General features: G+C 43.6%; 1 long non-coding RNA gene and 1 pseudogene across 1 annotated transcript; one reads left to right on the top strand and one right to left on the bottom strand.

Moving 5' to 3' along the window:
- The first annotated feature begins 33,574 nt into the window (after positions 1–33,574).
- On the top strand, positions 33,575–106,255 carry LOC144297491 (uncharacterized). Its single transcript, XR_013364538.1, has 2 exons — positions 33,575–33,751; positions 104,172–106,255. It is a non-coding gene; the product is annotated as an uncharacterized LOC144297491 (long non-coding RNA).
- Positions 36,632–37,422, bottom strand: LOC144290709 (small ubiquitin-related modifier 2 pseudogene; annotated as a pseudogene).
- Positions 106,256–107,908: the final 1,653 nt, after the last annotated feature.

Genomic DNA, 107,908 nt, shown 5'->3' with positions numbered 1-107,908 from the left:
GAACAAGCCTCCATGTGAACCTTGGCTTTCTCATCTGCAACATAAAGAGGCTGGATTTACAATGCTGGTAGGGGCTGTGGTGAGCTGGTGATTAGGTGTTGGTGATCGGGGTGGGTCCCGGACAGTACATGTGTTGTCCACAGGGAGGCTCTACACACAAATGCATACACAGCCCCAGATTCTCCAGGCCAAAAGCTGTGCTGCCCCGTGGCTTTACAAGGCACATGGGGCCCCTCCGCAGAGTCTCCCTGCACGCGTATGCCTCTGAGTGGCCACCTACTTGTTGCAAACGGAGTTAAGGCATTGAAGGCCAATGCAAACATGCAATGATATGGTGAGGCCGAAGTCATCAACTAAGGCATTAACGCATTAAATGAGCTCATAAGAGTTAGGCAGAATTATGGAGAGGTTGTGGGAACTCAGGGGAGGTAAAATTTGAGAGGGAAGACACAGCCAGGGGAAATAAGTAATAATGCCAGCATCCAAATATTTTCACAGGTATTTGATTCATTTTTGCATCTTTTTACTTCAAGCAGACCGTGTGCCATGTCCTCTGTTGTCCAGTGTCCCACACTTAAGTGGACTTTGCAACAGGCCTGAGGAAGGCAGGGCTGTATCAGCATTCCTGGCAGACAAGGGAAGCCAAGAGCTGGGGATGTGAAGTGGCATCGCCCTTGTCCTACACCTAGTGAGTGGCAGAGCAGGGACTTCAAGTCCTTGTGAGGCAGGAGGACACCCCTGTGTATTGGACATAGTCAAGAGGGTGGTCACCTGCCTCAGGGTGGCCTTGAGTGATTCCATCTGGCGAGCAACAGCTCCTGACATGTGACAATAAGTGATGCTGGCTGGATTCTCTAGGTCAGTGGATGGAGCAGGTGAGATCCTTTACATTTTAGTGTGATGAGGCGTCTCTAGTCTTGGATCTCATGCAGAGCCAGAGGCAAAGGCGAGAGACCCCAGGGAGGCCTGACTCCCAGCCTGGGGCTTCTGTTAGACACCATGTGGAGTCTGCCTGGCCTCAGTATGAGATCCAATCCCTTCTGGAAGGCTCTGAGAACCTAGGATTCTCCCTTCTTGTCTCCAAATTCCAGGCTCTGAGGAACCCGCATGGCCATGGTGACAGGCTCCTTGGCCCTTATGACCCCCTCCCGGGAGACCAGGGAGTGTACTGCACATGGGGGCCTGTACAGGTAGAGAGGGCTAGGCTCTTTGCTCTGCACAGCTTTCCCTTGGATTACAAGATAATGCATATGAAGGAACATTAGCTCATCCAAGTTTATGGATTTTGTGGAAATCAAATTGTAGTAATCTCTCTGACCATCTGGTCTTGGTGCCGGTAGCCAGAATCTCCCAGAAACCTTCTCAGGTCCACATGTAGGGCTGGGGCTGGGGCTGGATGAGATCATTGTGCCCAGGGCCAGGCCAGGATTTTCCAAGGGGTCCGGATGGGTTTCTGCACCCAGTACCTGAGTGAGGAAGGCAGGACAGGGGTCCACTATAGCTTCAGGAGGGATGTGAATACCCATTCATTACCACTAATAGCACATATGGATGGTCCACCTGTTAGTGTAATGAAAACTCAACCTTGCATTTTAGAAGGCATCATTAGGCACATTTCTAGGGATTGGGGGAGGTGAGGGTGGCTTTTCTTAGATGCAAACATCTTCCATCCTCCTTAAAGAGTGCAACCTGAACAATGGAGTACACTTCTGGAGGCCTGGGTCTTCCCTGCCTGTGAGAAATTGAAGTCAGATTTTCTATAGCTAGTCATTCGGGCTCTGCTTTCATGGGTGACAGAGAGCCCATAGCCCACTGAAGCTTTTGAGTGAGAAAGAAGTGCAGCAGGACAGTGTGATATAGAGGTGAGGCGTATGGACTCTGGCTCTAAACGATCACGTTTGTTTTTTTTTGTTTTTGGAGAGGGAGGGCGGGGGAGAGAAAATGGCTCACCCTGCACCCATGGCACCTAGGTTGCTACATGGAGCCCGACACAGGGCTCAATCTCATGACCCTGAGATCACGACCTGAGCCAAAATGAAGAGGCAGACGTTTAACGTACTGAGTCCCCCAGGTGCTCCTAAACAATCAAGTTTGAACTCAGCTCTGCCACTTAAAGGCTGAATAGCCAATAGCTAAGTGGCCTTGGGCAAGTCATTTGACTTCTCTGCACCTCAGTTCCTCATCTGCAAAATGGAATATAAATAAGATGGACTAGTGGGGATAGTCTGACCCAGGAGTGTGTGGAAGAACGGGTGTCTAGAGGTGGTCGGCAGTGGGGAGGGAGTGCTGTTTTGTAGTACCTGCCAATCTCCATGGTGTAAACACTCCCACTCTGGCTAGTTTTGAGCCACCATGGTGGTGTCACTAACTGAGGAATTAGGAAGAGGTGCCCATATTTGGCTCTCAAGAGCTGGCAGGAGCTCTGGCCTGGTACCACTGATATGATAAGGCTGCTTAAGAAATACTACAAATTAAAAAAAAAAAAATACTACAAATTTTCATGCTGGCTGGTAAATAGGTACTGCCTCATGAGTCCTACTCCTAATCCGTTAGCCCTGGCCCCTTCCATCATGCTCCTCCCAGACGTCCCACAGGCCTGTTAACCCTGTCCCCTGATTTGGCCAATATCTGTTCTAACACGTTAAGGCTGGGCCAGACCAGTAGGCAAATTACTGGAATATCATGAGTCTGCAACCAAAAGGTGCCAGGACAGTAGGCTGATGACCCCAGCTTGTGGATATGATTCCCAGGTCCACCACTGTCAGCTTCCTGCCCATTGTGTTCGCCAGAACAGCTAAGAGACAGAGCTCTGTATCTGGTGGAACTGGGCAACAGGGAGTACACATTACTGTTAAAACAGAGTTTGCACATGATTTGCTTAAATGATTAAAAATTGTAATCAATATGAACTGCTTCACCAGGTTGGAATGCAAATACTGTCACATTTCTTTAATTTCTTCAATTAATTGCTTGAGCAGTCTTTATTATTCAGAAGTCCAGGATCTCTCTTTTGAGGCTTCCTGCCCTCATTGAATTGTTGGCTCAGTATGAAGGAAGGAGACCTACTTCCAAATGCCAGGAAAAAAACAAGAGTCTGATGAGCCTGCTAACTGGCTATCTGGGTGGGTGGTTGCTCTGGTGCCCTCATTCAGTGCTCCCATCCTGACCTGTGTGCTAAGGTGGTTGGATCTGGGCAGGCAGGAAGCAGAAATGAGTGTGATGGGTTGGGGGTGAGCAATAGAGAGTGGTGGGATCTGTGGTGAAGTGGCATGTGTACTCCCTCAGCCTGTTGTGGCCAATGTGGGTTCCATGTTGCCAGACTTTCTCATGCTTTCAAAATAAATGAGGTATATGTTGGGTTTTGTTTTTGAGTTCATGAAGCTTTATTAGAAATGGACATTTTTCCGTAGAGATTGTGTCAGTTTACATCTCATCAGCAGTGTATGGGTCCTAGTGGCTGCATAGCCTCACCAGCACTTTTGGCTGTTCCAAGTGGGTGTAGAGTGATACCTCATTATGGTTTTAATTTGCATTTTCATGATGAATAATGATATTGAGCATCTTTACCTATATCTATTGGCCATTCAGTGTTTTCTTTTGTGAAGTTCCTTTTCAAGTCCTTTTCCTCTTTAAAAAGTGACTTATTACTATATTTTATATGTATAATATGTATTATGTGTTATATATATTTGTTCTCTATTCCTTATATATTCTGAATACAGATGCTTTTCCAGATACATTTGCTGTGAATATGGCTTGCCTTTCACATTCTTGGTGGTGCTATTATTTTGTTCCTTAAATGTTTGGTAGAATCTATCAGTAAGCCATCAGGGTCTGAAGTTTAATCTGTATAAATTTTTAACTACTAACAAAGATGGAACTTTTCTCTTTCTTCTTGTGTGAGTTTCATAAGGTGGTGTTTTTCAAAGTATATTTTAAATTTCTTCTAAGTTGTCAAATCTATTAACAAATTCTTTGTACTATTATCCCCCTATTATCTTTTCAATATCTGTAGCATCTGTAATAATGCATTTTTTCAGCATCTGTAGCATCTCCTTATTATTCCACATATTAGTATTGTGTTCTATCTCCTTTTGCCTTGAAAATTCTTACTAGAGAGTAGCCAATTTTATTAATTTTAAATAACAACAAATTTCTGTTTTTTTGGACTTCTCTGTTAATTTTATTTTTTCTATTTAATTGATTTTTTTGCTCTTTCATTGTCTTTCCACTACTTTGGGTTACATATACTTTTTTTTTAGCTTTTTGTGGTAGAATCATTGGCCATTATTTTTTACATGCCTTTAAAGCTATATATTTTCCTCTAAGCATTGCTTTAGGTTCATCCCATAGATTTTAGTGTGCTGTTTTTTTCAGTTCAAAATATTTTCTCATTTCCTTGAAATTTCTTCTTTGTTACTTGGAGTTATTGTTTTTGTTGTTACAAAGAGAGTTACTTAATTCCTATATTTTTAGAGATTTTTAAGTTTTGCTTTATTAATGATTTCTATTTTAATCCACTGTGGTCAGAGAACAGATACTATATGCTTTTAACTCTTTGGGATTTATCAAGACTTGATTTATGTCCCAGCATAGGATTATTTTGGTGATTGTTCCATGTGACTTTAACAAAAGTTATATTCTGTAAGTGTTCAATCTTGGTTTTTAAAAAAGTATTCATTTATTTAAGTAATCTCTACACCCAGTGTGGGGTTTGATTTCATGATCCCAAGATCAAGAGTTGCATGCCCTACTGACTGATCCAGCCAGGCATCTTGACTATTGTTTTCTATAAATATTAATTAGGTTAAGGTAGTGGTAATATTTCAAATCTACATAATTCTTAAAGTATACATCTGTGATTGTCGATTTATTTCTTTTATTTATGTGAGTTTTTGCTTCATGTATTTTGAAGCTCTGTTATTAGGTGGATATGCTCTATTATTAGATGCATATACATTTATGATTGTTGAGTCTTCCTGATAAATGGACACTATTATCATTATAGCATATTCCATTTATTCCTAGTAATATTCTTTGTCTCAAAGTCTATTGGTCTGATATGAATACAGTTACACCAACTTTTTTCTGATAAACATTTATATGATATGCCTTTTTTCATCCTTTTACTTTCAAACTGTGTCCTTATATTTAAAGTTTGTCTTTTGAAAAAAGCATAATTTGAACTTGATTCTTTATCTGGACAATTTTTTTAATTGAAGTGTTTCATGTATTTACATTTAGTATAATTAAGGATATGTCAGGCTTTATGTTTGCCCTTTTACTATGTGTCTGATTTCTTTCTCATATATTTGTTCATTTCCAGTTTCCTTTTGAATTAATCAAGCATTTTTAACCATTCCATTTTATTCTTTTGTTGACTTTTATAAACTGTACCTTCTTATGTTATTTTTAAATGTCTAGTATAGAAATTACAATGATAATACTTAAATTTTTTTTGCATTTAATATATCATATAATTAATATTAATCAGTATTATTACATTTAACAATGTTAGAATCTTAGAAACTATGATTCCTTTTACTTCCTCTCCCACTATTTCTGCTATTTTTCTTGTATTTCATATCTGGATATGATATAAATCCTACAGTTCAATGCTATTATTTGTTTGCTTTCAGTATTTTATATATATATAATATAAATATATATTATATATTATAATATATAATATATATATATATGATTGCCAATATTTACCCTTTTTTGTACTCTTTATTCCTTCCTAAAGATCTGGGCTTCCATCTGTTCCTCAGCCTGAAGAGCTTCCTTTAGTATTTTTTTTTTTTTAGTGCAGTCTGCTGGTGATGAATATTCTCTTTTGTTTTTCTGAAAATGTCTTTATTTTGCTTTCATTTTTGAATAATGTTTTCATAGCATATAGAATTATAGATTGACCATTTTTTTTCTTGTAGCATCTAAACAATGTCATCCCATTGTTTTCTGAAATCCATTGTTTGCTATAAACAATGTTTACATTGTTGAGATGTTTGCTGTAAATCTTATGGTTATTCCTTTAAATTTAATGTTCCTCTTTTCTATGGCAGCTTTAAAATTTTCTCTCATCTTTGTTTTTCAGTGGTTTTACCATAACTTGCTTAGTTGTACTATTTGTATTTATTCTCTTTGGGATTCATTGAGCTTCTTGGATCTATGGGTTGGTATGTATCACAAAATTTAGAAAATTCTGGTCATTATTTCTTCAAATACTTCTTTTTGCTCCAATTCTCTCTTTCCTCTTCTTTTTGGATAATTGTATTTATATACACTGTTTGTTTGTTTTTTCCCCACAGCACTCTGATGCTGTATTCTGTTTAAAATTGTTTTTTTCCTTTGGACTCAGTTTTGTAATTTTCTCATTGACCTGTTTTTGAGTTTGCTGATCCTTTCCTTTGCTTTATCCAGTCCATTATGAAGTGATTTCTTCATTTCAGATACATATATTTTTTAGGTCTGAAATTTCCATTGATTCTTATTTAGAGTTTCTGTTTCTCCAATGAAATTCTCCTTCTTACCCATTATGTTTATACTTTCCACTTATTTCTTAAAATATTTATAATTGTTATTTCAGATTTCTTGTCTGTTAATTTCATTATCTAGGTCATCTATTGGTCTGCTTCTATTGACCATTTTCCTCTTGATTAGAGTTGTCATTTTTTTGCATTCATTGTAATTTTGGATCACAAACTAGATGTTCTGTGTAAAAAGACAATAGAAGCTGAAGTAGGTAATATTTATCCCCCTGAAATGTGATGTCCTTTCTTCTTTCAGCAATACAATAATGGTTTTATCACCATTGAACTCGAATGCCTTATGGATGGGATGCGGCTTCTCCTTGGGATCTAAATGTTAAATGATTATAAGATCTCTCTCTAATTTCCTTTCCTCTTTTTACATTTTCATTCTATGGGAGATTCTTGTTCTACTCTCCAGTCCAGGTCCACATGCTGCTGTGTGCTTGATAAACATCCTTTGAGGGAGAATTGGTGAGCAGAGAGTACCGTCTCTATATGAGGGCTCAATCAGAATCCAATCCATCATGTCAGCCCTTATGGTCATTATTAGTTAATCTGATTTCCTCTTAATTCAGCAAAGTACCCCTATCTATTGCAGATTTGCTTCTCTGCCTGCCCATGTCCCCAAGAATAAAAGCAGCCACTAGTCTCTATTCACTTATTAAAGGCTTGTCTCTCTTCAGAATTTAGTTCATTTAGATTTCTTGGCATCTGTAACTCTTTGTTGGGATTACAAAATATGATTTTATGGTTTACCTGATGTTTTCTCATTTTTATGGTAAGAGTGACTCTCTCTCATGACCTCCTCCATCTTAACTGGAATCCCAGATGATTGTTCCTTTATTGTGAAATCATCTCATTTTCAAGGTAGCAAAAAAAGTCTCAGTATTTAAAAAATGTTATGAAGGCTGAAGGAAATAATTCTGTGAGTCAGACTGCATTTAGCCCATGTTTATAGTTCCAATCTAAAATTATTTATTGATTAATAAATCATTATTGATGGAATAATTGTAAATTACTATAATATCCTACTTAGTTTCCTGAAAAACAGTTTGAGGTTTTGTTAAAATCTATCAAGCTTAAGTTCTTCATATCTTTCACAAATGTTATAATGGTGGAAAATGTTAAGAATTTACTTGATAAATCTACTTTTGCTATTGGTGCTCATGGTTGATAGTCCTTCATTTATTTACATCCTTGGATCACAATAAGCCCTACCTTGAGTGCAAACAGGATGGGATCTCCTGGAGTGGAGAAGAGAAGGAACTGAGGTTGTCTCTGTGTGTGTGTTTGTGTGTCTGTTTGTGTGTGTATATGTGTGCATGTGCGCATGTGTTGGTAGGGAGCAATTAGAGAAACTGATTAGCTGGGTAGGTCCATCCAAATTACCAAGTCCAACATGCTATATAATCCCACCTGAACATAATGACATAATGCAAGGCTATTCTTTCTACAAGTCCAGTAAAGGCCAAAGTCTTGGATTAGGAAGTCTATAGGAAGGACTTAAAAGGTAGAGAATGTTTCCAGGGGCAGGGGCTGATGGGAAGTGAGCCATACCCAGGGTAATAAACATACTTCATTCTAGCAGATCTCACCTGCTAGTAATAAAATCATTTAAAAAATCTTTCTCATTGTGAAAAGTTATTCTTATTCTTTTCAGATATAACTCTAATGAGCTCAATGACCAAGGCCTTGAAAGAGCATATTATTTCTATGATTTGAAGTTCTGCCAAATTTTTTCTTTTGGGCTTGTGATCATTAAAAAAACCAGGAACCTATCCTTTTGAATATGTAGGGCAACAGGGGAAGTCAGAGGTAAATAGTGTCTGAGTTCACTGTGATACTCATTATTTGTTACATACTTCTTATCATGGGCCCAACCATGCTTACTATAGCTTGGGCTGCTGTAACAAAATACCACAGACCAGGTAGCTTGAACAATAGACATTTATTCCTCACGGTTCTGGATGCTGGGAAGTTCAAGATCAAGGTGCTGGCAGATTTGGTTCCAGGTGAGGGACCTCTTCCTGGTTTATAGACAGCTGCCTTCTTGCTGTGTCCTTATAGGGTGGAGAACAACCTCTGGTGTCTTTCCTCTTTAAGGGCACCAGTGCCATCATGGTGGCTCCATGCTCATGACCTCATCTCAGCCTAATTATCTTCCAAGGCCTCACCTCCTAATACCATCACATTGGGCATTCAACATGTGGATTTGGGAGAACACAAACACTCTTTGTTCAGCCCACGACACTGATTGATTACTTATATCTGGAACATATCAATGTCTAACAATTCTGCAGCATTTTCTCTTCTGTTTCTAGTGTTTTTTTCTCTCCACCCTCAGGCCTCTGCTCCCCTTCCTCAGCATTAGCCTTTATTTCACTGCTTCTTCAAAGCTGCATAAGCAATTATTTTGTGGTTGCTCAGAGTTCCTACATTTGGCTAGCCATCTTTACCCTTCTTGAAAATTAAAAACCGTCAATTAATTAAATGAATGCACAAACACACAAATTTTGATTAAGCAGATAAATGCTCAAAAACAATGCAATTTTCGTGCACATTTTTATGTACTATATTGAGAGAAAAAGAAGTGACATGCTTAGTGAGGCACTTTGCAGAAATTCAAAGGTTAATTTAGGAGATTAAGTAAATACTTGGAAATGCATACAGTTCTTATAAATGCTTTTATATACAGTTCAAAATAGGTGACACTATTTAATATCATTGCTGTAAAAATTCTAAATCTAATTTGTAAATATTAAGCAAACAAATGCTCAGAAGCGTATGAGTTCTTTCAAAGGCAGTCACCAAACAGAGAGGCGTGTTTTCTAGTGACTGGACTCATTATTTTAAAAATGTGTTTTCAGTGGAATCTTGAGGAAACAAACTTTTGGATTTTATATGTCAATAAATAAGGTCCATAACTCAGCCTTGCCCTGGCCCCAGCCTCAGTAGAGGCTTGAAGGGTGGTGGCAGGAGGGGGGCACTAAGAGAATCAGTCAGGTCGCCTAGCATCACACAGTTCGGCTATTTATTGCTGTCCCCAGGCCACATGACATGGCAGCAGGCCCTTCTCCAGATCTACAGGGAAGGAAACCCTGCTGACCAGCTTGGTGGGGGCAGGGGTGGGGGGAGCGGGGAGAGTCGATTATTGCATCTGAATCTGTCTGGGGTGGGGCAACAGGAATCCAAACTCTGGTGCTCATATCCTTTCTTTGCCCCTCTGGGTGACCACACCATGGAGAGAAAAGAGCTCATACTTTCTTTAAGATGAGAATCCTGGGTTGAGATTCTGTCCCAATACTCAATAGTTGGGCAAGTCACTTAGAGTTGACAAGTTACTTAGCTTCACTGATCTTCAGTTTTCTCATCTATAAAATGAGGACAATAATGCCTATTTTTACTGGGTTTTGGGGAGAATTAAATTAGATCATTGGATATGAGAGAGCTTGGTAAATTATATAAAGGCTGCACATAGTGCTAATTATGATGAGGTCCACTGCAGATACTCAATTCAATTCAAGAAGCGGGTATTAATCATTAACTGTTTACTCGCTGGGTCCTGTATTATGCACTTCAACTGTTAGAATGATGAATAAGAATCACCCCCTTGGGAGGCGGATACAGTATGTCTCCCCAAAGTAGCTGTGATGGAATCTTTTCCATGTGGATTTACATCTGCAGTGTAAATGCACTGTTGGCAGTATGTCCAGTTTAGGATAATTTGCTGTAGTGGCCACAAGTTATTTGCTTCTCAAGCATCCATTCCTCATTTTTCTTGTAATAGTACTTTCCCATTTTCATCTGAGGGTCTATCTCTCCCTTTCCTTCTGCTTTAAGTAGACTCCATCCCCAGTCCCAGGGGTGGAGTGTAAGGTTCAGGCTTATAAAATGGGTGCATTTCATTCCCCTGCTGACAGTGATTGCTTCAGGAAACCAGCACATAACTCAAGGCAGGCCAGTCAGAACCATTGAGATCGAACTCTAGGATTTTTATTTATTTCTAGGGAAGCAGACTCACACTTTCCTGTAGGCCTTGAACCTAGAAGTACATGGAGTTGGAGCCATTGTAGTCATCTGTGGTATTGTCAGAAGAGCCCTGCTGAGAATAGACCCAATCCAAAGAAAGTAGACTTTAGAGACAAAGAACCAAGTTTTGGTGATACACTTTGAACACCTATACCCAGCTATACCTGAAGCTAGCATTACCTCTGAACTTTTCAGTTGCATATATTGCTAAATTCTCTTTTGGCTTAAGACAGTTTGGGTGGGATTTCTGTGCCTCGTGACAGAAATGCCTCTAAGTCACACCAGGATACCATGAAGACTCCCCAGTAGACTTCCTGGAAACCTTGTAGAGAAGAGCATGCAAACCAAATGTTTCACTTCCTGTCTGCCCTCTACTACTATGGCTCCTCCCTATATGTACCCACACCTACTGAAGACTTGAGGCAACATCAGGACCTTTTATTTTCTAGCTTTATTGAGATATAATTGATATAAAACACTGTGTTGGTTTAGATGTACAGTGTGATGATTTGATCACCACAATAAGGTTAGTTAACTCTTCCTTCACCTCACATACTTAACATCTTTATGTTGTGGTGGTGAGAACACTTAAGATCTAATCTTTCAACTTTCAAGCATGCAACACAGAATTGTTGACTATGTCACCATGCTGTATGTTAGATCTCAGAACTTATTCATCTCATCTTGGGAAATATGTACCCTTTGACCAATATCTCCCCACTTCCTCCACTCTGTAGCCCCTGGCAACCACCACTCTACTCTTTGTTTCTATGGGTTCGGCTTTTTAAGATTCCACATGTAAGTGAGATTATGCAGTATATGTCTTTCTCTCTCTGAACTTATTTCACTTATCAGAATGCCCTCAGGATCCATCCCTGTTGTTGCAAATGGCAGGATTTCCTTCTTTTTCATGGCTGAACATATCTTTTAACAGCAGGAGGCCAGTCTATTGTATAACCACATGTACCTGTCCAATGGGAACAATCTAGCCTCTTCTCCCGGGTGGCACCTAGCCTGAAAATTCTTTCCAATTTACTGCCCTCTTCCCTCCCTCTTTTAACCAATTCTGGGACCTGACGTCATGCAGGTAATCTTTTCTAAGTAGGGGAAGATATGAACCATCTTCCATTTTACATACCACCCCACTAACCCTGTCCAAGATGACCCTCAACCAAACAAGCTGGAGAGGCAGATCATAGAGATCATCTAGGTATAAAGCAAGGAAGTGTCTTGTCCACTCTCACTTAGTGAGCTAGTTTCGGGGTCAGGACAAGCAACCAGGTCTCTGCATTTCTAGTTCAGCCCTCCTGCCAGCACTGTACTAGCTTTTTTTTTTCCCCCCTTTACATTCTGTATTTTTGCATCATGACATCTTAGCTGCTTTTAGATCAGTGTGGTGTGTATTGAAATTTATGCTCCTAGAGAGCAGGGGTGGTATTGTTTGGTAGGGTCATAAAGCCACCTCTAATTTGGCATTCTGCTCACATAAGAGTATAGCAGGAATTTCTGATGGTAGGCTGAGGATGGAAGGGTTATGTTGGGCTACAGACCTAGGTGGACTAAATGTCAGGCTGGCTCCTGGGGGACAAGGATTGGGTCTGTGTGAAATGTGGGAGATTGCTCCCATAGGGCTCCAGCTGAATTCCTTACCTGCCATAGGGACCTTTAGCTTTGGATTCGTTCCTCTCTGGGAAATGGGACTAATGCCTCACTCTCATTTCCTTCAAGGAAAGTCTACTTGAGGTCAAGCTTTCCCAGGAGATAATGAGGTTCTTGAGAGCCAGAGCCAGTCTGCAGTGCACATGTGAGTGAGTTTGTGTCTCTACCTCTATAATCTACTTATTCATCTCATGGGGTCCTAGCCACTGGAAGGAACAGCTCTTTGTTCCATGTCATCTCTTTCTCTGGACCTTAGCTGAGTAGACCAGAGGTGAACGTATGACCTAATATGATCAGATCTTCTCTCAAAAATTTGAAATCAAGACTCCAAGGGGCTGAGTTGATAAGCATGGGGCACTGAGCTGGGAGTCCTGTGGAGCTCAAGTGTCCTGGAATGCAGATACCAATGGAAAGCCTGCATTATGGGTGAGCCGGAACCCTGGTAGCTAGACAAAACCATTCTATACAGAGAACTGGACACATAGTCATGATACCAGAAACAGGAGAGAGAGGGAGAGAGAAACTCTGCTTGGGAGTGGGGGGAACGATTTTCCAGCTCCTGTGAGCATGACTTTCACTTCCTGCTCAATACTTCCTCGAGTTTTCTTGATAATCCTTCAATAAAACCCTCTAATAGTTGAGCTCATTTGAGGCACTTCATTTCTTTGCAGCCAAACACTCCCTATTAGGACAGTGTCTCATGCCTCCTGCATCCCCAGCTCCTCACAGCAAACCCTGCCTGTTTGCTGAATGCAAACGTGTGCCTCTGAGGGCTGTGTGGCCACAGTGAAGCCACATCAGCAGCCTGGTGGGCCTAAGGCAGAGACTGGAGGAATACACAAATGCTTCTTAACTGGACAAGGGATGCTGGGGAGGGCTGAGGTACTGGATGTTTCCAGGATTTTCCTAAGGGCTTGGTTTCAGGGACAGAAAGCAAACAACTCAAGCATCCTCTCCGGTCCACATGGGACCAGGGTGTTACTGGTCTACAGTGTTCTTACCTATGCATTTAGAGCCCGGACGCCTCTCCTTTCCTGTGACCTGAGTTTCTCAAGTTGCTCCCCAGCTCCCCTTGGTTCCTACTTGGTTTTTTCTCTGTTGAGTCTCAATCAATTGCAGTGTCACTCTCTCTCTTCCTCTTCTTCTCCTCCTTCTCTTTTTCTTTTGATGCTGAAACCTGTACACCTAGCAATCAAAGGGCCTGTAATACAAGGTGGAAGATACTCCTTGCTCTCAGCCCCATGTCCTTGGGGCACAGCCTTTCTCCTGATTTTCAGCAGTGGTCCTGAGCCCTCTCGTAGGTCTCACATCCTGTTCTGTGCCCAACACATGATAGGTGCTTGGGCAACATTAAATGGAATTAAATCTGAGGGAATATACTTGATATAATTGGATGCTCTTCTAGGGAGATTTAGGTAATTTGAGGGGAGCTGAAGAACTCTAAGTCTTTGGGGGATTGGAGATGAAGAGGCAGAAGTCTGGGAGGCAGGGATGTGATAGGAGGGGGAAGCAACCAAAGACTTGTTTTGTAACCGAATTCGTGAGGATAGTCCAACTGCTGCAGCAAAGAAGCTCAAGATTGCAATGTCTTAACACAATAGTGGGATCATGACCTGAGCCAAAGGCAGACGCTTAACCAGCTGAGCTACCCTGGCGCCCCACAGCTTACAGCTTCTTGGAGCAGAGAAATAGTGCCCCCCAGTGTAAGAGCCAAGAAAACAGGGGTTTGGGTTTGGATTGGTTTTCAGATGGCAAATATGCTCTTGGGAGAGTTGAGGATCTCTAGAAACCTGCTTACTTTGGGAGGGCAGTTTCTCCAGGTCAATTAAGGCTCCAGATGTGGAAACACCAGAATAAGAAGACATGGTTAATTCAATGCACAGTTAATTGTAAGAAAGGTAGGGAAATATAATCTAGCTGTTTGTCCAGGGAAAAGAGATCAATTTTGGTAGCGCATTTAGTGTTTACCACGGCAACCTAATTAAGTGGAAAGAGCTTCTGGTTTGGAATAGAAGACACGGATTGAACTCCTAGTCCTAAGACATGGAGCTATGTGAGCCTGGACCAGTTACTTTCTTTCTAAGAACACCAGTTCTACCAGCTTTCAAAAGGGGAAAATAATTAGAGCCGCATTTCATTGCGGTTGTGAGAATCAAATAAGATGTCATATAAGATGCTTTTGGTAGGGGTGCCTGGGTGCCTCAGTCAGTTAAGCATTTGCTTTCAGCTCAGGTTATGACTTCAAGGTCCTGGGATTGAGCCCCATGTGGGGCTCCTTGCTCCCTGGGGAGCCTGCTTTTGCCTCTCCTTCTGCCACTCACCCTGCTTGTGCTCTCTCTCTCAGTCTGTCAAATAAGTAAATAAAATCTTTTTTTTTTTTTTTTTTTAAGATGCTTTTGGCAAACTCCAGGGCACTGCTCAAATGTTAATTGTAACTGGTGTTTTTTTGTGGTCTTTCCTAGTTTGGGGGCCTAGCTCTTGGAGGTGGAGCTATGCTGTCATATACGCACAGGGCCCGTCCCCAACTTGCTTGGAGTGGGACCAGAGAAGCAGCTGGGATGACCTGTTTCCCCAAAGCCACATGCAGAGGCTCAGAGGGTCTTTACAAGGATGGCTCAGGATTAACAGATGTGGCTGGGGGATTTCATGCCATATCCAGCTGGGAACACATGCAGCTCAACAGGAAAGATGGTGATTAGAGACTCTGCCAATGCTTTTTAAAAATGATTCTTTTTCCCATTTTAAATCAGTACATGCTCATTAAAGAAATAGGGTTAAATATAGAAAAATACAAAGCACAAGTAAAAGGCACTCCTGGTATCATCGCACAACCATTGGTAACATTTTGTTTGGGCATTTTCCCCTTTTGGTATTTTCCTACTGTGAAATGGCTTTTAATTCATTTGTTCTTAATCAAAAATTCATTTTGATACATAGTATATACAAAATTCAAAAGTTACAGAGTGTATGCAGTGCAAAAGAAGTGCCCCAGCCCCCACCAGCCCAGTTCCCTTCCTGGAAGGCAGCCTCAGTTACCAGTCCCTGCGTTTCCTTCCAAAGTTAATCAATGTACATATAAGTATATGCATGCATAGTATTTTATTTTTAAAACACACTCTCGCATGGTACACACCCTCCTAAATCGCTTGCTCTTCCACATAATAATGTATCTTAGGGAAGGCTCCACATCAGTTCATGGGAGCTGCCTCATTCGTTTTAAAGGCTGTATAATATTCATTATATGGATTGTTTCGTGATTTATTTAACTAGTCTGATATTGAAGGATATATAACTTGTTTACAGTGTTTTGAAATTTTAACACTGTTGCAACAAATACTTGATACATATGTCATTTCACACACATGCAAGCATATCCTACGATAATTTTCTAGAATTGCAATTGCTGAATTAATGACTCTGCACATTTCAAATATTATGGTTACTGCCTCCAGAAAGGTCACATGCATAGAATGAGAGTGTTAGTTTCTTCATACCCTTGCCAACAATCTGCTATTAAGCTTTGTCAAGTTGGCCAACCTGATAGGTAAACATGGTATATCATTTAAATTTTCATGTATTTCTCTATGTTTAAAATTCATCCTATTTCAGCTACTGTTAATTGTTTTATCTTGTCCACATTTTCCTATTGGAGTGTTGATTTTATTGATTTGTAGAAGCTCTTTATATATTAAGGGAATTGGCCTTTTGTCTATGATACACATTGCAAGTATTTCCCTCAGTTTACTTTTCTTATGACTCCTTTTCTCATAAAGAAAATTTTCATTTTTACGAAGTTAGTGTAATCATCTTTTCTATCATAGTTTCTGCATTTGTATCATACTTTGAAAAAGCCCTTTCTCACTCCAAGAGTGTAAAAGTTCTTCTGGTACTTTCATGATTTTATTTTACACATTTGAACTTTTCTTCCATCAGGAATTTATTTTGGTATAAGAAATTAGGTTAAGATCAAACTTTTCTTCTCCAGCTAGAGATGCAGTTTATCCCAACATCACTTATTAAAACCACATCCTTCATTCTACTGATTCAAAATGTCATGTTGACCTTGGGCCATATTTTCACCTGGATTTGCATATGTTTCTGGAATCTGATATCTGTTTCCTTGATGGATTCTCTAAAAAGAATAGACTGAGGGAGGAAGGATCAGGTAAGGCCTATGCGAGAATGTGACAGTTTAGCAAAAGCTGGCAGGTGGAGGAAGCAGCATGTGGAACGGCTCTTAGGCAGGAAAAGACCTGGTGCACTGGAGGAACCAGAAGACTTCTATTTGGCTTCTGCCTGGCGAGGCTGGTTCTCAAGACAAGAAGGAAATGGTTCAAGATGAGCCTAGAGAGATGGGGAGGGGCTCCATTTGTCCTCCTGGGCTGGGAAAGTTTTTGTACCCTTTATATGCAGTCCAGAGGCTTTGAAAGGTCTTAAGCAGGGGAGTGACATGATCTGGATTATGGAGGCACTTAAAATTTCTCTGTAAAAGAAAAAGGCTTAAGATGTTTGTTGAATGAATGAAGACACTGGGTGTAAAACTCATTATGCAGGGCTTCTGAGGGATGGGGGAGAAGTGGCCATCGTTCTTTACTCTTGGGGTTTCTAGCATAGCCTCCAGGCTCTCCTGCTCCCTCTGCTTCATTGTGCTGAAAGCAGGGAGACTGGCATATTAGCCAGTAATTAGCTTTTAATTAGAAAAGCATGGCTTTGCCTCCGCAAAGGGACAAATACCTTTAAAAATTCAATCACTTTAATTGAATAAATCTTTTACCAGATAGTTTTGAAAATTCCAGTCCTTTCATTAGAAGTCCCATCGAGCAAAACCATTTGAAATTGCCTGGTTAATATAGCAGTCACTGGAGCACCATCTTGAATATCTTGTATTTAGCACAAAGGGTAATCCAACACTGCCAGAACAATGCTCTCTCCCTGATGCTCCAGGGCTCCCTTGTAGGTCTGGGCAGTGCCCCTCAAAGTCTCATCCTGGGGCCAGCGGCAGCAACAGCAGCACCTGGGAGCTTGCTGAAGATACAGAATCTCTCTCTCTTTTTTTTAAATAATAAATTTATTTTTTATTGGTGTTCAATTTGCCAACATACAGAATAACACCCAGTGCTCATCCCATCAAGTGCCCACCTCAGTGCCCATCACCCAGTCACCCCCACCCCCCGCCCACCTCCCCTTCCACCACCCCTAGTTCGTTTCCCAGAGTTAGGAGTCTTCCATGTTCTGTCTCCCTTTCTGATATTTCCCACTTATTTTTCCTCCTTTCCCCTTTATTCCCTTTCACTATTATTTATATTCCCCAAATGAATGAGACCATATAATGTTTGTCCTTTTCCGATTGACTTACTTCACTCAGCATCATACCCTCCAGTTCCATCCACGTTGAAGCAAATGGTGGGTATTTGTCATTTCTAATGGCTGAGGAAGATTCCATTGTATACATAAACCACATCTTCTTTATCCATTCATCTTTCAGTGGACACCGAGGCTCCTTCCACAGTTTGGCTATTGTGGCCATTGCTGCTATAAACATCGGGGTGCAGGTGTCCCGGCATTTCATTGCATCTGTATCTTTGGGGTAAATCCCCAGCAGTGCAATTGCTGGGTCGTAGGGCAGGTCTATTTTTAACTCTTTGAGGAACCTCCACACAGTTTTCCAGAGTGGCTGCACCAGTTCACATTCCCACCAACAGTGCAGGAGGGTTCCCTTTTCTCCGCATCCTCTCCAACATTTGTGGTTTCCTGCCTTGTTAATTTTCCCCATTCTCACTGGTGTGAGGTGGTATCTCATTGTGGTTTTGATTTGTATTTCCCTGATGGCAAGTGATGCTGAGCATTTTCTCATGTGTTTGTTGGCCATATCTGTGTCTTTCTCTGTGAGATTTCTGTTCATGTCTTTTGCCCATTTCATGATTGAATTGTTTCTTTGCTATTGAGTTTAATAAGTTCTTTATAGATCTTGGAAACTAGCCCTTTATCTGATACGTCGTTTGCAAATATCTTCTCCCATTCTGTAGGTTGTCTTTTAGTTTTGTTGACTGGAAGATACGGAATCTCAAACTCACCCCAGGCCTCCTGAATCAGTATCTGGGGTTGGGGCCCGGAAGGCAATTCCTAAGTACACTCAAGTCTGTATTCAGAGCTCAGAAGGCAACTAAGAAGTACTGTCCCATCGGCCTGTTGGGGAGATGGCCAGATGCAAGGCATTCTTGCTAAGTACTCCTGATCATATGTGCACTCTCATTTTTTGGGGATAACTTCTTATACTTTGGGGGAACCACCTCCTTCCCATCCTCAATATCAAATTTTTTCAGAAAAAGCTAAGCCCATGCTGGGCCCGCAGGGTGGCTGAAGCTCACAAGACAGGTCACAGGATTGCTGTGGCAATGGACACAGCCCTGCTCCAGAGCCATGAGGGGCAGCAAGCCCCTCAGTGAATTTCTGGGGGAGAGGCTTTTCTCTGCTGGATGTGAAAGTGAGTGGGTCTGACGTCTAGAGCTGCTACAGCCCCTGGCCACCCTGAGGGGGAACCTGCTGAGAATCAAGACAACTATGCATGAGAACAGAGAGAGCCAAGCAAAGTGATGGAGTCCTCCAAGTTCTGGTGACAGTATTCAGGCCCTTGCAACCAAGCTGGGCTTGAAGGGAGCCCATCCCCTGGAGCCGTGAGACTTGTGAAGTCAATTTGGACTGGGTTCTTACTGCTTGAAACTAACAGAATACCAATTGTTGATATTGGGACAAAATGATACTACTGTGGTTTAGCATTTATTTCACGTGAAGCCGAAATATTACTGTTAATACTGGTACTTTAAAATCAAGTATTTAAAATTCATTTTTTGAATAATCAGTGACACTAAAACCTTAATCCCTTTCAAATATAAACTATATATAAACATATTACAAGACATCAACTGAAAGTATTAATTAAGGTATGAACACAAAACAAACATTATTATTCTACTATCATTCTGATATGTGATATTAACCCCCCCCCCCCCCCCCCCCCCCCCGCCAAGCCCTGCTGCTGCTTCTCCCTTCTCTCCTGGTCCTGATGAGCATTCTCTGCTGGTCTTATGTAGCCTCTGTGTGTGTGTGTGTGTATGTGTGTGTTTCAGGATGCCCTCTGCTGCTAGCCGGTGCTGTCTCTCTTTATTCTCTTCAAGCCCTGCCTACACCTTTGTCAACAATCCCTTTATTAAACTCTTCTCAGTTAGCTGGTTTGAGTTTGCCATCTGTTTCCTGATACATGTCTTAACCCCAAAGCCAAAGCACTCACTGAAGAGCGCTGCTTGATGCAGCATCCAGCCTCACTGGAGGGGAGGGTGGTCAGGGAAGGCTTTCTGGGGAAGAAGCTATGTGTGCTGATATGGTAGAGTGAATAAGAGTTAGCCAGGTGTATGGTGATACAGCTCGTCCCTCCAGACTGATTAAGGACTCACTGCCTCTGGGAAGCCACCCTGATCTGGTGGAGCTGGAGGATGACAGGGAAGACTTTCCAGACAGAGGAAGTAGTACAGAAAGCCTAGGGAGACATCACAGGGCTGGGAGCTGCCAGTGTTTCCACAAGCTCTGACCTTAGGTCATAAGAACAAGTGGGGGTAAGGGACGTCTGGGTTGGCTCAGTCAGTTAAGCGTCTGCTTTTGGTTCAGGTTGTGATCTCAGAGTCCTGGGATGGAGCCCTGGGTGGGCTCCTTGCTCAGGGGGGAGTCTGCTTCTCCTGCTCCCCTCCCCTGCTTGTGCTCTCTTGCTCTCTCTTTCTCTCTCAAATCAATAAATAAAATCTTTAAAAAAAGAATGAGTGGAAGTAAATGGAAGATGGTTGAGGTAGGCAGAATCCAGGACCCCGGATTAGCCCAGGGGGACCCATGTGTTAGCCCAGTACATGATGTTTTCTCTAATATCTGGCCAGAGCAGGGATGGTAAGGAGCCACCCAGGGGGTATGGACCACATCTTCTGCTTGGATGTTTGAATTGGTCTTCATCCAAGATGGGAGTGGACCAGACTGTGCTCAGCCCATGGATTTCCCAAAAGCTCAGGAAGACCCTGAGGGGACCCTTGGTCCAGAAGACTTCTCACCAGGAGGAAAGGGCAGGGGGTCCTTTTGGCCCTGACCCACGAGATTGGCCAATGAGCCCGGGAGATGTTTCTTGATGGGACAATATGCCACTGAATATACATGTAGGGGGCAAACAGCTAAGGCCAGGGGATAGAAAGGAACCTAGTTGTGAAACTCTTATTAGCAAACCATGCCAGAAACAAAGAAGTCATCCTGAATGACAGGGGTTAATTAATGGCCTTAAAGGGTGGCTTCTGGCTGTGTGCTTGGACACAACCATGAACTCCGTTGTTGAGGGCTTCCCAGGACAGCCAGTGACTCCCTGCCCTCAGGTGGGCAAGGAGGTGGAGGCCCAGTTGACCTGGGATTGGAGGGAGCCTGACACCCCCAGGATACTCTCTGCTGTATCACTCTAAACCCAAAGACCAACAGACTGTGAATACTCCAGTGTGCTCACCTGAGACAGGTAGACTCAGGGACAACCCAGTTGACTTCTCTTTGACATGTGGGAAGCAGCCACATTAAAAAAACTTGTGATGGGGGAAGATGGCGGCAGAAGAAGAGAGGGAAAGATCAGAATTTATTGAGTCCTTACTATGTGACAGACATAAGCTAGGTTCTCATAAAAACCTCACGGAAACACTGAATGGTAGGCATTGTTTATACCTATTCTGTAGATGATAAAGGAGAGAATGAAGAGGTTAGGAAAATTTCCCAAGGTCACACAACTAGTAAAGGTGAAGCTGGTATTTGAACCCAAGTTCCCCTGGTTTCAAAGGGGGTACTTACCTGTGCTACTGCAGGTGTGGTTGTGTTGAAAAATTGATTTTAAATGGCCCCTCTGTGATTTAAGAGCCGGACTGTGTGTGCAGACTTGAGACTCGTCCTGATTCCACTGCTCACCGGCTGGAGGATGCTGGGCAAAGTCTTGAAACTTTCCTTTCTTCGGGTCCTGCAGCTGCATCCTGTGATGGATCATGATGGGTGCCTTTTCCCCGCTCCAGTGCAAAAAAGCATCTAGTTAGAGGATATAGTGCAAAGAACCTCCAGAAAGTATTTCAAAGAATGGCAAGCTTTTCATTGTTTTCTGTTTGTTACCTCGTTCCCCACATGAGGACAGAGTTTCTCCTGGGTGAAGTCCAGTATCAATACTTCTTGTGAATGTCTTATGAAAGGCTGAGAAGTGGACTGGCTTTTTGGGCACTGGCATTTCCTCATCTCTGCCTTGCTCTTCCAGCCTTGCTCTGTAAATATTGGCCCTCATGATTTCCAGAGCTGTGGCTGGGTTTGCTGGCCCCTCTGTGGTTTGGGGCTTGCCCTGTGCCTGAAACTGGTCTGAGCCATTTCCCTTTGCCATCTCATATGCCACATGCCAGCCTGTCCAGATTGTCCTAGCTCCTGATACTCCTATTTCTGACTTGGCAAATTCAGCCTTCCTTCTTCCCTCAACTCCATTTTGGAGACTTCCTCAACCAACTCTGTCCCTGGATGCCCATCCCACCCAGCTCTCTGGACTGTCCAGCTCAGTACAGTAGGTTCATTGTGGTTCAGTGGGTGGGACATGGAAGAGTTAAGGCCTCCTGTACCAAGACAGAGGCATGGTCTTGCTGAGGGGCTGCAAGAGTGGACAGGACCAGACATGCCTGCTCTCGGGTCTAGTTTGTGGGTTTCACCAGTCCAGTTTGGGAAAGTTGGTGTGCACTTTGGATAAGAGTGTTAGTTGCCTTTGAGAAGATTTCTAAAACACTGAATCTGAAAAAGAACCTAAGGGATTTATAGCAGTGTACCCCTTTCATTGATGGGAAGACTGAGGTTGAGTGTATTTGATGCACGTAACTCATTGTTGGCAGAGTTAGCCAGCATTTAGGTATCAGATTCTCATTTTGATGTTCTTGGCACCATATTGCATAGGTAAACACATTTTTCTTTGAATTTAAGACTTTTTTTCTCTAAGAGGGATAGTCATTTCTTGATGTCAGCCCCAAACAGAGGAACTAATGCAAAAGGGCATAGCATATGGTGAAGAACTGATGTGTCAGACAGTGCTAGGTGCTCTTAGAAATATCTCAGGAAGGGAGGCCTGGGTGGCTCAGTGGTTTAGCGCCTGCCTTCGGCCCAGGGCCTGATCCTGGAGACCCAGGATCGAGTCCCACATCAGGCTCCCTGCATGGAGCCTGCTTCTCCCTCTGCCTGTGTCTCTGCCTCTCTCTCTCTCTCTCTCTCTCTCTCTCTCTGTCTCTCCTGAATAAATAAATAAAATCTTAAAAAAAAAAAAAGAAAGAAAGAAAGATCGATTTCAGGGAGATCCTACCAGGGATGTATGAGGCGGGTTTTTTCTGGGTCCACTTTAAAGATATGGAAAACTGAGGCTTAGAGAGGACAAATGAGTCTGTAAGTGACCACTCATAAGGAATGGAAGAGAGCTGTACATAGTGGCTTGTTTGCTTCTAATGGCCAGGGTCTTACCCTAATGTCACACTGTCCTTTAAAGTGTGTGCATACAGGTAAGGGTGTGAGCATATGTACGTGTGTGAGCAAGCATGTGTGTGCAACACTTGCCCAGATGTAGGTGGATAGAACAGAAACCCTGGATGGAGTGAGGATGGTTAATGTCTGCTCCAGGGCCACTTAATGTAGATGATAAAGATTTATGGAAGCTGATTTATGGAAGTCCTAGGATGGCCTTCCCATTAGAGCTAGTTCAGGCTGGGTGTCAGGAATGATCTGAAAGGGCCAAGTGACCCGCCATCCAGGAGGTGACCAGGGAAGTCTCTGTCCTGAGAGGAACTGGAGTAGATGGCACAAAGAGTCCCTCCCAGCTCTGAGACATTCCCATGATTGTCACAATGTAACTGGGATGTCTGGTGAGTCACAGGACTCTGGGTTTTCTCCTGGCAGGTGTGGGTGGCTACTGGTTGAGGTTAGTGTGTACAGGCACATGGCCTCTCTGGTGTATGTGTACAGGAGTTGACAAGAACCATTTGGCTGGGCCTCATGCTCACAAAGGGCTTCAGATGTGGGCTCTTGATATTATCCCCAAATGAGGTTACACATGCAGTCCAAGATACGCTGACAAGATGGAGAGGAGAAGACATTTATCACACAGCTCTAAGCGCATTGCATTGCCCAAGTGCGCTGCCTGCAGTGCCCTAAGAATTAATAGTTCATAAATCCTGTGATTATTTTGTGGATAACACAATTATATTGCATTTAAAGCCTATGATGATAATTTGTTAAATGTTAACATTTAGGACAGCTACAAATATGGGGACTTGGTTGCAGCAATTTCTCATTCTGTAATATTCTGGAAGCCTCAAAACTGCAAGTGGCCTGGGTCTCTCATGACCTCTGAGGACCCCCGAGTGTGGATGTTCATGTTGTTATGATTATTTGTGTGGTGCTAGTGACAGTGCATGTTTATGAGACTGTGAGGCTGTGAGGGTGTGTGTGTGTATAGATGAGTATGTGGGGATGTGTCGTGAGAGAATGTGTTTCTATGGTGCTAGGGACCAGGGTAGGGCCACCCCTAGTCTATGGGGACAGGGGGAGGGGTGCTCTCAGATCATTGCAAACCTAAGACGTCAGGGACATAACTTGATTTGATGATTTGGCCCGAGTAACCCTCTCAAAATAGAAAAATCAAGGACCCAGCGTGGAGGCAGCCTGTCTGGGCTTGGGCTGGTAATGAGGACTAACAAGAGTTGATGGAGCCTGGGAGCGATGGGCTGAGATGGCCTCGAGCCGCCTGGCACCCTGGGCCCTGCAGCCATTTAGTGCTGCCCAGCCTGGCGTAATGCTATCACCCACAGAGATCCTCACTGATAAGGGCCAAGGGAAAGGAAGAGCAGCTTTGCAAGCCACAGCAGGACAGCCTACGGAGACCTAACAGGAAACTGCTCTTCTGGGCTGGCAAAGCTGAGATCCCTAGATGAAACTTTCTGAAGGGTACTTGACCAAGTACAAGGACAAGGGACTTTACCTATTCTTTAAAAATATGTCACATAAATACATGTTTATTTTAGGAAACTGAGAGATCTAGATTCTCATAAAGAAAAAAAAAAAAAAACCCAGCCTTACCCAGAGTATCCACACTGTTCACACTTTGTTGCGCAGGATGTGGCCGAGTGGGCGAGGGGGGTGGTCTACAAGGAGGAATATCACCCTGGACAATTCCTTAGGAGTTTATCACATTAGGAGTGGACATACCATCTCTCCATCCATGCAACCCAACCATTTTCTTCTGGGATGGGACAAGATGTTTTGTTGGTTGATCCCCAGAAAAAGTAGTTGGCTTGCATTTAGGGAACAGGTCGTATGAAAAATAAACGTCTTGAAACATTAGAGTCACACTCAGCATGGGAGGATGCTCACATTCTGGAAGGCAAACAGGAACTGAGAGGGACTGAAATTTCTGCAGCCTCGTGTCCACATCTGACTTATGTGCTTCAAGGAGGAAGGAGTGGTAGATCACAGCTACACACTGAGTTTGTTCTGTCCCTTTCTCCCCGCCCCTCCCCTACCTCGTGGAGGCACAACAGTGAATTCAGAGAAACTGAGTGCATGTATGATGTGACTCCACTATATATCTTTTGAATCCTTGTCTATGCATATTAATACATCTGTATGACGGATTGTTTGATAAAAACAGGATCATGCTGTATGTGCTCTTTTCAGCTATTAAACCTGGCTATCCTTCTATATAATATCTATATTTTACTTGACCTCCATCATTTGTGTAATGATGTAAAAGACAGAGATAATACCACCATTTGCATAATGATATAATCAATCCTTTATTGCAGGGCATTTACATTCAAATTTTTGTTATCCTAATAATTACCGCAATAAATTTCCTTCTGTAGGAATCCTTGCTTCTTTATCCAATCACTTTCCTAGAAGAAATGTTTACATTGAGGAATTCTGTGTCAAACATATTTGCGGAGTAAGCCTTTGGTTACGGCTCACGCGGTATTTTCACTCTTATCCAGGAAAGGGGAAGAACTCAGAAAAATGTGATCCATAGCCTAGAAAGACTGGATCGGTTCTGTCTGTGTGGTGAAGGGCAGGTGATAGTGGTTCCAATCTAAACTCCTCTATTTGTCTTAACCTCTTCCATCTACCTATGTTTCCCCATTATTATTATTTTTTTTTCAAACAGGATGAGCTAGGCTCAAGTCATCCTTGGTTTCCTTGGAGGCATAAAGATGATCCATTACATTTATGGAGTGCTTTACAGATTTTGATCAGTTTTATGAGTTTTATCTTGTTGAATCTTCACAAGGCAGGCTTTATTAGTTCTTTACTTGGCAGAGAAGGGGATGGAGGCCTAGAAAAGTTAAAGGAGATTCTCAAGTTCATAGACATCATAACTGGAAACCAGGCCCTCTGAATTTTAATACAGTAAACCAAAAGTGCTGCTGGGATCATATGGCAAGAAGAGTCGGGGTCTTTGCTTGCAGGCTGTGCCAGTCTCTGTCCCATGTGTAACTGAAGGGAAGAGCCAGAACTTCCAGTCTGGTGGATAGCTATTGTTTCTGCTGCCCACTACCCATTATCTTTTCTTTTAGTTACATCCTGATTTGTGTTTGAGAGCTACCCTCAGGTTAGTCATTGTGAACTTAAAGCATATGCCACATTTTGTGGGACAATACCTCAATCTCACCGCTGGTGACACAACTTCAATAGGCGGTTGCTTTGTCCTATAGCCATTTGCTTTTGGGTGATAAAATACAAGGGAGGAAATATACGGGAGAAATTTATTCTCCCCTTCAGACTTCATCCTGTTCTCACTGTTCAGAGTAGGCACATTACCCAGCCCTGGCATAGTCTATCCTCTTGGCTGTTGCAGTTGGTTCGTCAATGTGACCCAAATTGGATCAATGAGATTCAACCCAGGGACTCTTTTTTTGGAAAGAGAAACTGTCTTCCTACTGGATTGGAAGAGCCAGAAGCCACTTTGAGGGGATGGAGGATGGGGGCTGGGAAGAACCTGCATGAGAATACCCAATCCAAGGAAGTCTAGTGTAGAGGAAACCAGTGCTGGCACATGGAGATGGGTATAGTGAAATCTTGATGACATTATTTTATTTTGCTCAACCCCTACAAAAGCACAGATTGAACCTCCACTGCACCTTTTTCTGTTACAGCTCCTGCAAATCTGCCTAAGACCTCGTACTTGCTATAACTTCACTATTGTCCCTCTGCTTTCCGAGGGAACTTTGGCAGGAAGCTAGTCTTTTGTCTACGCCATACTTAAAAGGGAGGCTGGGACGTGCAGGTTTTTTGTTTGTTTGTTTGTTTGTTTTTTACTATATTTTAGAAAGGCAGGATTTGCAATGTGGAAATGTTTAAAAGTTAACAGATTTTGCTACAATCTACTCCTTCACCACCTAGCATCAATATAGGCCCTGTTTCCATACTTATATTTCCAATCATAATAGTAACAGTAACCTGTGCTTGCCTAATATCAAATAACTATCACTTGTACAATGATAATATACTTGCCCAAAGGAAGGACTCAAAATTTCATGAGTTGCTGCTGCCAGGTGTAAGTTCTGGTTTCCTGGATCATAGCCATTTCTCCTATAGTTCTGCCTGCCATTATACCATATTGATAATCTGTTTTCAGTCCACAGTTTAGCCTATGGACTAAACTGTAAACACACATGGACTATGATAAATGGTAGAGCAAAGGGAGAAGGAAGAAAAAAGGAAATTTATTGAATATGCATAGATATGTACACGACACAGGGGACAGAGAAGCAAATGTGGTGCTACTGCAGAACTTATTTATGCAACTGGCTACAAGGCAGCAGCTGGTCTTCATTATGTCCTTTCTCTGCTACCCATTCATGTTCACTTTGTCCTCAGCAAAAGAGTCCATTGGCTATGATTCTTTATCTGGTGTGGTGACTCAGTCTTCATTCTTGGGGAATCTGAATGCTTACCGGCTTTGCCTGTATGGGGTTAGAATTTACCTTCTATTAACTTTTATCACTGGACATGGCAATCCCCAGGGATTCCCTTATGGTTTACAGAAATAGTCCTTTCTGTCTACATGCATGGCAGCAATCTACTTTGATAATCTGGATCAGTCATTTTGTCCAACAGGGCATGACAAGTCTCAAATGTCTGGGTAGAAGTCTCTGGTTCTAATTCAGTGGATCTATTATTGTGTCTCCTGGTCAAAATATCCCTCCCATTGGTTCAAAGACCTTTAAGTCAACAGAGCCTAAAGTCACAGAAAGCAAAAATTTAGTGAATGGTTCATCAGGCATCATATTGAAGGGAGCTACTCCTCCTTTCACTTTCTGTTTCTTGGGGAGAGATAGTGCTCATTAACTTAAAGAGTAGACTACATTTTGTAGGGCAACACCTGAGCCTTACCAGATGTCTGCTGGTGCCATCACTTCAACAGGTAGTTCTCCACTCTATAAGGCCAGTTGCTTTTAGATGATGGAATACATGGACGAAGCAGTGAATGTTATACACATGAGCCCTATCACTGCAATTAACTCACTGTATGTGAATTCCCTGGTGGGGTCCAGTGTTTAAAAGATGTCCATATTTTGAATAAGGTGTCCAGTAATTCCATAAATTATGTGATTTTCAGAAGCATGGTAGGCAAGGAAGATGTATTAGTCTGCTAGGGCTGCCATAAGAACATACCACAGACTGGGTGGCTTAAACAATGGAAATGTATTTTCTCACAGTTCTAGAGGCTGGTTGTCCAAGATCAAAGTGTCAGCCAGTTCAGTTTCTCCTGAGGCCTCTCTCCATGGCTTGCAAATGGCCATCTTCTCGATGTGTCCTCACATGGTCTTTTCTCTATGCTCATGTATCTCTGGGGTCTCCTCATGTGTTCAAATTCCCTCCTTATAAGGATAGCAGTTAGATCACATTGAGGACCACTCTCACAGCCTGGTTTTAATTTCATCACCTTTAAAAAGACCAAGCTCCAAACAGAGTTGCAATCTGAGGTACTGAGTGTTACAGCTTCAAAATAGGAATTTTGGAGAGATACAATTCTGCCCAAACAGATCCATACCTAGAATAAGTGTCTGTTCCAGTAAGAATATATTACTGTCTCCTCTGTGGAGAAGGGATTGCAATGCAATCAGTCTGCCCAAAGGTGGCTGACTGTTTGCCAAGGTGTGTGACTTGTCCTGAGACCCTACGTAGTTATTACCACTGGCAAGTTGTGTGCTTCTTACCAGTGTCACTTTCCCCATCAGTGGAAGTCTTTGTCATTGAGCTCATGCATAATATCCATCTCTGTCATCATGGCCATGTTTTCTATGAGCTGTTGGGCAATCAAGAGTGGCCGAAGAAAGAGGCCTTGACATTCATAGAACAGCTTGTCTTATCCATACTTATATTGTGAACTTCCTCCTCAGTAGGAACCACAAAATAATTCTAACACTTTGTCTCTTCTGCGAGGTCCATCCACATGCCTCTTCTCCAGTACTCATTGTCACCAACCCCTCAATAATTGTTATCTCCAAGTCTGCTCAAACCATTTGCTGCTGCCTATGAAACCTTGAAGACCCTAGGGCATCTTTCTTTTCTTATACAGCAGAGCCTGAGATGTGCCCTTAAAAGTCTGTCCACTAGGAGAGATTTCTTTTCCTCACTGTTCTATAGGACTCTTTCTATGTGTGGTTATAGTCCATTTTCATCTGATGCCCACATAGTGTACAGAGCTACCTAATATCAGGCTTTAGTTTTTACTTTTCCATTCAACTGGTCATTTGGAACACCTGTTAAGGCTATCACATGTGTTGAAGAAAGGATGGAAATGTGGAGAGGATAGGCACCCTGGGAATTGTGCAAATTTCTTGTATCTTTTGAATCATCTGGGTTTATACATTGCATACCACTTCCATCTGATCATGAAGCATTTTTGGATACACCCCATTGCTGGTTGGCAATCTCTGGTTCACAATGGGCAGCTTAATTGCAAGGCCTCCAATTTTCTCATGGTTGGACATTCTGCCTCTGCCAACAGAAAGCTGTGGACTATTGAGGTGATGTCAACAAGATGGTATCACAGGTCTTGACTTCCGTTTCTTCACAAGAAGAACTAACAACTCTTTGTGGGCAAGATGCCCCTGAGAGAATCCTAGAACACGGGTCTCTGCATCACAGAGACCAAGCCAGATTGCAGGAGGGGAAGAGGAGCAGCTGCAGGGACCAGCTCAGTACCCCACAGAGGTCCCCTGGAGCCCAGGGTCCTTTCAGTGGGAAAAGAAAGCCCCTGGGGGGACACCCAGCTTCTCCAGCATAGTGGGTTGCTTGTTGGAAGTCTCTGCTCCAGGAATGCCCCACAGAAATGGGAGAGGAACCTCGGGGCTCGCTTTGGGAATCTGACTGTGCTGGAGAAGTCGGGGGTGAGGAGGGGCATGCTGACAACTTGCACTGGGATCTAAGCAGACTAGGCTCCTCCCTGAAGAGCCCAAGCAGTGTCTCGACCAGCACTTTGTTCATCTATAGAACCAAGTCAATAGTGCCATCTGAGCAGACACCTATAACTTGCCTATGTGAACAGAAAGGCTGGCAAGAACTCATGGAAGCTGTGTAGCCCAAGCCGTGATCTGTTAATTTGCCCACTGAAAGGGAATGACTTTGTTTCAAGACTCCAGATGCCTCAACTGTGGTTCTCTTCTTGGGGCTGGCCACAGGCTCCACATGGCTCTCAGGCGGCCACAGATCTACCAAGTCATGCAGGCCTAGTGGCAATTTTGTGCTTCATGAGAAGCCTTCCCTTGCTTTGTATCCCACACATATCAGGCAGCCTTCTGGGTAAATATTATCTGTTTCAACTACATGGTCATGAACTGGTGAAGTAGCCGAGGTAGAACTCACTTCCAAATCCAGTCACCCTTACTTCCACAAGCCTCTACCTTAGCAGTGGTCCATGCGATATTTTGTGTTGCTGGAGATCAGTATTGGCTCAGAGGTATATCAAATAATCCTCCAAAGTCCAAGGAGTTTCTTTTTTCTCTCCAGTGTACAGTTACCCTGAAATGTATTTTATGTCCCTTTGGTAACAGTCTGGTGAAAGTTTGATGGTACACGCTTGAGATGTTACTACATAACTCATTTTTAAGGATACCCAATCTCCTTTTCAATCAGAAAGCTCTGGCTCCTTGAACTGACTTGGGCCTGGGAATTGGGTGAGTCTCTATAGTCCTGAGGTAGTGAGTCCCAGTAACTGTGGCTCAAATCAGATCAATCTTTGCTGCTTACTAAGCCTAGGGCTTTTGTTGTTGTTATTTTTTGTTTTTTTACTTTGGGAGGTTTGGGTTTTTTTTTTTTTTTTTTTTTTTTGGTCATGCATATTAAATAGGAATAGCCCATTTATTTCAGCCATTGAAACCTGATTACCTCCAAACATCCCTATAGGTAACACCATTCTGTTTGTTATTTTGGCTCTGCTGCCTATTTTGGTAACTACATCTATGTTTTTTCTCTGGTAGTTGAGTACATCTGCTAGATATTTGTCATTCTAAGTGTCCACCCTGTCACTTAAATCAAGGAACTCATTATAATGGCAGCATTTCCTACTTTTATATTTTACCTACAGTGGATAGCTACTAACTAATGTGATTTTAAAGGATGTTGGTGCTCTTCATCAACAATGTATTTTTCAATATCATGGTGAAGAGATTGCTTTCTGAACCCTCTTGTAGATTATTTTTGGGATAGAAATTGTGAACGTATGATAAATCTTCTCTTATATTCTTATCTGCTTAGTTTTTTTGGTTCTTTCCTCTATATTATATCAAGTTCTTCCTGGCATTTCAAATTCATATAGGCTACTGTTGACTCTAGTTTTAGTCCATCAACCAAGCAAATAAATGGAATCTTTCCCAGTTGCTTGAGTCAATATTTTGCATCCAGAATCTCTGGTAGGTGTTCACACATTGGAAATTTAACCTAATCTAAAATTACGTTTCTCTTTCTCTGTTCCAGGTCCATGAAATTCCATTCTCACACATGTTCCTCATAAATATATATTTTTTAATTTTAAAATTAACATATAGTAAAAATTGACTTTTTTGGGGCAAATAATTCTGTGAGTTTTAACATGCATATAGATTCAGGTAAATACCACCACAATCAAGTTACAGAATAATTCCATCACTCCCAAAATCTTTGTTTTTTTTTTTTTTTTTTTTACTCCCAAAATCTTTGTAGTAATCTGTATAGTCTTACCCTCCCTTCCCCCATGCCCAACTCTTGGAAACCATCGATCGGCTCTCCATCATAGTAGTTTTGTCATTTGGTGATGTCATATAAGTGGAATCATATAGTATGTAGTTTTTGGAGACTGGCTTCTTTATCTTAATGTTCTTGAGATTTACCCACATTGTTGGTATGTATCAATAGTCCATTCCTTTTTAAAGATGGATTTTCCATTGTGTGGATGTACCACAGTTTGTTCACCCACTTACCTCTGAAGGACGTTCTGGTTCTTTCTAGATTTTAGCAATTATGACTAGAGCTCCTCTAATCATTCACATGAGAGTTTCTGTGTGAATGTACATTTTCATTTCTTTAGGGTAAATGCCTGAGAAGTGGGATTGTTGGGTCACATGGTAGGTGTAGGTTGTAAGAAACGGCCAAAGTGTTTTCTGGAGTGAATACATTATTTTGCATTTCTGCCCACAACGTATGAAAATTTCACTTTCTCTCCACTCTTGAAAATGCTTGATACTGTCAGATTTTTTAAAATTTTACAATAGCCTTTCTAATAGGTGTGTTTTAATTTGTGTTTCCTTAATGGCCAATGAGATAACATCTTTTTGTGTGCTTATCTGCCATCTGTATATTTTCTTTGTCCAGGTGTTTTGTCCATTTTATTTTTTACTTATTTATTTTTGCTTTGTCCATTTTAAAACTGAGTTGTCTGGTTTCTTACTGTTGAGTTTTTAAAGATATCTATATTCTGGAAAGAATATATGATTTCACATATTTTTGTCAGATATAGGATTTCACATATTTTTTTCCCAGTCTGTAGCTTGTATTTTCACTCTCCCAACAATACCTTTCACAGAGCAAAAGTTTGTAATTTAGATGAAGTAAATTGCTCTTTATGGATCATGCTTTTGGTGTCAGATCTAAGAAAGCTTTTTCTAACTCGGGTTTTCTCTGACATTTTCCTCTAAAAGCTTTATAGAATTAAGTTTTACATTGAGATCTCTGATCCATTCAAAATTTTTTTTCTTATGTTGTGAAGTTTAGAATGAGGTTAGCATGAATGTCCAGTTGTTCTAACAAAATTTATTGAATGAGATTCTTTATTGAATTGGTTTTGCACCCTTGTTAAAAATCAGTTGTCCCTATGTGTGTGCTGATTTCTCATCTCCCTGTTCTGTTCTACTGACCTCTCTGCCTTTTACCATTACTACACTGCCTTGATTACCAAAGCTTTACATTAGACCTTGAAATTGGATAGTGTGATTCCTACAACTTTATTCTTCTTTTCCAAAATTGTTTTGGCTATTCTAATTCCTTTGCCTCCCATATAAACCTTAGAATTAAGTCATCTATATATCTATAAAAATTCCTGCTAGGATTTTGAATGGAATTGTATTAACTATAGATCAACTTGATGAGAATTGAATCTTATATTACTGTCTTCCAATTCTTCTGTAGGCCATCCATTGAGTTTTTAAAAATTTTTATTTCAACCAAAACAAAACCAAAATAGTTCACTCAATTCTTCAACCTCTTAAAAGATACGAGAAAAGTTAGCAGATGCCCTCCTGTCAGCCTTGAAGAAGCAAACTGCCTATTATAGAGAAGGCCACATGGCAAGGACCCAAACACAGCCTCTAGGAGCTGGTTGTATCCTCAGCTGACTGTTAAGAAAACAGAAACCTTATCACATGGCCATGAGGAAATTAATTCTGCCAATAACCTGAGAGAGCTTGGAAGTTAATCTTCCAAAGTCAAGCCTCCTGAAGAGGACACAGTTGGCTGGCACCTTGATCTCCATTAAGTCCTGAGCGGAGGACCTAGGTAAAATGTGGAGGACTCTTGATTTATGCAAATTATGAGATAATTAATGTTTTAATATTAATGGCTGTTTTAAGCCACTAAGTTTGTGGCAATGTATTATATAGCAGTGAAAAACAAGTGCAGTATACTAATGGACTTACAGAATTTTTCAAGGTCCAGGACCCAAGCTTGAAAGCCACAAAGCTGATTCTTTTTTTTTTTTTTTTAATTTTTTTTTTAATTTTTTTTATTTATGATAGTCACAGAGAGAGAGAGAGAGAGAGAGAGAGAGGCAGAGACACAGGCAGAGGGAGAAGCAGGCTCCATGCACTGGAAGCCCGACGTGGGATTTGATCCGGGGTCTCCAGGATCGCGCCCTGGGCCAAAGGCAGGCGCCAAACCCCTGTGCCACCCAGGGATCCCCACAAAGCTGATTCTATCAGCACAACCATGAGGTATGTCCAACCATATGATGAAACTGTCATAGCTGCAGTCCTGCTGCTTCTTTCATCTGATGCACAGCATTTATGAAACCAGGGATCAAACACCATGAAGAAAAACTGTCCACTATGGCAGGGCTCAGACAACATGTTATTATGGTATTGTTTTCTCATCTGTGAAATAGGACTAGTAATGATAACTACCTCATTAGTTATAAGGATTAAGTGAAATAAGGCTTTTAAAGTATTTGAATAACATATAGCTCTTAATGTTCTGTATATGTCTAGTTATTATTATTCATAATGGACTTGCCCAAGGCCACAAAAAAAATAAGAAGTTACTACCAAAATCTATTCTTTTCTTCATCTCTTGACTTTAGCAGGAAGAGTGATCCAGGAACCCAATTTTTAAAAGAAAAATTTAAAATTTTTAAAAGAAAAACCCATTCTCATTCTGGGTCTCTATCAGGAGAGATTCACTTCAGAGATACAGAGGAAATCCTGCGTAATGGAGCATGAATGTTCCATAAATTGGCCTTTACTGAGTAAATTGAAGGGTCATTAACATACTCATTAACAAGTACAGCACTTTGGAGTTCTGAAAATGAGTGGACAGTGCACAACCAAATGAGCTCATGAGAACTTCTTGAAATTCCCTAGATCAGTTTCTGTGCACTCACAATGTTCTCTCTCCCTGACTTCTGCCTTTGGTGTCATACACCATGTTCCAAATATACATCTCTTTTTCTCTTCTACTAATTGTCTGGAATTATTCTCTGCCTGTCACTGGGAGTAAAGGGTATAAAAGTTTGGAACATCTGCCTTAACATACACATCTGACGTATGTGTCTCTGTGTGGGCACGTGTGCATGTGTATTCATGAGTGGAGAGCAAAGCAGATGGTTTGGTGAGGATGTTATAGACTCTTATAACTCATGTAAAGGAGAGGAATTCCAACCAATAGGGTGCAGGTTGAAGGGGCTAGTGAAGCAGTGTCCAAATCATAGTATAGAATGATTTCATGGTATTGGGAAAAAGTAAATTTAGTAATATTCAGAAATATAATTATTATAAAAATAAAATATTTTAAGTCAAACTATTAACTAAAAAAGTGAAAAATTGATAAAAATTAAAGTTGGCAGTGATCTAGGATGTCATTTTCAGAGAGCCATGAATACTCAGTGGTTGTGTAGAGGTCTTTGAAGCAACTCATAGGCAAGATTTGAGCAATGTGCAGTCAGTGTAAACTCTAGGAATTGGTTCCAGCCCTCGACTGTAAACAACAGAACTTATTTAGGCTAATTCAAACCAAAATGGTTATACCTAGAAGGATATTAGGATGCTTACCAAATAAATGACAGATATCTGGAAGGCTGGGTTTCAAATGGTGAGCTATATGGACAACTGACTAAGATGTTGATCAATTTGAACACTAAAAATATTTCAAGAGATTATGGCTTCAAATAATGGCAGAGAACCTTATATCAGACTAATTTTCCCAGAGACAACAATTAAAAATTCTTGGAAGACATAAAAAATGATTGTTTGAAGGCACTGTAGAGTGACCAAAAGCAGGCAGAATCCAGAGGGACTACTACCCATAAAAAACGGGAAACATCCTAGGTGAGATCCCTATTTATGTTTTTTTTTTTCCCTTGAGAGCACTCCCCAGTCTACTTAATGTATACGATTTCATATAGAATTCCAAATGGGCCAAGCAGAGATTAGAGCTCAGGGGTGCTAGAATGGCTGAAAGTTGAAGGAGTATATCCAGAAAAAGAGGGAGTCATGTGAGAGCAAACCTATAAATCTGCATTCAGTCGGCTCTCAATCCTTGAGAATTGAGAAGACACTATGAAGACACAGAGCAAGACTCCAAGGTACCCAGAAGAAAGTTCTAGGGATCTTATTAAGCAGATATTATACCAACTCCCCAGGGTTATGAATATACAATTTAGAGTACAAGTTCTGACAAGTTAATAGAGCTTGCTGTACACTTCAGCTTTTCTATTAAAATGTCAGAAGAGGGGTGCCTGTGTGGCTCAGCAGTTGAATGTCTGCCTTCAGCTCAGGGCATGATCCTAGAGTCCCGGAATTGAGTCACACGTCGGGCTCCCCTCAAGGAGCCTGCTTCTCCCTCTCCCTATGTCTCTGCCTCTCTCTCTGTGTCTCTCATGAATAAATAAATAAAATCTTTTAAAAATAAATAAAATAAAATGTCAGAAGGGTCAAACTCTAGGTGTAAGAACCATGTACAAAATGAGTAAGGGATGCCCCTGAGGAAAAAGGAAAAACTGAAAAGACCTACCCTAATAACGCTTAAAATAAAGCCTCCAAAAAACTACTGGTTATCTGCCAGTAGTTTAAATGCTTGCTGGAACAAAAATCAATATTTGTCTAAGGAAGGTAACAGTATCCAGAGTCTCCATAGCACATCATCCATAAGGTCCAGGATATAATAAAATATTTATTAGACATGAGAAAAAACAGGAAAATGGGGCAAATAGTCGAGAGAAAAACCAGTCAATAGAAGCAGACCTTGCGTTGCTCTAAGTATTAGCTTTAGCAAATAAAATCTCAAAATAATTGTGATGAGTATGTTAGAGTCTACAGTAAAAGATGATATAATGGTGATGAGAAGGGGAATTTCAAAAGATATTTGAAATATAAAACAATAAAACAGAACTAAATGGAAATGTTAACACTAAAAATTAAAATATCTAAGAATCTATCAGATGAGATTTTTTTTTTAAACAAGAAGTTTATTTAAACAACAAGATGCTTGACTTGAAGGGAAAACTATCTAGGATTCATTTCTTTTAGAGTAATTTATCCCTACAAAGACAGATTGCCCTACATGTAACAGCTACGTACAAAAAAGTTATAAAATTGTCCTTGGTTTTACAATGATAAATGAAAAACATTAAAATTCTCCAATCGAACAAGGTATGCAAGGATTTTTATGTTGTTCTTTTTTTTTTTTTTTTTTTTTTGTTAAACAGTGAGAGCAAAATAACTTACTGGAATATAAAGATAAGAGCTGACTGAACATGCCACTAATGGAGAGAGGGGGTATTTTCACAGAAGCAGTATTTTCCCCCATCCCATCTCCATTTGATGTCAATCAAAACATACCATTGGCCATTTAGTTAAAAAAATGCAATATGCTTGTGCACATACACAGTTACTTTATGTACAATAAAGGAATGGGGAAGGGGAAAATGAAAGAATAGAGAAAAGTATACTGTAGTAGTCAGGATGTGGTGGAACCAAATTACGGCTTTCTATTTGAGAATGTCTTCTTGGTCTGGAGGAACAGAGTTCTAGAGTAAAGTAGCAGGTTCCCTTTTTAGTAGACACATTCTGTCTGCTGCTGGAACACATCAATTGTATCTTCATCCTCCATTTCCAACTGTGCAGGTGTGTCTGTTTCATTGATTGGCTGCCCATCAAATCAGAATCTGATCTGCCTCATTGACAAACCCTGTCATTCACAATAGGCTTTCATTAGTTTACTAAGTGGTGTATGCCTCTTAATCTTAAACTGCACCACAGAACCATCCTGCCCCGCCACCTTCAAATTAATATGATCATTGTTCTCAGTCTTCACTCCTTCCTTGGGCTTTTCGACGGCCATGGCGAGTGCCGGAGTCGCCTCAGCTGCCGCTTCACAAAAGAGGTATCAGGTCCGCCTATCAGATGAGATTAAGAACAGATTAGACAGAATAGAAAAAAGGATGAGTGAGCTTCAAGACAGGCCAATGGAAATTATCTGAACTGAAACAGAAAGAGAGGAAAAATGAAAATAAAAGAATAAGATCTCAATAACCTTTGAGAGGTATTTGAAGGAGTTTAGAATACATGTACTTGGAGCCCTGGGATGGCAAGATAGGGGCTTGAGGGGAGATAATAAAACCAAGAGCCTAAGAGCATAGATAGGGCATGAAAAATATTTGAACAAATATTGACCAAAATCTCCCAATTTGATCAAAGACAGCAATTTACAGATCCAAAAAGGAGAGCAAACCCCAAGGGAGATAAATACAAATAAAATCACACATGATCAAAATGATGAAAGCAATAGATAAGTAAAAAGTCTTAAAGACAGCTAGATAAAAACTCTAGAGAGGCAGCATAAAGGGAAATGATAAGAATAACAGCTGACTTCTCATAAAAAATAGTCAAGAAGAGAATGGCATGACATATTAAAATCCATCAACTTAGGATTCCATATCTAGTATAAAAATCTTCCAAAAATGAAAGTGAAATAAATAAGAAAAAATGAAGGCAAAAAATAAGGGTATTATCAGATAAATGGTATTGCATGGAAATTTGAATCTGTAAGGGGAAATAAAGAGTGATTAAATGGTAAATATATGGGAAAAAAGAAAGATTATTTTCTTAAAATATAATTCTTTAGCATAAAGACAATAACAATGTATTATGTAAAAGGTAAATATATGACAACAATTGCATAAAAGGGGGAAGAGTAAATGGAATTTTACTATTATAAGTTTTATGTGAAGTTGTGTAACATTAATTCAAGGTACACTGTGATAAATCAAGTATGTATATTATAATTCTAAGAGAACCACCAAGAAGTAATGCAAAGAAGTATGGCTTAAAAGCCAATGGAAGGGGGCACCTTGGTGGAATAGTTGGTTAAATGTCTGACTCTTGGTTTCAGCTCAGGTTGTGATCTCAGGGTCGTAAGATTCAACCCCATGTCAGCTCAGCATGGAGTCTGCTTGAGAATCTTTCTTCCTCTCCCTCTTCCCCTCTCACTCATGCTTTCTCTTTCTAAAATAAATAAATAAATCTTTTTTTTTTAAAGCCAATGGAAGAGATAGAATGGAATACTAAAAATAAATTATTTACCCAAATGATAATAGGAAAAGAAAAACAGAGAAACAAAAAAAAAAACCACAGGGAAAATAGCAAAAAATAGTAAGATGATAGAACTAAATCCACCATATCAATGCATTTGTCAAATGTACATGGACTAATACTAAATACTCCAACTACAAGAGATATTAGAGGGATATAAAAGTAAGACCCAATTATATGCTTTTTATGAGAAATCCACTTTCTTCTTCTTTTTTTTTTCTCTTTCTTTCTTTCTTTTTTTTTTTTTTTTAAGTAGTCTCCATGCCCAGCATGGAGCCCAACACAGGGCTTGAACTCACAACCTTAAAATTAAGACCTAAGCTGAGATCAAGAATCAGCAGTTCAACCAAGTGGGCCACCCAGGCACCCTAGAAAACCACTTTCAATCTAGGGACATAGAGAGGTTGAAAGTAAAGGATGGAAAAATATATAACTTGTAAACACTTAGCAGAAGATACTATATTAATATGTCAATATCAGAAAAGTAAAGAATATTACAGATATAAAAGGATCATTTCATAATAAAAGGACCAATTCATTAAGAAGATATAGTAATCCTAAATGCATACCCCCCGAATGACAGGCTGCAAAAATACATGAGTGAAATATTGGTGGGAATAAAGGGAGAAAAAGAATTCTACAATCACAGTTGGATATTTTAATATCATCTCAGTGTAATTCATAGAACCAGTAACCAAAAGAAGTTTATAGAAAATTTGAACACTATGAACTAATGTGATCTAAGTGACAATTATAGAACAGCACATCCAACATCTGTAGAATGTACAATCATTCTTTTCCAGTGCATATGGGATGTGTACTATGCAGATCATATATTGGGCCATAAACTAGTCTTAGTGAATTTCAAAAGATTGAAATAATACAGAATGTGTAACAAAAAAACATTTGGAAAATCCCCGAATATTTAAAAATTAAACAGTGTACTTCTAAGAAAGCCATAGGTCATGGAAGTCATCATACAGGAAATTAGAAAGTACTTTGAACTGAATGATAATGAAAATACAGCATGTAAAAATCTGTGGGATAAAAATAAAGCATGATAGCTTGAAATTCTCATATTAAGAAAAAGTTTAAAATCAATGATCTGACTTCCACCTTTTAGAAGCTAGAAGAAGAAAAGCAAATTAAACCTAAAGTTAATAGTGTAAAGGAAATAATATAGATAATTCTAGAAATCAATGAGCTAAAAAGGAGTCAAAGAAAATGGAGATAATGGAAGAGTTAGTGAGCTTGAAGATGATGAGTGGAAATTGTATAATATGAAGCAGAGAGAGACAAATGACTGAATAAAACAGAGACTAGAGGGGCACCTGAGTGGCTCAGTCAGTTAAGCATCTGACTCTTGACCTCAGCTCAGATCTTGATCTCAGAGTTGTGAGTTTGAGCCCTGGGTTGGGCTCCAAGCTGGGCATGGAGCCTACTTAAAAAAGAGAGAGAGAAAGAGAGAGAGACTAGAGCATCAGATACCCTTGGGACAACATCCAATTGTCTAACATCTGTAGAATCGGTGTCCCAGAAAGAGAAAGTGAGGCAGAACCAGAAATGTTTGAAGAAGCAATGACTGAAATTCTCCATTTAGTGAAGACTTAAAGGGACACAATCAAGACGATCGATGAATCCCAAGAATAAATACAAGCACACTTCATTTTATTGTGCTTCACAGACATTGTGGGTTGTTTGTTTGATTTTTCAAGTTGCAGGTTAGTGGCCACCCTGCATTGAGCTTCTATTGGTGTCATTTCCCCACCAACATCTGCTCACTTTTTGTCTCTTTCACATTTTCGTTATTCTTGAAATATTTTGAACTTTCTTTTTATTACATTTGTTATGGTGATCTGTGATCAGTGATTACTACTTCCTGAAAGCTCAGTTAGTGGTTAGCATTTTTTTAAACAAATAGATCCTAGGTCCTTATGCCAGTGAAACCAATAGGAAAAGAAAGAAGTCATAGGGCAGGGGCAGTAATTGACTCTGATTACCATGAGGATCCAGGTTTGCTGTTACATAATGGGGACAGGAAAGAGTATGTCATGAAGATAGAGGATTCATTAGGGCCATATTTTGGTGCCACTCACTGTGTGCCTGTGGGCAACTCTAGCAACAATGGTTCTACAAGGTTGGGGCAACTAAGGATTCAGACCTATTGAGGTAGAAGTTCTAGGTCACTGTACCAGGGAACAGTCCAGGTCAGCCAAAATGGATGCTGAATGAAGCAGTGATGATTATCAGTTATAATGATCCCAGGACCAGCTGCCATCATACAGCTGTAGCAAGTTTGGCCTGCTAACCGCCTGTAAGTCTTTTCACATGCCATCACCTTGAAGAACTGGATTTTAATCTCACTTTTTGTGGAAGAGTTGAAAGTGTCCTGTTCTGATATGGGGGATGCATATGTTATAAATAGGAAGGAGTGGATCTTAAAGGCACAAGGAGTGGACTATACTGGACTCCATTTGTATGCCACTCTAGGTCCATGTGGCGACACCTTCCCTCTTCCTGGGCCTTGGTTACTTGCCTTGTCTTGCAGCTGAGCAGAGCCAGTAAGAGCCCAGCATATTATTCCCACAACTCTGGCTCTGTAATCACTCCCACTACAGATGGAAGGAAGATCCTAGAAGACACTACTGCATAATGAGATTGCTGTGCCCCAGACCCCCAGAAGCTCTGGCTCCTCTAGAGGTTGCCTGGGGAGACCATGTCACACATCTCAGAAGAGCTGAATTTGACCAGTGGGATATGAGGGCCAGGAAGCATCATTAGCCAAGTTCTGTTTCATTCCTCTGCACAAATGAATGAGGAAGAGGTGTGGCAGATGAACTGTTAAGATCTAAAGATGACCTGCCAGATTGAGCAATCAGTTGTATTTGCTGTGAAATGTGGCATGCTTCTTAAATATCCTCTTTTTATTTGCTCTCCCTCTTTCCCTGTGTCTGTCCCCTTTTTTTCTGGAATTGCACTCTCCAACAGAATATTAGTGTGTAAGCCTCTCTCCCAGGCAGGATGTCTTTTCCAGGGACCCTGGGTTAAGACAGTAGCATGTTGTTGATGAGGATGCTGATGTGATTCTGATGAGGTTGGGGGTAGTGGTGGTGGTGATGGACAGTGATGGGTTTCCTGCTGTGGGTAATGATGATGGTGGTAGTGCTTGTAATGGTGATTAAATTATAAGGACGATGGAAGCCTGGCAAGTCAAGGGTATGGTGGATTGTATAACTAGTTAACTCCTATTTGATATCCTCTCTCTAGTACTCCTCCCTGGGGAAGGATTATATATCCCTATCCTTTTGAACCTAATCATGGCCATGGGACTTGCTCTAGCCAATCAAGAAGCTCTAGAAGCCAACATGTACTTCTGACAAGTTCACTTTCCTTTTGCCGTGGTGATTGTCAATCTCCAGTAGTAGCTGCTCCTTTGGTTCTTGGGGCAGAGCCATAACTGACCTGCGACAGAAATGTAGCACGAGTGGGAAATCATCTTATAATCAAGAGTCAAGGAGATTTTAAGGAGTTTGTTACCAGCACATAATCTAGTGCACCCTGACTATATGAAAGAAGGGAAGTCTGAGAAACAGACTTTTGGGACTATGTGCCTTTGGAACTAGTGGGAAATAGGAAAAAACCCTGTCTTAAAAAGTTTTATTCTCCCATGGATCAACTTTCTTGATAGAAGTTTTGGGAGACTCATAACCCATTTGAATCTGGCCAAAGGAGAAATGAGGAAAACTTTTTGTGGGTGAGGCAGCTGCTAGGTGATGCCACACTTGCATGGCTATATTAGTGGGCTTCTTCTCAAGCTTGGGAGTTCTGCACAGTTTTCAAGAAATGCATTCCTGTGCACACTGGTTGCAATGGAGCTGGGGAGAGGAAGATGGGTCCTCAGGCTGGGGAGCCTAGGGGTGGAGTGTCTCTGGATGTGCTTGGCTAATACAATCAGTTCTTCAAGGAGAGAGCTGTTCTCTGCTTCCCCCACCAGCCCAGAGGGGGTTCCTGCTAATTGTTAGCTCAGGTTGATTCCCATTAATGCCCTTTATTTATAGGCAAATGAGTTGATTATGGAAAGAACGGTGTTCTCTTCCTAGTTTTGTGCTTCGTTTTCTATCTGCTAGTGTTCTGGGTCTGGAGTGCCAAGCCCTGTCCTTCTGAGTGGCTGGATTGGATTGAGAAGAGGAGGGGGCATGTGTGTATCTCTCAGGGGAGTGGGAGATAAGGGACAGAAGATTGCTTCCTTAGGAGCAGTCAGGGTGGAGACTCAGAGGAATGATCGAATTGAGTTTGCATCCTCCTCCCTTTCTCCACCTCACCCAGAATATGCAAATTATGATTCAAAGGAAGAGCTGGGGAGACAGTGTTCTCTCCCTCTGGAGGACTAATAATGCTCCCTTGCTAGTGGGAGGAAGCACACCTGACGCCAGCTATCAGAATTTGCGACTGCCTAAAGGCACATGCTCTGTGCTCCTTGACCTATATTTTCTTTGTAAAGGAGGTGGTGGGAGGTGGGGGGGTGAGAGAAGGAAAAGTGGGAAGCCTGTGGATATTCATGCAGTCAACATCCATTTGCTGAGCACCTACTATGTTTTACTCTCTTGGGTCATGGAAGCACCTAGAAAAAAGACAGTCTCTCATAATATTCACATTCCAGCAAGGAAGACAAGAATTTGAACGATTAAAGATGGATCCATGAGAGCTTTAACCTGAGGCCTGACCTTGCTGGATGAGCAAGGTCAAAGAAAAGGTGTTTAAGAGGAGATCTGGAAATGAGTAGCAATTTGTGTTAGGGAATGCATTTATAAGAAATATGTACCTGTGCATGCATGTGGGAGTGCACACACCCAGGTGCACATGCAAAACCCTGGTTAATGAGGTAAATGAATTAGCACACAGAGGAAAATTTTCCAGATTGCCAAGTTTATAATTCATTGAGTACCTAGGTGATTTTATTGCTGACAAATTAGATGTAGATTTTTTTTTTTTTACAAAATTAACTTTTTGTTTTCCTGCCCTCTTAGGCAGCCTAAATATGGCTTTCTTCATATTTCAGGGACCCCACTGTGAATATCATGACTATTGTGACTAACTGATACTTGGAGAGAGTGCTTTCTCAGGATTTATTTAGGGGTGTATAATGACTTTATCCCCCTGAGATGGCCTCAGACTGCTTTGCTGTTTGAGTTCTTCTGTCTGCTTTTTATAGTTTGCTGTCTCTTTCTTTGCTATTGGCTGTCAACTGTCACTTCCTGCAGCTGTCAGAAATCTGGGCTTTGGCAGGGCTAACCACCGTCAGCATCTGCCCCGCCCCCAACACTCACACTCACTGACTTGATTCTGATCAGGTAACACTTGGGAGTCAGTTGACTTGTTTTATCTAAAGTGGAAAGGGATGATCCTTGGAGAGAGGCCCCTGTCCAGCAAGCATCGCTTCACCTAGGAACTTGTTAGAAATGCAAATTCTTGGGCTCTTTCCCAAACTTGCTGAATCAGAAACTCTGGGGGTGGGGCCAGGATCTGTATTTAACAAGCTGTCCTGGTGATTCAGCTGTCCCCATCATTTGAGGACCAGTGCTGTGAGGAAGGATAAATAGGGCCCAGTGAGGGCTGAGGTGCTCTGCCAGGGGCAGGCTGCGTGTGCTTTAATCAGTATTCTGTCCAGCAAGGGGCTTAGGTTTCTTCCTGGGTCTCAGCCGTTGTGCAGTGTGCTTGGATTATTGCAGGATGGCGGAGTCCTAGGAAGGAGTGTGTGCGCCTGTGTGCATGCAGAGGGAGGAAGGAGGGTAGAAAGAGAAAAAGCCAGGGACCAGAGAGAGACATATCTTATGCACTGCTCCCTGCACTTAGCAGCTGGAGTTTCCCCTGTGTCCTGGTTTCAGAGCTCTGGCCCAAGCTCTCCAGCCTTGGGTAGCAGAAGTGTCTCCTGGTTCCCATTCTTTCCCACCCGTGAGTGGCTGCCTGGAGCCCAGGCTGAGAGGCACCAGCTGGCGGTGACGCTGCCACAGACTCTCCAAATGGAGTTCTTGAGAACTACAGCTGGGTTGTGTGTGGGAGCCTCAGAGATGCATGGATTTGGGTTTGTAAACATGGGCCTGTTAAATTTAGGGTGGGCCACGGGCCTAGGAGAGCTCCGTAGCATCTTTTGGCAACTGCTGAACATTTTGAGTGGTTTTAAAACATTGCTCATACCTTATATAGTAGGAGGCCTGTTTTAGCGCAGCTTGTCGTCAGGGGGAGGAGAGAGGAGGGATTGGCACCCACCACCGTCTGTGTGCCAGGTACTTTGCATGCACTGTTTCATTTTGTCTTTATTCCCTCTGCGAAGAGCTGGGGACTGCTAGCTCTGCTTTATAGACTAGGTTGTTGACTGAGCAAACATCTGGGCCCCAGTGGTGTCCCAGTGAGTCCCACCTGACCTGGTGGCTGACATGATAGTGGTGAGGACACCCCGCCCACAGTGGGAGCACACAGTCATGCCAGCTGTCATGGGGAGCCAATATTCTCTTCTCTGCTCTTCCAGCTTGCCTAAACCAGAGTCTGCCAGAGAGAGAGGGAGAGAGAGACAAAAAGAGACACACACACACATGCACACACACACACACACACATACACGTACATATCTGCCCAACATGAATCCCATGAGATGCTCCTCAACTTTAGAGCTGCACTGGCTAAATCTGTTTTGGAATTGTCATAAAACTATATTCTCCTCTTGGAGATCATGAATCATAATAAAAATTGTATCAAACAGAGTTCAACCAGAGAAATAGGACCAGTAGGATGGATAGACAGATATGTAGATAGACAGAGATTATTGCAAGAAATTTGTTTGTACGGTTTAAGGGTGCCTAGGCAAGTCCACAGGCTGCAGGGCAAGCCGACTGTCAGGAAGGGCAGGCTGGAGCCCTTGGGCTTTGGGTGAAGCATCAGTCCACAGGCAGACTTTGTTCTTCTCGGAAGCCTCAGCTCTGCCCCTAAGGCCTTTGGACTGATTGAATCAAATGACCTAGCACAATCTCTCTTACTTGAAGGCAACTGATTGTGGATTTTAATCAGATCTATAAAATACCTACACAGTGACACTTAGATTCATGCTTGTTTGAGTAACTTGTGCCTTAATTCAGGCAGGTTGACTTATTAAAAACTGACCACACCAATAAACACACTGAGAAGTCCTGCACCAAAGACACCTTAGCTGTGATGACCTCTCTGGTTCCTAAAATTACAAGAGCAAGAACCATGCTTACCCCCCAATTCTCCACAAAAGCCATTTATTCCCAGTGTACCCTGCAGGATATTCTGGAGATCATTGGTCCAAACTCTCTGTCCCTACCTCAGAGGAGCTGTGCCATGAAAGCCCAGAGCACAACTCTGTCCTGTCTTCAGTGGCTCTAGGTCAGGGTTTCTCCTCTGTGGTGTTATGTACTTCCTGGTTCAGGGAGTCCTTTTTTGCAGGAGCTGTTTACCATAGGATGTGTAGTGGCACCCCCAGCCTCTACTCACTAGGTGCCAGTTATACACCATGTCCCCCCCAGCTGTCACAACTGAAAATGTCTCCAGACATTGCCAGATGTCCCCAGTGAGAACCACTGGTGCAGAGGAAGAAATTGTGGGACTGCACAGGGTCTTTGCAGGCCTAGCAGCCTGGGTCTGAATTCTACCTCTGTGTTATTTCTATTTACTTGCATTCTGACATATTCCAAGAAGATCTGAGTGTCTGAATCTGTCCTTTAATAGATCTGTGATTCTCGGGCATTTATTTTACTTTGTGAGCCTTGGTTTTTACCTCTGCAAAATGGGGATCACTTTAGAACTTGCCTTGTCAGGTTATTCAGGAGACTCCCTGGAGTAGAGCATGCAGGGTACCTGGATTTTGGTGGTTATTCTAGAAATGCTAGTTTCTTGCCCTCCAAGAGGGAAACCGAGTTTCACAGCTAGGCTTGCATAAGCACCAATGGGGACATGAGGCCCTTCAGAGTGATGGAGTTGGAAGGGTCTTAGCTGTCACCAGGTTCTGGATGAGAAGATCAGCTTAGCATCTGTCTGAGGCCCCAGAGCCCCAGGTCAGGGATTGTCCTCAACTATGAAGTGTGTCACTTCCCTGGACAGCCTGGATAAGAACAGTCAGGTGTTCCTCATGGTTCTCACTGCTGCAGAGTCCAGAGAAAAGGGCTTAGGGCAGGAGAGGCTCTCGGGTCCCCCTCCAAGGGCTCAGCATACCCCCAGCCTCTTCTGTAGGCTGCTCAAGCTAAGTCATCCCTTTCCCGCAGGCTGTGGTGCAGAAGCTAGAGCCCATGGCAGAGATTTATGAATGGCGCTCCCCTGTGCAGCCTAGGTCAGGCCTTGCCAGGAGGTTTATTAATGGGCTTTCATCTAGCACTTTAAGTTTGCAAGCTCTCTCTGGGTCCCTTGGTTCACAGCCGGATGTGGGAAGATACAAAATCTTCCTCCTCACTTGGTGGTGGGGGTTTGGCAGAGGGAGGTGATGTAGATACTGTCCTACAGGGTCCACTGGGATCAGAACCCACGGCCTTTTCCCTCTCTTGGCTGTCTCTCAGCCCTCTGGGGGGAAGTAGCCTCATCTGCAGTCAGGATAGTGATCACCGCATCAGGCCTGTGGGCAAAGCTGAGCATACAAGCCTTGGGTCAGAAGCTATGGACTCTGTGCAGTTTCCTCATCTGTAAAATAGGGACAGTGACAGCCTCCCCACAGAGTGGTGTGACTATAGGGCCTCATGTTGGATTAGGCCCTCCTCTGTGTGCGGGGGTATGAATAGCTGTGGGACATCATCCAGCCAGTCACCCCAGAGGGTGGCAGCTTCAGAGAGGCTCTTGCCCCATCTCTCCAAAGGACACTGTCTTCCAGCCAGGAAGAGCTTGAGGAAGGACCTCTGTATTCCCCATCATCCCTCAGGAGCCATCCACACTGTTACCAGGACAGGGGCTGAGGAAGGGGGAAGGCCCCTAGCATTACATCACATGGCATTTCTAGGCTGCTAATCAGTCATCAGTTGAGGCCACCCACTCCCAAACAGAGGTAGAAAGGCTGCCTCTGCATCTTCTGAGCGGCTTGTTAAAAATACAGATTCTAGGAGCCCAGTCCTGACCCCTGGGGTCAGAACTGCTCACTGTGGATGAGGGAGAAACCCTGAAGGATGAAGAGCCTTTTTGTTCAGTGTCACAGACTTGTGAAACCTTAGCACCCCATTCTCAGTGGTCCCGTAGGATACCAAGAACTCTGGGTATTCACTTCCAGTATGTCTGACTTAGGAGGTTGGCCTGGAAGAATCCAGAAGCCCCTTCCAGCTCTGACACTCTGTGCTTTCAGGAGAGGTGCTCCAGAGACAAGAGGAGCAGCACTGGGTCCTGGCGTGGTTGAGTGCTTAGTGGCACAGATAAGCCTGTCCTGGAGGGCAGGCCAGAACTGCAGTGCTGTTGTTCCTGGGACCACATCTGGCCTTGTATTCTGGGAGGCACCTGGTGACCTTGAGCCAAGAGTGGGTTCTAGGCAGCTCCTGGCCAAATTCCCCACCTTCCTCACCCCACTTGAAGATGGTGGTGAGCTGCAGAGTGGCTAGTAGCCTATAATACACCAGGCCATGTATGACGTGGACTTGTTGGTGACCCCTTTCCTACCCCACTGCTTCTCCCAGGCCATTTCTTTTTCTTTCTTTCCCTTTCTTTCTTTCTTTCTTTCTTTCTTTCTTTCTTTCTTTCTTTCTTTCTTTCTTTTTTTTTAAAGATTTTATTAATTTATTCATGGTAGACACACACAGAGAGAGAGAGAGAGAGAGAGAGAGAGAGGCAGAGACACAGGCAGAGGGAGAAGCAGGCTCCATGCAGGGAGCCCGACGTGGGACTCGATCCGGGGCCTCCAGGATCACACCCCAGGCCAAAAGCAACGCTAAACCACTGTGCCACAGGGGCTGCCCTCCCAGGCCACTTCTTTATTCAGCAATCATTGACGAAGCACCCACTCTGGAGACAGGAAAGTCATAGCCATTGAGTGTCAAGAAGGCAGCAGAGGGAGAAGACAGACGCGTGAGCCAGCAGGAGCTTTGCAGTATCGTAGGCTGATGGTGGACAGACATGTGCCCTGGGATTCCAGATGGTGCCCCCTGGAGACGCAGCAGGAGAGGTAGAAGGGCCAGTTCTAGCTTTTCTGCCCAAGACATGGGCATAACTTTGAGGTCAGTGCCTGCCCCACACCCCCAACTGCCCCTGGTCTGGTGGAGACCCTCCAACCCCAGTCAGTTCTAGGTCATGATGTGGGGTATGGGAGCCTGGGAACACTATCAGGCCCAAGCTGTCCTCCTGGCTGCCCATCCTCTCAGGCCCTGAGCACGCAGCTGCATTAGCTGAAAAGTTCTGCTGTTCTGGCCAAGATGAGCATACTCTCCTCCTCCCTCTTGGCCCAACCTGGTCCTGGCCTCAGAGAGGCCCCTGGGGGAGATGAACACAAAGGAGCCCTGCAGTTTAAAAGCCCTATAATTGCACTGTTGGTTTCTAGCACCACTCTGGGCTTCCCAAGTTAAAGAAAGTTTACAAGGTCCCGGAAATAGCTCTGATGCCATCAGGCTCCGGAGGGAGATGTGGGCTAGGGCAGCAGAGGGAGGAGTGTGTTTCCCAAAGGATCCCGGGGAGCCTCCTAGCCCTGTTAGCCCTTGGGGTCAGGAAGGGAAGCCTCTGAGACACAGGGAGTTCAAGGGATGGCAAATTTTAGGGAAGAGAATTTGACAAAAGTTTTTCTAGGGCTCTGGGTTTTCTTAGTGCATTCAGAAATATTTATTGAGAACTTGCTCTGGGTGCTTGTTGTGGATGGTAGGGATCCACCACTGAGCAAAATGGAGCATGGCCTTCCCTGCCCTTGTAGAGCTCAGGCTCTGCCCAGGGGACACAAAAGAAGCATGTGTACAAATACATACGTGGAATGCAGTCAGGCAATGAGACCTGGAAGAAGGAAAATAAAGCCAAATGAGAGATAGAAAGATGAAGAAGGATGGTTTTAGGCCCAAGAAGACTTCTGAGGAAGCAGTCTTTGCCCCAAGACTGGAGGGTGTGAAGGAAAGAAAGTCACAAGTGAGTGGGGGAGGGCTGGAGGGGCAAAGTCACCCCCAAGTTGGGAATGTGCACCGTCTGTTCAAGGAACAGCATCAGTGTGGGGAGAGGTGGGAAATGGGGTTGGCAAGGGAGCCAATGCCAGATCCTTTTTTTTTTTTTAATTTTTTATTTATTTATTTATTTATTTATGATAGTTACAGAGAGAGAGAGAGAGGCAGAGACACAGGCAGAGGGAGAAGCAGGCTCCATGCACCGGGAGCCCGATGTGGGATTCGATCCCGGGTCTCCAGGATCGCGCCCTGGGCCAAAGGCAGGCGCCAAACCGCTGCGCCACCCAGGGATCCCCCCCAATGCCAGATCCTAAAGGGACTCCTGAAAAGATTCTGCCTTCAGATATAGGGATATTTGTGGATTTGGTGATGGCAGTTAAGGAGGCACCTGAGCATGGCTTCTGTTCTGAAACTAAGCTCCAAGCATGAGGTGAGATCAGCTTCGAGAGTGAGGGAGACTTGGGGAGCAGGGGCATGGGGGAGGGATATGGAGAGAAGAGGAGGTATTCAATGCTCTGTTCAGAGTGAGAAAGAAATTTCTAGAAAAACATGCTATGATTGCTGGGCAGTGCTGAGGGTGCTTTGTGGTTTGTGGTCTTGAATTTAGAGGAACACCATCCTCACTGTGTGGTTTGCTCTGTTGAGTGGCTAAGATGCGCTGGCCAAGGGCTCAGCAGTAATGCTTGGGTCTGTGTGTGTGTGTGTGTGTGTGTGTGTGTGCCTGCACACACAGGTGCGAGTTAGCCACATTCCTGCCCTCAGGTGGTATCTAGCTCAGCAGGGGGATTATATCAAGAAACAAACAACTATAAATCAGACCCACATGACATGGTGCAGGGAGGAGGGTTCTGAAAGGTGTGAGGGACTTTGGAAAGAGCTCGAAAAAAGAATTTGGGAATAGCAAAGCTGGATGTGCCACCTATGAGCTGATACTGTAAGGCAAGTGACAAAAGCTCTCTGAAACTCAGATCTTCTAAACTATCAAATAGGGATCATCCTATTGATCTAATGAGGCTGGTGCAGTGATTAAATAAGGAAATGTAAGTGGAAGATGTTGTGTGAAGCAGGAATTTAATGAATGGCAGACACTGATGTTCATTTTTGAGAGCAAGGGTGGACAAATTGTGACCCATGTGCCTGAACCCAGCCTACTGACTCAGCTAAGAATGATTTTTTACATTTTTAAATGGTTGAAAAAAATAAAAATAAGAGTAATATTTCATGACATGTGAAAATTATGTGAGATTCAAATTTCAGTATCCATAAATAAAGTTTTATTGGAACTTTGCCATGCTCATTTGTCTATGTGTTGTCTCTGCTGCCTTTTCTCCACAACTGCAGAGCTGAGTAGTTGCTTGTGACAGAGACCATATGGCCTAGAAAGCCTAAAATATTTACTATGTGGACCTTTATAGAAAAGTTTGCCAACTTCTGATTTAGAGGAAGGGAAGTTGAACTGGACACTCAGAAAGGTTTACCATGGGTCTGGTCTTGAGTGCTGGGTGGGATTTCTATGGGTTGACCCTGGGTGAGGCATTGGGGATAAGGAGGCCATAGGTCTTGGGTGTGTTGGATGGGAGTGGAGAGTTACTGAAGGCAAATGAAAGAGCACAAGCAGAGATAGAGCTTGAGTGGAAGACTGACTTCCATCATGAACCAATTGCTTTCTTTCCAGCAGGAGCAGAATAAGAGGAAGGCCCCTCCCCACAAGGGCTTTGTGTTTTGGGGGGGTGGGGAGTCTCTGGCCTTGGGCCCTTGAGCTTGTCCCCTGGGAAGTAAGATTCAGTTTCTTCTTTTCAGAACCAAAAGGGAGATAAAATGAAAGACAAAGAAACATTACAGGAAAGAAGGCACTAGACTGTGTGGATCAGGCTGCAGTGGCCAGCCATGGGCAGCGGGCTCTTTGCACTGCAGCAATCTGCCATTTTTCTCTTGCTGACAATTATGGCAGCTGATCCAGCCTGTCCCCACTGTCCTCAAGCGTCTGAGACCACCCATGTGGCCATGCAGCAGAAGACACCAACCCTGAGCTTGAGGAAACTAGGCTGCTGTTCTTGCTCCCCACCTCAGCCTTTCTGAATTCCCCAGAGTTTCTTCTCACCACTCGTAAAAGGTGTCCCTTTCCTTGCTCTATCCCTGCTTGGGCTAAGCCTTCCACCCATGCATTGATCTCATCCCTCCTGGGTTCCTCTGGGCTCTTGTTCTGTTGATTATACATCTCTCTTGCATTCTCAATCTTGTGTCCACTGGCACTTTTCCCTTCCTCCTCTTGTTGGGAAGGTGACTAATATTTAATGAGTTCTTATTATGTGCCAGCAGTCTGTGAGGTGATTGTATATGCTGTTTCATTTGATTCTGACAAAAGCCCGGAGGTAGTATATTAGTTAGGACTTTTAGTTGCCAGTGAAAGAAACCAAACTCAAACTAGTTTGGAGGGAATTGATTGGTTCACATCATTGGGAGGCTTAGGGGTGATCCTCAGACATGGCTAGGTCCAGCTCTTTAAATAATATCCTAAGGAATTTCTTTCTGTATTTCTCAGTTCTGTTTTCTTTTGTGTTGGTTTCATCCTCAGACAGGTGTGCCTCACATGGGGGCAAAGGTGACTACCAGCAGCTCTAGACTGTTTCTCTGCCTTTGTGGAAATTTCCAAGGGGGGAGAGCCTCAGCAAAAATCCAGGGCTGATTCTCATTGGTTTGGCCTGGGTCACATGGCCTTTCCTGGGCCAATCACTGTGGCCAGGCTGTTGCTGGGCTCCTCTGGGCTCTCCTGGCAAACCAGGGCAACCTGCTCACTTGTGGTGATGTGGCAGTAGCCCCATCTAAACTACATGGATTGGGGATCCCTGGGTGGCGCAGCGGTTTGGCGCCTGCCTTTGGCCCAGGGCGCGATCCTGGAGACCTGGGATCGAATCCCACGTCGGGCTCCCTGTGCATGGAGCCTGCTTCTCCCTCTGCCTCTGTCTCTGCCTCTCTCTCTCTCTCTGTATGACTATCATAAATAAATAAAAAAATAAAAAAAAAATAAACTACATGGATTAAGAATGAGAAAGATGTGGTTTCCTCAGATGAAAATAATGAGGTTGACACCAGAAGATGGGAGAATGGTTATTGGATTGGCAAAAATGGCAGTTGCCCATTAGAGGTAGATATTACAACCCCCATATTACAGGTAAAAAAAATGAGCCTAAGAGAGGTTAAGTGGCTTGGAGAAGGTTAACAGCGAAAACTCAATCAAGATGCAATTTTGACCCACATTGGGAGTCACTCTTTATTATACTTTGATTCCTAAGCTTGACAGGGGACTACAGGAAACTTCAGTTTGGCCAGAGAGTAGCAGGGAAGAGGGGATGAAATGATAAGAAAAAAAAATCCGGGGGATTCCTGGATGGCTCAGTGGTTTGGCACCTGCCTTCGGCCCAGGGCATGATCTTGGAGTCCTGGGATCGAGTCCCAAGTCGGGCTCCCTGCATGGAGCCTGCTTCTCCCTCAGTGCCTCTCTCTCTCTCTCTCTCTCTCTCTCTCATAAATAAATAAAATCTTTAAAAAAAATATGGTCTTCTGGAATAACCAGTGAGAAAAGAGCCTCTGGCTGGGTAAACCTCAGATGCATCCAGGTTGCTGGGTAGAAGTGTTGGGAATCGGGGTTATTTAAGGGACCTATCTACACTGGAGAGACCAGGCCTCTCTAATCTGCTCCAAGTGATGCTACCTGTCTTGCCCAAAGCCTTTTCCAGCCAGTCGTAACATAACGTAACGTTTGGTAAAAGCCCTTGTACTTTATCTAACATGACTGGGCTCAGAAAGCAGTGCTAGGAACATACTCAAACCCTGGTGTTTCACAGAATGACATCAGAGAGTTGAGGAGTCCTGTGACCCCCAGGAATGAATCCCTACATTGGGAGGAACAGGACAAATACTGCCCAACCAGATATTTCAGTTCTGTATCCATTTGGAACCTTGAAAGGGAGAAGGGCTCTTTGAGCAAGACCAAAAGAGATCTGAGAATTTGCCCAGAGGAAGCAGTTCTTTCTAGGCTGGGGCTATTTTCTAGAAAATGTGGGGCCAGCTCTGTTCATGTACACGTATGGAAAGAAGGGGAAATACACACATTCTTTCTGGAGCACTCTATCTGGGGCCTCTAAACCATGATGTGGATAAATAAAGCCTCCGGTCAAGGCTCTGGGGAAGAGGCTCTGGGAGTCTGGGAGCTGTAGGGGGATGCAGGGCACACCAGAAGGAGTAGCTTAGGGAAGATGAGAGTATGGACTCATAAAGGAAGGAATTGAGACCACATATGTTACCACCTCATGGTTCTGCTCCTGATTCTCCCAAGAGGCAGAGCTGGTGACAGGAGCCAGCAGCAGATCACAGAGATAGCCATGGGTTGCAGAAATGTTGTGTGAGAGCTTTGCCTTATCTCCATATCCCCAGCCCCACCCAGCTCTTCTGTGCTTCTGGAGCTTCCGGAGGCTGAAACAAAGTGGCTGGAGTATTTCTAGGTACAGAATGTACCTAATGTCTTGGGAGCCTCAGAAGCTAACTCATCCTTGCCTAGTGAAAAATGACTTTGGTTGGGCATCATTAGATGTCTCATCATTAGAGAAACTCCTTCTTATATCACACCCAAATCTGCCTCTCAGTAACTCCCAGATAATAGTCCCAGTTGTGGCCAGTTGGCTCTGCACTGGACACAGCTGTGCTCCTTTCCAAGCTAGAGCTGGTCCAGGAAGTGTCAGTGACGTCACACAGTGCCAGTAGCATCACTCCCTGTGCGTGTATGCATGGGCTTGGCATGTGTTGGGGTGGCGACGTGTATTGTTGTGCATTCAGGCAACCCAACTGGTGAGTAAATGAGTGGCTATATTTATCTCCGCCTCCCAGGCCCAGGAGCTCCTGCTCTGTGCCAGCAATGGGAAAAACAAGCATGCTGGGAGATGCCTCACATTATTGTGACAAGTAATTAGGGGATGTGAGATGTTCAGAAATTACTTTATTAGACAAATGCTGCTTATAAACCCCACGCAACAAACATTCCTGAGGAGTTGCTTCTGGTCCTGGGACTCTGCTGCGGAAGGAATCCCAGCTCCCCCGGGCGGAAGGGCTTTCCGGGTCCCTCTGCACGACAGTGGCTGGTCGTGTTTGGACAGGATGAGGGGGTAATGTCAGCTTTGCAGGGAAGGGTCTGCGTTGCATCTCTGCTCTGCCCCTTCTACTCTTATAATCTTCGGTAGGTCCCCTCCCCTGGTTAGACTGTGATCTCCATGTCTATAGGTGAGAGTAATGCTTTCTGCTTTCTGCTTCAGGAAATATCTTTAGTAGGCTCTACTCCTGCCAGGGCTGGAGGGCCAAAGAGAAGTGGCAGTACCAAACCCCAGGCACTAGACCTGCCTATGGGAGCTGGAGCTGTTGAAGAGGTATTTTCACTGGGAACAGAACATTAATTGAGTATCTACTATTGCCAGAGATTGGAACTGGCCCAAAGGATAGAACTGAACAAAATTCATCCTCAGGTCTCTCCTTGTCCATGGCAAGACTGGTGGTCCTAGGACTGGAGCTGTTTAAAATGAAAACCATAACAACAAAGAGTGGGAGTCAGTCAGCCTTTCTGTAAGGCAGGGTCAGGGAGTGGACATTTCAGGCTTTGTGGGCCACATGGTCTCTTGGCACTACTGAACTCTGACATGGTTGCACAAAAGCAGACTGAGAATATGTAAACAAACATGTGTGCCTGAATTCTGATGAAACTGTTTGCAGATACTGACATTTGACTTTTGCATCATTCTCATGTGCCCTAATATTATCCTTCTGATGTTTTTCAAACACTTAAATATGTAAAAAACCATTCTCAGCTCGTGGTCCATAGGAAAAACATGTGGTTGACAGGATTTTGCAAACCCCTGGCATAGAGGGAAAAAAAAAAGACAGTAGAGTCCCCTGGAAGTACCAGAGAAGGCTTTGCTGGGCTTCTTGGAACATATTCTCTGCAGAAAAGGGGGACTACTATAATTCCATTCCATCCCACTACTGCTCAAAAGTGCCCAACTCTAGTGTGTTGTCACTATCTACAGAGCACATGTGGCTGTCCAGCCTGACAGGGAAGACCTGACCACCACAAGGCTCCAGTCTTCTCTTTCAAGTCCACTTCATACCATCCCCAACAGAACCTTTGCTGCCCTCGCCCCCAGAGAGGTACAGTAGCCCTTTGCTGAGGTTACTCTGTCCCTATAAATTCAGGGAGATGTGTTCCTTAAGGTACAGCTGGATCCCCACTTTCCTTGGGTCTTCCCTAGCCAGCCAGCCCTCCCCTGATGTCATGGTAGTGTGATGTCCATGTTGCCCCCCAGGAAGTGATGCTGAGGGCTGGCCAAGGTAAAAGGGAAGCCAAGGGCTTGAATCTTAGAGCACAGAGGAAAAGGCCTAAAGAGGAAGCAGAGATCATGGGAGCCATCAGTCAACCACAGGATTCTGAGGGGGAGGTGGGTGTATTAGGGGAACATCTAAATTATAGGCAAGGGTCATCACAGGGTTCCCTCAGTCACCCTGTTCACCATAGGACTATCATAGTCTCTGCTGGGAAAATACCTATTATGGGATATAGCCAAGGCTGTGGTTATTGGGTAGGACTGTGAGGGTTTTGTCTCAGGGAGAGGGCCTCATAGGGAATAAAATTTAATTGGATAAACCTTAAAACATCTCAATTTCCATGTTACTACAGTGGCTCCAGGAAGGTCCACAACTGGAGGAGGAAGGTCCTTCTAACACTTGTCACAATAATCATAAGGCTGTGACCTTGAGTTGCTCTTGAACATTCACAAGGGGCTTTCATGTGCATTACATCACCCCATCTTCATAATGACCCAGTTCAATGGGTATTGTCATCCCCATTTCACTGATGAGGATGCTGAGGCTTAAGATTAACCATGACTTGCTGGGTTCCTCCTAAGGGCTGCCACATATGACCTTCAAAGTCCCTGGGAAACATCCTTTAGAGTTCTCTTTCATAGCTGCAGAGAATTGTGTTTGCTAAGTGTTAACCAGAAGCACTCAAATTAGCTTTTAGAAGCTGCTCACATAACTGGTATGTGAAAAGCTTGGGAATCAAATCCTGGTTCTATGCTTTTACCCCCTTGTACTGGTCCTTCACTGCAGGTGTGTGTGCACATGTAGCCTTGTGAAATTATATACTCATTGAGGGTAGAGAATCTGTTCCTGTTCTGTGTACGTTTCCCTTCATGCCAGGGTCTAACACACAGTAAGTGCTCAGTCTATAGGCGGCTGATTATGCCTTCCTTCCTACCCCCAATTCAACATGCTTTACCCCTAAGTCATTCTGTTTAGGAAGAAGAGATGGAACACCGTCAGTTTCTCTCATATTCCCTTCCCTTTGGGAGTTTTTGTGGGGAGTTCCCATAGCTGACCTTCGGAACAGAGATCCGCTTCTTTCTGTCAGAGCATTTATATCCTGATTACATCCATTCCCATGATGCATCTTCTCATAATCTTGGACAATTTAGATCTTTTCCTGGTAGGGAGGTGGGAGAAAGATGGGGGCCTCTCACCATCCCTTAAGCTTCCTTGGATGCCAGTTTCTCATCTCTGACCCGTCCTACCATCAACTGTGGGATGCTTGCACTTGAGAACTTAAGATCTCAGTCCTGCTTTGGGGCTCAGGAAGAGCTGGTCCTCCCTCTCCCATCCAGCTCTGCTTCTGCTTTCCTCCATCTAATGGTTTGCCACCTTGGCAGGAAGGGTGCTGCTGGGAGCTGGGGAGGCCCCCTCTTCCAAGTTCTCTCTCCAAGCAGGAGGGCACTGTGTTTGCTAATAGGTGTTAAATGGGAGCATCAAACTTTAATCAGCTCCTTAATGGAGTCTGGGGACTGGGGGAGTTCTCAAGCCCTGCATTATGCTGCTTGCTGGAGCCAAGCTGGATGCAGTGAGTGGGAAGGTAGGATGGGCAGCTGCTGTCATAGCCAGAACTACTGGAAGATGAGGTGGTGCTGGCCCAATTGACAGCCACTTTCATCCAATGTGGCACAGCTCAAGCTGTCAGTGTCACTGTGTACTCAAGGCCAGTGTTACCACTGTGACTACTCTGGGTGACCCCTCCACTGATGGTTTCCTGTGGTAAGAAGCAGGTCTGGCAGCAAATGTGAAAATGAAAACACACAGGCACCACAAGACCCTGGTTCATATGCTGGAGGTTTTAGGTTGAATGAGCAACAATGGACAAGTTCTTTGGCATGGTACATCATTTTAAAAACAACTCTCAATGAAACAAGCTTCCTTGTGTTCCTTTTGTGATGGGATGTTGCCACTCCTCCCACTAAGAGGAGAGTACATTACTCCATCTCCTTCACATTGAGTTGGCCTATGGCTCACTTTGACCAATGGAATATGGTGGAAGAATTAGTTGAGTTCTGGAGCCTGGGCCTTAGGAGACCTTGGAGCTTTTGCTTTCCACTCTCTTGGAATACTGCCCTGAGACCACCATGAAAAGAAGCCTGTTTAGCTTAGTGAAGGGTGAGAACCCATACGGAGGAGAAGCCAAATGCCCTGCTCATAGCCAGCACCAGCTGCCAGATGCATGAGTGAGGGAATCTTCCAGCTCCAGAGGCACCATCAGCTGAGTAATGCCAGGTAAGACCTACAGAAGGACCACCCAGGTTGTAAGTCCTGATTGTGAGAAATAAAAAAAATCATCATTGTTTCAAGGGACTGAGTTTTAGGGTGCTTTGTTACTGATTCATCGATACCTGAAATGCTTGACTCTTCTGACCCTTGGGTTCTCATATGTAGCATGGGCCAACGATGAGCACCTTGTCATGGGGAGAGGGGTAACTGATGACAGGTGCTCGCTACTGTGCCTGGGATGTAGTTAGTCTGCCTGGGGAGAGGGGTACTATCAATGAGGCTCAGAAGGGAGACTGACTGCCATGGTGAGGAGAGGTGACAGCAGTAGTGGCAGGAAGAGGGAAGAGAAAAGACACGCAGGCATTTCTGAGACAAAACACCAGGACTTGATGCGTGACTGGTATGAGCAAGAAGGATGAGTCAGAGATGGCTTGGAGGTTGCCAGCTGGGGTAAGTGAGTAAACAATGCTGCCAAGAATGGTGGTAGTGGTGGGGAGGTCTCAGGGTGAGATGAATAGGGTTGGGCTTTGCACAGTGGGGTGTGACAAGGAGACACTGGAATACATGGGATACTTGGATACATGGATCTGGGCTCATGGGAGAGGACTAGGCCAGGGCTGGAGGCATGGGACTCAAGGAGAATAAAGCCCACCAAAACCTGGAAGGTGGCCATCTTAATCTGTTCTGCTGGTCATAACAACACACCACAGCCTGGCTGGCTTAGGAACAGCAGAAATTTATTTCTCACAGTTTTGGAGGCTGGAAGTCAGCGATCAGGGTGCCAAGACAATCAGGTGGTATGTCTGGGGGAAACCTGCTTCCTGGGTCATTACCCGCCATCTTCTTACTGTGTCTACTCATGGTGGAAGGGTGAAGGATCTCTCTGAGGGCGCTGAGGACATCCACAAGATCTCTACCCTCATTATCTGATGACCTCCCAAAGGTCCCAGCTTCTAATACTATTTGTCACCTCTCAGCATATGAATTGAGGGAGTGGGGAGGTCACAAACATTGGACTGTAGCAATAACTCAAGAGGGCCAGGTTAGGGGAACAGGGCTGTAGATGTGCCAGGTTTCTCCAAGGATTAATGTAAAGGATCACTGAAGTAGCAGCCTGGGTATCCATACTGACATAGCCTCCTAAAGATTGAGTCTACAGGGGCTCCGACCTCAGGAAATTCTTGGTTTTGGGAGGAAATGCCAACTACCAAGTCCTCACAGATGAGTGGATTCCACATTTCCATGATAACGCTGAGGGCAGCTAAATTCCAATCTCAGTCTGTGATCTGATGTAACTTTAAAAAGCCCATCATAAAACTCAACAATGAGATACTAACTATAGCAGCCTCCTGGCCAAAAATGGGTGGGTGATTTTTCCCCCTCTTTTTTCTACCCTTTTGGACATTTCAAATTTTCTACAGCAAGCATTTAATACTTTTTGTTGGCATGCCATAGCTTTTAAAGGACAAAAAATAATTATAAAAAAATCAAGAGAAGAAGCTTTATGGCTAGAGATTAAGAGCTTCATTTCTAGGAGAAGGGATGCCCCAGATATGGTTCTGCTCTCAAACACCAGGACCCCACAGAAGAATGAAGCCCAGGAAAGGTAAAATGGGGAGGCATGGTTACTCTCCTTGGAGCTGCAGAGACTCATCCACCATTATAGGTGTCCTGAAGTCTAGGAGCACCTGAAGAACAGCAGTTAGAGTAGCCAGGAAAGAGAGGGTGAAGTAACCTCATCTTGATCAGGGTTTGGGGAAAGCTAGTGTGTTATGTACTTAGCTTTGAGGTGGTTATAGTTAGCTTGACCCTGCTGGGAGCTCTTGGGTAGCAACAGAGCATGTCCAGGTAGGCCAGGCCATGGGGTTGGCTCTTCAACCAAGGATAATGGAATCATCCAAGTTACTGAGTCCTATGGGCAGGCATGGAGGCATGAAGTCTCATGTAGCAGTAAGATAAAAGTCCAGAGTTTGTTCAGCAGGTCCTGAGATGGCAGGAGTGTGGAGGGGAGAAGGGCCTGATGAGTAGGAATCTGTCTCCATAGCCACCTAGAATGGGCCTGGGAATGGTGCCCCCAGTGGACAAGGACACTGAAGCTTAACATCTCCTCTTGAGGGCACCCTGGCCCTGGCTCACCCTGGCCTCCTAATATCAGCCAGCTTGGGCAGTCTGTTTCCATCCACTAGTTGCTGTTGGAGGAAGGGCTCCTGCCATGTCCAAACCCTGGTTCTCCACCCTCCCGATAGGGCTACATGTCTGGTGTCTGGGTAGATTTGGACAGATGGACTGTTGAAAGGAAAACTCAACCAGGGGAAGGAGACTTTGAAACACTCTTCTGTCCAGAGGGGCTGTTATCCTGCTCCCCCTTGGCAGAGGGGTTATCTTGAAAGAGGCAAATCCACTCATTTGATTGCTCAGAAAGGTCTGTTTTATTTTTTCAGGAGGGGGAATAATCATATGAGCTTTGGGAAGATAAAGTGAGAAATAGGAGTTGAAATAATTTGCTATAAAGCAAATGGTGATGAGAAAGTGGGTGTTAGTGTGATTATCCCTCCAAGGGCAGGGAGCCCTCCCTCGTTTTGAATGCCTATTTGTCCTTCTGGAATGTCACATTCACATGTTACATCCACGGCTGCAGCAAAAGCTAACCTTTGCTGTCAGCCTCCTACTAAGCACTCCACAGAGATCATCTATCTCCACTTTAATAATGACCCTACTATCCCCATCTTACAGACAGGGAATCAAATGAGTGAGAGCTAACTTGGCTCACACTTCACACCTAGGAAGTTCTGGAGGTAGTCTGCTCCAGAGCCTGCACCATTAGCCAGTGCCCCCAGAGCCAGGTCCCCAGCTTGCTGCACATAGTAGGCACTCACAAAATATTTGTTGCATTGAATTAAATTGAATCAGATGGCTAGTCCCAAGAAAGCCAAAGATTGTAAATTCTTTGGAACCTGAATCTCTTTAAACACCACTTTTAGAATTTCAGTTACTAGGAAGACAACAAAATAGGAGGCAAGATGGGTCTTCAAGGGAGATTTTGCTCTTCCATTTTTGCAGCTGATGTGGTTTGCTGCCCTCTGATCCTGCCTTTACCCCTTCTTTACTATCTTGCCCTCTTGGGGAAAGGAGGGGGATGGAGCCCCCCGCCTGGCAGACAGGTGTGGGGGCAGAGCAAAGACCAGTGCTCTCCATGCTGTTGGAGCTGGTAAGGGGGGGAGGTGGGCAGACAAGCTTGAGCTGAATGCAATTTTTGTCAGAGTTCCCTTCTCGTCTGTGAATGCAAATCCTGAATTACAAGCTATCCGGATGACAAGCTGACATTTTAGCTCCAAACATTCTCCTATAATTAGTAGAATCTAATGCAATACAGGGAATGGCTCCATTTTACACACACATTATCGTAATGCCTTTAAATAAGATAATTGATTATGCCTCTGCATAAGAAAGTGAAATATTCGATGTAATTAAAACCAGCATTCCAATCCTGGCTCCCTGACAGGTGATCCACGTGTCACTTCATAAACCCTTAAAGTAGTGCTCACACCCACATTCTAGTTTTCAAAGTTTGTTATAAAAAAAAAAACAACAACACAACTTTGGAGAATTTTTTTTCTCTTGATTTTTAGCTTTGGGTCTGGAAAACGGAGTGAGGGGTGACTACTGACTATTTGGGTATTTCTGTATTCCTCCTCAGTGCCTTGACACTATCACAAACTCTGTCTCACATTTCCTATAAGATCTTCATTTTATATATAGGGAAGTTGAGGCACAGGGGAGTGACAGCAATTCTCTGACAGAACCAGGCTTGGAACTCTAATCTGTCTCATGGCCCTAGCAATCGTATTTTAATTTGAGTTCTTTTGCTGCAAGTGGGAAAGGGTGTGGTCTGATGGACAGAATGTAGGGCTGGAATCAAGAAATTTGGATTCTAGTCTGGGCTTTGAAATCTATTAACTTCTCTAAGCTTTAGTTTTCCCACTTACTTCATTGATTGACTATGGACAAAATGGATCAGATAGGTCAGTGGAATATATTACAATAACAGCAATCCAGTGGGCAGTCTCCTGGGCCATCTGGGGTAGGAGTGGAGAGATTACTTGTTTGAGTAAAGAAAAGTCAGATATGAAAATCTCAGTGGCCTTGAGATCTAGGGGATCTCCCAAACTGCCCCATTATACAACCTCCATTTCCAGGAAGTTGAGATGGAGTGGGTAGTACCACTAGGGCAGCTCGTTGGGAATTGCATGGGCAGCTCTCTGCCTTCTTGGTACCTGAAGATGGTGCTGTAGATATCTCGAAAGGCATGGCCATGCCTGAATTAGTCCTATACTCTTAGTCTCTAAAAGGGTTCATCTGTGGCATGTTTTTGTGTGAAAGCTGGTGGGTGTTGGGTGAGTGCTATGAGGCTGGGAAACCAAGCTACTCCAGTGGGTTTCTCCTAAGGGGGCAGACTAGTTCCTTATCTTCCCATAGCTTCATCCCAGTAACCTTGCTAGCCAAAACCTAGCTTCCTACAGGGATGCTAAGACATATATTCATGTAGAAAAACTTCCTAGTGCTGTCTGCTTCATGCCTGTATTAGTTTCCTCCAGCTGCTGTAATATATTACCACATATAGTGGCTTAAAGAATATATTATCTTATAGTAAATGGTGATGAGAAAGTGGTGGTCACAGTCTGAAATGGATCTCATTGGATTAAAATCAAAGTATTGGCAAAATCACATTCCTTCTGAAGGCCCTGGTGAGAATGTTTCCTTGCCTCTTCCAGCTTCTGGAGGCACCTGCATTCTTTAGCTTGTGGTCTCTTCTTCCATCTTCAAAGCCAGCAATGTCAGTCGAGTCTTTCGTACTAGGCCACCTGTATCTCTGATTCTGACTCTTCTGTCCCTCTCTTCTCCATTTACGGACACTTGTGATTACACTTAGCTTACCAGGATATTCCAGGGAAATCTCCTCATCTCAAGATCCTTAACTCAGTCACATCTACAAAATCCATTTTGCTATGTAAAGGAACATATTCACAGGTTCCAGGGAGTAGGGTGTGGGTGTCTTTTGGGGGGCTATTATTCTGCCTACCATAATACTGTTGCCCTAAGGGTAGTTATATTAGTTATGTATTGCTTCTTAACAAATTATCTCTATTTTGTGGTTCAAACAACAAAGATTTACTGTCTCACAATTTCTATTGGTAAGAAAGACAGTTACTTCCTGGCTCGAGGTCTCTTACAGGGCTCTAATTAAGGTCAGCTGGAGCTGTAGTCATCTAAAGGCTGGATGTGGGAAGTGGGGGATCTAAGGTCACTCACATGGCTGTTGGCAGCTCTTAGGTTATTGTGGGCTGTTGGCTACAGACCTCAGTTCCTGACCACATAGACCTCTTCATAGGGCGCTCACAATATGGCAGCCGAATTCCATCATAGTGAGTGAGTGTGAGAACAAAAGAGGGTCCCCAAAATGAAAGCCACCATCTTTTTATAACCTAATCCTGGAAGTGACATCCCATCACTTCTCCTGTGTTCTCTTTATTAGAAATGAACCAATAAATCCAGCCTACACTGATAGGAGACTTCACAGGGTATGAATATCAGGAAGAGGGGTGATAATCAAATTTGGAAGCCATTGTAGAGGCTGCTTACTTCAGCAGTCACACATACCACTTCCTCACGGAAGGACTAATCTTTAATGATCAGAGATTAGGCCTCTAAAATTGTGACATCTAGATGATTATGAGACATTAGAGACCGCATTCCAATGCATAGAAGAGAGGGATAGTTAGAGGTGTGGGTGAGTAGATAGGTGGCTGTAAAACTTCTTCAACCAGGTCAGTGGTTCTCCAACCAAGGAGGGATATTATAATTATCTGAAAAGTAAGATAATGTGCCACAGCCTGTGCCCAAACCTGTAGATTCTTATTCAGCTGAACTGAGGTAGAATCCATGAATATGCAATATTTTAGAACTTCTTAAGTAGTTCTGATTTGCATCAAAGTTTGCAAAACTTTGATCTAAAGAGTTTACTGATGTCTGAAAGAAGGGATTTGGAGACACCATGGAATTCTTTAAAGTCTGGATCTTCTGAATGATGAAGAAGATGATGATGACAGTGACAATAGTAAGAATTAGTGTTTATGTGAGTACTTCATCCTCAGAGGCCACTGTGCTAAGGTGCTTATTTCCTGAGCCTCAGTTTGCTCATCACAAAATGAACAAAACAGCATCAGTCCAAGAGAGAGACTGTGACATCTAGATGATTTAAGTACGTGAAATGTCTGGGGCAGTGCCTGACACCTAGTAGATGCTTGATTTACAGATCCTTCCTGTTTGGCCATCCCTGTGCTCCTTTTGGGGAGCTGAGATATGATGAAGCAGGAAACCACACCAATTCTGCTACCCAAACATGTTGGAACTCCTGGATAAGGCTGAGTGGACCCAGAGGCACCTATAAAGGACATTTATAAGTGACCATAGGTCTGATGGGGGTCCCAGGAGGCCATTATGCAGGCCTGGGCTGGGGTGAGGCTGGCTATGTGATGTACCTAGGTCCTCCATTAAAAGTCTTAGACCAACAGCCTAGGGCAAGAGCAGTGACTCTGGGCTATTTTTACCTCCAAATACAGAGAGCTGTATCTATTTCTTTTATTAGAAGAACAATCCATGCTGGACACAGCTGTGTATCTAAAGCCCTAGTCCCTTCTTGTCACCAGTGACTGAGCTCCATTGACAGTTATCCTCAGCCTTCCCAGACCTCATAGGCTTCTCCAGAGCTATTTGGTGGTCTGGCCTGGGGCTAAGTTGAATGTGATTCATTGTGGATGGGATTTTTGGCTCTTTGCTTAAGCCATCACTTGATTCTTCTCAGATGCCTATACTTGTCTCCTCTCATAGCCCTAAATAGGAAAGGGCTGGTGACCTAAGTCATATTCTCTGTCTTTCATTAGTAGAGAAACTGAGGCATAGTATAGGACCTTGTCAGCTTACTGATGGCATAAACTTTGACTATAATTGGAGGTTCCAAACCTCTAGGAAGTTTCAATCAAGAGAAGATAGTCATGAACTGACTTGTCTCATGTGATGTTCACATGTCTCATGTGAACTGACTTGTCTCTTTTCTGCTAGAAGCCAAAATCCTAGGGACTGATGGCAAAGATAAAGTCCTGTAGTTCTAATTTCAAAGCAGCAAAGTTCAAGATTCAAAATAGTTTTGCAATATTGAACTTCGAATCAGGGAGAACATCTTCTAAATCTTGGTTTTGCTAATATATTGCTGTGTTACTTCAGGCAAGTTAATTCACTTAACCTAACTCAGCCTTGGCTTTATTTATTTATTTATTTATCTGTGACATGGGTGTATCCATCAGTATAGCCTCATTCTAGATAACAAATACCCCCCAATCTCACTTGCTAACACAACAAAGATTTATTTTTTGTTCACTTTTCATGTCCATCTTGGGTCTCTGGAGGGCTTTGCTACATGTTATCTTCATTCTAAGATTCAGATTGAGAAAATAGTTACCATTAGAAATATTGCCAATTTTTGTGACATTTGGATAAGGAGAGTGGGGGCAAATTATGGCACCATTCAGCTTCCATCTGGAAGTAATACAAGTCATTATGCTCACATTTCATTGATCAGAGCAAGTCACATGGCCACCTCTAACTCCAAGGATACAGAGAAGCACAGTCTCACCAAATACCCAGAAAGGAGGAGATATGGAAATGTTTGGTGGACAGCACTACTGACTCCCACAGTGGGTATTGCAATATCAACTTCCCAATAGGGATATTGTAAGGGTTAAAGGATGAAAAAAATCACTTTACAAATTATAGACACAAGTAAGATGTTGTTCAGGTAACATTTGTGTGGTGTTGTGTGCCACATGCTCTGCTGGATATTTTGTAAGAGCAGCACACCCCCAGACAATATTCTAGAAGGGAGTGGCTTGCCTGATTTTGCTCCCTCTTGGCACTGGAATCTTGACTGCAATTGTCAGACATGGTCCAGTAGTTCAGGTATGTACAAGAGCAAGAGCTCTTTCTTCCTTAACTGGAGACTTTTGAATGCTGTCCAAACTATTTCTCGGGGAAGGCTTACTCTTGTGACAGTTGACCAGTGATCCCCATAAGCAGAGATAACATGGGTGATCCTGATGTTGGTCTCTGCATCTTCCTCACTGAGGAGCAGGTGAGGCTTAGCAGATTCAAGACTGGCTATGGATTTTGGTCTGATTGCCCCTCCGTGTTCTTGTCCTTGTGCTGAGATGCCTGCTCCTTACTGTGAGGCCTTGGAGTGAGAAGTCTTTGGTGATACAGTCTGTGGAGGGTCCTGCGATGTTTAAGTTTCCTACCCCTATCTGTGGCTTCCCTGGAAGAAATTAAAATACCTTTGGCATCAGCAATGTTTTGTTGGCTATATCCCTGTGCTCTCTGCCCATTGGAAAGAGGGATTTTCAAGTACTGCCCTTCTTTTTATGGGAAGAGTCTCTGCTTGAAACCCAAACAAAAAAACAGATCTCTGTGTCCCTAAGATTCTGTGTGGGCCAGTAGTCAGACCCATGGCAATAGTAGCTCAGAACTTAGCCTCTGGGTGCTCAATACACACTTGCAGGTACAGTCTTTCGTTATCACAGGATGATTCTACTGATAATCCTGTGAAATAGGTAACGTTCTCATCTCATTTTACAGATGAAGAAACTGAGGCTTAAGTAGCTTATTTGCCTTGCCCAAGTTTCTACAAGAGGTACATGCTCTGGATTTAAATACAGGCTCTCAGGGGCACCTGGGTGGCTCTGTTGGTTAAGCATTCAACTCTTGATTTCGGCTTAGGTTGTGATCTCAAGAGTCGTAAGATGGAGCCCAGTGTCAGACTCTATGCTCAGTGGGGAGCCTGGTTGAGAGTCTCTCTCCCTCTCCCTCTGCACCACCTGCTGTCTCACAAATAAATGAATAGATAAATAGAAAATAGAGGGATCCCTGGGTGGCGCAGCGGTTTGGCGCCTGCCTTTGGCCCAGGGCGCGATCCTGGAGACCCGGGATCGAATCCCACGTCGGGCTCCCGGTGCTTGGAGCCTGCTTCTCCCTCTGCCTGTGTCTCTGCCTCTCTCTCTCTCTCCGTGTGACTATCATGAATAAATAAATTAAAAAAAAAAAAAAAAGAAAATAGATAAATTTAAAAAATTTTAAATACTGGTCCTCAGATTCCAAGGCATTGCCTTTCCCTCTATAGCTCTCCTTCATATGACCATATTTGCTTTTTAAAAAAATGATGGAACATCCTGACTACCAGAGTTTTAGTGCTAGAGGGGATTTTAGAGGTCATCTGGCCTAACTTCCTTATTTTATGGAGGAGGAAAGTTGAACACAGATGGTTGCCCGATGGCTCACATGGAGCTCTTTATCTCACTCCTTTGCTGTTCCTATTGTATTCTAAGTATAATGATAATTTTTTGGGGGGGTTTATTTCTGTCCATTCCCTCCCCTTTTCTTACAACATCTCATCCTCATTTTGTAACACCACCTCTTAGAAGCCTCCCCTGGTCATCTTTCCACCCCCAGGTTTGGTTTGGTTCCTACTCAATGCAACATAATGGCCACTATAGCCTTCCAGATTGTAGCATATATACATTGTGTTATAATAGCTAGTTTACTGATGTATTAACAGTGGACCTTCCCCTCCACCCATCACCTCAAGGACAGAAATTGTGTTTGTTTTGTTTCCCACTCTATACTTGGGGCTGGCACTTAGCTGGTGCTCAGAAAATGTTGGGTGGGAGGGAAAAAGGGAGGGAAGAGGGGAGGAAGGATGGAAGGAGCCCAGGTGTGGCTTTCAGGCAGCTGTGCAGTGTGGGCTCCCTCTTGAAGGGTGGGGTGTACCTCCTGAGAGGCTCACCCTTGTCAGAATCTCCCAAGGATCAGGGAGCAGGAAAGTCTCTGCTGCTTTTGTGGGGCCTGCCCCCAGCCTTCTGAGCTATTCCTATTCTCACCTGCAGCCCCCGGAAGAGGTAAGGAACAAGGAGAGGAGCGCAGAGGAGGGTGTGCTGCTCCAAGACAGGGGAAGGGCACTTAAAAATGTCACTTAGAATCCCTGAAAGAATAAGCTGTAAAAACAACCACACACTCTCTGCTGGGTGACGCAAGTCAAAGAGAAATGCAATGCAATTAGTCACTGGTTCTGAGTAGGAGGCGGGGAGGGGGCAGGGAGGCAGAAGGGAGAATGGTGATGGGCTGGGGGGCGGCAGCAGCCTCCCTCACACACTCTGCATCATCTGCTCAGAGACAGCCTCCAGAGTCCTGGGGAGACATTACTTTTTTCCTTTCATCCACCTGTGCTGGCCAGTGCCCCCCTTGCTTCTCCTCTTTCTCTCCCACGAGATGGCATCTTCCCCCTTTGCCAGCACCATCTTAGTTAGGTCTAGAATTAGGGAGAGGAGCCTGGAGTCTCTAAGGGAGAGAGAAGGGTTAGGTACAGGGTTTGTGGGAGTTTAAATAGGGGAAATCTTTGCCCACGGCCCATAGTTGGAAGAAACCAACCCTTAGCTTTTCCATTTGATAAAAGTACCCATTTGTGTTCATTTTCTGTCGCTGCTGCAACAAATCATCCCAAACTGAATGGCTGAAACCAATACAAGTTTATGATCCTACATTTTTAGAGGTCAGAAGTCCAAAACAGGTCTCACTAGGTTAAAATCAGGAGTCTGGGATGGCTCGGTGGCTCAGTGGTTGAGCATCTGCCTTTGGCTCAGGTTGTGATCCCAGGGTTCTGGGATCAAGTCCTGTATCAGGCTTACCACAGGGAGCCTGCTTCTCCCTCTGCCTATGTCTCTGCCTCTCTCTGTGTGTCTCTCATGAATAAATAAATAAATAAATAAAATCTTTAAAACAAAATAAATAAAATAAAATAAAATAATAAAATAAAATAAAATCCAGGAGTCTGCCAGGCTGGATTCCTATCTGGAGGCCTCAGAGGAGAATCTGTTTCCTTGCTTTTACCTGACCTGCACTCCTTAGCTCATGGCCCCTTTGAGGCCCTGTCCTCAAGGTCAGTGACGGCTGGTAGAGTGTCTCTCACATGTATCACTCTGACACTCATTCTTCTCTCTCTGCCTCATTGAAGGACCCTCATGATTACACTGGGGGCACCCAGATAATCCAGAGAATTTCTTTATTTTAAGGTCAGTTAATTAGTAACCTTAATTCCATCTGTAACCTTAAATCCTCCTTGCACGTAACATAGCATATTCAGGGTCTGGCTATGAGGAATATCTTTGGGGGCCATCATTCTGCTTGCTCACCACCTCAGAGTGTCATGAAGATTAAATGGGACAATACATATAGCCCAGACCTGAGCTGACTTGTGATAAGAGTTAAGCAAACTGCAGCTGCTTCATCACTATTATTGTTATTATTATATTGTCACTTTTGTCCTCATTCTCTTCTTTGCTCTGCAAAAGGAAAACAGTGGGGACTTGAGCCTGCCCCTCCATGAGGACCAGCAGGTGTGCTGGGGCAGATAAAGCTTCATGGGCTCCTGCATGTGTTGTACTTAGCTTCCTGGCTCACCCAGCCTCCAGCTCCCCTCATTGCCATAGGAGCTCCCCTGGTCCTCAGGTCCTTATGTGCAGGAGCCTGGGAACCATCTCTGCTTCTAGACACTGAGCACATCTGAGAGGAGGGGGAGGCCAACTCTGTCTGTCACCCGAGCCCTCCCAAGCTCTGTCCATGAGTGCTGGTTGGAGAGCTGCTCCTGGATGTGCAGAGCAGCTTGGAGGACATGTGTCTCTGGGAAACTTGTACCTTCCTTGGGCTCTTCTTGAATATATGGAGCTATGCACAAAACCCCAACTCCAGTTAAAGATGAGTTAATAAAATGGCCTCTTATGTAATTTTTCTGATAATGGAACAGGATATTAGCTAGGGGAAGAGAGGGGTGCTCTTTCTCCTCCTGTGGAGTGAAGGAACCCTGTGGACCCCAGAATACTGAAATGAAAAGGTTTTGTTGAGAGAATATGGTTTCTGTCTTTGAGTTTGCAGGGCATAGAGATTGTAGAGATTGAGTCTGACTCTTGCCTAAATGCACCCAAGGGCTAGAACTGGCTAAAACTGCCCATCTGGCCAGAACATAGGGAGAGGGTGAAGTAGGAGGGGCTTGCTCTTCCCTACTTGAGTTGAGTGTTTCTGAGTGTTTAAGAGGGGGATAACATTGGAGCTATTTGGAAAAGACCTCATGCAAGATGACTCCCCCAACCAAAATAAGTTATGTCCATCGTGCTACTGGATGGAGTGGCAAGGCAGTCACTGAGAGCACTTCCCTTGCACAAAGATGCCATAGAGAGAGAGGTTCAAAAAGGGGGAGGACAGGGTTCCCCAAATCTCTATAAACTCCTACAGGTTGGCAGCAAAATCCCCAAATAACCTGATTAAAAAGGGGTCAAAGGAAATGAATTAGATATTTCTCCAAATACAGGCATACAAATGGCCAATGGGTACATGAAAATATGCTTAATATAACTAATCGCAAAATAAAACCAGAATGAGATAGTGCCTCATACCTGTTAGGGTGGCTGTTATCAAAACAACAGCAACAAACTCAAAGGATAAGTGTTGGCGAGGATGTGGAGAAGTTGGAACCCTTGCACATTGTGGATGGAGGTGTGAAATGGTGCAGCTGTATGGGAAACAGTATGGAAGTTCCTAAGAAAATTAAAAATAGAAATACCATTTGACCTGGCAATCCCACTTCTGAGTATATATATCCAAAAGAATTGAAATCAAGATCTCAGAGGATAGCTGCACTCCCATGTTCATTGCAGCATTATTCACAACAGCTAAGTTGTGGAAAGAATCTAAATGTTGACAGATGAATGGCTAAAGAATGTGCGTGCATTCTTAATGGAATATTATTAAGCTTTAAAAAAAGAAGGAGATCAGGATGCCTGGGTGGCTCAGCGGTTTAGCGCCACCTTTGGCCCAGGGTGTGATCCTGGAGTCCTGGGATCGAGTCCCACATGGGGCTCCCTGCATGGAGCCTGCTTCTCCCTCTGCCTGTGTCTCTGCCTCTCTCTCTCTCTGTGTCTCTCATGAATAAATAAATAAAATCTTTAAAAAAAAAAAAAAAGGAGATCTTGCCATATGTGACACCATGGGTGTACCTGGAGGATATTATGCTAAGTGAAATAAGCTGGACACAGAAGGACAAATACTGCATGATCTACTTATGTGAGGAATCTAAACCAGTCCAGCTCATGGAAACCAAGAATAGAAGGGTGGTTGCTGGGGCTGAGGGGAGGGGGAAGTGACAAGTCTCTATTCAATGGATATGAGTGAAAGAAGACAAATAAGTTCTGGAGTTTTGCTGTACAGCATCGTGCCTATATTTAACAATACCATATTGTGCGTTTAAAATTTTGTCAAGGGTAGATCTCATACCATGACAATTAAATGTTCTTACTGCAATAACTAAAAAAGAAAAAAAGAAAGAAATCCTAGAAGGGCATCCAAGATAGACCACAATATACAAGTAAAATGAGGGCTTCTGTGACCTTTATTTGCCTCCATTCCTCAAAGTTCTACCCCATTCCTCCCCATGGTAGAAACAGATGAGTGAACAAGCTAGAGACTGAATAAGAAGAATGGAGAAACCCATGATGTCTTCTCCCCCACTGTGACCTCCAGCCACAGGGAAGGGAGTTATTTAGATCAGTTGGGAATGAAGATTTTCTATTAGATGCTTCCACACTTTTACTACATGTAAAAACTGTCACAACAGTTTTTGAAAAAAAAAAAAAACAAAACCCCAGAAAATATATATGATCTGCTCAATACGTCATGGTCAGAGAAAGGAGAGTAGACAGCGTGGAGACAAAAACAGCAAACAAAGCTGTGTCTGTAAACCACCAAGTGAGACTCGTCCGAGGAGCTGGTTATAATAATCGTGCCCATCATGGTCATACTCAGGGGTGCATCTTTCTCTCATTAAATTCTCACCACAACACTGTGAGGGGGACGGCTGTTTTACTGTTTCACATTTGACACAACAGACTGAGCCTTATGTGACATGCCAAGGTTCCATAGCTGGTGAGGAGCTGATATTTGCTCTTTGGGTCTGGCACCAAATCCCACCATGAGCCACAGATATATATCGATGGGGTAATAACATCACAGGGCAGCTGACTTCACTTTTCTAACCTCCATGGCCTCCTTTCTTTGTCATCTCCCAGCATTCAGAGAGGATGAAGGAGAGGGTCTCCTGGAAGTATGCTGAGCTTGTCAGAAGTAAGAGAGGAGTCAGGGTGGCTCAGTGGGTTAAGCATCTTCCTTCGGCTCAGGACATGATCCCGGGGTCCTGGGATAGAGCTCTGTGTCAGACTTCCAGCTCAATGGGGAGTTTGCTTCTCCCTCTGCCCCTCCCCCCACTCGTGTGTGTGCTCTTTCTCTTTCTCTCTCTCTCTTGCATGTGTGCTCTCTCTCTCTCTCTCTCTCAAATAAATAAATAACATCTTTTCTTTTTTTTTTTTAAAGAGAGGAGCCAGAAGGTCTTTTCTGACATCTGCTGTGTGCTGGCTTGCCTGCCTTCCAGGGATGAATGGGCAGGTTCCCTTGGAGGCATCCTGTGGTGCCATCAGGGAGTTTCTGGGGGAACCTCAATCCAGAGCTAGACATCCTAATATCTGCTCTATCTACCTCCCAGAAGTGACTGTCTGAGAAAACCTTCTGTGAGCTCTGTGGCAGTCACAGCCTGATGGACAGGTGAGTCAGCACCCCAGGTAGACATTGTCCTAGTTTGGCTACCAAACATCCAGACCTGCTTTTTATTTGGAAAATCCATGCACTGAGAGAATCTTGTTGAAATTGCAGGAACCTACCTCCCATCATGGGAGGCAGAGGGTACCAACCACTTCTCCTGAAATTCACCATCATCGTGCATGTGCATGTGTACACACACACACACACACACACACACACACACACACACAGCTCCTATTGTAGGCTCCTGGGGGTTGCTGCTGGAGTTGTGAACACGGATGGAGTGATGACACAGGAATATTGGAGTTAGTCACTGGGGCCAGGCAGCTGAGGAGAGCCCAGCAGGTGTGGGTGTGGGAGTGATGGATGGTGCTCCATCCACATGGTCTCAATCTAGCTTTTCACTTGGGTGAACTTTCAGGAACTCATGGCTGCCAGGCCTCTACTTATTTGTGCCAAGTGCTCTAGTATTCACATTAGTTCTTCTGTTCTCCTCCAGCACATTCCTTTCCTGTAAAAGATACACTAATTAGAGCTGGCTTTTATTATCTGCATCAAAGGACCTGAAGCTCCCTTCTGTAGAATTTCAGGGACATTTATACTCTGACCACACACAAATTCCTTCCAAAGAGTTCCCAGGGTCCCCTGGGACTATGGTCTGGGACTCGGCCTACCCTGCCACTTCTCCCCAAAGCCCTAAAGGTTCTCCCACCTGCCTGGCAATGTCTGCTGTCTGTCTATGTCCTGGTCTTTGTGGAACCCTCTTTCTGGATCACACAGTGGCTGAGGCCTCCAGCTTAGACACTTTCAGGTCAAACTTGGATTTCAACTGCCACCTACTAACTCACATGGATGAGCTTGTTAATATCCCTGGGCTTCCTTGTCATCCACTGTTTCTCCCCACCCCAATACCTCACTGTCCCCTACTGCCCCCCGATTTACCTCACCATGAGATGTGTCTTGAACTGCTCCCACCAAAGGCAGATATGTTCCCAGGAACATCTTCTGTTGACTGTTGGCTTGGGGTATGGCAACTTATTTATCACAAGTCTTCTTCATAGATGGATTTCTTCCCTGAGCTCCTAATCCAGGGTCAGATGCTTGTGAGAGGCCATGGAACAGACAAACCCACAACCAAAAATGGAGGCCCACCAGAGGCAGAGTTTTGATAGCAGGGGGAGCAAGGGAAGGAAAAATTTAAAATCCTTTCTGAGTGGCTATGAAGTATGCAAGGTGAGTTCACCTCCAATCCCTCACTGAATCTTCGTGGCCCCCCTACAAGCCATTTTCCCACTTCCACGGGGAAGAAGCCACTTCCATGGCTTAGGGACCATGGAAGCCACAGAGCAAGCAGATGCCACAGCCAGGAATCAAAACCAGATCCGTCTGCCTCCAAAGTTCATGAGGACCTTGTGATTACAACTTTTATTTAAGTTTCTAGAGAAGAATTTGACATGTTTGGGGAGAAGCCATTATAAGAAAGGAGAGTTTATCACTTTGTGTTTTCCTCTCCTCCTTCAGACAGCCATTCCCTTGGAAGCAAATGTCCATTTTTCATTTCTCCCTTCTCTCCCTCTCGCCCCTTGCTTTCTCTTTTCACATTTATGGTTGTCTAAGGTTATCAAATATTCTGAGTTGAGTATCTTGCTGAATCCAATGGCATTTTTCCAGGGTGAGAGTCTGGTGTCCGCTGTGGACATGAAGCCAAGGCTGGTTGATTGAGGTGGGCAGGATGGGGATAGGCTGGGGACATAGCAGAGGATGTGTTCCTTCTGCTTCTGGCTGCAGGACTGGCATCCTGGAGAGACAAGGGTGGGATATCCCTCTCTGGTTGCCTGGTTCCTCTGGCATTCCCTTACCTGGAGATTACCAGTTACATGAGGCACCAACAGGATTGTGAATGGAAGGATGCCCACCTAGTAGCATGCCAGCCATCAGAAAGCCTTGTGATGTTCTTGGGCTGAAGTTATACTGGTTCAGGTGGCAGGAAGTTGGGCTGGAAAGTCTGGCACTGATTAGATATCCTGAGGTTTCACCAATAGAAAAGAGATGCTCCTCTCTAGTAGTGTAGAAGGAGAAAAAAGTAAGTTATCAATTCATTTACTCAAAAAGTACTTATTGAGGACATATTCCATACTAGATTCTTTTTTACACTTTGGAGATAGAATGAACATGGTAGATAAATCCATGATTTCAAAAAACTTCATTCTAGTGGAAGAGAGAGACAATAAATAAGCCTTGTCTTCTGAGTGGAGAGGGGGTAGAGAAAAAGGGTGCTGCTGTTTAGATCTAAGACCTAAATCTCACTTCTCACTGCCTCCTTAACCTGTTTTCTACCTGAGTGTTAATTTTCACCAATTGCAGATTGCCAAAGCATCAAAGATGTGTGATGCAGATGATCAAAGATTTGGGATTTAAGGAAAACAAACAGCTCTTCTCTTGTATTTCAAAAGTTGATGATACTGCTGTTCCCTTTGGGTTAACACCCATATAGCTCTGTGTCTTCAAGGAATACCATGACACCATGTCCTGGATGGATGGATGATCTGTGGACAAGTTTTAGGCAGTGATTTCTTGGTCAAGATATTTAATAGCAGGTCTTTTTCTTTCTTTCCATTTCCTTTCTCTTTTTTTAAAATTGAGAATCATCTTCCATTTACAGAGCATCTTGATGTGCATGGGACTATCTAGGGAGCACTGGGCATCATGTGAGGCCTTGGCATTCTTATTCAGAGAGTTAATATTCTTCTAATTGAATGGGCTGGGCCTTGGTAGTAAACCTGCCATGTTGCTTTCAGTCACCACTTGCACTGTTAAGAGCAGAGGCTTTATGGCTAGAATTTATTTTAAAGTCTAGTTCTGCCATTTCCTAACTATGTGCTCTTGGCTAAGGGAGAACTTTGAGTAGAAAGAGTAGAGTCTAAAATTTGCCTGGCTCTGACACTCACTTGCTGTGTAACCTTATGCAAGTAGCTTATCCTTGGGATTTTGGTTACTACATCTGAAAAAGGGAAGTAAAGAGTCCTACTTCACAGAGCTATTTTAAAGATTAAATGAAAAGACACATGTCAAACACAAAAGCTGTGCATATTAGGTGGTCAAAATGTAATTTTCCTTTAACCTTTCCTTTTGAATGAAATAAAACCTTCTGGGATAACTCCACCCCCATCTCATAAATGGCACTACTATTTACCCAAATGCTCAGGTTAAAATCCTAGGAGGCACCCTTGATTCATTTTTTTTTTTTAAATAGCACTTTGCCTTTTTCTAGCACAAAATTCAATAGCAAGTTCCTTGGCTTGACTCCTGAATGTCTCTTGACCATCTCCACTGCTATTGTATTAGCTGTAGCCACAATCATCTCTCCCTTAGAGCTTGAAAAACATAGCCTCCAAATTTTTTGACATTCCTCTTGTTGAGAGGTGGGGGTGATATTTCCTCCCCTTGAATGTAGATTGGCCTGGTACTACTTTGATCCATAGAGTATGGTGGAGGTGAGGCCACATGACTTCTCAGGATAGATCATGAGAGGCTTCTATTTGGTTCTGTTTGGGATACTCTTTTCAGGTGTTCCCTCTTGATTGAGCTGCCATGCTGTGAGGAAGCCCAAGAAAGGCACATGTAATGTAGGTGTCCTCATTGACAATTCTGGCTAAGCCCAGATTTTATAGTTCCTAGCCTCTGAAATCATCCACACTCATTTGAGATTTTCCTGCTGAGGATCCAGATATCACAGAACAGAAGTAAGTTATCTTTACTGTGCCCCTTATGAATTCTTGACCCACAGAATCCATGAGCTTAGTAAAATGGTTATTGTTTTAATGCTACAAATTTGGCTTGTTATCTAGAAGTAGATCATCAGAACACTCTCCTTGACAACTGCAATGGCCTCCCAAATTCTTTTCCTGATTCCACTATTATCCATTTCTCCACACAGCAGCCACAGGAATGTTTTAGAAACATAGGTAAGATGATATTATTCTGCCATGTAAAAACCTTCCAAACTTCTTATCTTGGTCTATTAGACCCCATGTGACCTGGCGTCTGTTCTTAAGCGCACACTGGACATGGGACATTGTCATCTTGCCACAAGGAAATCAGGCGCTGGCTAAAAGCATATGACACAGGACACAAAAAGTACCTCTTACAGCTCAGTTCCAGTTTCCTCACTTCCAGAGCTAGGGCAGCATCTTTTGTCTTATGTGAGTGTTGGAACCCTGGTCCTTGACCCCAAAACCTCTGTGGGCAGTCATTACCTTTCCTGTACCTTTTTAGCTCTGACTTCTCTCTTGATTTCTGACACCATGGCATTTCTCCATTCTTCCAAGTATAGCTCTTGAATTTTCTATATTATTTGTAGTTTGAAGGGGGAATTGCATTAACTTAACAGACCATGTTGCAAGAAGTCTTAAAGCTCTCATTTTTTGTACACAATATGATCAAATGCTTTACTCAAGAAATAGACTGGAAAGCAGTTGGAAATCAGAGCATTTGGCAAGTTGGTCAGATGGAAGATCTACATATCCAATGAACTTTTTGGTGAAAATGGTGGTTTAAGCAACTCATCTAATTCATACTGTCCTGAAATGCCACTAAAACTACCAGTAAAGAATTCTTTTTTTTTTTTTTTGTTGCCTTAAATCCACAAGGATGGGGACAATGAGAGTGGAAACAACATCACTTTAGAAGTTAGAAAGCAGGACAAATGGTAGCTTATATAACTAACATGATAAAGAAAAGTGCTAAGAACCAACCAGATTTACACTGCAGAATCCTCAGTCTCAGGGATTGGTGGAACCAGAAACTTTGAAACTGGAGGTAGAAGAGGGAATAAAGAGAGTTGGCAGAAAACTGTTTAAAAAACAGCTGGGGGCAGCCCGAGGGGCTCAATGGTTTAGCGCTGCCTTCAGCCCAGGGTGTGATCCTGGAGACCCAGGATCGAGTCCCACATCGGGCTCCCTGCATGGAGCCTGCTTCTCCCTCTGTCTGTGTCTCCTCCTCTCTTTCTCTCTGTGTCTGTCATGAATAAACAAATAAAATCTTTTAAAAAAACTAGCTGGAATGGGAGTTTTTGCTTAATGTACAGAGTTTCTATTGGTGTGGTGAAAAATTTGGAAACAGGTAGTGGTGATGGTTGCACAACATTGTAAATATAATCAATGCCACTGAATTGTAGACTCAAAAAATGGTTAAAATGGCTAATTATATGTTATATATGTTTTACCACAATAAAAAAAGAAGCAATCAGACTTGTGTCCCCTCCCTCTCTTCTTGCTGCTGGGTAAGAAGCTCTCTCACATTGGACAATATACAAGTGGTTTATTTTCTACACAGGTAAAAGAGACAGTCCAGACACAGTGGAAGTCAGCGGTACATACTGAAAATAGGGAGACAAAAATGACTGAATGTAAACCAAATGCTGAGACTCCTAGCCTTCTCCCCTACTTTTTGAATCCCCAAACACAGGCCTTCAACTTCCTAGCAGGAGATATAAAAACTCTTCTCTGTGAAGTTTGATTAACTCAAGAAGAAACTGACAATGAAGAGACTGACTTTGAAGTCTCCTAGCAAATGGCTCGGCTATAGCCCTTAACAGTACTGTTTACAACCAGCAAGTCCCACCAATGGGCTCAAAGCTTCCAGTAGGTGTTTGAGGCCCTTATTCTTAAATATGACACCAGAGATCTGAGAAAAGAGAAAAGATTTTACTGTGAAAGAGTGAAACTCAAATAAGCTTATAGGAGGCAGAAAAAGGCAACAGAGAAAACAGATTTTGAAGACAGAAGAAAATGTCAATGAAAAAGGCTATCATAAATATCTTTAGAGATACAAGAGATGACACTGCATCTATGAAACAAGAATATAATGCTCTCCAAAAGAAGAATATTCAGAGAGCAAAGTGTGATCTTAGAAATGAAAAATCATAGTAGTAGCAGAAATGAAAAACTTAACGGAAGGGTTAGAAAGCTGAGCAAATCTCTTAGATAGTATAACAAAAAAGGCATAAAAATGCAAAGTAGAAGAGAAAAAGTATATAAATCTACATGTAAATCAACCTAGGATATTCAACATCTGAATGATAGGAGCAGAAGGATGAAACAAAGAAAATGGACAAGAGAAAATAATTGATGACATAATTCAAGAAAATTTCTCATTACTTAACATGAAAACAAACCAACACTAAAAGCTTTTTATCATGAAATTTTAGAGTGCCCCTATATTAGTTTTCTATTGCACCATAGTTAATTAGCATGTACTTAAGTAGCTCAAATCAACATACACTTCTTTTATCAGTCTCCAAGGGTCAGTACACATATTAGATGAGTCCTCCGCTCAGGGTGTCCCATGCCTGCTGTCTATGCCACATTTGAGTCTGGAGCTTGGAGTCCTCTTCCAAGCTTATTTGATTGTTGATAGAAGCCAGTTCCTTATGATTGTAGAACTGAGGTCCCCACTTCCCTGCTGGCTGTCAGCTAGGGGTCACCCTCAGCTCTTAGAAATCCCTCAGCTCATTACCACACTGCCCTTTCCCAGGCCCTCTCACAAAATGGCAACTTCTTCAGAGCCTACAGAAAAATCTCTCATTCCAGTCTAAGACAGAATCTTTATAATATAGTCACATGAGTGATTATTCCATCACCTTTGTCATTAGGATGTCACCTACTCAAGAGAGTGACTATTTCATAATCTACTGGCTAGAAGTAAATCACAGGTTCTATTCACCCTCAGATTCTATAAGAAGGTGAATCACTGGGCAGCCATCTTAGAAATCTGCCTACCACAACTGTGAACCAAAAGAAGCTATTATATATTTACCCCAAAAATTCAAAACACTAATTCAAAGGGGGTACATGCAACCTTATGTTTATAGCAGCATTATCTACAATAGCCAAACAGTGGAAGCAGCCCAAGTGTCCATAGATAAATGGATAAAGAAGAAATGACATAAATACAGTATATATTTATATAAATATATTTATATATTTATATATTTATATATATGATGGAGTATTACTCAGCCATAAAAAAGAATGAAATCTTGCTATTTGCAGTGATGGAGCTAGAGAGTATTATGTTAAGTGAAATAAATCAATTAGGGAAAGATAATTGTCATATGATTTCACTCATGTGGAATTTAAGAAACAAAACAGGATCCTAGAGGAAGGAAGGGAAAAATAAAATAAGATTAAATCAGAGAGGGAGGTAAACCATAAGAGACACTGAACTCTAGGAACTAAACTGAGGGTGGCTGGAGGGTTGGTGGGTGGGTGGTTGGGGGAACTTGGTGATGGGCATTAAGGAGGACACTTCATGTAATGAGCACTGGGTGTTATATGCAACTGGTAAATCACTAAATTCTACCTCTGAAACCAATAATACAGTATATGTTAACTACATTGAAATTAAATAAAGAATTTTAAAAATGAAAGAAAGATGCTTTCTACACAATGTTGTCTCCCTGAGTTAAGTATATACCACTTTCTTATGGTTCCACACATACATTTGAGGGGACCTTTCTTCCTTTTTCGTGCTATATGGGAATCCAGATATGATGGCTGCAGCTGGAGCCACCATATTGGCTTATGAATAAACAGAGGCCATGCTTGCTGGAGTTACAAGTGAGAAGGAACCTGGCTTCATGAGGATTTTTTGGAGCAGGGCTGCTGTTATCCTTAGACTATTCCTCTTCCAATTTTTATTTGAGAACTATAACCTTCTATCTTTAAACTATTGTTATTTTGAATTGTCTACTATTCATAGCCAAACCTAATCTTAGTAAACACAGCACCATAATGGATAAATACTGAACATAATTTTGACCTATTAAGTAAGAGCTGGGGGCTGTCAGGGTGCCTGGGTATTTCAGTCGGTTAAGCATTCAACTCTTAGTTTCTGCTCAGGTCATGATTTCTGTGTTGTGAAACTAAGCCCCATGTCAGGCTCCAAACTCAGCATGGAATCTGCTTGAGATTCTCTCTCCCTCTGCCCCTCCCCCCACATGTGTGCTCCTTCCCTGAAATAAAGAAATAAATCTTTAAACAATTAAAAAATAAATAAATTAAAACTGTTTTTTGTTTTGTTTTGTTTTGTTTTTTGTTTTGTTTTGTTGTTTTTACAAATAGAAGGCTGTGACATAGGAAGTACAGACCAGTGAAGGTCAAGATCAGTGTAGGGAGAATAGAAGAGGCTTGGCAGACTCCTTGGTGCACAAGATAAGAAAAAAATCCAGATTAGGTTAGGTGGTTCTCTTAGTTCAATCCAGTGAAACATGCCGTCAGTGTTTTAGTGATAAGAAGTCATAAGTTTACACCACAGCCTTGCTAGGTAGCAAATAAGTTCCTCTACTTAAGAACAGGTTACGTTCTTTGTAGGCCTGTTTGTCTGAATCCAGGGGGACCAAGGAACTAGGAGCATTTCCATTTAATCAGAGTCTGAGTCTTTTGAAACTTGAAAGTCAATAGATGTTTCTTCTTTGTGCTGATAAGTGTTTCGTGGGTCATGTTTTTTCCAAAGTAGATCAGCACAGTGTACTAGGAAGTCTGCGGAGCTGAGTGACTCTCTCTCCTCCACCTGCATCCTGTGGAGAACCTCAGCTTCGTGGTAGCTGCAGTTCCCACCTCCCCAGCTGTGCAGAGTTGGTGGGTCCGACACTTAGGATTCTCCTCCAGTTATCCACCAAGGACCACGTCTACACCACCACCCACCCCGCCTTCACTTCCCTTGCCTTCTACCATAATTCCCTATTTTGCTTCTTTTATAGTTCTTACCAACATTCACACTTTAATGTTTTTGTTTGTTGCCCATTTCTCCTCCATGCCTCCATCTTCCAACAGTCTGTAAGTTTCTCAAGGGTAAGGACATGCCTGTTTTAGTCATTAATGTGTTTCCACTAGCCAGTATGTGTGGCATTTGATAAAATAGGTGCTGAATGAATGAACACACACTTTCAACAACAGCCCATTCACCAGGCTGTGCCATTAGGTTCTTGAGCCAAGTCCCAGCTTTCTTCTGAATGAATATCTGGTTTACAGGAAGCCCATGTGGGTGCTCATCCTGCAGGCCCCTGTTCTCAATCCCCCTCTCCTCTCTTGCTGATTGTCATAGATGGCCTATATGGAGCAAGGTGCATGCTTTCAGTTCCATCACAATTGAACACCTTTATTTTGTGCATTTGAAAACATTTGCTGCTTTTGTACTCATTGGACACAATAAGATTAATCATGTTTACAAAATACCTCCAACTATGTAGAACCTTGGGGAGATTGCCACTTGCTAGCAAAGGACTCTATGGTCCAGACTGGAAGCACCTTGTACTACAACAGCTGCTATCTGCTGGTGGGAGGCTGAGTTGATGTGATCTTGTGTTGCAGCTTTATCTCTATGGAAGTTTGTTAACTGGAAATTCATAAGTAGAGAAGTTTTTAAAATTTTTATCTGCAATTTGTTGGATTTAATTATACTTACAACCAGAGTATAATCTCTTTTAATCTCTTTCCATGGTGTGGAAATTCAGTCTCATTTATTCCTTTGTGTCGAATCCCCAACATCTGAGGATAAAGAATTCTACCGAATATTGTCACAGTTCAGTTTGTCCCAGATTGTGCTCCTTGGAGTGTTATTAGGTGCTCCTACCTAAAAAATACCTGTGATGAAAAATTGGAAGCCCTGGCATACCTTGCTCTGGGATATTTACAATGTGTATCATCGTTTAAAAAGCTCCGTCTGGGTAACCAATGTGTTCTACTTCTTAAGAAGTCTTTAAAAAAAACAACCCCAAACTAGTGTTTTTCAAACTTGCTTGACCATAAAACTCTTTCCTCATGTAGCAGCCTGTGTTGCAACATTTTTAGGGACATGTTAAGATATATATTTATCTGGTAGATCACAAACATTTGTTGGAGTCAAGATTCTGGTACAAAAAGAAGCCAAAACCATAGTCACAGTGCTTTTGACAGAACACTACCTTTGCAAAGCTCATTTCAGTCCTGGTGTGCAACACTTTAAACCAGCCCAGTCACAGAAGGCTGTACCTGCTTGACATTCTAGAAAGGGTCTTCATGCTGTCTAGTTCAGTGGTACTGAACCCCTTTCCCCAGCAGGTAAAGTGGTATCTCAGCAATTGTTGCAATTTGTGGAAGAGAAACCAGAGGAAAGTCCAGCAGCTGCAGGAAGGCTTGAAGCACTTGCTTTGTGTTTTTGAGTAGGCTCATCTTGGCTTGCACATGTCTTAATCTGAGTAAAGCAAATTATTATTCACAGTGTGGGTGTGGTAGCCTCGGAGGACAATGATAGAAGTTCCAGTTTCACATTTTTTCTTTATTTGGTCATACATCCTCTGCATCAAAGTGATAAAGGATGCTCCAATGCCCTTCTAAGAGTTTAACCTCAGAGACCTTATGTTCGGGCTTCCCTTAAATACTAATAATCACACCAGAATTCCAAGATTGTGTGTGTATGTGTCTGTGTGTGTGAAGGGGTGTGGGGTGTGTTGTAAAGCATTAAAAACATCCTGAGTGTTAGGAATTTAAGATTGAAGGACCCAAAGTCAGAAACCATTTGTGGGAATGATGATATTATTGGGTATTTGCATTCTTGCTTTGACGACTGGTAGTGCCAGGTCAGGGTTTGCAACTATCAGCCTCTAACTACTCCATGAGAACTGCGGGAAGTCACCTCACTGAGGTTACTGGCTAGGGATGCTCTTTAACTGAATTATTCCTAATGCTCTTAGAATCTCCCTTAAATCCATGTCAGTGGTAGATGTGAGTTCTGGCAATGTTTTGATAGCCAACTGGCCATGGAGTGACCAACCTCATAGTTTGTTTAACTCAATGATCAGTGTCTCCAATTTCCTAAATATTTTTTAAAATTGTTCTTTAAATCACAGTAGAGTTGACCTACACAGATTTTTTAAGTTTAAATTTCTGATTTTTAAGTAAACTGGTGCAGTGGGTAAATCCAGGGGAATGACCCTTGTATGTGTTTAATTCCATAGACAATACTTTCGGAAATCTATTGATAACTTCCTGTCCTTGGGTTGTTCCATTGGCAAAAATATCTTAGACAGGAATTTCCAAGGGTGTGATCAAGTTCCTTCTCAAGAGGCTTTTGTGTTGCTATTGTAATAATCACGAGCAGCATCATTACTGATCCTTAAATTTGTAAAGCTGTATTCATGAGGACACTTGGTGGCAACCCAGTTCAAGCTGGCTTAGCACAATGAGGCTTTATTGACTCATGGAGCTTGAATGTCCATCAGTAGAGCTGGATTCAATCACTCTATCTCAACATCATCTCCCCTTCAGTGTTCATCCACTTAACTTGCTTTAATTTTCCTTCATAACTTATCATTACTTGGCATTAGACTATGTATCTACTTGGTATTTGTTTATTACCTGGGGTTCCCATTGGCATGCAAGTTCCAGGAGGGTAAGGTCGTTCTTTTGTTCGCCACCAAATGCCAAGCAGCCAGAAATGGAATACAGGAGGAACATAATAACAAGTTGTTGAATGAAATAACACATGCATTTATGCAGGTGCTCCAGTGAGATCATAGGAAATTTGTCTTTAAACATCTTTTGTTCTCCTTCTCTCTGTGTTGCTTGTGTGCTTTGGAATGCCTCTTCCCAGATGGCTCCCAGCAGAGAACTGTTCTGCAGTAGAACCAACAAAAGGCTCACTGGCCAGCTTAGGTCATGTGACCATCCCTCATCCAGTGAGCGTGGCTGGGGGGGTGCTGTTGGCACCAGTGAGGTACAGAATCTGAGGGTGGGAGGATGTAGGCTGGGCAGACCTGACAAGAAACCTGGCTGAAACAATGGAGTTTATTAATTGCTTTCAATTGTAATTTATCACCCGATCCTCACAAAACCTTGTGAGAAAAGTATAACAGATATTTTCATCCCCATTTTACAGATGAGGAAGTTGAGGCTCAGGGAGGGTATGCTTCTTCAGGCAATTAGGATGTGGTGGTGCACTGTCTTGATCTCAAGTCTTCTGGGGCTTCAGCCAGCATTCTTTCAACTATATCATATCACCTGATATAGGATAGCTTCTCAGAGTAGAGGAAAATTGCATGTGGCTTGTCTTTGTGAAGGAACTGAAGAAGTGGGGAAGGGAAGAGATTTGACCAAGTCCTTGAAGGGTTTTTAACTTTTCTGGCCAGGTGACTTTATTTCTCTTGGTGATCTCTCAGTGGAACCAGCTGGTTGGAAGTGACTGGCAATAGCTAAAAGGTTTTCCCCAGTACATGGGAAATGAGGACTCGAGATGGCGTAAGGAAGGAATGGCAGTAACAGCAAGTTCTCTGAGCCTGATGACCTGAATCTGGGAGAAATAAATGGTGTCATATTTAGGCAATTCACAATACCCCCTGAGCCATGTGGAAGCAGAGTTTTATCTTCCTGCCAGCTTCGTACACATGTACAGAATACCAATTGTAAGGGATGAGAGAAATCTCAGGCGACATCTAGGCTTATCATTCTCAGCCACTATTTTATGGCCCGGTGAGCCAGAGTTTTAGCACCTCATGCCTGTACCCTCTCTCCCTCCCCAGCTGCACCCTTATTTCTTAGTCACAGTGGCTGATTCTCTTTTGCTCTCTCATTCTGGGGTCAGTGATCGGACATTCATAGGGTGTACCGGTTCACATTTATAATTTTGACTGGAAAACATTGATCTGGTGGATCCACAGTTGGAGAACAAAGCCAGAAAAATTAAAGTAACTTGTCCAAGATCTTGTGATGATAAGCCTAGGAACTGAGCCCTAAATCCAGGATTTTTATTTATTTATTTTTTTAAATATCAAGTTGTTTCCATTGCTTCCTGTGTTTCTCAACTCTGGCTGGATCTCACTCCAGGCCTTCTGATTTAATGGGGCTGAGGTGGGGCTGAGGTATCTGGACTTAGAAATCTTCCTCAGGGATTCTATAGTGCAGCCAAGGTTGAGAACCTAAGCAGGACCCCACTGCCACTCCATGGGGTGAAATGCAAGGCTGTTGCTTGCTCCAGGAGAGAACAGAGGAACTCAGGGTAGAAATAAATTGGAAAGCATTTGAGCAGATGATAGGAGAGAGGAAGAGATCTAATGTCTTTTTTTTTTTTTTTTTTTTTTTGAGATCTAATGTCTTGATAGAAGCCTGACAGAGGAAGTCAGCATTGGCTTCCTGATGCAGACAGTGTTGGGGGACACAGCCACTGCTAGCCCATGGTATTTTTGTGCAAATGAGAAATACATACCCTCCAGGAGGCTCAGCCCTGCAGGTGTCATGCTTGGCAAGAAGATGGGAGCCTTCTGAATTTCTTTTTTTTTTTTTTTTTAATTTTTGAGTTTTAAAATTTAATTTCACAAAAGAGGAAACGTTAACGATCAACAAATGAAAAGGTGACCGATGTCCATATTGATTTTGGAAATGTTAATTAAAATTAAAACTCAGCCTTATTGAGACCTTCCTATGTGCCAGACAACATTTGAAAATGCTTTATGTAAGGTACGATTTCACACCCATCAAACTGGCAGAACTTTTAAAAGCACAACAAATAAGTTTTGACAAGGATGTGAAGCAATGGAAACTTTTAGGCACTGCTGGCAAGATGCAAGTATTACTTCTAGATGGACCCCTAGAGAGACCTGCACTTACACTCAAGAATTTTTTGACATTTTATTTACTAATTAATTATTTTGTTCCCATTTATATTGGGAGTTATACCTGGATTCTTATTTTAGTCAATGGCTGATAATCTGTTACTACCATTATTATTTGATGCTTACATTATGCCAGATCTAGCCAGTAGGACTATCTTTTTGATATGTCCCCCTCCCATTTTGAGCACTTGCTTTCTCTCCTTTAAAAATTTATTATTATTATTATTATTATTATTATTATTATTTTTTTTTTTACTTTTTTACTCATGATAAGTGTACTCCTTAATTCCTATCACCTATTTGACCTATTCTCCAAAACCACCTCCCCTCTGGTGACCGTCAGTTCTCTATAGTTAAGGGTCTGTTATTGGTTTGTCTTTCTCTTTTTTTTTCTTTGCTTGTTTGTTTTGTTTCTTAAATTCCACATGTGAGTGAGCTCATATGGCATTTGCGTTCTGAATTTTTAAAAAAGACCCCCTTCTCCTTATGTTTAGAGCCTTGCACACAGTAAGCCAGGTAAGTATGTGGCTCAGTGAGCAGAACAAGGATTGGGTTTCAGCTTCTAATTGCCCCCTTGGGTGGGTGCCTCATACAATGGACAGCCTGTCTGACAACATGGCAGCTCAGGATGGGGAAATCCATCCAACTTGAAGTTCCATTCAACTACAGGCTGAGTCTTGGACACTTTCTTGACTTTCCTTACTGTTAAATTCATATATTGGTGGACAGAGAGAAATACACGCAGGTCCTACTACTAGAGCCTTTGAACTGATAGGCAGAAATTGGTTGATAAAGAAGAAATGACTAGAATCTTTGGGAAGCTCCCAGTCTATCTCAGAGTGGATGAAGCTAGGCATAATCAGAGACCTTAAGAAGGTGGAACTGAATAGAAGTAAAGAAAGATGGCCAAATCCATAGCCAAGACTTAGAAAATAAGATGGCTCAGGAGAATTGGAAGATTGTTAAAAATAGAACTCTTCTAAAATATTTTTCCATGTTACAAAAGGAATCCAAACTAATTGCAGAAAATGTAGAAAATAGAAATGAGCCAAAAGAAGAAAAGCCATTTGAAATTTTACTACTCAGAAATAACCACTAACAGTTTCTTGTTTATCCTATCAGTCTCTTCTCTATGCTTATAGATACATTTAGGATACATTTATACATATCACAAAACGGGATTATATGTATAGACTATTCTATAATCTGCTTCTTAACAGTTTTCCACAAATATTTCCCATGTAATTAGTAAATTCCTTACCTTGTTATATTAATATGGTTGCATGGTAACCCATTTAATGATTCTGTCATAATTTACCTAATCAATACCTATTTTGGAATTTATATTGTTTCCAGTGTTTCCAGATTATAAATAGTGTTTGATGAACATCCTTTGAATTTTATCTCTTGCTTCATTCCTGAATGAATGCTCTGAAGTAGAAATCAGGGTCAAATACATCTTGCCAAATGACTCAACAGGAAGATTGTGCCATTTTTGGCTTCCACAGCAGTGGATGAGAATGTGGGTTTCCTAGAAGCCTCTCCAATGTGGGTTAGACAATATCTCTGACTTGGCAATTCCATGGCACTAAATAAGATGAAATAGACTGCCCTTCCTGGGATGGAAGGGCACAGGTTGAGACCTTGAATATGGACAGTCCCAAGAGCTGGTTCCAGGAGTGTGTTCTTACACAGCCAGGCTCAGAAATATGTTCATCCCTTCTGTGCTGAATTCACAGGTCAGAGGAAGTAACTGAGACTGCGTTACATTTTGTCCCATCATCATAAGACCAGGGACAGAGTTCATTCTAGGCATGGTGTTCATAGGATTCCTTGCGCATGCATCTGGGTGCCCAGCACTGCCTGTGAGCACAGTGCGAAGGATGGAGCGGGGGGACATGATTCTGAACAGGAGTAAGAAGACCTGGGAGGGACATGTAGGTTTCATCCCTGAGTGTGCGGGAGGCATTCAACACACTGCCAAGTGAGGAGGATGCAGAGTTCTTTTCTTAGAAACCTCTTCTCTTTTTTCTTTTCGTAATAAAGTTTAATTTTCATCATAAAAATAATGCACATTCTCTAAAGAAAATGTGGAAAACATGGGGATATAAAGTGAAGGAGAAATCACTCATAGGCACACTACCCAAGGACAAATGTTGGTACATGTCTTTTCAGTTTTGTGTGTGTGAGAACGTGTTCATGTGCACAGTTGTTCTTTTTATACAGTTGTTATCACAGTAATTATTTTTCTATCCTGATTCTTTTGCTTTAATGTCATATGCATTTTTCAAAAAACCCCCACATAATATGCATTTTCCATGTCATTACGCAGTCTTGATAAACATTTTTTTAATCAAGTTGTGTGAATGGACTTCCATTCATTGCTACCCACTAATATTTAGACTACTGTTTCCATTTTGCACATGAAGAAATTAAGACCTATAGGAGATCTGAGATTTACCCAATATCACAGGATAGGTAAGAGGCACAACCAACATTTTTTCCACTCATCTGTTATTTAATTATTCATTCATTCATTCATTCAACGAACATTTATAGAGCAACTGCCATTATATCATATGCTATAAGGCGTTTGGGAAGCAAATATAATATTCCTGTTCATGTGATATTTATAAGTCAGTAGACAACACAATCTCATTGGAACTATGACAGAAGAGCTCCTTGGTTCTATGCGAGCTTGAAGGAGCGACCCTTACCCAGTATGGGGTTTGGGAATGCTTACTGGAGGAGGTGATGGCAAAGCTCAGTCTTCCAGGAAAAAAGAAGGTTTGGAAGGAGAGTTAAGGGAGCAGCCCGTGTAAAAAAGAGGTGAGGGTGTGTGTGATATGCTCTGGGAGCTGCAGGTAATTGGCCATGGTGCTTTTAGGGAGAGATGGGGCTGGATTTATGGGTGTGAACCAGCACAGGATGAGCTTCTATGGCTGGCCAAGAACTTTGGTCTTTATCCTGAAAGCAATTGGGAACTTTTGGTGCATTTTAAAGAGGAGGTGTTGGGGACCATACTGAAGATAGTTGGGATGGAGGGGATGGTATGGATTTAAGAAATAATTGGAAAGTGGGGATCCCTGGGTGGCTCAGTGGTTTGGCGCCTGTCTTCGGCCCAGGGCATGATCCTGGAGTCCAGGATCGAGTCCCACATCAGGCTTCCTGCATGGAGCCTGCTTCTCCTCTGTCTGTGTCTCTGCCATTCTCTCTCTATCTGTGTCCCTCATGAATAAATAAATAAATAAAATCTTTAAAAAAAATAATTGGAAAGCAAGAAGAAAGGCAGACACAGCTCTGTGAAGTGTGTGTAGAAGACAGGACAATATGATGATGTCAGTGAATTTGGGAATCAATGAAAGGAGACAATATGCTCTGTCTTGGATCTCTGGCACAGATTTGTTTTGGGACCTGTGGGACCAAGTGGGCAGGTGTGGATGCGACGTTTGGGTGGAATCAGGACTAGGAGGCATTAGGGGAGGGATGATGTCCAAAGCCTGAAGGAAAAGAAAAATCAGAGTACAGGGCTTGGTAACTGCCAGGAGGTTATGAAGCCCTTCATGGGTCTTATGAAACCCATGAATGTTCAATTCAGAAATCTACAAACGAAAAAAGAAATTTTAAGAGTTTCAATAATTTTCTTGGAATTTATAGTACCCTGAAGCTCACCCATGGTGTAGAAGAGAAATGAAGTCTAAGACAACATTCTGGAGGACACCAGCATTTTCAGGTGCAGGTGGTAGAAGGAAAACCTTCCAAGAAAACTGAGAAGGAACTGCTTGGGTTGGGGTGGGCACAGGATGAAAACGATGAGAGAATGATCTTTTGGAAGGAGGGAAAGCAGTTTCATGAAGCACAAGGTGATCAACAGTGTTCAAGAGTTAGGGTTAAGGTTAGGCTGAGGTCAGCATCAAAGGAAGCTGAAATTCAATGAGGTTGAACACCAAGCACAACGAAAAGACCCAAGGCTTCCAGATCGTAGGCTAGTGTCCTCCTTCTACCCCCTTCTCTTCTGTGACTCCCATTCAGCATCTCAGGGCAGAGAGCCTTCATCCATCACAAAGAGCTCCTCTTAGTTCACTATATTGAGCTAATGTGGTATATGGCAGTAGGACACTGCAAACGGGCTCTGGGCCAAGACCACGGGGTCAATTGTTGCCTTTACTTCTCTGTCACCGAGTATATCCTTTGCTATGAGGCCTTGTAATTCTTCCAAAAAGGGCAAATAGAGTTCCCTGCTCCTTGACTTTGGACTTAACCATCTGGCTTGCCTTCACTGGTTGGATACTAGCAGACATGAGGTGGGAAAGAGCTAGGAAAGCTTGTGCAGTCAGCCTCACCCTCTTGCACTTCAGGCATGGCCCTGAGAAAAGTCTGGCTGGCTGGCTCTCTGCTCCCCAGAGGCAGAGGAGAGGCATGTGGAGCAGATCTCCCTTAAACTGACCCGCTGACCCATGAGTGACAAAGTTATGCTAGTTATTGCATGCCACCGACACCAAGAGGTCCTTTGTTTCATGGCAATCAAGGAGTTCCACGTTGCTCCTTCAGGAAGGCTCTTCTGGCTTCACAGAAGCTCTTACCTGTCCTGTCTTTCCTGGGTCTCTGCCTCACCACCCCTCTCCCTGACTCCCCAGAGCATTGCTCTCCTGTCATACTCAACACCTTGCTCCAGGACTTGATCTGAGGCAGGATGGACTGAGGCAACTCTGCCTCCCACTTCCCATCACTCAGGCCTGCTCACTTTGGAGCAAGTCCAGCATGATATGGTGCTCAGATTTATTACATCTGCTGTTTCTGCCTTATACCTGAGGCCCAGTCCCAGCCAGGTGCCCTTCTATTCTAGTTGGGGTGGATAAAATAATTAACTCAATATGTTTTATTGAACTGCTACTGTGTGCTAGTCCAGCAAAAGTAAACTCTCTTTTATTTATTTATTTATTTTTAAAGAAAACAGTTGTTTGTTTTCATGTAAAACATCCAGCGCAATGCCTGACGTATCTTTGATGAATTACTGGTGGCAAATACACTGCCATTCTAGAAAATACTGTAATGAATATATTTGTTCATAAATCTTGGTTTCCTCTAAACAAAGCCCTTATATTTTTAATTACAAATGTAATACATGCTTGTTTTAACAAATTAAAACATCAAATTACATTTAAATTGTAAATTAATTAATAGGAGCTTGGTTCTTGTATCTCCCAGGGAATCGCTTGGTGGGTAACAGGAGGCTCGGCCTTGTCTGTCTTGTGTTTTGTGTTTAGTGCTGAGGCCTGGCACAGGGTAAACTCCTGATAAATGCTCTCTGTTGCCACTGCTACCTTCCCTGTCAAAAGTAGAACTGGTTGCTTGGTCTTTGTTTTTCTCTGCCAAGGTGATGCTGTTCAGACCCTTCCAAGTGGGTCTCTCTGCTGCATCCTCCCGGGTCCACCCTTTGTATCACCCTTGTGTCTGCAGCTGAGCAAGGTGCCTGGGGTGGTCCACCTGCCAGCCTTCTCCCAGAGGTGGTGGTGATGGTCAGGGGGAGGCATTCCTCCAAGCTCCCTCAGTATGCTTGCTGCTCTGTGGCCTACATCACACACTGTAGGTAGAGATTCCTCCCTAGACCCTCCTCTCTTCCCCCTTTCTCCTCCTCCCATATAGCTGGTCAGTCTCTGGGTCCCTGGAGGCCCAGTCCTCTCCTTCCTTGCAGAGTCTTATGGGACAGTCCTTTCTTTTCAGTGGGGCAGTCACTCTGTAAGGTCAGATTGGCAGAGTTCCTGCCAGGGATATGGAAACGGCTCCCAGCTGGTCTCCCAACCTCCAGCCTCTACCTGCACTGCCTGATTAATTAATTAGAGCCTGATGGATTAAAGCATATTTCCGATCCTGTCTCCTGATGCTCAGAGCCCTTCCATGGCTCCCCCTCACCTTACTGAATCATTTGCAATTGCTTTCAGGCTCCTGAGGATCTAACCCTTAGCCCTCCTGTCTGGCCTGCTGATTGTGAACCTGGTACCAGCCAAGCTGGCTAGCTCCTTGAATGTGCCCCTCGCTCTCCACCTTCCAAGTCCTGCTCGTGTGCTCTCCTAACCCGCATCCCCACTGGCCATCCTGCCCATCTTTAAGAAGGAGCCATCTCCCCAAACCCTTTTCTGATTTATTTAACTAGAATTGACTTTACTTTGTTCTGAGTGCTGAAGCATTTTCACCCTGCTGGATGGATTTCCCAGCCTCAGTCCTGTCAAGATTTGGGGGTCGAATGATTCCTTGTTGTGGAAGCCTTCCTGCACACTGTAGAAAGGTTAGCAGAATCCCTGGCTTTTACCCACTTAATGGCCAGTAGCGCTTCCCCATCTGGCTGTGACAACCAAAAATGTCCCCAGACATTGCCCGAAGTCCACTGGAGAGGGACAGCAGAGTGAATCACCTGTTGGTGAGACCACTGCTCTAGAGTAACATTTATACAACAAACTCCCAGCCATGCACAGCATGTGGCTTGCCTGGGATGGTGCTACCGAATCACTCTAGGCCCTTCTGAGCCTCGAACATTTTGTTCACACTCTTTCCTCTCTGAGAATGCCTTTCCCCTTTCTTCTTTCTCTACTGATTTCCTCCTCAGCCTTCAAACCTGCATGACAGGCTGCCTCTTCCAGTGTCCCTTCCCAGCCTGCCCACCTCCACGGGCAGAATGGGTGGCTCTGTTCCCCAAGTTCCCGCAGCACTTCACATAGACCTTCATCACAGCCCTCCCCAGACCATGCCCTGTGCTACAGAGAAAGAGTTGATTTATCTCCCCAAGTACTATGTGAATTGTGACTGGGCAAGGAGCTCAGGCTGCAGGGGCCTCCCCAAGTGTGCTGGCTCCCCACACAGGTAGGTCACTCAAGCACAAGGCATGGCCTGGCTAGGAACAAGAGTGCCTGCTTTCAATCCCTCACTTTTGCATTTCCTAGCTGTGTGATTTTGGGTGATTTATTCAACTTCTCTGGAGCCTTATTTTCCCTCTCTATAACACTGCCTTAATAAAAGCATCTATTTTAGGGGGTTGTTTTGACAATTTAGCAAATTAACATATGTAAAATGCCCTCCTGGTACCTGGCAATAGTAAGTGCTCAGTAAATATTAGAAATTGATAAAGAATTAATGAATGATGATTGAATGAATGATAAGTCAAGCTGCACAGGGATGTGGATCCCATGGGCTGGACCACTCTCAGCAGCTTGGGTGTTGCCTCTCATGACCTGAGCTTCTGTGACACCCCCCACTGCTCCACTCCTTCCAGCCACTCTCATCCAGTCCTCCATAGCCTGGACAGCTTGGGCAGTGAGTGCAGTCTGGTCAGGGAGAGAGGGCTGTGGGCTCACTTCACTGTGAGGTAGCCAGGCTGGGCGGAACAAGGACAGACATTAAAAACCTATTTTCTCACTGGGCATAAGTAATTGGCAAAAAAGCTCTAAATCCATAGCTGTCAGGTGAAGTCATTTCCGAGAGAAAGGGATGGAGGGAGAGAGCTGGAGGGGAAGCTGGGGTGGGAGCCAGAGGGAGGGAGCGAAATGCAAAACAAGGCTCTGGAGAGGCCAGAACAGAAAACCTTCTCCTTCCTTCTCCCAGACCAGACTGTTCTCCCAGTTATCAACCCCCCCCCCCCATTTATTTTTCTTCTCTAGAAAAAAGATTTCTAAGGTGGTAAGAGAACGAAAGTCAGCCCTGGAATTATTTAATGAGCCAGAATGAATTGCATTTGAAATCATTTAAATGGGATCTGGGAGCATTTAACTGCAGCTTGGGATCTTAACTAGAGTGAGAAAGGATCTTTGTGCTAATTGCTGGCAATGATATTCCTACAGAGAGGGAGAGATAGCAGTGAGCAATTAACAGACCAGGGGTAATTTGAGAGTCTGGGCTGTTCCGTGGGAGTGAGCACCTTGAGGTAGTTGCCTGGAGAGCCCAGTCCCCCAGCAGGGGGCAGGAGAGGCCCAGGACCCTGGGTGGGGAGAGGAAGGAGAGGACTCTGTAGGAAGAGCCAGGGAACCAGGATGTGGCTTCCCGCAATGGAGCGGAGGTCCAGTGTCTTTTGGAGAGATGTATAAGGAGACAGGGATCTCCAGAAGGGTGATAAAATGAAGCTTCTGGACTTCCAGTGGTTCCCTGCCCCACCTTCCAGAACATCAGCTTTACAAGTCCAATTCTACAGAAGAGGAAACTGAGGCATTGATTATGACTTAGGTAAGGACACATAGTTGGTGAGTCAAAGGGTTTCTAAGACCCAGGAATGTGTCCTGAACATCCACCAGCTAGTAGTCATTTATGTATTCAGACAAACGTGAATGCCATTGTCGCTGACTTCCAGGATGAGTCTACAAAGTTCATACTCTAGGGTCACTAATAATTATGGAAACTTTAAAATGCTATGCTAACTTCCATATGAAAGATACAAACAAAAGCCAGAGAAGAGAGGCATCACTTCTAAATGGCTGACTGGCAAAGGTGTCACCTTGGAATACTGGGACATGTAGAGATCTGGAGGGAGAAATGGCCAAGAGAGGGTACTATTTGAGCAAAGACAGGAAGATGGGAAACCATGGACATGTATGGGAGACATGGGACCTTTCTGTGTGTCTGGAGAGGAGATCGAGCTGGGGGAAGAGTTGGAGTCAGATAATGGAGAGTGTTGCCTGCAGGTTGATGAATGTGAACCTCATTGTGCAGGCGGTGGGGAGCCCTGATGGTTTCTGAGCTGGGGAGCAGCAGCAATAGGATAATCTGGCAGTAGTGTGGGGAAAGATTTGAAGTGGAAAGACAAAGACTGTTGGAGCCAGTCAGAGATTGTTATAGTAGCCTATAGAAGAGGCAGTAGGAGTCTGAAATGGGGCAGGGGTGTGGGATGGGGAGGACACCCCCACCTCACCCATTCTCTGCCCTCAGCACCACGATACTGGCTGTCATAGTTGTGCTCTGAGGTCCTCAGCCTGGATTGGAAACACAGATGGTGGACAACATGTGCATAAAATGTGGAGCACAAGGCTGGCGTAGGCAGGAGGTCATCTGGTCATCCGTACCGGCCCTTGCTTTTGGCAGACAACAACCAAAACCACCCAAGACCATGGTTGCTTAGTGTGTTTATAACTCCACAATCTCTCTTCCCCACAGAGGTCTGCATTTAATCATCCTGACAGTTCAGAAAGCCTATGCTAGAGCTTTCTCAACTTCGAGCATGAGCATTTTCCAAAGCTGAGCTGTTGGCAGAGGGCAAGTGCAGATCCCAGGTGTGGTTGTGGCTCATCCTTGTAGTTGGGCAAACAGAAGTCCTAATTGAAATGTGGGAACAGAGGGCTGGACCTCATGACCTTTAGGTTCCTTTCCTGACTCCTACATTTCCCTTATTGTGCTGTGCTGCATATTCCTTTCATTCTATCCTCTGTGCTGCCTCCTCCAGAAAGACTTCCCTTGTTCTCCACAGCTACCATATGACTCTCTAATGACCTGCTTCGTGAGAGAGTTGCCTGTAGATAGATTTGTGTCTGCTTTGAGGGCAGGGCCCATGTCTTGTACATATTGCCTGTAAGCCAAGCAGAAGGCATGCTAGAGAGAAATTTGTTATTAATACTTTGTTATTTTGCTATTATAACCAACACTAATAATAATAGTAATTAAAGCTACTACTGCACTGATCATGGGGTGAGCATCTCAACGCATTACTTCTAATTCTCAAACTTACCTGCAAGGTTGGGATCATTACTATCATCTTGAGATGGAAAAAATGACACTCAGGCCAAGTCAGTTGACCTCTATTCTGCATCTAGGATGGGGATTTGATCCTGGGCTGGCCAGCTCTGAAACCCCACCCCCACCCCTTTGGTAAAACTGGATTATCATGGTCATGCTTCCAAATAGCATCTCATGGTTGGGTAGAATAATCATAGCCAGCCATATTGAATGTGTGGAGCTTGGGCTGTTACCCATTTGAAGGTTCATCTAAGAGTTTGACCCAGGAGAGGAGGTTTGCCTGTTGTTCTAAATCCTCTCATCATGCAACTTTTTACAGCTCTGGGCCACTAGACAGAATGTTAGGGGTTGGAGGTCCTGCCCAAAGTAGGAGTTTCCTACTTTGAGGAGAGGTAGCTGAGAAAATGCTATTGCTCTGGGGTCTTCCAGCCCATAGGTGGAGCTGTTGGACCCTGGGAAGTCCCGAGTTGTGGCTGTTGTGGACATTGTGGATGGAAAGATGGAGCTGTGTGGGCCAGTCTCAGATCAGCTCTTATTTGTAACTGGAAATTGGTACCTCCTGACTCCATTCATTTCAGTCCCACTCTTCTTTCCTCACCCCCCAGAAACCACTATTCTGTTCTCTGTATCTATGCCTTTTGTTTTGCTTGTTTGTTTTGTTTTAAAAATACCAGCTGTAAGTGATATCATAGGGTATTTATCTTTCTGCGATTGACTTATTTCACTTATCATCATACCATCTAGGTCCATTGTTGTTGAAAATGACAAGATTCCAAGTCATGGGGAAGTAGTATGGTGCCTATAGCCAATAATATTGTAGTGCATATTTTGAATGTCATCAGCAGAGTAAATCTTAGAAGTTCTTATCCCAAAACAAAAAAAATTGTTAAGTTTGTATGATGACAGATAGTAACTGAACTTACTTTGATGATCATTTTGCAGTGTATAGAAATACCAAATCACTATATTGCACACCTGAAACTAATGTTATGTCAGCTATACCTCAATTAAAAAAAACATGTTTATGAAAATGGTGTAAAAAAGCAAGGAGGTGGTGGTGGAAGTGGGGGAGGCACAGTGCTGTTTGTATGAATGGGCCCTAGAACAACCCAAATGGCCACCAAGACAGGCCTAATTAAATTATGGTACACCCACATAATGGAATGCCAGGCAGCTATTAAAAATTATGACATAGATTTATGTTGATTGATATAGAGAGATATCTCACAATATATTTTTTGGAGGGAAAAGCTTGCCTCAGGACATTTGGACTATATAGCATTCTCCTCAAGATACAGAATTATGAGAGAGAGATGGATAGTAAGCAGGTTCACCAAAACTATGAGCAGTATAGCTCCTTTTAGGTGGCAAGATTTCAAATACTTTTGTTTTTTCCACTTTAACTTTATCTGTAATATTGGAAATTTTAAAAGTAACAATCATGTGCTATCTTTGCACTTGGAAAAATCAGGCCATTTTCTATTTGAAAGTTTTGGAAAATGTATAAACCAGCCCCAATTGAAGGTGTCACCAACTGTTGCTGAACACAGCCCTCCAGAGCAAAGCCACCCTGATGTCTCATGGGTGTGTTGGTGACTCGTTACTCCCTCGCCAAGAAGTGGAGGAGATATTTGTCAGCAGCGCTAGGGACAGAAAAAGCTGAGGAGGCCTTTTCTGGGGCAGTTCCAGGATCTACTCTGGAGGGCGGGAGGAGCTTTCTGTCGGGGGGGTGGGGAGGGGTTGGGGGGGGTCCAGGGCCCCGCCCTGCCTGAGCTAACCAGCTAACCGCCCCCTCTCTGATTCCCACGCCCATGCTGCCCCCTCCCACCCCCACCCTATCCCACCTAACCCCCTGGGGCTCTTGTTTCCCACCTCCATGCTCCCCCACCCCACTCCCTACTCCTCACCACCCACCATGTTTTAGCTAACTCCTTTCCCCTCCAATTCCTACCTCTGAGCTCCTCCTTCACACCCCTCACCCCTTACCTTCCACCCAGTCTCAGCTAACCCCTTCCCCTCCAATTCTCATCTTTATTCTCCCCTTCCCCTCACCCCCGATCCAGTCTCAGCTAACCCCTTCCCCTTCAGTTCCCACTCCCACGTTCAGCTCCCACGTCTTCCCCTCCCCATGGTGTCTCCAGCAGCTTTCATCTCCACAAATTCTATTCGGCAGAGAGTCCCTGAACTTTCTAATTGAGATCAGAGATAAATATAGTGGGGAAGGAAGGAGGGAGAGGGAGGAGGCCTAGTTTTAATTTGCAGCATTTTCCATTAATAACAACTTCTAATTAAAAAGTCTCCATCTCCCAGCCTAAGTCCAAGAGAAAAGCCTCCTCAGGTCTGTCTGGCTGGAACCTTTGTGCCAGCGAGTTTGGAGTACGATTTCTGCACCAGCTGAGCCCTCTCTGCCAGAAGCCATAATTAAGCTGGGTAAAGGGAAGAAAAAAAAAAAAAAAGGAAAAGAAAAGAAAAGAAAAGAAAAGAAAAGAAAAAAGAAAGATATCATGTGAGACCACAGGGATCTTCCCCGACTGCCGTGCTGGAAGGAGGCCACACAGCTTCCTTGGACAGCAGTGCCAGATAGGCCACTCCCCTTAGAGAAGGTGGCCAGGCCAGATGAGTGAGCAGAAGGACCTGGAGGCGGGTGAGGACACTTCTCAGTTGCAGGAGCTGAGTGTCCAGCACAGCAGGGCAGAAGCGGTGAGCTCTAAGAGAGCTCTCTCTGCCTCCATCCAGGATGTGTCTACCTCATCTTTCCCCCCGTCTCTGCACCCCAAATTTCCTATGCAGAAGCTCCATCCTTTTGTGGTCTGTGCACCTGTGTATGTATGTGTGTGTGTGTATCAGCTCGCACTCGCGTGCACACATGTGTGTGTGTATGTGTGTGTAGAGAGTGTGCTGGGGCTGCCAATGGAGGAGCATTAGCTGTTAACAGTCTAGGATAGTAGGATGTGCCATTTAGTATTGATTTAAATACAAGTACAAATGTATTTTTCCTCCAGAAACGTTTTGATGCCCTTGCAACTAGCTGAACTGAAGTAGACACTCAATGAACAGCTGTGAATAAATGAAGGGTTGAATGAACCAGAAGATCCTCCCTGAACTTCTGGGAGTTACTCAGCACCCCCACTTGGATGTGTAATGGGCATCCCACACTGAATGTCTCCAGACTTGACTCCTGATCACCCCCTCCAGAAATGCCCCCATGCAGCTTTCTCCCATTTCCGTTAAAGGCAACTCCTTCCTTCCAGCTGCTCAGGCCAGACATTTGGATGGCATCCTTGATTCCCCTCTTCCTCTCACATGCCACATCCTTTATCCATGAGGAATTCCTATTGGCACTGCCTCTCCCCACATCTACGGAGATGACCCCCATCCATGCCCCTCCGCTGCCCAGTCCACACCACGACCACCTGCTTTCTGGAGTGTTTCAGTAGGTTCCTGATGGCTCTGTCTGCTTCCACTCTTGTTGCCAAAGTCCATTGTAAACCAGCAGCAGGAGGGAGCCATTTAAAGCAATAAGCCAGCTGATGTCCCGCCTCTGCTCAGATCCCTTCAGGGGCTTATCTTCTCAACTTGCAAAATGCAGCCCTTAAGCTTTGCAGCAGCCTCAAGCTCCATGGGCTCTGGTCCCTTCCTACCTCTCTCACTATCTCAGTCCACTCTCACTGTGAGAATAAAATATCATAGTCTACGTGGGTCATAAAAACAACAGACATTTATTTCTCACAATTCTGGGGGCTTGGAAAGCCCAAGGTGGAGATATTGGCAGGTTGGGTGTCTGGAGAGGACTCATTTCCTGGTTCATAGATGGCTGTCCTCTGTCTGTGTGTTCACGTAGTGGAATGGATGAAGTACCTCTCTGGGGTCTTTTTTATCAGGAGGCTCATCCCATTCACAAGGGCTCCCCCTCATAACCTAATCACCTTCTGAAGGCAAGTACCATCACATTGGGGATTAGGATTTAATACATGCAATTGGGGAGGGTTAGTTAAACATTGAGCTTGTTGTACTTTACCTCTTACTACAATCCCCTTGGCCCTGCTCCTGCCACCTGGTCTCTTTGCCACTTCTGGACTATGCTAGCTACATTCCTGCCTCAGGGTCTTTGCAACTGCTCTTTCTCTGTTTGGAAGTCTCTTCCTTCACATGCCCACACAGTTCAACCCTTCACCACCTAGAGGTTCCCTTCACACCAAGGCTGTTCTGACCACCCTCCTTAGCCTTGTAACCCTGCTCACTACAGCAAGCTAGTCCTTCCTTGCTTGATTTTTTTAATAGCACTTACCATCTTATGATATATGTTTTTATCATTTATCTTATTTGTGCCTCTCCTCCTCTCTACCTCACTGGAAGGTGAACTCCACAAGGGCAGTGAATTTTGTTTATTTTGTTCACTGCCATTATCCCAGCACCTAAAGCAAGCCTGGCATGTGTAGTTGCTCAATGGGCCATTCCTTGAATAAATGATTGAATGCATGAATGAATGCAAGTGAGCTAAATTGTCAAATTAAAGTCAAGGTTTACTTTCCTGGGCACCACAGCCAAATGCCACCCAACAAAGTCCCAGCCCCTGGGAAGGGGAAAGCCATTCTTATAAGAGGAGCTTGGGAGTCAGTGGAACCTGAGTTTGAAGTCTAGCTTTGTCATTTGAGAATGTGTGACCTTGGCTATTTACTTAACTTTGTCGAGACCTCAATTTCTTCATTTATAAAATGAGGATAATGATAGAGTCTCCCTTGTAAGGTAGCTGGATGGAAACAATCAAAGCAATGATATAAAATAAATACTTATCACTGGCCTGGTTTATAGCAAGTGCTCAGTACATGTTAGCTAGTAATGGTGGTGTGATTTTGTTGTCAACAGGGGACAGCTCGTAAAGCAGCAGTGACTGTTGACCATGAAGAAGCAAATGTAATCTTCCAGAAAGAAGGCTTGCTATTAAGAAAACTCAAGGATACCAGCCTTGGTCAGCCCCTGCAGGGGCATGGTTCTGGGACTGCTCTTTTTAAAAATGCACATAAATTAAAGGAAGCTGTTAAGAGGAGGATAATCAGGAGGGTAAAATTGAAAAGACTTACAGTCTTGCCTAGGATGATGATCTCTAGCAAGAGCTAGTTTGTTCCACACATGCTAAAGAAGTTATAATCTACATCCGGGGCTGGCAAATATTTCTGTAAGGGCCAGATAGTAAATATTTTAGGTTTTGCATGTCGTCTGGTCTGGGTCACAGCTACTCGATTCTGCTGTTGATGTGTGAAAGCATCTGTAGATGATGCATAAATGAAAGAGTGTGGCCATGTTTCAACAAAACTTTATAAAAACAGATGGAGGGCCAGATTTGGCCCTTGGGCTTATAGGTTGGTGATCCCTAGTCTCTAGGATCTATCTCATCATAAGATGGCAGAAGGAATGTTTGAGAAGACTGGATTATTCTGAGGGTCCTCAAGGGTGGAGAAGTGGGCTGAATGATAGAAAGTATAGGTCTATAGATTTTGTTCCTTTTAAGGAAGATGTTTAACCAGCCAGAGTTTCTGGTTGAGCCCAGTCCAAATGGGCTGTACTGGGCAGAAGGCTGTGAGTCCTCATCTGTGAATTTCTTCAAATGAAAGCTAGGGCAACTTGGCAGAACTATTGGAAAGTATATTCAAACATTGGGTAAGTGTCTGATTTAATCCTTTGGGACTTTCAAAATCCCTGATTATTGGGATATTCTAAAGTATGTGCATATTGACATTCAGGGAAACAAAGTCATAGATTTGGTGCCTCTCCAATGAGTGGGTCATTGAAATGTGCAGACTGAACACAGTTTTATTTTCTAATTATATCACCAAACAGATCCTGTGTACATGCTCATGGGTGAAAATCAATGAAATGCATTGTCAGCTTCATTTAAGACATAATCAATCTCACTACTGGTTTGGGTCTCTCATGAAGACCCAAACACTGACCATAAACTGTAGTCCCTCCCACTAATAAAATAGCATGAAGAATGTATCGGAATGGCAAACATTTAATACAGGGGCCTCTATTCCTCCCACTTCTGTGCACACAAAATATTGCTAATTAATTTTGGCTCTCCTTGAAACTTGGCCTCAAATAGTTAAGGTTCTAGAATTTTTATAATAGCAGAGACTTAGGGCCAGCTGTCTCATTGAAATAGAGGTGAGTTGTGGGATCAAAGCTGAATTATGTTAAAGAGTGGAGGAAGAAATGACTGAGAACTCCAAATACCCCCTCCAAAAGGACTCACTTTGGCTTCCCACTGCCCCAGAATCCTTCCCAACACATTGTTCTAGGTAGCTACCATCAATTTATTGCAGGTGGCTCTTCGTCATCTTTGGTTTAGAAAGTTTAAAGGTAACAGTTGACCTTTTCTATAACCTCCTAGAATTTGGTCAGTGGACAGTGAGTTGGTTACCTGGGATTCTCGGTTGAGCATCCTGTACAGAAAAAAGAAAAAAATCAGGAAGATGGGATCTCTCAGCCTCTTTGACATCATGGCATTTTAATGAGATAGATATAAGAGGCGACTCAAAATTTTGGGGTGTAGGCGTATCATTGGGTCAAGTGCTGATAAGTCAGGTGCTGATAAATGTGATAATTTGGTGACACCTATTCACCTGACATTTTTCTATGTGCTAAGATCACCTGTGTCCATATCCAAACAAATTATAGGGCTGAAGCAAGATCTTTGAAAGAATGGGATTCTGGTGACAGACATGGGAGTGGTGCTCTTAGCCACATGCCCACACTTCATGCTGAATATGAGGGGGAGGAAGCAGAGCAAGGGTGGGAGCAGAGGTAATGCATGGCTAGGGAAATGTGAAATGTTCCCTAGTGGGAACAACTTTCAGGAGGGCAGTCCCAAGTTTAGAGGATTTGGGGGTTGAAGCGGAAATAGTCAGGGTCTTGTCATAGAAGATGGTAACCAACATCAGATCCCAAAGATCAAGATAGCAATGTCAATGGTGCAATAGGCAGCAAGACTAGCCTTTGGAAGGGTTGTTTGCATGTTGGAAGTAGGTATGGAAATGGATGGATGGATGGATGGATGGATGGAGAAAGCAGAAATTGTAAAAGTGCTTGTGTTTATGTCTCACGCAGAATCAAATATAAATACATCTTCATAGCTCAGGGTTTCTCAACCTTGGCATTGTTGACATGTTGGACCAGGTAATTCTTTGTTGTGGGATACTATCCTGTGTACTATAGTACCTACCCACTAGATGCTGGTGGTACTTACCCCCTTCCCACCCTCCTAGTTGTGAAACCACACATGCTTCCAGACATTGCTGAATGCCTCTTGAGGGCAAATTGCCCCCAGTTGAGAAGCACTGCATAGCCTGCCAAGCTGTGGTTCACAGTGCATATTATGGGGTGTAGAGGAGACCTGCTAGTCCAGACTGGAATGGGGGATCTGGAAGAAAAGGAAGAGCCTTCTGGGCCTGGAAATTTGCTAACTTAAAAGCTTAGGAAGGTTCCCTCAGATCAATTGCCACCTCCCTGGTTTCCATCTTCCTGACTTAGAGGTTCCATCTCCTGTGCTCACACTGTACATCACACATTCTCCCAATAAAGCTACTTATATACTTATATAGTTATATTTCTTATATTGCCATTATTTGCATGATTTTACCATGCAAGACTTTAAATCCCTCTAGGGCAAGAATGCATTCTTTTATCTTTGTCTTTCCAGAACTTATCATCGTTCTTGACATATAGAAGTTGCTCATTAAATATTTTCCAAGCACATGAATGAAGCAATGAAGGAGTGATTTGGAAATTGTTCCCTGGACCTCCATCACCACAATTGCACAAGAAGCAGGGATCCTGAATCATCAACAGAACAGATATCAGAAGTGGAAAATGATGAGTCCTCTTCTGGAAAAGCATAAGTCAGCCTGGGAGTGAGGTTCCTGAGTCACTGAGGTGAAATGAACTCTGAGTGGAGGGGGTGGATAATGAGGCTGAGCTCGGGTTTGGGACCAGGCCAGGGAGGCAAAGTAGGCAGGTCTTACCCTGGGTCTCACCCCCTCTGTAAGGCCCACAGCAGCTGATGCTGACTGGCTGCCTGTGCAGACTCGCCCCCCCACACCCCCATGTTGCTGATGCTCCCCTAGCCCAGCAGCTGGGAGCACATCCACCAGTTAATGGACCTCTTGAAGAGGTCCTGAGCCAGGAGCCATCAGCACAGCTCCCTACCCAACGGTCCTACTGAACCAGTGATTTCAATTAAAGGACCATTATCATGAAATCCTATCCAGCCCCAGCTCCCATCCGCCAGCGGGAGGCCTTCCTGCTCCCTGTCCCAGGCCCTGGTCTGTGGTTACCAAGCAGCCCTCTCACTGGGGTCCACCGCCTTCACTAAAACACAGCAGCTGCTGCTAATAAACAAACATATTGATCATACAGATATGGGATGTCAGGGACTTAATTCATGAATGAAGTGAGCTTTAAGAGTGCCCAGTGGGAGCTGGCTCCATTTAAAGGGCCAGCAGCTGCCTGAGTTCTTTTGAGAACTTCACAACCAAGTCAGGCCAGGGGGGGAGCCTCTCTCTGACCTCTGTCCTGTGGTGCCCTATGGGTATGAAATGGAATCTTCTACCCCATGGGTACTGCCTTACCGAGTCATCTGCCTTTCTCCCCTGGGACCTTTTGTGCAACTTCTAGGTAGTCAGATGAGGCTGGAGTGCTCTCTTGTCTGACAGAAAAAGGGCTGGGGCCAGCGCAGTGGAAGAGAGGGAGAAGAGGACCTGCCCAGGACCCCTGGCTTGGGCTCTTGGGCTCCCTACCCTGATGATGCTGATAATGGTCTCAATTCTGGCAGCTGATCTTCACCAGGACCTGCCTTCTCACTGGAGCAGATGGTGTAAGGGCCCGGAAGCCCTGACAAAGGTTCTACATTAGTATGCTAGAGGTCATAGACATTCCTTAATGCAATCATTCCCAAGCCAGACTGACCACCTCCTTCCTCATCAGTCTTAGCATCTAGTCAAGAGCAAAGGCTCTGGAACCAGACTTTGGAACTCTGAACCCCAGCTCTGCCACTCACAAGCTATGTGAGCTTAAACAAGTTTCTTAACCTCTCTGTGCCTTATCTGTATAGAGGGAAATTTGTTGCTGTGGAGATTAAAATGAACCAATATGCGCTGTGCTTGCAAGAGTGCCTGACACAGAGTCAAGTGTTTGGTACCAGTCTTGCCCCTAGCCTTGGCCTGGCACGGTGGCCAATGACCTCCACTGCATTCCTCGCCCTTCCTCCAGGTACCACCTAGGGAACTTATTTTATGAAGGTAGGTACAGCATGCTATAATGTATATTTCTTCCTTCCCAGTATCCAAGAGGGCAGTTTCAGCCCCTGCCATGTCCCCAGCTGCCAACTGGAAGCTCAGGGTGGCTCCTGCGTCTGGGCTGAAATCCAGCTGACCTGAGCCTTCCCAGAGCTGAGCTTCTGACAGTTCCCCCCCCACCCATACTATGTTGGGGAAGGCTGGGCTGTCCAGCTCCTTTCTCTCCTCAGCTTTGTCTAGAACTACACGGAGCCAGTATGGTAGCCACCACTAGCTAGCCACATGCAGCTACTTACATTTAAATGAATTAGGGATCCCTGGGTGGCGCGGTGGTTTGGCCCCTGCCTTTGGCCCAGGGCGCGATACTGGAGACCCGGGATCGAATCCCACGTCGGGCTCCCGGTGCATGGAGCCTGCTTCTGTCTCTGCCTCTCTCTCTCTCTCTCTCTCTCTCTCTCTCGCTGTGACTATCATAAATAAAATTTAAAAATTTTTTTAAAAAATAAATGAATTAAAATAAAATTAAAAAAATTTAAGTCAGGTCCTCAGTCACCTGAGTCATGTGTGGCCATTGTATTAGTGCAGATCACAGAACATTTCTATCTCTGAAGAAAAGTGTTGGTCTAGAAGCTGGATGACAGGAAGGGAGTCGCCTCCGCTCAGTTCTTTAAGCCCTAGCTACTTAAAATGAGGTCCATAGATCCCACCGTCAGCTCACCTGGAAACTTATTAGAAATTCAGACTCTCAGGCCAAAGCTCAGACTGACTGAGCCAGAGTTTGCATCTTAACAAGATTCCCAGGTGGTTTGTGCCTATTACAGTTTTTGAGAACTACTGCTGTAAGCCTCAGTTTCCTGTCATGGAAAAGGGGAATAATACCTTGTGGGATTAAATGAGGTGCATCATATAATGTCCTTGCCAAATGGAAAATGCCCCATAGCTGCCAGACCCCTTTCACCAATGTCATTTGCCCCAATGGAAAGGCCAGCAAGTCTGCTTGTCATTGAGCCCAGAACCTGGGGATTTGTGGAGACTGGAGGGGACCACTGCTGTCCTTCACTGTTGAAAGGACAGCGCCTGAGGTTAGGAAGGGGAACAGCATCTACTCTCCAAACTGCCCATATTTGTTTCCCAGAGACCCAGCTGGGAAACCCTAAGGCCAATGGCTCAAGGGATGCTGATCAGACACAGTCAAATTTGGCACTGAGCAAGGGGCTGGGGACCCAGGTTACAGAGAGTGTTGTCTTTGGCTCACTGTAAAGTGATGGATAAACAAGCAAACATTATTTTAATGCAGTGTGGTAAGACACAGGGGAGAGCAAATTCCAGGTGGCTGTGTGAGCCCAGTGGCGCTTTGCCAGGCCTCAGGGAGAGAGCCAGGAAAGACTTCCTGGACCACTGGCGCTTCTTCCAGACGACATGGTTGCAGAACAGGGTTGGCAGGAGAGATGTGGTGGGCACAGCAGGCTGAGGGAGACTGCAGAGCAAAAGGATGAAGTTCTTTTTCTTTTTTTTAAGATTTTATTTATTCATGAGACACACGGTGTGTGTGTGTGGGGGGGGTGGGGAGGCAGAGACACAGGCAGAGGGAGAAGCAGGCTTCCTCCAAGGAGCCGGATGTGGGACTCGATCCCGGATCCCAGGATCACACCCTGAGCCAAAGGCAGATGCTCAACCGCTGAGCCACCCAGATGTCCCAAGGATGAAGTTCTGAAGCGAGGTGGGCATGTGATTCTGCCAGAAGATGAAGGCTAAGGGCGGATGGAGCTGACAGCAAGCCTGGTTAAGGCTAGAGACGGGCAGGGGTTCACACAAGGGGTTGCATCTGCCATGCCAAAAACTATCCTGCGGTGAGAAAATTACTGAAGGGGTTTAGGAAGAGGAACAATGAGGCGGCATTTTTGAACCAGAAAGGTCACAGAAGCCACCCTGTGGAGAAGGAGCTGGAGGCAGGGAGGTTGTTAGGGGCTAGGGTGGATGTTCAAGGGGGGAAGGTACAGGCCTGGGCTCTCATGGGCAGGGCTGGGGTTGGCAGGGAGAGGAAGACTAGCTCTGAGGACAGGCGGTCAAGCATTAACCCATGAGCCATACATCTCATTAATTTTGAATTTGTGATTGCTCTTTTAGTAGTCCTGGACTGAAG

This window comes from Canis aureus, chromosome 2 (genome assembly GCF_053574225.1).
Source record: "Canis aureus isolate CA01 chromosome 2, VMU_Caureus_v.1.0, whole genome shotgun sequence".
Classification (NCBI taxonomy): Eukaryota; Metazoa; Chordata; class Mammalia; order Carnivora; family Canidae; genus Canis; species Canis aureus.
The sequence above is the reverse complement of the archived record's forward strand: the minus strand, read 5'-3'. Positions and strand labels throughout refer to the sequence as shown.